Source organism: Mirounga angustirostris, unplaced genomic scaffold (assembly GCF_029215605.1).
Source record: "Mirounga angustirostris isolate CCGP_5_RB_7025 unplaced genomic scaffold, mMirAng1.0.hap1 SCAF_12, whole genome shotgun sequence".
Classification (NCBI taxonomy): Eukaryota; Metazoa; Chordata; class Mammalia; order Carnivora; family Phocidae; genus Mirounga; species Mirounga angustirostris.
The window spans coordinates 11,880,360-12,002,255 of NW_026991720.1; the positions used below are offsets into that span (position 1 = coordinate 11,880,360).

The following is a 121,896-nucleotide window of genomic DNA, read 5'->3' on the forward strand; positions in this document are numbered from 1 at the left end:
GAAATGCTAAAGTCCAAAAGTGAGCAGATCATTCCAGTTGGGGTAGGGTAACTGGCAAGAGTCCTCTGAGCAGATGACATTTGAGTAATGGGATAGATAAAGTGAGAGGTAGAAATTCAGACATCCTAGGGGGCTACTGGCCTCAGATCTATTGTTGTCAGTGCCAGGTGCCACTTTTACTCCCTCCCCACACTTTACAGGGCACGTGGAGTTTGAGAAGAATGATTCTGCCCTGGGAAATTATCTCAAGCTCCAGAGTTCTCATTTGTAGATGTAGTCCTCATCTGTACAATGGAGGTTTACAATTTGGGAAAGCAGGGATGTAGGTCTTAGACACTGTGCCGCTTTTCTCCTGCCCCAACATGGGTCTAGACAATACCAGTAAGGATGAGGCATAGGGTTCAAGATTCCATGTTTTGAACATCACTGAGAGCACCATTATGTCATCATGCTACATGTCCACAAGAAGAAGTGGACAATCCCAGGACTGGAGAGGCTGATCAACTCATATTCAAAACTGGCCAGTTTAAACAGTTTTATCCTCTGTCCCCTGCAAAAAGGCACATCCAATGGTGTAAAAAGACAGGGAAAGTTTTCTTATCCCCAATAGTGATGAAGAAGTCTTTGCCCTATCAAGACAGGTAGTCTTTTTTTTTTTTTATTGGTTCTTTTTTTTTATTCTTATGTTAATCCCCATACATTACATCATTAGTTTTAGATAAAGTGTTCCATGATTCATTGTTTGTGCATAACACCCAGTGCTCCATGCAGAATGTGCCCTCCTCAATACCCACCACCAGGCTAATCCATCCTCCCACCCCCCTCCCCTCTATAACCCTCAGTTTGTTTTTCAGAAGGACAGGTAGTCTTGAGGTAGATTGCATGTGCCCACATTCAGGTCTGGCCTTGTGCAGAGTGTGAGCAGTAGGGTCATGTTACCCGATCTTCAGGTTGGAAATAGTTTGTCAACCTAACCTGTCTTCCTTCTCTTTTGAGAGCAGGACCATGTGGATCCATGTTACCAGTCTTTGATCTCTAGGTTTTACAAGGAGCAGAAACAAGGACTAAATGATGAGCAATCTGTCTAGTGCCACTGAGTTCTTACCTTCTAGGCTTCCCTGGGTCCCAAGAACTACACCACATTCTTTTTGCTGTATTCTCTTTCTTCTACTCAGCGACATTAATGGGAAACACAGTCATCATTGTGATTGTGTGTGTTGATAAACGTCTGCACTCTCCCATGTATTTCTTCCTTGGTCACCTCTCTGCCTTGGAGATCTTCGTTACAACTATTATTGTGCCCGTGATGCTTTGGGGGTTGCTGCTCCGTGGGATGCAGACAATATCTCTGGCTGCCTGTGTCACCCAGCTCTTCCTGTACCTTGCTGTGGGAACCACAGAGTTTGCATTACTGGGAGTGATGGCTGTGGACCGTTACGTGGCTGTCTGTAACCCACTGAGGTACAACATCATTATGAACAGCCGCACCTGCATCTGGGTGGTCATTGTGTCATGGATGTTTGGCTTCCTTTCTGGAAATATGGCCTGTCTATGCCACATTTCAGTTTACCTTCTGCAAGTCAAATCTGTTAGACCATTTTTTCTGTGACCGAGGGCAACTGCTCAAATTATCTTGTGATGATACTCTTTTCACAGAGTTTGTTCTTTTCTTAATGGCTATTGTCATTATCATTGGCTCTCTGGCTCCAACAGTTGTCTCCTACACCTACATCATCTCTACCATCCTCAAGACCCCCACAGCCTCGGGCCGGAGGAAAGCCTCTCTACGTGTGCCTCTCATTTCACCTTTGTTGTGATAGGCTATGGTAGCTGCTTGTTCCTCTATGTGAAACCCAAGCAAACGCAGGCAGCAGAGTACAATAAGATAGTTTCCCTGTTGATTTCTGTGTTAACCCCTTTCCTGAACCCTTTCATCTTCACCCTCAGGAATGACAAAGTCAAAGAGGCCCTTCAGGATGGTATGAAATGCTGCAGTCAACTCCTCAAAGATTAGATCTCTCTACCTAAGTTTTAGGTGGTAATATCCTCACTATAAATTATTCAGGAACCTAGGAAACCCTAGTTCCTCTCTTACCATCATCATCTTTTCAAAGATCCATAGTGTACAATTCCCAATCAGCCCATGGAAGGAGACAAGGCAGAGAAAACTGAAATCCATTATCTGCCCACTAGAATCCCAATTCTCAGTTTCTGATGATTCCACTATTGAACTGTAGAACCATATCCTTGGGAAATGGGAGGATTAGAGAAAAGAAATAGATATATTTTTGTAGTTTTCTGTAGCTCAATTAATTTGCCTATAATCCATTGTTGAAGATGTATTTCCTAGGGGTGAAGGAAGTAGGAGGAAGGGGAGAGGATGCATCTGCCATAATCAGAGTACCAAGGGAGAGCTGCTCACTTTATTTCTTTATCAACTATCGTAGGGCTTTTCGTATTTTTTTATGCAATTTCTTGGTGATATGATGGTATGCACTTTAAATATTCTATGGTTCTCCTCTTGTGGTTTATCATGTTATCTTGGTCCCATTGCTACTGTAAAGTAGATACAATGTTATATACATTTTGCCACAGCACCAATGTAGAGTGGTGATAAGAGGATTAGAATACTTTTCTTTTAGTAAGTCTTGGTGATGTAAAGATATGAAATATTTTGGCATATATGGGGATTGAGACAAATAAGAATTAAATGACTTAAGTCTAGAGACAGCATCCTGTGTTTTATAGCTGCTTAAATCAACTATGTCTGTTGAGACTGCTCTCAGACCCAGACTTTAGTCTTCATGGTGCCTTTGGTTCTTTGTCTCCCAAATCCAAGTGTCTCAGTACCTTGCCATAGATCTTCCCTGTGGGGAGCATCAAAGGAATGAGAAGCTACCCTCCTAACTTGCAGTTCTTCAGGAATTCCAGGGCATGGCTTTTTTGGCAATGCAATTGTAGGTAGTTCATAATGTTTGAGGAAAGTGTTGATTAAATGGTAACACTTAGCACCTCTTGCCAGCCCTGAATTGGGTGGAGATACTGAGCCACCCAGCAGTGGGTGATGGTGTTCCACAGGATTGCAAAGAGTCCTATGTGAGGATGCTTTCCATTTGGTGAGGACAGGGAAGACCACCAAGTATGATCTAGTTGATTTCACTGCATACCGGTACCAGATGAGGCATTGAGAGTGGGTCCTTAATCCAGCCCATGCTCTGCTAGGCAACCAATGGGTTGTGATGGAACTGCATTGGCTGGAGAAAGGGTTGAAGACTGATACAAAGTGATCCCCCACCCCAGGCTCATTTCCTGACGTCTGCTCTCCCTAGAAAAATACCATGTTTTCTCCTTCAGTACTCCAGAGAGGATGCCTTTTCTAATCTACACAAGGCTTTGCACAGCCTATGTTGTCTCTGGGCTGGTAGAGGCAAATTAGGAGGACAGAAAAGAGCCTCCCTGTCCTCATGTATGGTTTCTTTGTTTTTTCAACCTGTCATTCCCCATGCCTCTTGCACCCTACCCTGATCACCCTTTGTTCATCTACCAACTATCTTCTTTCTTTTTCTTCTCTCCCTTTGTCCTTGAGCTCTTCTGTTCTCTCTTTCTTCTTCTTTCCCTTTCCCCTCAAATCAAGCTCTGACCACCTACTGCTAATGCATTCCTATTCTTCCCCTTCTTCTCCACCAACATTTCCATTCCTCTCCTGCGTCTCAGGAATGCAGTGTTCTAAACTGCCTCTCTAAATGGCCTTGCCTATGAAAAGAAAAGGAGAGTTTCTGGTCAAGAAACTAGTGAAGGGGCATTAATCGCCTCTTATAGCAAAGACGATGTTCTTCTGTTTGGTGTTTGATTTTGAATGAAGGAAAGTTACTATTTGTGTTAGTCTTCTTGGGTTACCACAACAAAACACTCTACATCTGGTGGTTTAAATAAGAGAAATTTGTTTAGCATAGTTCTGGAGACCGAAAAGTCCATGTTCAAAGTTCAGGCTAATTTAATTTTTGGTGACAACTCTCTGGCTTGTAGATGGTTACCTTCTGTCTATGTCCTCAGCTGGCCTTTCATTGGTGGGTATTTGGGAAAGAGAGGTAGTATGGTCTGGTGTCTTTTCGCAGAAGGACACTGTTGTTATGTGATGCGGGCCCAACTAATGACCTCATTTCAACTTAATTACTTCCCAAGAGTCTCCATCACCCAAATCATCTGCAGTGGGTTTCAGGGTTTCAACATATGGACTTTGAGGGTATACAAACCTTCAGTCCATAAAACAGTCACTGGCCTCTATCCTGCAAACCAAGCTTATTCTCAACCAGAATGCCTACTCCATGTTCACACTAGGAGATGGAAGACAGACATATCTGTCTATTGAGGCTTTAATTTCCCAAGGTGCAGTGTCTCCTACTCCAAAATGAATTGAGATGTCTCATACCATCTCCTCACTACTATATACACTACGAAATATCAATAGCTTTTGCTCTACTTATTTTTTGTCTCTACTTTTCACAACTGAGTACATAGAAAATCAACACAGATATCTAAAAATAAATACTAGTAATATTCCATTATATATATAATATGCCGTATCTTCTTTATCCCTTCATCAGTCAATGAATACTTGGGCTCTTTACATATTTTGGCTATGGTAGATAATGCTACTATAAATATCAGGGTGCATGTAGTCCTTTGGGTTAGTATTTTTGTATTCTTTGGATGCATACTTAGTAATGCAGTTGCTGGATTGTAGGGTAGTTCTATTTTTAACTTTTTATGGAAACTCCATATCGTTTTCCAGAGTACCCGCACTAGTTTGCATTCCCACCAACAGTGCAAGAACGTTCCCCTTTCTCCACATCTTTGCTAATACCTGTTTCTTGTGTTGTTGATTTTAGCCATTTTGACAGGTATGAGGTGATATCTCATTGTAGTTTTCATTTGTGTTTCTGTGATGATCAGTGATATTGAGAATTTTTCAACCATATAAAAGAATGATATCTTGCTATTTGATATGACATGGATGGAGCTAGAGAGTATTATGCTAAGCAAAATAAGTCAGTCAGAGAGATGCAAATACCATATGATTTCACTCAGATGTGGAATTTAAGAAACAAAACAAACAAGTAAAGGGGGAAAAGGAGAGAGAGAAGCAAACCAAGACACAGACTTTTAACTATAAAGAACAAATTGATGGTTACCACAGGGGAGATGGGTGGGGGGATGGGCTAAATATGTGATGGGGATTAAGGAGTGCACTAGTGATGAGCACCAGGTGTTCTATGGAAGTGTTGAATCACCATATTGTACACCTGAAACTAATATAACACTATGTTAAATATCTGGAATTTAAATAAAAACTTTAAAAAATGAATACAAAAAGAAATATAAATACTAGTTATAGACCTTTATTTGAACTCCTAATTCACATGTAATTACCATACTCAAAATAAGTCTAATGTATAATTTGAAGTATCGCAGGTATGATATGTTGCAAATTTTCACTTAATTTGAATGTTTGCCTCTTAACATATACTTTGTATTCTTAGTTATATGCTCATAGTTAAAACAAAAACAAAACTAGAGAGAATGGTACTTTTACCAGGAATGTTTGTAGTATTCTCTGTTCTGGAAATGTTTCTTGGTGAAAGTAAATGCTAATCCCATATAATATCTGTTACATATATCTGAGAAGACATTCACTTTTTCTGTTTTATTTCTTTTTTTTTATTGTTATATTAATCATCATATATTACATCATTAGTTTTTGATGTAGTGTTCCATGATTCATTGTTTGTGCATAACACCCAGTGCTCCATGCAGAACATGCCCTCTTTAATACCCATCACCAGGCTAACCCATCCTCCCACCCCCGTCCCCTCTAGAACCCTCAGTTTGTTTTTCAGAGTCCATCGTCTCTCATGGTTCATCTCCCCCTCCGATTTCCCCCCCTTCATTCTTCCCCTCCTGCTATCTTCTTCTTTTTTTTTTCTTAACATATATTGCATTATTTGTTTCAGAAGTACATATCTGACATTCAACAGTCTTGCACAATTCACAGTGCTCACCATAGCACCCTCCCCAATGTCTATTACCCAGCCACCCCATCCCTCCCACCCCCCCCACCACTCCAGCAACCCTCAGTTTGTTTCCTGAGATTAAGAAATCCTCATATCAGTGAGATCATATGATACATATCTTTCTCTGATTGACTTATTTTGCTCAGCATAACACCCTCCAGTTCCATCCATGTCATTGCGAATGGCAAGATCTCATCCCTTTTGATGGCTGCATAATATTCCATTGTATATATATACCACTTATCCTTTATCCATTCATCTGTCGATGGACATCTTGGCTCTTTCCACAGTTTGGCTATTGTGGACATTGCTGCTATAAACATCAGGGTGCAGGTGCCCCTTTGGACCGCTACATTTGTATCTTTGGGGTAAATACCCAGTAGTGCAATTGCTGGGTCATATGGTAGCTCAATTTTCAACTTTTTGAGGAAACTCCATACTGTTTTCCAGAGTGGTTGCACCAGCTTGCATTCCCACCAACAGTGTAGGAGGGTTCCCCTTTCTCTGCATCCCCGCCAACATCTGTCATTTCCTGACTTGTTAATTTTAGCCATTCTGACTGGTGTGAGGTGGTATCTCATTGAGGTTTTGATTTGGATTTCCCTGATGCGGAGCGATGTTGAGCACTTTTTGATGTGTCTGTTGGCCATTTGGATGTCTTCTTTGGAAAAACGTCTGTTCATGTCTTCTGCCCATTTCTTGATTGGATTCTTTGTTCTTTGGGTGTTGAGTTTGATAAGTTCTTTATAGATTTTGGATACTAGCCCTTTATCTGATATGTCATTTGCAAATGTCTTCTCCCATTCTATCAGTTGTCTTTTGGTTTTGTTGACTGTTTCTTTTGCTGTGCAAAAGCTTTTTATCTTGATGAGGTCCCAATAGTTCATTTTTACCCTTGCTTCCCTTGCCTTTGGTGATGTTTCTAGGAAGACGTTGCTGTGGCTGAGGTCGAAGAGGTTGCTGCCTGGGTTCTCCTTTAGGATTTGGATGGACTCCTGTCTCACATTGAGGTCTTTCAACCATTTGGAGTCTATTTTTGTGTGTGGTGTAAGGAAATGGTCCAGTTTCATTCTTCTGCATGTGGCTGTCCAATTTTCCTAACACCATTTGTTGAAGAGACTGTCTTTTTTTCCATTGGACATTCTTTCCTGCTTTGTAGAAGATGAGTTGACCATAGAGTTGAGGGTCCATTTCTGGGCTCTCTATTCTGTTGCATTGATCTATGTATCTGTTTTTGTGCAAGTACCATACTGTCTTGATGATGACAGCTTTGTAATAGAGCTGGAAGTCCGAAATTGTGATGCCGCCAGCTTTGCTTTTTTTTTCAACATTCCTCTGGCTATTCGGGGTCTTTTCTGGTTCCCTACAAATTTGAGGATTATTTGTTCCATTTCTTTGAAAAAAGTGGATGGTATTTTGATGGGGATTGCATTGAATGTGTAGATTACTCTAGGTAGCATTGACATCTTCACAATATTTGTTCTTCCAATCCATGAACATGGAATGTTTTTCCATTTCTTTGTGTCTTCCTCAATTTCTTTCATGAGTATTTTATAGTTTTCTGAGTACAGATCCTTTTTAGATTTATTCCTAGGTATCCTATGGTTTTGGGTGCAGTTGTAAATGGGATCGACTCCTTAATTTCTCTTTCTTCTGCCTTGTTGTTGGTGTATAGGAATGCCACTGATTTCTGTGCATTGATTTTATATCCTGCCACTTTACTGAATTCCTGTATGAGTTCTAGCTTCAATTTCCTTAGTGGTTATAGATCTGTTCAGGTTTTCTATTTCTTCCTGGTTCAGTTTTGGTAGTTGATACATCTCTAGGAATGCATCCATTTCTTCCAGGTTATCTAATTTGCTGGCATAGAGTTGCTCATAGTATGTTCTTATAATTGTTTGTATTTCTTTGGTGTTGGTTGTGATCTCTCCTCTTTCATTGATGCTTTTGTTGATTTGGGTCATTTCTCTTTTCTTTTTGATAAGTCTGGCCAGGGGTTTATCAATCTTGTTAATTCTTTCAAAGAACCAGCTCCTAGTTTCATTGATCTGTTCTACTGTTCTTTTGGTTTCTATTTCATTGAATAGAATGATCTTTTTTTTTTTTAAAAGATTTTATTTATTTATTTATTTGAGAGAGGGAGAGAGAGAATGAGAGAGAGAGCATGAGGGGGGGAGGGTCAGAGGGAGAAGCAGACTCCCCGCCGAGCAGGGAGCCTGATGTGGGACTCGATCCCGGGACTCCAGGATCATGACCTGAGCCGAAGGCAGTCGCTTAACCAACTGAGCCACCCAGGCACCCGAATAGAATGATCTTTATTATTTCTCTTCTCCTGCTGGGTTAAGTCTTTGCTGTTTTTTCTCTAGCTCCTTTAGGTGTAGGGTTAGGTTGTGTATTTGAGATCTTTCTTGTTTCTTGAGAAAGGCTTGTATTGCCTTATACTTTCCTCTTAGGACTGCCTTTGCTGCCTCCCAAAGATTTTGAACAGTTGTGTTTTCATTTTCATTGGTTTCCATGAATTTTTTAAATTCTTCTTTAATTTTCTGGTTGACCCATTCATTCTTTAGTAGGATGCTCTTTAGCCTCCATGTATTTGAGGTCTTTCCGACTTTCCTCTTGTGATTGAGTTCTAGTTTCAAAGCATTGTGGTCTGAAAATAGGCAGGGAATGATCCCAATCTTTTGGTACCAGTTGAGACCTGATTTGTGACCTAGGATGTGATCTATTCTGGAGAATGTTCCATGGGCACTAGAGAAGAATGTGTATTCCGTTGCTTTGGGGTGGAATGTTCTGAATATGTCTGTGAAGTCCATTTGGTCCAGTATGCCATTTAAAGTCTTTATTTCCTTGTTGATCTTTTGCTTAGACGATCTGTCCATTTCAGTGAGGGGGGTGTTAAAGTCCCCCACTATTATTGTATTGTTGTCGATGTGTTTCTTTGCTTTTGTTATTAATTGCCTTATATATTGGCTGCTCCCATGTTAGGGGCATAGATATTTACAATTGTTCAATCTTCTTGTTGGATAGACCCTTTAAGTATGATATAGTGTCCTTCCTCATCTCTTATTACAGTCTTTGGTTTAAAATCTAATTTGTCTGATATAAGGATTGCCACCCCAGCTTTCTTTTGGTGTCCATTAGCATAGTAAATGATTTTGCACCCCCTCACTTTCAATCTGGGGGTGTCTTTGGGTCTAAAATGAGTCTCTTGCAGACAGCATATCCATGGGTCTTGTTTTTTAATCCAACCTGATAGCCTGTGTCTTTTGATTGGGGCATTTAGCCTATTTACATTCAGGGTAACTATTGAAAGATATGAATTTAGTGCCATTGTATTGCCTGTAAGGTGACTGTTGCTATATATTGTTTGTGTTCCTTTCTGGGCTATGTTGCTTTTAGGCTCTCTCTTTGCTTAGAGGACCCCTTTCAAGATTTCCTGTAGGGCTGGTTTTGTGTTTGCAAATTCCTTTAGTTTTTGTTTGTCCTGGATGCTTTTTATCTCTCCTTCAATTTTCAATGACAGCCTAGCTGGATAGAGTATTCTTGGCTGCATATTTTTCTCATTTAGTGCTCTGAATATATCCTGCCAGTCCTTTCTGGCCTGCCAGGTCTCTGTGGATAGGTCTGTTGCCAATCTAATGTTTCTACCATTGTAGGTTATATATCTCTTCTCCCGAGCTGCTTTCAGGATTTTCTCTTTGTCTCTGAGACTCGTAAGTTTTACTATTAGATGTCGGGGTGTTGCCCTATTTTTATTGATTTTGAGAGGGGTTCTCTGTGCCTCCTGGATTTTGATGCCTGTTTCCTTCCCCAAATTAGGGAAGTTCTCTGCTATAATTTGCTCCAATATACCTTCTGCCCCTCTCTCTCTTTCTTCTTCTTCTGGGATCCCAATTATTCTAATGTTTTGTCTTATGGTATCGCTTATCTCTCAAATTCTGCCCTCATGATCCAGTAGTTGTTTATCTCTCTTTTTCTCAGCTTCTTTATTTTCCATTATTTGGTCTTCTATATCACTGATTCTCTCTTTTGCCTCAATTTTCCTAGCAGTTAGTGCCCCCATTTTTGACTGCACCTCATTAATAGCCTTTTTGATTTTGACTTGGTTAGATTTTAGTTCTTTTATTTCTCCAGAAAGCGTTTCTATAATAATTTCCATGCTTTTTTCAAGCCCAGTTAGTATCTTTAAAGTCATGATTCTGAACTCTAGATCTGACATCGTATTAATGTCTGTATTGAGTAGGTCTCTGGCAGTCGGTACTACCTCTTGTTCTTTTTGTTGAGGTGATTTTTTCCATCTTGTCATTTTGTCTAGAGGAGAATAGATGAATGAGAGAACAAAATGCTAATAGGGTAACAACGTCCCCAGAAAATATACTCTAAACAAATCAGAAAAGACCTGAAGCTGGGGGAAAAGAAAGGGAAAGAAAGAAAAAAGAAAAAGAATAAAAAAGAAAGAGAAAATAAAAACAGAACAAAACAAAAAAAACAGTATGATCAAATATGATCAGGCTGGTGCATAGATCCGTGCCACACACTAGATTTTGGGTGTATTTTGGTCTGTTAGAAGAAAGTGCCTCCCAAAATTTTAAAGAAAGAAAAACTTATATATGTACAAAAATGAGGGATGATATGATGAAGGGATGGAATATGACTGTAAAGATGAAAAGTATAAAAAATTTTATAAAAGGAATTGATAAGAAGTTGTTTGAAAAAAGAAAGAAGAGGATTTAAAAAAAAAAGAAAAAGGGAGAGAATGTGATCAGGCAGGAGACTAGAACAAAGCCATACACTAGAGATTTAGGGTATATTTTGATCTGTTAGGAGAAACTGTATCTCAAAATATTAAAGAGAGAACAACTTATATATATATATGCCAAAAATAAGGGTAAGTACTATGAAGGGATAGAATATGACTCTAAAAATGAAAAATAAAAATGCTTTTTAAAAAAGGGATTGATAAGCTGTTGGTTGAAAAAGGGAAAAAGAAAAATTCAAAGAAAAAAAAAGTTAAAGAAAAATTAACTTTGAAAGACTAAAGAATCATGGTAAAAAGCCATGGATTCTATGTGCGGTATTCCCCTAGTGCTGGAGTCCTGCCGTTCTCATTGATCAGTAAACTTGGTCTTGGCTGGCTGTTCTTGCTGATCTTCTGGGGGAGGGGCCTGTTGCCGTGGTTCCCAAATGTCTTTGCCGGAGATGGAATTGCCCTGCCCTTGCCGGTCAGGGCTAGGTAATCTGCTCGGGTTTGCTCTCGGGAGCTTTTGTTCCCTGCAAGCTTTCCATTTGGCTTTGTAGGACGAGAGTGAAAATGGCAGCCTCCCAATCTCCACCCTGGAGGAGCTGAGAACTCGGGGCCCCACTCCTCTGTGTGCCCCCAGAGAAAAGCAGTCAGTCACTCCCATTCTGTTTTATTTCTTACAGGTATTTCTTTATAGTCATACTAAATGTTGCATAAATATTGGTGTGTAGGATACAAATTAAAATATGAAATTTTCTAATATAAACTAATGTTTCTTATTAGAAGATAAGGAAAAAGAAAGGAGTGGTGTGTGATTAAAACCTCTATTTCTTTTGCATAGCCACCACAAATATTTATTTTCTTATTCCTAATTGAAATACCTCTTTTTTAAATTAATATTGATAATAATTTTCAAAACTGAACAGAAATACAATTTGACACAGTTCATGTGATTTCAAATTTTACACTTCTTTGTTATTTTGTTCCAAGGATATGAAGAACTTCTTTCAATCAAGATGCTAAGTATAGCTTTTATAACTTTTGATTGATTTTTATATGTTAAATATCTACTGCATAAGAAACTTTGCTGAATGTTTTGGTATCATATAGATGGAAGGAAAAAAGTATTGATTGCATACTAAGTACCTTATAATTTCTGTATATTTTTATTCAATCTTGGCAATAACTTGTGAGGTAAGTAGTATTATATTCACTTAACAGATGAGAATATAGAAGCTAAAAAAGACATTAAGCAACTTGCCCAAATTTACTCATTCATCAACCACATCACTTCCATTAGATTGGAAAAAAGTAAAACTCTAGGAATATTAAGTGTTTATGTGAATGTTGGATAATAAAAGCTTTTATTCAGTTATGATGGGAATATAAAATATTATGGTCCTAGTAACTAGTAACAAACTTAGTAAACATATGCCGTACATATATACTGTGGCCTATTCTCAGGTCTTTTGAGTCTTTCTTCATCTTGTTAAGTCTATTGATAAGTTTGTGAAAGGAATTCTTTATCTCTCATGCAATTTTTTATTAAATATGTACTTTCATTTAATTCTTTTTTACAGTTTTTATCTTTCAGCTAAAGTTTCTGTCTTATGTATAAATACTATGCACCTTTTCTACTGCATTTCACATATTATAGTTATATTACTTTTGCATTAAGTGAATATTTTCTAGTAACATAAATATTTTACTGATTATTTTTCATTTTTTGAATTATTTTTTTTAGTATATGTTCTAGGGCTTGCCACATCCAACTTAACTTGGAATTGATGTTAGATTTATATTCAGTGCAACTCTTCACTTCCTTCCTTTTGTGTTATTATTGTACATATTATATTTATATAGTTATAAACTTAAAAATACATTGTTATAATTATTAGTTTATGTATTTTTCTAAAGAACCTGGGGGAAGAAAGGAGAACAAGTATATATTCATAGCATTTATTAAATTACCCTTATTTATCTTTTCTGGTTCTCTTCATTTGTTCCTCACATTCAAATTGGCAACTGGTATCATTTCTTTTCTCCAAAACAGCTTTGCTCCTACCTATCATCTTTATGCTATCATTGACAAACATATTACATTTTTATATGTTATCCACTCAACAATATGATTATATGCTTATTGTTTTATACAGTGATTTCAAATTTAACTAATGGAAGACAGGGAAAGAATTATGCATTTATAACATCTTTTATAATTACAGAATTACTTTATTCAGTGCTGTTTCCTTGTGTGTGTGTGGATCCTAGTTATCCTGGGGTCATTTACTTTTAGTCAGAAGAAATTTCTTTGGTATTTCTTGTAAGAAGATTCTGTTAGCAACAAATTCTCTGAATTTTTCTGGGAGTTAAATGTCTTTCTTTTGCTTTCATTTTTGAAAGATAGTTTTGGTGGATATAAGATTCTTGATTGAACATATCTTTTTTTTTTTTCAGCACTTAAATATATCATCCCATTGCCTTCTTGTCTAAACTGTTTCCATGAGAAGTCACCTGTTACTCTTAATGGGGTCCCCTTGTATGTGAGAATCCATTTTTTTCTGGTTGCTTTGAAGATTTTTTCTTTGTTTCTCAGCAATTTTATTATTATGTATTTGTGTGTGGATCTCTTTGCATTTATTTTTTTATTTCAGAAAAAAATTTTAATGCTAAATTATAAATATATACAAAAGTAGACAAAATAGCACATTATCCAACTTCAACAAACTCATGGCCAATCTTGTTTCCTCTCTTCTCCCATCCACATTCCTCCTACAACTGGCTTATTTTGAAACACATCCTGGGCGTCCTCTTATTTCATCCATAAATATTTCAGTAAGAATTCATAATTATTTTACTTTGGTTGAAGCTTACTGTCTTCCTGCCTCTGATAGCTGTTTAATTAGCAAGTACATTGCTGCAAAAAAGAACATGGGGTACCACCTGGCCTATTTTAATGAAAATTCCTTAAGCGGCATATCACTTGGACCTATTTTCCCAAAGAAGAGAATAAGGCTAGGAAAGCAAGGTTCCTGGTCAAAGTTCCAACACCACCTGGCCCACCAGCACCAAAGCGGCTCTCCAGGATAGTCAAGGAGGGCCTGTGTAACCCTCGCAGAGGTCTCCCCACTGGGAGTCTATCCAAGGCCCCCTAAGCTGCACCCTGCAGCTCGACCACTACAGTGGAGGGTACCTAGGGAAGGGGACCCATCCCAGTTCTGTGAATCTGCCTGCCCAATGGGCACTCACCTCCTCCACTGCAGCCTGGCCACTGTGACACGTCTCTTTGCATTCATTTTATTTGGAGTTCATTGACTTTCTTGGATATGTAAATTAATGTTTTTCATCAAATTTGGAAAGTTTTTAACCATCATTTCTTTGACTATCTCTTACACTCCTTTGTTTCTCCTATTCTTCTGGTGTTCCCATTGCTTGTATTTAGTGCACACAATAGACACACATATTTCTCCTCTGTGGCTCTCTTCATTTTTCTTCATTCCTTTTTTTTTTTTACCTTGGATTATGGACATAAGTTTTTCTAAGGAAAACACAGATTCCACAATACTAAAAGACCTAAATTTGACTACAAAGAAGTGGAAAAACATTCCATGCTCATGGATTGGAAGAACAAATATTGTTAAAATGTCTCTGCCACCTAGAGCAATTTACACATTCAGTGCAATCCCTATCAAAATACTGTCAACTTTTTTCACAGAGCTGGAACAAATAATCCTAAAATTTGTTTGGAACCAGAAAAGACCCTGAATAGCCAAAGGAATGTTGAAAAGGAAAACCAAAGCTGGTGGCATCACAATTCCGGACTTCAATCTCTATTACAAAGCTATAATCATCAAGACAGTATGGTACTGGCACAAAAATAGACACATAGATCAATGCAACAGAATAGAGAACCCAGAAATGGACCCTCAAGTCTATGGTCAACTAATCTTTGACAAAGCAGGAAAGAATGTCCAATGGAAAAAAGACAGTCTCTTCAACAAATGGTGTTAGGAAAATTGAACAGTCACATGCAGAAGAATGAAACTGGACCATTTCCTTACACCATACACAAAAATAGACTCTAAATGGTTGAAAGACCTCAATGTGAGACAGGAATCCATCAAAATCCTAGAGGAGAACACAGGCAACAACCTCTGTGACCTCAGCTGCAGCAACTTCTTGCTAGACAAGTCTCCAAAGGCAAGGGAAACAAAGACAAAAATGAAGCATTGGGACTTCATCAAGATAAAAACTTGCACAGCAAAGGAAACTGTCAAAAAAAAAAACAAAAACAAAAGACAACTGACAGAATGGGAGAAGATATTTGCAAATGACATATAAGATAAAGGAGCTAGTATCTAAAATCTATAAAGAACTTATTAAAATCAACACCCAAAGAACAAATAATCCAGTTAAGGAATGGACAGAAGACACAAACAGACATTTCTCCAAAGAAGACATCCAAATGGCCAACAGACTCATGAAAAAATGCTCAACATCACTCAACATCAGGGAAATACAAATCAAAACCACAAACACCTTCTTCCCTATCTTGGAGGGAGAAATTGAGTCTTTCATCATTAGGTTTCATTAATGCATTCAGTTTTTGGTAGATTCTATTTATGAGTTTAAGGAAGATCCCATTTGTTCCTAGTTTGATCAGAGTTTTTAATCAGCAGATGTTGATTTTAGTCAAAAATCTTCTCTGTTCCTATTTAAGTGACCATGTGGTTTTCTCTTTAATTCTGTTCACATGATTAATTATATTAATCTCCTAATGTTAAACCAGCACTGCATGTCTGGAACAAAATCACCATTTTGTTATGGCACAGTATTCTCTTTAAATATTGCTGGATTTTATTCTCTCATTTTTTTAAAGATTTTATTTATTTATTTGACAGAGAGAGACACAGCCAGAGAGGGAACACAAGCAGGGGGAGTGGGAGAGGGAGAAGCAGGCTTCCTGTTGAGCAGGGAGCCCGAAGTGGGACTTGATCCCAGAGCCAAAGGCAGACGCTTAACGACTGAGCCACCCAGGCGCCCTATTCTCTCATTTTTAAAAAACAATTTATTCACTTATTTGAGAGAGAGGGAGAGCATGCACATGAATGGGGGGGAGGGGCAGAGGGAGAGGGTGAGAATCCTCAAGCAGACTCCAGGCTGAGCTTGGAGCCCGCCTTGGGGCTTGATTCCAAGACCCTGAGATCATGACCTGAGCCAAAACCAAGAGTTGGATGCTTAAACGATTGAGCCACCCAGGCACCCCTAATTTTTCATATTTTATCAAGGATTTTTGCTTTCATATTCACAAGGGGTATTAGTTTTTAATTTTCTTTCTTTCTTTCTTTCTTTCTTTCTTTCTTTCTTTCTTTCTTTCTTTCTTTCTTTCTTTCTTTCTTTCTTTCTTTCTGCTTTCTTTTTTTTTTTTTAGTGTCCTTGATATCAAGATTTAATTCTGACCTCAAAAATTCTGTGTAGGATTGGAAATATTTCTTTCTTGAAAATTTGATAGAATGTACCCGGAAAGCCATTTGAAGCTACAGTTTTCTGTGTGGGAGGATTTTAAATTATGAATTCAATTGTTTTCCATATTTAGGTATATTCAATTGTTTAATTTCTTTTTGAGTCAGTTTTGGTAATTTTTATCTTTTAAAACATTTTCCACTTCAACAGGTTTTCCAACTGATTTCTCTTTTAAGGTATCTTAATGTTGTTATCTTCAATGTAAAATGAATTTTGATTTTGTCGTAGGTTGGTAGTAGATCAGGAAATCAGGAGTGCTGTTATCATACAGTCTTAGTGGCAGTGTGAATCAATCCACAATTTTTGGAGTATAATTTGGTGTTAATAGAAACCAATATCTTCAATATATCTACCTTGTAACCTAGAAGTGTCAAGTCTAGGGATTTATTTCAGAAATATCAGTGTGTATGGACTTATACATTTCTAGGGATATTTATAGCATTGGTTTTCATAGTAAAGTGAAAACAACAACAAAGAGTGATCAATAGGGAGCTAGCTATAAAGAATGGGGTATCCATATCCCATAAAGAAGGGAGGATGTGTTAGCCTGGTGATGGGTATTAAAGAGGGCACGTTCTGCATGGAGCACTGGGTGTTATATGCAAACAATGAATCAGGGAACACTGCATCAAAAACTAATAATGTAATGTATGGTGATTAACATAACGTAATTTAAAAAGAAAAGTTAAAAAAAGGAGAAGGGGGCGCCTGGGTGGCTCAGTTGGTTAAGCGACTGCCTTCGGCTCAGGTCATGATCCTGGAGTCTCAGGATCGAGTCCCGCATCGGACTCCCTGCTCAGCAGGGAGTCTGCTTCTCCCTCTGATCCTCCCCCCTCTCATGCTCTCTCTCTCTGTCTCATTCTCTCTCTCAAATAAATAAATAAAATCTTAAAAAAAAAAAAAGAGAAGGGAATGCTATTCAAAAAAAAAAGAAAGAAAAGAAGTGACAGCATGTGTTGATATGGGAAACTATCTTTTATATATTGTTAAGTGAGAGAGAAAAGGTTTTAAAATAGATTTTCACAGCATTTTCTGTAAAGAATATGTAGATACATACTTATACATTTTTTCTAATATTATATGGCAATATGGTTTTGCTTGGACAATGTGAGAAATAGGAAGGAAGATTATTTCCACTTCATGCCCTTTTGCACCTATTGACATTCTCAGATTTAACAAGCATATTTCAAATGAAATCCCAAATCCAGATAAATGTTTTGTAACTGTCATTTTTTCTGTCTCACTCTAACATAAAGCAGATTTACAATTTACATTTGTCAGTTGTTCTAGGTTGTAAATATAACTGCCTACATTAGCTGTCCTTATGCTGTCCCCACTTTGAAGTGCCCAGCTGGCAATCATGGACATGCCATAGAAATAAATGGCTGGTGGAATCTTGCTAGAATGCATACAGATGTACATATGTTCAGAAGAGTGGAAACCTGAGACAATAGCAGAGAATGGGGTAGGATTTGGAAGCAGAACCTCTTCCCTTTTTATGGAGAGTACACAGGATTACGATCAGGAGCCTCTCTCTAAAATTAGCAAAGGAGGAAACAGGTTTTGTGGGGATGTCTGGTGAAGTTAAGGCTTTGGGTGAGACCAATATGCATGCTTTTTGGATATTGGTGCACATTTTAGAGGTCAATTGGGGGTTGTCCTATTGGGGGATGGGGGATGATTTTTTTCTCTGAGTAGCTAGAGTATCAGGGCAGAGTCTAGGATATAGGGTAGAGGGGGTGATCTGCTTAGTGTCTGAAATGTCTTTTCAAAACCTAGACTTGAGGCCCTTGAAAAGGCAGTCTTGTTATTGAAAGCCTCTGATTGGTGATATTTCATGTTTTCTCATTAAGCAAAAACTTTAGAAAGTTCTGACACTTAATTGGTCAAAAATGGGAATAACTTAGAAGTTTGTTCTGTTCTCCCCAGACTGATTGCTTAGGGATGCCCTGAACCTGGACTAATTAAGAAGAGGTACCTCAGTGACTAAATCCCCTTGGGAAGGAGGGTAGAGGGAGGGAAAGAGAGAGAAAGAGACTCTCAGCTCCTCACAACACTGTTATTTCTGGACTTTTTCCTAAGCTCTTCATGAGCAAGTTGTTTGGGCCCCTGTGTGTGGCTCAGCAGTAGCAAAACAACAGTTAGCCTTAGCCAAGCCCTGGAGGGCCTGAAAGTGGTGGAAAGACCCCTCCATGGAGGTGAGTGCCTTCTCAGGGTTTTCCTCTAGGAAGAAAAGAGTCAAAGAAGATCAGGGTAGGAGTTCTGGGCTTGGCTGCCTCCTACAAGGAGGCTAAGAGTCTGAAGAATGGGTGAGGCTCATCTCCAAATCCCCTGTGCACAGGTGAGAGCAGATTCTGTCCCAATAGAAGCAACAGACACTTCTCCTTGAAAACAGTCAAGATTCTTCTATATTTTGTCACCTAGTGCTCATTATGCAGACATTGTAGAAATATAGATCACTGAGCTGTCCCAACAATTCTGTCCTTGACCCGTTTTCCCATCATTAAAAGGCTCACAGAGACTTAGAAGAGGCTGTATGAGTAAGGGAAGTGAGGAAGGGAAAATGGTAACGTGAGCCATGAAGGGAAACCAAGAAGAGTAGGCTCCAGGGGGTATGGCTCAACTATTCAGGTGAGGAACAAGTACTATTTATCACACATCCATACATCCATCATGTACTAACAATTTATTATCACTACTTTGATAGCTCAACAACATTACATATATAAACATGTCCCTGCTCTCATAGAGTTTATATTCCAGTGTCACAGATGAACAACGAATAAATATAATTAAATTTCCTGTCCATCTCCCTTGCTTTATATTTACTTCAGCATGATTAATAAACTAACACCATAATTTTAGTTACTTGTCTTGTATATGGTCTAACACCCACCGTCCCCTTGACTATAAGCACCAAGGGCAGGGATTTTTGTTTGTTGTAGTCACTGTTGCATTTGCTTCATGTTACATGAAGGAATGAAGTAAGTACACATATCATATCAGGTAATAATAAGTGCTACGAAGAAATGCTAAAGTCCAAAAGTGAGCAGATCATTCCAGTTGGGGTAGGGTAACTGGCAAGAGTCCTCTGAGCAGATGACATTTGAGTAATGGGATAGATAAAGTGAGAGGTAGAAATTCAGACATCCTAGGGGGCTATTGGCCTCAGATCTATTGTTGTCAGTGCCAGGTGCCACTTTTACTCCCTCCCCACACTTTACAGGGCACGTGGAGTTTGAGAAGAATGATTCTGCCCTGGGAAATTATCTCAAGCTCCAGAGTTCTCATTTGTAGATGTAGTCCTCATCTGTACAATGGAGGCTTACAATTTGGGAAGCAGGGATGTAGGTCTTAGACACTGTGCCGCTTTTCTCCTGCCCCAACATGGGTCTAGACAATACCAGTAAGGATGAGGCATAGGGTTCAAGATTCCATGTTTTGAACATCACTGAGAGCACCATTATGTCATCATGCTACATGTCCACAGAAGAAGTGGACAATCCCAGGACTGGAGAGGCTGATCAACTCATATTCAAAACTGGCCAGTTTAAACAGTCTTATCCTCTGTCCCCTGCAAAAAGGCACATCCAATGGTGTAAAAAGACAGGGAAAGTTTTCTTATCCCCAATAGTGATGAAGAAGTCTTTGCCCTATCAAGACAGGTAGTCTTTTTTTTTTTTATTGGTTTTTTTTTTTTATTCTTATGTTAATCCCCATACATTACATCATTAGTTTTAGATGAAGTGTTCCATGATTCATTGTTTGTGCATATCACCCAGTGCTCCATGCAGAATGTGCCCTCCTCAATACCCACCACCAGGCTAACCCATCCTCCCACCCCCCTCCCCTCTAGAACCCTCAGTTTGTTTTTCAGAAGGACAGGTAGTCTTGAGGTAGATTGCATGTGCCCACATTCAGGTCTGGCCTTGTGCAGAGTGTGAGCAGTAGGGTCATGTTACCCGATCTTCAGGTTGGAAATAGTTTGTCAACCTAACCTGTCTTCCTTCTCTTTTGAGAGCAGGACCATGTGGATCCATGTTACCAGTCTTTGATCTCTAGGTTTTACAAGGAGCAGAAACAAGGACTAAATGATGAGCAATCTGTCTAGTGCCACTGAGTTCTACCTTCTAGGCTTCCCTGGGTCCCAAGAACTACACCACATTCTTTTTGCTGTATTCTCTTTCTTCTACTCAGCGACATTAATGGGAAACACAGTCATCATTGTGATTGTGTGTGTTGATAAACGTCTGCACTCTCCCATGTATTTCTTCCTTGGTCACCTCTCTGCCTTGGAGATCTTCGTTACAACTATTATTGTGCCCGTGATGCTTTGGGGGTTGCTGCTCCGTGGGATGCAGACAATATCTCTGGCTGCCTGTGTCACCCAGCTCTTCCTGTACCTTGCTGTGGGAACCACAGAGTTTGCATTACTGGGAGTGATGGCTGTGGACCGTTACGTGGCTGTCTGTAACCCACTGAGGTACAACATCATTATGAACAGCCGCACCTGCATCTGGGTGGTCATTGTGTCATGGATGTTTGGCTTCCTTTCTGGAAATATGGCCTGTCTATGCCACATTTCAGTTTACCTTCTGCAAGTCAAATCTGTTAGACCATTTTTTCTGTGACCGAGGGCAACTGCTCAAATTATCTTGTGATGATACTCTTTTCACAGAGTTTGTTCTATTCTTAATGGCTATTGTCATTATCATTGGCTCTCTGGCTCCAACAGTTGTCTCCTACACCTACATCATCTCTACCATCCTCAAGACCCCCACAGCCTCGGGCCGGAGGAAAGCCTCTCTACGTGTGCCTCTCATTTCACCTTTGTTGTGATAGGCTATGGTAGCTGCTTGTTCCTCTATGTGAAACCCAAGCAAACGCAGGCAGCAGAGTACAATAAGATAGTTTCCCTGTTGATTTCTGTGTTAACCCCTTTCCTGAACCCTTTCATCTTCACCCTCAGGAATGACAAAGTCAAAGAGGTACTTCAGGATCAAATGATTCAGTGCTGTCCACTGGTCAAGGATTAAATCTCTCTACATCAGTTTTGAGTGGAAGCATCTTTACTGGTTATGTGAACTTGGTTTCCAAACCCTAGTTCCTCTCTTATCATTACCATCTCTTCAAAATCAAATAGTATGTACAACTCCCAATCAGGCCATAGAAGAAGACAAAGCAGAGAAAACTGAAACCCATTTATCTGCCCACTAGAATCTCATTCCTCAGTTTCTGATGATTCCACTATTGAACTATGGGAGCATATCCTTGGGTTTCGCTTGGACAAAGGAAACACATATATTTTTGTAGCATCCTATAGCTCAGTTAATTTGCCTATAATCCCTTTCTGAAAATGTGTTTCCTGAGGGAGGAAGGATGTAGGAGTAAGCTATGGGTGCGGGTCTGAAATAATCAGAGTACCAAGGGAGAGATGCTCACTTTGTTTTTGTTTTTGTTTTTTCTTTCAGCTGTGTAGGGCTTTCTCTATATTTTGTGCATTTTCTCGACAAGACTGCCACATGTATTTTAAATATTCTATGTTTCTCTTTTCCTCCTGTGGATTATCATGTTATCTTGGTTCCGTTGCTACTGCAAAGTAGATACAATATTATATACATTTTGCCACAGCACCAATGTAGAGTGGTGATAAGGGGATTAGAATACTTTTCTTTTAGTAAGTCTTGGTGATGTAAAGATATGAAATATTTTGGCATATATGGGGATTGAGACAAATAAGAATTAAATGACTTAAGTCTAGAGACAGCATCCTGTGTTTTATAGCTGCTTAAATCAACTATGTCTGTTGAGACTGCTCTCAGACCCAGACTTCAGTCTTCATGGTGCCTTTGGTTCTTTGTCTCCCAAATCCAAGTGTCTCAGTACCTTGCCATAGATCTTCCCTGTGGGGAGCATCAAAGGAATGAGAAGCTACCCTCCTAACTTGCAGTTCTTCAGGAATTCCAGGGCATGGCTTTTTTGGCAATGCAATTGTAGGTAGTTCATAATGTTTGAGGAAAGTGTTGATTAAATGGTAACACTTAGCACCTCTTGCCAGCCCTGAATTGGGTGGAGATACTGAGCCACCCAGCAGTGGGTGATGGTGTTCCACAGGATTGCAAAGAGTCCTATGTGAGGATGCTTTCCATTTGGTGAGGACAGGGAAGACCACCAAGTATGATCTAGTTGATTTCACTGCATACCAGTACCAGATGAGGCATTGAGAGTGGGTCCTTAATCCAGCCCATGCTCTGCTAGGCAACCAATGGGTTGTGATGGAACTGCATTGGCTGGAGAAAGGGTTGAAGACTGATACAAAGTGATCCCCCACCCCAGGCTCATTTCCTGACGTCTGCTCTCCCTAGAAAAATACCATGTTTTCTCCTTCAGTACTCCAGAGAGGATGCCTTTTCTAATCTACACAAGGCTTTGCACAGCCTATGTTGTCTCTGGGCTGGTAGAGGCAAATTAGGAGGACAGAAAAGAGCCTCCCTGTCCTCATGTATGGTTTCTTTGTTTTTTCAACCTGTCATTCCCCATGCCTCTTGCACCCTACCCTGATCACCCTTTGTTCATCTACCAACTATCTTCTTTCTTTTTCTTCTCTCCCTTTGTCCTTGAGCTCTTCTGTTCTCTCTTTCTTCTTCTTTCCCTTTCCCTTGTTTCCCTTTCCCCTCAAATCAAGCTCTGACCACCTACTGCTAATGCATTCCTATTCTTCCCCTTCTCCTCCACCAATATTTCCATTGCTCTCCTGCATCTCAGGGATGCAGGGTTCTAAAATGCCTCTCTAAATGGCCTTGCCTATGAAAAGAAAAAGAGAGTTTCTGGTCAAGAAACTAGTGATGGGCATTAAACATCTCTTATGCCATAGGTGAGGTTCTTGTTTGGTGTTTGATTTTGAATGAAGGAATGTTACTATCTGTATTAGTCTTCTTGGGTTGCCATAATAAAACACTACATTTGGTGGTTTAAACAAGAGAAATTTAGTTCTTATAGTTCTAGAGACTCTGAAGTCCAAGATTAAGGTTCATGACAATTCAGTGTCTGTTGAGTGCTCTTTTCCTGACTTGTAGATGGCCAGCTCCTTTCTATGTCCTTAATTGGTGTTTCCTTGTGTGTTTGGGGTGAGAAAGCCAGTAAGCTCTGGTGTCTTTTCTTATAGTGAACATAATCTCATGTGATTAGGTCCCTGCCTAATGACCTCTTTTCAACTTACTTACCTCCTAAGAGTCCCCATCTCCCAATACAGCTGCAGTGGGTGCCAGGGTTTCAACATATGGATTTTGAGGGGACATAGACCTTTAGTCCATAACACTGTCACTGTGCCCCTGCCCTGCAAGCCAAGCTTATTTTCAACCTGGATGCCTACTCCATGTTCACATGGGAGGCTCTAATTTCCCAAGCTGCAAGTATCTCCTACAGAAAAATGAATTCAGATGCCTCACACCTCTCCTTCTCTGCTATGTACTCAATGAAACCTCAGTAGCCTCTTGCTCTATTTATTTTTTGTCTCTACTCACAACTGAGTATATATCTAATCAGTTCAGGTATTCAAAAAGAAATATTAATTATAGACATTTATTTGAACTTCTTATTTACATGGAGTTATCTATACTCAAAATAAGCCCTATGTATACCTTGATATATGTCAAATGCTGTGTATTGCAGTTTTATTTGATTTACACATTGGCCTCATAACATATATTTTGTGATGTTAGTTATATGTTCATAGTCAAAACTAAAACAAAGTTAGAGATGATGCTACTTTCAACTGGGAAAGGTTCTAATAGTGTCTCTTCTGGAAAAGTTCCTTGGTGACAATAAAATGCTTACCCAGTTAGTATCTATTACATATCTCCGAGAAGACATTCACCTTTTCTGTTTTATGTCATACAGGTATTTCCCTATAACCAACATTAATAATGCATAAATAATGGTGTATATTATATAAATCAAAATATGAAATTTATTTTATAATAATGTTTTTATTAGGAGATAAGGAAAAAGAAGGGAGTGGTATGTAGTTAAAACTTTTATTTCTGTTGCATAGTCACCAAAATATTTAGTTTCTTTTTTCCAAATTGAAATATCTCCAGTGTTTTATTAATATTGATAAAGAATTTTCAAAAATAAACAATGCAATTTGACACAGGTTTGTGTAATTCCAAATTTTGTTCTTAACTTCTTTGTTATTTTGTTCCATGAACATGAGGAACTTCTTTCAATAAAGACACAGAATATAACTTTTATATGATTTGATTGATTTTTCTATATTGAATATATACTATGTAAAAAACTTTGCCGAATGCTCTGGAGTAATATATATTGAAAGAATGAAGTATTGATTGCATACTAAGTACCTTGTAATTTCTGTGTATTTTTATTCAATCCTGGCAATAACCTGTGAGGTAAGTAGTATTATGTTCACTTAATAGATGAGAAAATGAAGGCCTAAGGAGGTTAAGTAACTTGCCAAAATTTGCTCAGCCATCAACCATATCACTTCCATCTGATTGGAAGAAAGAAACCTCTAGGAATACTAAGCATTGAAATGAGTGCTTGAGAATAGGAACTTTCATACATTTTTGGTGGGACTATAAAATATGTATTATTTTATTATTATTATGTAATATTATGTATTATGTAATATTATGTAATTACCCAAGTAATTAGATGGTAGCACACTTAGGAAACATATGCTATGCATATATGATATGGCCTATTCTCAAGTCTGTTGATTCTTTCTTCAGCTTTGTTGAGTTTATTGATAATCTTATGAAAGAAATTCTTTTTCCCTCTTGCAATGTTTTTTTAATCTATAATACCTTCATTTGATTCTTTCTTATAGTTTTTATTTCTCTGCTGAAATTTCTCATTTATGCATGTTGGCCACCTTTTCCATTACATTATTTCACATATTAATCATAGTTATATTATTTTTACATTAAGTGAATATTTACTAGTATAACATTTTATTTATTTATTTGGATTATAATATGCTTTATTTTTAAATTGAAGTATAATTAACATACAATGATATATTAGTTTCAGATGTACAATGTATTGATTCAACTATTCTATTCATTACTTAGTGCTCACCACAATAAGTATAGTCACCATACAACATTATTACAATATTACTGACTATTCCTTATGCTGTGCTTTTCATCTCCATGACTTATTTATTTCATAACTGAAAGTTTGTACTTTTTAATCCTGCTTATCTATTTCACCCATCCCTCCACCCACCTCTCCTTTGGCAAACATGTTTGTTCTATAGTAATGAGTTTTTTTGGTTTGATTGTTTTGTTTGTTCATTTGTTTTATTTTTTAGATTCCACATATAAGTAAAGTCATATGGTATATGTCTTTCTCTGTCTGACTTACTTCACTTAGCATATTACTCTCTAGGTCCATCAATGCTGTCTCAAATCGCAAGAGCACATTTTTTTATGACTAATATTCCATTATATCTATCTATCTATATATACACACCACACATACTATATATATATATATAGATAGATCTCACATCTTCTTTATTCACTCATTTATTGATGGACACTTGAGTTGCTTCTATATCTTGGCTATTGTAAATAATGATGCAATAAACATAAGGATGCATATATCTTTTCTAATTAGTGTTTTCATTTTCTTTTTTTAAAAAACGTTTTTTTATTTATTCAATTGAGAGAGAGAGCAAGTGAACAAGAGCATGACCATGCAAGGGGGAGTGTCAGAGGGAGAGGGAGAAGCAGACTCCCCAACGAGCAGGGTGTCTGATGGGGGACTTGATCCCAGGACCCTGAGATCATGACCTGAGCTGAAGACAGATGCTTAACCAACTGAGCCACCCAGGCACCCCAGTGTTTTCATTTTCTTTGGGTAAATACCCAGTAGTGGAATTACTGGATTATATGGTATTTCTACTTGTAATTTTTTGAGGAAACTCCATACTGTTTTTTACAGTGGTTATACTAATTTACATTCTCACCAATTGTGCACAAGCATTCCTTTTTCTTCATGTCCTTGCCAACACTAGTTATTTCTTGTATTTTTTTATTTTAGCCATCCTGACATGTGTAAGTGATATCTCATTGTGGTTTTAATTTGCATTTCCCTGATAATTAGTAATGTGGAACATTATTTCATGTGTCTGTTGACCATTGGAATGTCTTCTTTGGAAAAATGTCTGTTCAGGTTCTTTATCCATTTTTAAATTGGATTATTTGGGTCTTTTGGTGTAGAATTGTATTGTTTTTTAAATATATTTTAGATATTAGCCCCTTATCAGATACATCATTTGCAACTATCTTCTCCCATTCAGTAGGTTGCCTTTATAATTTGTTGATGGCTTTCCTCACTGTGCAAAAGCTTTTTATTTTGATATCTTTATTGATTGTTTTCTTTTTAAAGTTTAAAATTTTTTAAATTATGTTTTTTAAGGTGATGCTCTTTGGCTCACCATGTTCATCTTAACTTAGAATTTATTTTGGATTTATACTAACAATGCTAGTTAGCTAGGGAAATATTACTCCTATGTAGCTCTCTCCCCTTCCTCCTTTTCTTACTGTTATTACATGTGCCCATATAGTTGCAAACTTAGCAATACATTGTTGTAATTATTACTTTATATATTTTTATTTTTTTTAATGTTTTACTTTATATATATTTTAAAGAACCTGGGAGAAAAAAGGAGAGCTAGTATATATTTATAGCATTTGTTATATTAATCTTATTTACCTTTTCTAGTACTCTTCATTTTTTCCTCAGATTCAAGTTGCCATTTGGTGTCATTTTCTTCCTCCAAAAGAGCTCTCCCTCTACCCATCTCCTTCATGCTGTTATTGGCAAATATATTACATTTCTTTATGTTATCCACTCAATGATACAACTATGTACTTATTGTTTTATACAGTTGCTTTTTAAATCAGTTAGTAGAAGGCAGGGGAAGAAATATACACTTATACTGTCTTTTATCATTAACAGAATTACCTTTACCAGTGCTGTTTCATTGCATGTGTATGGATTCTAATTACTGCCTGAGGTCATTTGCTTTTGACTGGAAGAAGTTTCTTCAGTATTTTTTTTTTTTAAGATTTATTTATTTTAGAGAAGGTGGAGGGAAGGGCCAGAGGGAGAGGGAGAGAGAGAATCCCAAGCAGACTCCCTGCTGAGTGTGGAGCCTGAGGCAGGGTTCAATACCAGGACCCTGAGATCATGACCTGAGCCAAAATCAAGAGTCAGTCGCTCAACCGACTGAGCCACCCAGGTGCCCCTCTTCAATATTTCTTGTAAGAAGGGTTGGCTAGCCATAAATCTCTGTTTTAGTTTATCTGGCAATATCTTTCTTTTACTTTCACTGTTGAAAGATAGTTTTGTGGATATAAGATTCTTGATTGACTATGCATTTATTTGTTTGTTTATTCATTATTTAAGTATAGTTTACACACAATGTTATATTAATTTTAGGTGTACAACATAGTTATTGACCATGTTTTTTTTTTTCTTCTTTCAGCATGCATCCCATTGCCTTCTGGTCTTAAATGTTTCAATGAGAAGTCAGCAGTTAACCTTATTGGACCTCTTGTACATAAACAGTTTTTCTCTTGCTACTTCGAATTTTTTTTCTTTGTCATTTAGAAAATGTGTCATTATGTTTTAGTTTGTGGATTCCTTTGAATTTACTTTACTTGGATTTCATTGACCTTTTTGGGTGTGTATATTAATGGTATTAAAATTCAGAAAATATTTAACCATCATTTCTTTAAATATTTTTTTACTGTCCTTTTTATCTCTTCTATGCTTCTAGTGCTCTCATTATATATATGCTAGTGAACTTAACGGAGTCCCATATTTCTCTGAGGTTTTGTTCATTTTTCATCATTATTTTTTCTCTCTGTTTTTGTGTTTCATAATTCCTATTGCTCTGTCTTCAGGTTTACTAATTTATTTTTCTATCAGTTAAAAATCTACTGTTGAGCTCTTCTACTGAATTTTTAATTTCACATATACTTTTCAACTCTTGAATTTCCATTTGATTTTTTTTAAATTTTGATCTCTTTTTTGATATTCTGTATGTGGAGAAATTTTGTCAACATATCTTCCTTTACTTCTTTAAACAGTTTTTTCCTTTGGTTCCTTGAACATATATATATGGCTACTTTCATATTTATAATGGCTACTTTGAAGTCTATGACTGTTAAATGTGATAGCTGGCCCCTCTATAAGCAGCTTCTGTTGTGTGCTTTTCCTGCTGGGTATGTCATACTTTCTTGTTTCTTTGCATGTCTTGTAATTTTTCATTGAAAACTAGACATTCTAGACATTTTAGATACTATATGGTAACACTCTGGATACTGGTACCCCACCTCAGGGGCTTGTTGCTATAGTTTGCTGGTTGATTTGTTTAGTGTCCTGGCTGGACTATTTTAGTGAAGTCCGTTTCCCTGGCAATGTGTACCCTCTGGTGTCACTCCTTAAAGGCCACAGTCTTAAGCATATACCCAGTCTCCCTGATGTAACAGTGGTTTTAACAGTATACTCTTTGTCTGTCTCTTTCCCTGATCACACCCAGTCATCAGGCTCTACTGACTGCTGGCTAATTCTTCTATTGTCTTTGACAATGTCCTGGGGCATAAGTTGCTTCATAGTCTGATCCAATTAATTTAGGATTCCTTTACAGAGGTAATTTTTGAGGTCAGAGTCTGACATTTATTCTGACCCTAGGAGGGCATTTCTTAGCTGTCTCTTTCTCTGTTCCTTTATGTTAAACTAACTGCCCTATATTTTTCTTTGTATCACTTATGAAGTTACCAGACTCCTCCTTTGCTCACCACCAAAACTTTTATTATTTTTGGAAAGAACCCTTAGGCTTGAAATTGCTCACACTGTTTCAAATACCTTCAGAGCTGGCTCTCCCCCTGGGAAAAATATCTGAACCATGACTGTGTAACTGGGATTACAGACAGTGGTGCAATCCTTTCTAAGTGATACCCCTGCTTTAGTTGTAGGGTGCTGGGCAATAGCAATAGTTTTTGAACTTCCTGGCTTGCCTTTCCTGCTTTGGAAACTCTGCCCTATGAGTGAGCTTGTGGAAAGGTGATTGGGGTCCTCATATTCTCAATGTGCTGCTCCTGAGGTAGAGCCTCTGTTCTATGAATGGAAACTGAGTAAAGCAGGGAGTCCCAGACCCATTTTCTGCACTGTCCTAGAAATGAGTTGTGGGGGAGGAAGAGGCAGACCCCTGCCTCTTTTGGGAAAATGCAACATGTAGTTGTGGGGGAGGAAGAGGCAGACCCCTGCCTCTTTTGGGAAAATGCCATAGCCCTTAACTTGAAGCTGGGGGTAAGGGAGCCCACTGTTCTTGGCTGTACCTGCCTGGAGTGGAGTTTCCATCATACTGAATTGGAAAGGGGGAGGAAGGTGTTGGGTCATGGTTCAAGTGCCACAGACTCTTGCTGTTCTGGCCAGATTCTCTTGAATAAACATTTCTTCATTTAATATATGCCTTTAGTACAATTTCCAGGGACTTTAAGTGGTTTTTTAAATTATAATTCCCACAAATTATGCTTGTTTAATTAGCCAAGTTCCCCTGTTAATCACAGTTGTTTTAAGGTTTCTCATTGATAGTTCCAATACCTGGATCGATCTGCTCTGAGTTTAGTTATGTGACCTTTCCTCTTAAAAATGGGTTATTTTTCGTGTGTGTGTGTGTGTCTCATATGTTTTTAAATGAAATGCTATACACTATATGTAGAACAGTTGAGTCTGAGGTAAATAGTACTTATGCCTGGAAATAGGCAAACCTCTTCTTTGGTCCAGTTGTAAGTTTGAGGGGTTCAGTTAACATGATGAGGAAGTTGAGCTGGATTGGGGGTATTTTGTTGCCTTTAGTGAACCAGATGCTTCAAATTCCTTTAGTGGTGGGCTGCTGTGTCTTGGTCTTAGAGTATCTAGACTGGATATATACATTATTGGATTTAACAGAATACAATAATCACCTGGATACTTTATATTTGTGAAATGTTTTAAAATCTTCACAGTGCTATTGCAACTGTTTTTGACATTGTTTACCTTTCCTTTCTCTAGCCATAGATATATTTGTATGAAGGATAATCCCCTATCCCCTGGCCATTGTCCTTAGTATGCTGAGACAGTCTAGTTTTGGTGAGACATTTTTTCACTACCCTTTTCCCCAAATTTATTTTCTATTAATCTCAAGGCCACAAATATGCCTAGTTTAAAACAGGGTTTCCCACAAAATCACCCATTTATACCAATGTTCCCTTTATTTCCCTGGACTTCCAGGCATCTTCTTCCATATGCTTGTTACTAAATACCATTCTTTGAAAATTGACCAGGTTTTGAGTCTGTTTTCTCTCTTTCACCACTAACTAAAGACTTCTTTTTTCTAGAATTAAGAGAGTGGGATTAAACTTTTAAAAAAAACTTACTTTTATCTTCTATTCATTTTTAAGAATAGGATGTTAACAACTGTGCTGAAGACAACAAAAACTGTTCTAACTTTATAAAGATTAATCTGGCTCTAACCTTACACACAAGCAATTAAATAATTTATCTACAATTCCCTTGAAAATTTGCTTGTTGTTGGAATCTTCTCTCTAGTTACTGAAGACAATTCCATTTGTATATGAGATCTGTCTCTCACTAGATATAAAAAATATGTCTTCTCTTAAGTGACTTTTTGAAAGTTGTTGTGGAAATGGAAGTGTTGGCACCCCCTTCTCAGCATCTCCTCTACCAGCTCACTGAACCCGTCCCCCAGCTAGTGTGAGAGCTGGCTGCAGCCCACTGCTCCTCCTTCAGAGAATTGCCCTTGGCTGGACAGGAGCCCCCTCATGCAGGAAGTTTATAACCTCCCCTTCTCCTGAGAAAGACTGACTGACAGAGAGATACAAAAAGCCATTACATTTGTCTCAACATGAGACCAACTCTATGGAGCAATTCCTTTGTCAAAAGTCCTACGGGACCAGGCTGAACTAGCCCCCAGTTGAGACCACATCTTTAATTAGCCTTCTTTCCTTGCCCTGTTCTGTTTCCCTGCTCTTCCTTTCCGGAGCACTCGCACCATAAATCACTTACACAGGAATCCCTGTCCTAGACCATTTCTAAGGAACCCAGTCTAAAGCAGTTGGTATTGGAAGTGGTCTTGAAAGCAGACACAAATGAGGGGAGTCTGGAGATGGATCACTTGTTGGTCAGATGTCAATCACTGACAGTTTCTGTAGGCCCTAGAATGATTACAGTGATAAATTAAATGCAATTGTGAAGATTTTTCACTCTGGTAGAGTAGTGTCTGAGAGGTTTGTGGAAAATAGTAGCTGTAAGGACTATGGAATTTGGTAGATTTTGTGAAGTGCCATTGTGGAGGAGAGAAAATGGCAGGCTCAGCTCTATTTAAAGCTAAGTGTGAGACTTAGGGCCCAGGGCCCTCGTTGGCAACATTAAAGAGACATTCACTCTCCGTAGTCAGAAGACTGACAGAGTGAAGAACAGATACAGAATTTAATTATAAAAGTAATGTCATTTCAAAGAAGGCTCATTCAGCCTTGTCAACTCTACTGTTCCAAAGACAGGGCCCTGATAGGATATGAGTGGGACCCCTCAGTCTCAGTATGATGATTTTGAGGTAGATATAGTTGAGAGCTTTGAACACCCAGATTCCTCTGAACTCTCTTGATCTGCAGAAATGATGCACTCCCCTGTTGGAAGATATGCTCCCTCCCTTCCTTTAGGATTATAAGAGCTCAGATAAGGCACAGGCCTTACAAGACAATGTTATCTTCCTCAGGATCTGTATCCATCTCTTCTCCTTCCACCAGATTCATAAATTAGGTTTAATCTTCACATAAACTAGGGGAGGGCTTAAACTGCTAACAGAAGAGTGATAACACATCAAAGTTTCTGCAAGAACTGACTGACATGCACTAGCAGGCACTGGAAAAGCCTGCCCAAGAGTGAGTCTAGAGGGTGGTGGATCAAAGAGGTAATTGGAACTTAAACCTCAGTAAGAGAGAGTGTGTTGATATGGAGCCACTCACCCATCATTCAGGATTAAAACCTTCCCAAGGGTGCTGGGGAAAAGGTCTAATATATGCTATTTTCTGACTCATAGATTTTTGAAAAAAGTGACAGCCTTCATTAAATTAAGTAGAAATGCCAAAAATTGCCTTCGAAGACTCTGAAGGAAGGGATTAAAAGGCTTGGAAAAGTAGAAATGTATAATGGGGTTAATATATAAGACTGAGAAACCACCAGTTGGCCATATTGCTTGGGAGGGAGGCTTGGAGGATACTCTGCTCAGTAAGGTGATAAAACTATGGTTAGGGAGGACATCAGCTAAGGCTGTTGTTAAGAGATGCTGTTACAGAACTGGGCTTCCTAATGATAAGGGGATACATGTACCAGAGTAGGAGAGGCCACATGGCAGCACTTAACTGTCTGATGCAGAGTGCACATACTTCCTCTATTAAGCAGCAAGGTCAAAATGGCAAACAGGTGGAGTTTGAACTGCATCTTTGGATATGGCAAACAGAACACAGTGTTCATGGGGCAAAATATGTGGGCAACCAACAAGAGTACTGCTCAGTGTACATAATTGAAAGAAATCAAGAATGAAGGTAAAGGCTCAGATCAGCTACTCGAATGGAGTCATGATCCCTTCGCCCAGTCTCCAGATTTGAACCAGCTCTCAGCTCCAGTATCATATAAAATGGTGTGGATAAAAAGTGGGAAGTGCTGGAGTGTGAAGCACTAGAGGTAGGATCCTGTGATACCATAGCAGGTATATTCAGTGTGATTTTCCCCGACTTGCCCCTAAAGCCATTTAGGGTAACCATCCCTAAAGAAAGGGGAATACTCAGATAAGAGCTTTAGGATATGGTATGAATTGAAGCTTATACTCCGGGATGTAAAGCACCGTCCCTTATTAGGGAAACATGTGGGAGCCAGGTAATTAATGGAGTTTGGATCCAAATATCTCAGAGTAGTTTCACTGGATTCATCTATTTTTAACTTTTTTTCCTTCTCTGTTTTCCATTTTCCCTCTTTCTCTCTTCTCTTTTCCTTTCCTCTTCCACCCTTCCGATTTCCAAACTCTCTTCGCTCCTCCATCTCCCCCTCCTCCTTCCTCTCTCCCTCTTTCACACACACAAACTGCAAATGAACACTCATTCTTCATCAGGCCCTATGCTAGGCATTGAGAATTCAGAGATGAGGTCCAGACTCTTCCATTGAAGAGCTCACAGTGCAAGGAGGAAGGGGTTGATTCAGGGAGCAGCACATTGTGATAGGGTCCCCCACAGAGTCATGCACAGGGCAGTGTGTCAGCATAGAGGGAGAGCCTCCAACTCAGCCAGGAGCGAGTAAAATAAAGGACTGATTCTCAGAATCAATCATGTTTGATTTCATGCTTGAAAAGAAAAGTGAGCATTATCAGGCAGAAAATGGGAAATCCCTTTTGTTTTTATACTCATTTTCAACTGGACCTGACTTACTTCAAGGTTAATCTCTTGGCATGTATTCCTAGTCATGTTAAATAGACGTTTCAGAGTGGACACAGCTGGTATTCAATAACCACGAGAACATTCAGAAGGCCATCTTGTGAGTGGGCACTTCCCCCTCAGAAGTTTGGATTCTAGAAAATAACTGGCTTCTGCCAGATTACATTATTTCTCTTTCACATATGAGCTACCTTCCTAGAGCCTCCTGGAACACTCCAAGATGTGAGTAGAAAACTGCTCCAGTTAGAGAAGCTATAAATGCAGAAGAGAAGCTTTCCCAGGAGCCCTGATTCTTTTCCTGAATCCTCTCTTGCCTTTGGAAGATGGGAGAAACATGAAATTTATAATCAGACTTAGGTTCAAGTTTCTGCTCTACCATTGCTGAGTTGTGTGACCCCAGGTCAGATATCCAACCTCCCTGAATATTACAGGGTTGACCCCTGAGGAAGTTGGAGAAAATTAAAAATATGATATTTAAAGGAACAGGTCCATAAAAAATCCTCAATCAATGCCAAAGTGGAACTGATATTATCTAGGCTTTTCTTTTATATAAATCATTGTCCAAATTCACATAGTCAGTGTTCATGCCAGAAATTAAACTTGTGTCTGCCAAATTATAAGGCAGAAGGTGGACTGAGGAGCAAAAGTGCAAGGCAGAGTATATACTGAACAGGCAGGTTCATGGTAACAAACCCTGCAAATTGCTTAGGTTGCTTAGAAATCATGGAAATCAAGAAAGATCCATGGTCAAATCCTAGAAAGAATTTTCCAGGAAACAGAAGTGTAGCTAAAATATGAAAGAAAAAAACCAAACAGATGACTGTTGATAGATGAAGGGGTCTGTTGATTGATCTATAGGCAGGACTACAGACTCAAATTAGGATGAGCCCTCTCTTAGGGAGTAGGAGGCTGGGGAGACTAGGGTCCACAGTGCAGAGATAACCTCTACCTGCCAAGCCTAGTGATAGTTGTTCTGTTCTTTCTAAGTGTATGAGATCTGTTTCCTTTTAAGTGGGACACTTGAGGACCAAGCCACATTAAGAAAAAAGGGGACCACACCAAAAATGTTGCTGTGATGATTTGGGGCCTCTTAAGAGAGGAAGGTGGTGTTGATGAAGTGATGTTTCTAGAATATTGTGTGTGACGGAGGCAGCATGTAAGCTGTCTGGTAGACCTTGCTGAACTATGGGGTGCATTATCCAAATAAACGTTGAAAGAAGTCGGTGTGCACAAGTAAGGTATTAGAAGTTTAGGGAGATTGAAAAACAAAAAAAGAATTAGGAAAAGTTGCCCACATTTAGTGATATGATAAATTGGCCAATCTCTTACTTACATGGGGGTTATAATGATAATTCTTTCCCCTTGAGTTAAAATAAAAGTATAATGTGTTGGTGTAATTTCAGATAGGAAACTGGAGAGATGAAGGAGATGGAATAGATGGTGAATAGATATCAAGATAACTTAAGATCATGAAACTTGTAAAGGAAAAGAGACAGGCAGCAGGGGACTTGACTGGGTACAAAGGAAAGTACTTGATGTTCAAAAGGATGACTCCATACAGAAGCAAAGGGAAGATTCATGGAGGCAGGGCCTGGGCATGAGGAGCAGAGGCTGGGCTGGTGCAGCTGGGGAGAGTAAATGTAGGCAAAATCCTGGGACAGCTAGTTCAGCTGGCAGGCAAAAGGACAGAAAACATGGGGTCCAATAGGAAAGGATAAAGAATGTCTTTAAATATCACAGACACAGCAAAACTGTGTAAGAGTGAAATTTACTGTTTAGCAACAAATACCACCATTGCTGAGAACACACCTCCAGATCTCATGAGGACATTAGGAGAAGGAAGGGAAAAATGGGGGTGGGGGGAGGCGGAATTGGAGGGAGAGATGAGAACCATGAGAGACTATGGACTCTGAGAAACAAACAGGGTTTTAGAGGGGAAGGGGAGGGGGGATTGGTTAGCCCAGTGATGGGTATTAAGGAGGGCACGTACTGCATGGAGCACTGAGTGTTACACGAAAACAATGGATCGTGGATCACCACATCAAAAACCAATGGTGTATTGTATGGTGACTAACATAACATAATAAAATTAAAAAAAAAAAAAAAAAGAAACACAGTTTGAAGGAGACAGAAGTTGTAATTGAACTCATGTCTATTTGGTGCTTCCTTCCCAACCAGTGTTAATAGAAAGCGCTTGCAAATATGTGCGCACCAAGCATCGCCAACACACTGCATCAGTAATAGGGCCAAGTTTAAATGTATGCAGTTGCTGCTTGATAAATGAAATGCCCACCCATTGAGAAACTGCTGATTTTGCAGCTTTGTATGAATTTTCTTACTACGACTGTTAAAACAATCCATTTTATACCTTTTAGTGTCAAGTAGAGAGTTTTCATAATCTGTTACCATGTAAGAGAGTCCTGCGTGCCTCCTCTCCTGAGCAGCTCGCATCCTGCATTACATTGGCTCAGGTTGCACGTGACCCGCAGACCAAGAACACGCCCAAAGTATGCGCCCTGAAGTCCTTCACAGTGTGCAAAAAGGCACTATGTACTTTATACAGATGTGTGAATATGAGGTGCCCAGAGGAGCACGTTATGGGATGAATGAAAAGGAAAGCCAAATGCGCTGAGACTCAGATGCTTAGCTAAAATCTGAACGCCGTTGGCTAGAGACCAGAGGTGATATGAGAAGCCTTTTGTTTGAGATAGTTTCTGCTTGATTATAGGTATCTTCATTATAGTTATCTCATTTTTTCAAGTAAATTAATGTTAATAAACAACTAATGTTACCGCCCACCCTTTTCAAAACCCAGAGCCGGAACCTTCAGAGACCACAATTGCCGAGTCTCACAGGTGTGCCCCTTCTCAGAAATGTGTCTACACCTCCACCTAGTGGCGGCTCTGAATAATTCAGCGGCGATACCTGGGGGCTGTCTTGCAACAAACTGTTGTATTCCAGGGATGATGTCATAAGAAAAAGTGAGAACCAGGGCATATGCTCACTTTCCGGAGTAGGGAAGGAAGAAAGAATGAAAGTGAGAAAGAAGGGAGTGAGGGAGGAGAAATAGAAAGAAAAAAGAAAAAGAAAAGAAAAATTGGGGGACCGTTTTTGAAAACTTGAAAATAGTAGACATTTCCAAAGCACACACGATTTTCAGAAATTGAGGAAGATCCACAGAGAGACTCAGTACCTGAGAATGATAACAGAGTCTATTTCCACGAATAGGAAAACAGAATTTAACTAATCGTTAAAGCTGGATTGAACTACGGCCTGAAGAAATTAGAATAAGTGAAGGGATTCAATATTATATTGATTCCTTCCAGAAGACCTGAGGACCTGGGGACAAATACTGGGGCCATAGTTAGAACTATAAAACCCAAATTGTTATGTCTGAGAAAATCAAGTTCTCAGGTACATATTTAACTGGGTTTATTGTCTCTATGGGGATTGTGCATGGTATACATTAAACTGTTTTTATGAATATATTGAGTGCTATTAATAATGTAACCACAGTCTGTGAAGTCCACACCATGGAGCAGATCTGTCATGGGGACTTTGCTGCCTCGTCTTCACCACCACCATGTAAATGAAGTGTTCTGCCCTAGGTTAAGGCTAAGGAAAAAGGAGAGGCAGAGATGCTGAATAACTTGCGCGTGCTGTCTAAGTACCCAAAGGCCAATATGGGATTCAAATTCAGGACTATAATTCCAGATCCTGTTCTTCCTACTACATCATATTGTTTTTCTTTGAACTACATGCACTTAAAATTTAATTTTAATGTTTATTTTAAGTTGTATTTCTTTGTTGAATTATTAATAAATCCATATGGTATAAAGTTTAAAAAGTACAAAATTGTAAGAGCAAGTGCAAATCAAATGGAAACAAAAGAACAAGTGAAAAGCAGTCTCTCTCTCTCCCTCCCCAGCTATCCAGTTCCCCCTCCCTAAGGCATGCCTTTTTTGCCACCATCTTCTATATCTTTCCAGAGTATATTATCCACGTGCACGATGACCAAATGTTAACATCAATTTATTAAGCCTCCAACATTATAGAAAGTTGTATTTGTATGGCTGATGGAGAAAGCCACAAGAGGTTAATTAATTTAAACATCATAATCAATCATATTGCTTGTTCCAATAGAATTTGCAATTCAGTCAAAAGTTAAGTATAGAGGATTTTTAAAATAAAATATGTGTTAATTCACCATTCAGTCATTTGAATAGTTTTGAGTGACTACTAATGTAAGCTTTAAAATGATTGCTTAAATTTTGTCCAGGGCTTGTATGGATTTCCAAAACCCTCTTGAAAAGCTTCCAAATTATCCAGAGTCTGTTTCCCATCTCTTTCTTTTATTAAAAAATGTTGTTCTTATTCCCAGATCCTTTTCTTGGTTATTAGATCAACCCTTAGCCAATCAAGTTAATGTTATCTGGAGACACCCTCATCAAAAGAGTCTGAGCCAAAAATGCCAGTCTGGATTTTATTTCTGTATATATTATGGGCAAGCTAGCTGGTCATTTCTCCAACCAAATGCCTTAAAGTTTTGAAAATGCTCTAAAACTCTTTTCCCACATGTTGTTTTGTCAGTATGAGTCCAGTTTTCACATGCAAAGTGAATCAGATTCACCGCACTCAGTTTTACAGTACATTTTTGCAAGAGATCCCATTTTTAGCCAAGTCACAGCTGAGCTTTACTTTCAGCTAATTAGTACTTGTTCTCAAATTGGGCAGTTCTACTCCAAGCTAGGAGATGAGATGCAATTTACTTCCTCTCTACTCTCCTAAAATTAACTAAAGCTATAAAATGTGAGTGTTCCCTTGTTTCCCCCTTTGTCTGTCCCAGGTTTTTGTTCCATCATAAAGAATTCAACAGAACTCAGGATGTTTCCACAAATCTTGCTGTTCTGATTTAAACAGTAATAGAGTACTTCCTTTCAAAATCTCAGCTCTTTCTTTGGTTGCCAAGCGACCATTAATTTATTGTAACTAGCTAATATTTAAAATTATACATGATAATTAAATAGAACAGTATGCTTTTCATTTTCCTGAATATACACAGCTTTGGCCAGATGAGAATGAACATGGTTGGTTTTGCAGTATCAAAAACAAGTCACAAGGAATGCTTCTTGAGATTAAAAGAAGAGGGAATCTGCCTATTTCCCTGTCTGAGCCCCATGGTCTTAGAGATTACAGTGATCCATGAGGGTCACACGGTTAGATTGTCCACAAAATTGGAGGAAGCTCCGGTACTAGAATATCCTTGTCCCTAAAGAATGACATGACTTAGGAATAAGATATAGAGCTCCCTTAAAAGGGCCTAACTACGATTAACTTGGTTAAGGTGGTCCTTTTAATCGCTGCTTTTTTGTATAAAGACATCTCAAAGTGTATGTAGCCAACTTATTAGATGAGCTAAATTTAATGGGATAGAAATAAGAAATGGCTTTATTTTTCTTTCAACCTTTGCTTCCAACACCCTCCATGAGATCTCCCTTCCCCTCTTCTTTGTGACATTTAGGGCAGATCCTACAATTTTCCAGTCACTTTTCTTACAAAAACAGCTTCATATTGTTCATGAAGACCTATTATTAGGTGCTAAACCATGCATCCTAGTCTATATTAGAACTTCAATGTTTCATGTCATTTAAAGGTTTTCTTCTCCCCTGGTCATGTCTGACCTGAACCTCAGAGACCTGCAGGTGGAGAGCAGGACCGGTTTGCTCTCTCACTCCTCCTTGCTGGTCTACTCCAATTCTCTATCCCTGCCCTGAGTCTTCTGGTGTCAGGACAGAGAAGAGGAGGTTAGGAGAAAGGGACTGCAGTCCTTCTACTTGCCTGGAGCTGTTCATCCTTTTCTTTACCTGCTGATGCCCTTTGTGGGGCAGGGGTTCTCAATGGGTACATTTTTGGATTCTTTAGATATCCTGAAAGAACATGTGCATTTCATCGCTTAGTGACTCCCCTCTCCAATTCCTGCTCTGCTTGTTCAACTTAGAGCCTCTCAGTGCCAGGATGTCCTCATGCAAGGAGGTAGCCCTCATGCAGAAGGACACTTCAAGATGGCTCATACCTTCTGTGGTATCCACTTGCCCCCTTTGCTATATCAATGATAGGAGTGCAGGCTCGTTATCATTCTCATCATTAATGAGGATGTTATCATGCCTCATCATTGATGAGGAAAAGCTCTCTCAAAATCTGAGGATAGGTATTCATTTCTTCCTAGAATTTCGTCGCCATGCTGCTCCTCTAGTGGCACCAGGGTGGGTCTGTGGTGTTTTGCATCCAACCAAGGAGTGGGATAAGTAACACACCACTCTTGCACTTCTAATCGATATGGTGGTTTCATCTTGGAGAGTGCCTTTACCTGCCCAGGGTGTGTGGGGGTGGGGAGAGCAGGGACTACAGAACTCTACCCCTTTGAATTTCTTCCCACTAGTAACTGTTGTCTTTTGTCTTTATAGCCTGGCTTGGTGGTGAAATGAAGGTCATTCCATTTTTTAAAAAAGATTTTATTTATTTATTTATTTATTTTTGAGAGGGGGGGTTAGGAGCAGAGGGAGAGGGAGAGCGAAAGAGAGAAGCAGACTCCTCGCTGAGCAGGGAGCCCGACACAGGGCTCAATCCCACAACCCTGAGACCATGACCTTGAGACCACAACCTGAGCCAAAACCAAGAGTCAGATGCTTAACTGATTGAGCCACCCAGGTGCCCTAGAAGATCATTCCAGTTTTAGTAAGTCTTGCAGAGTTGTGTCTGATACTTCTCCTTTAGGATTTGTGGTACCTTAATACCTATTTCTGGGGCTTTGGCCTTTGAAATTCTATGACAATGAAAAGGACCCTTTCAATATGTCATATAGGCCATCAGAAAATGAGCAACATTTCCCCAATAGAAGCAAAACCATGGGAGGGTCTGATGCTGCCCACCTTGGAGTCCACCAGTTTTACTTAGACGACTTTGGTTTTCTTAGGTTGAAAGCTACGTGGACAGTTCAGAGTTGGGACAACGTCAGGGATCCCGTAGAGAGAATGAAGATATTGAGAGTAAAGTTGTGATAAGGTAGAAGGACGTGTGGCTGGCAGACAGACAAAAACTAGAAAGTCTGGAAAGGAATCTGCAGGAAAGATGATGGGGAATCAAATATTCTTCTTCCACCCCTGCTCATAACCTTCAAACCCGCTCAAGGTTATTCCACTCTGTGTTAGATTGAGTCCTCCAAGAAGTAGACACCAAGCAGAATCAGAAGTCCAAGAGATTTCTTAGGAAAAATGCCTGTGAGGAAGAAAGGGGAGTCAGGGAGAGCCATCAGATTGTCATGCAGGTATGAGCATTGTGAAGGAGAGAGGGCAGGTGAGAAGGTTGTGTGACAGAGTCTGACACTGCAGCGCAGTCCTAACGAAGTTCAACAAGGCCATTGAGTTGTTCTTGGGCCTAAGTCACCCATCTGAGCTGTCCTAAATGTTCCAGGAACAGACCTGCTTTAGTGCCCCTGCCATCCACAGTCATCAGCAGGGAGTAGCCATGAGATGCAGGGTTGCAATGCAGACAGGGAAGCATTTCAGAGCACAGTAGCTGGGGCTGCCCACCAGTTGCAATCCCCACCATTAGATACTAGAGGTGCATTTGCATGGCCACCTCACACCCTAGACAATGAACGAATGAATGAATGAATGAATGTACTTTTCTTCTTTCTTAACCATTAAGTTACCACTCAATCTTATCTTTCCTTTATCACCAAGTTTCCTGAAATAGAACTAACAACCACTGTTGTTACTTCCATACTTTCCATTCATTTCTTCACCCACAGCAAGAAGGATTCTCCTCCTCATTGCCCAGCGAAACTGCTCCAACCAAGGTGACCATGGACTTCCCAAATGCCCTATTCCAAGGATTGTGTGAATTTGGAGTTCAGAAATAGTCAGTCAGAGATAATACTTGTGGATAGAGGGATGTGGAAACAGCCAAAAATCTGAAGGAGGAAAAGGGGACTAAGGATTTGGAAGTTTTATAAAAGAGAGGGAAGAAAAGAAAGAGGCAGGAGATTAAAGAAAAGTATGAAATTTAAAAATAACTTTTGGGATATTGAAAAATCTTTTCAGACAGACAGTCCAGGAAAACCCTTAGGAAAAATAATCAAATCATCCATCTTCTGACTGATTTCGTATTAGCCAGAAGAGGTCAGCAAAGACATTAGTATCAGTCTTTGCCCTCCCTAGAGACAAGGTGGTTGGTTGGGAAGGGATTTTTGCCTATTGGCTCAGAGTTTATACAGGGCTTTCTTTGTCCAGATTTTCCTTTTGCTCAGATCCTCTTCCTAGAGTTCAGCCTTCTCTGTGGTCCTAGTGAAGGGATGGATTGCAGGTTACATGTTTCATGAAATGACAGATCTTCAATTTAAATGTATATACTTCTCTAAGTCTGAGTAAATGAATTAAAACTTCTGGCATGTTAGCCAATGCAATTAGACAAGAGAAAAAAATGCAGGTATAAAATATTAGAAAGGAGGAGAAGACAAAATTAACCTTAATTTCAAATAATTTGATTGTATATCTGGAAAACTCAAGAAAATAAAATAAAAAACAGTAAGGTAACTCAGTAATGTGGCTGGGTAATGAGACTTATACTCAGAAATCAAAATCTTCACCCATACAAAAAGATCCAATTAAAAGAAGTAATGGAGGAAAAGGACCCCATTTACAAAAGCTACAGCAAGAAATATAGCACATTACTAGGAATAAAGCTAAGAAGTTCCAGATTTACATAAAGAAAACTTCAAAATGCTCCTGAGAAACACAAAAGAAATGTGAACAAATGGAAAGGTTGCATCAATAATACAAGGATATCAATTCTCTCCTAAGTTTATCCATAAAAATTATACAATTCCAATTAAAAAATCAATCTTTTTTTTAGCTAGACTAGCTGATTAAAGTTTGTATATGGAAATTAAACTAGAAAATATAGCCAAAAACATTCTGAAGGAGAAAAGTAAGGAGGAACTAACCCTGTGAAACAGATTATATAGCTATGATTAAAACATTCAAGTATTGTCATTTGGGAAAAGTGGATTATTCAACATGTGGGGAGACAACTAGGTGACCACCTAGGGAAAAAATTAAGTTGAATCCATTGCTGTCTGTATCACACCAGGATAAATTTTAAGTGGGTCAAAGGTTTAATTGTAAAAATTAAACCATAAATTTAAATAGGAAATAAAAGAATATATATAGGTACGGATAAGACCTTTCTAATGTGACATAAACATAGAAGTCGAAATACAAAAGACTGACAAGTCTGACTTTATGAAGAACTTTTTAAAAACCAGTGTGGTTAATACCCCCCAAAACAAAGTAAATAGACAAATGACAAACTGAGAAATATATCTGGGATAAAAGATTGATTTGCCTAGTGTATACAGAGCTCCTACAAATCAATAAAGAAGAAAAGATGGGCAAAACATAAGAATATATGAGAATATCATCATCTTCACTCACAAGGAGATCAATGAGATTTAAAATGACATTAAAATACCATTCCCACTTATTAAGTTGACAAATATCAAAACATTTTATAACACACCATGGGAAAACAGTATAAAATGAAATAACCTGCATAAAGGGCAGTTTCATAATATCTATCAAAGTTACAAGTGCTTTTATACCCTTTGCTTTAGCAATTCCTCCTTTAGGAATTGTCACTCACATGTTCTGGTACAGGGATATGATGTATGTATTTGGTTATTAAAATGCATCATTGGTTGTAGAAGCAACAGATTGAAAACAACTTAAATATTGATCAGTGGGGAAACAGCAAAATAAACAATGGCACATCCATATGGTAGAATAATCTGGAGCCACTGAAAAAGGAAAAGCAAAAAGAGTGATCCCTTATGTATGGATATATAATGATGGGCAAGATAATTTGCCAGGTGTAGGACATGTGTTTAATACACTGCCATTTGTACAAAAAAGAAAAATGCGTTTACGAGAATTTACATATATATGCTTAAAATACCTCTATAAACTACACTAGAACATTGATAATATTGGTTGCCTGTTGGGGAGGGGGGAGTTCAGGTGGCTGGGGAACAGATGGGAAGAAAAATGTTTTAAAGTACTTTTAAAATTTTAAGCCATGTGAATATATTGTTTTCATGCTTTAATATTTGAGTAGGGTTTTATCTTTCTTTGATATTCTGGCACTTTAAAAAAATTCTGTGCTTAGGATACTCTATAATCCTAATTCTCTATGTGTGCCAATTAATATACACGGTAAGGTCTTGTTCATCCAAAATTCAACTAGAGAATCACTTCACCTTTCCAGAATCTGGCTAGGATCAGGCAATAGCAAAATAAGCCATCAAGCAGGCAAAATATATGTCCCAAAGTCCATGTACAGAATAAAACCTAGGCATTTTACTCCATGGAAGTCCATCAGACTTCCTTTAATCTATTTATTTATTTATTGAAGGCAATTATATTAAGTTTGATAAAGTGGTTGGGCGCCTGGGTGGCTCAGATGGTTAAATGTCTGCCTTCGGCTCAGGTCATGATCTCAGGGTCCTGGGATCGAGTCCCACATCAGGCTCCCTGCTCCTTGGGAGCCTGCTTCTCCCTCTGCCTTTCTCTCTCGCTCTGTCTCTCACGAATAAATAAATAAAATCTTTAAAAAAAAAAAAAGAAAGAAAAAGATAAAGTGGTTAACTCATAGAAAGTAGATACAGGAGGCCTACTGAAAGCACTGAGCAGTGCTAGTTCACAACTGGAGAAGCATGTTGGGGGAAAAAAGCACACGGAGACAATCCAAGGACCAAAGACAGCAAGATATGAATTCATTAGTGGGGGCACAAACCTTCTCAGAGGTTATATCCCGATGACCATGATGTCCCAACAGTGGTCTTGAGAGACCAGAATCACATTTGGGTGTGCTCATTAGGATCTGTTGAGACTGGTTTTTATCCCTAATGTTTAAATGAAATAGAAAAACTTTTGATGATAAAGAATTTAAAACTTAGGCTCCCTGGAAAATACAATGATATATTTCAGATAGGTGCTGTTTTGGAGTATATTTTTAAAAATGCTTAATTGGAGACATCGTCAAAAATGGCAGAATAATTGGTCACAGATCCTTTATCTAATGATCACAGTAAAATTCCCACACAAAGCTTCAGTGAATGAAAGCATCAATATCTAAAACTGACAATAGATATGAAAAAATGAGGCAAGAAAAATATTCTAGTATAGTAAAATAATTTCATAAGAGCCCAGAAAAAATTTCTAATTTCTCTGTAATGGAATGACTTTAAAAATCATGATCAAGGGGCGCCTGGGTGGCTCAGTCGTTAAGCGTCTGCCTTCAGCTCAGGTCATGATCCCGGGGTCCTGGGATCGAGCCCCGCATCGGGCTCCCTGCTCGGCAGGAAGCCTGCTTCTCGCTCTCCCACTCCCCCTGCTTGTGTTCCTGCTCTCGCTATCTCTCTCTCTGTCAAATAAATAAATAAAAATCTTTAAAAAAAAATCATGATCAAAATATAAAGAATGGAAAATATCTATTAGCAAAGAAATGACAGGAGTCGTAGCAGTTGTTAATCTAGGACAGGTCAGAATGAGAGAGACAGTAATTTAATGATTAACTATAATAGAGTAATTAAGAATATTGTTGGCATACTCTTTGACCCAGCTATCCATTTCTAGGAATCGTTTCTCTAGTTATACTCACACAAGGGTACAGTGATACATACACGAGAATATGCATACCCCTATGGGAAACGTACATATCCTTTGCTTTGAAAAAAAAAAAACAAAACTGGAAGGAACTTTGATGCCCACTAAAAAGGGACCAATTAAACAAATTATGTATATCCACACAATGGAATATTATGTTGCCATTAAATAGGAGGGAATGCTATATATACTGATGTATAAAATTGAGTACTTTAAGTTTAAGAAGCAAGTTGCAAAACATCATTATATATTTTGCTTAAAATAATTTATATGTGTTGGGGGGATGCATGCACTCGTGTGTGTTAGGATATGGATGGGAAAAGAGTTAGAAAGACATACACAAACTATTATATCGGTTGGCCATGGATTTGGGGGAATGGGCAAAGTCTAGAAATTCACATTTTACTTTACATTAGCTATCTTATTTCATGTTTTAAGAATTATTTTTTAATGCTTAAAAAGAAAAATATTGTTAACCCTGAAAATCCCAGTTAATGGGATAGACTATGAAATGAAACCCGATGTAGTGAAATTATAATTGGACTAAAATGAAGTAATAAAAGTGGCTGAACTTGGGGCGCCTGGGTGGCTCAGTTGGTTAAGCGACTGCCTTCGGCTCAGGTCATGATCCTGGAGTCCCGGGATCGAGTCCTGCATTGGGCTCCCTGCTCAGCGGGGAGTCTGCTTCTCCCTCTGACCCTCCCCCCTCTCATGTGCTCTCTCTCTCATTCTCTCTGTCTCAAATAAATAAATAAAATCTTAAAAAAAAAAAGTGGCTGAACTTGAGAATGGTGTATAATAACCTGGCTTGGATTTAAAGAGAATTCTTAAATAGGTGGTTTTAAATCAGCAAAAGTTATTGTAATGAATGGGGATTGTTTTGTTTGCCTAAAACTCCTCCCTCCCTTCTCTGGCACAGCACCCCCTTCTCTTGGGAAATTCTTCTTTCTCTGTTGGCTTAAAGAATATGCAATTTTCTTTTCAACTCTATGCTCCTGACCACAAATGATGGTCCTAAAGGCAAGCACCTACTCCAAACAGAGCCAACCACTTAAAGACCACCAACTCACACCAATTATAACTGATGATGTAGGTATCTCTCTTACCCTGGCAGGACCAATCACAGCCCTTTATTGGCATTTTTCACACTGGATGTGAGGAGAAAGAGAGTCATTCCTTCTTCGGTGGTGGGAATTAAGGAACATGGATCCCCGGAGCTGTCACCACCTATGTAGAGGAGGCCAGTTGGCAGCAGATCATGAAGCCAATATTAGAAAGAAGCTGTGATCAGAGATGGAGAGAAAATGATCACAGTTATACTCCTGCCCTGCTTCCTTTCTTGCAGTTACATGGAGAAACAAGTCTCCTTTTCTGACCAAGTTAGTTCAGGTTGGGTTTCTGTCCTTCACAACCAAAAATATACTGGCTAATAACAGAAAAAAGGATAGATGATTTATTTGCTTCCACCTTTCATTTCAATGGCAGTGTAATGATAATACATGAATCTAAAAAGGAACTGATAATATTCAAAAAATTACAGAGTAGGATGGCTACAACTTTTAGAACCTAAATCATAAAATCCTGCAATAGGGTAGTATTTGTAAGTTCTTAAAGAATATCTATTCCCCCAGAGACCTTTTTTTTCTTTTTTCTGGTTGAGTGATCAATCATTTGGGGAAAAAAAGTAGAATGATATTTTACAGGTTCAAAGGCCAGAGAGAGATTTTTTATTATTTTTTAAAAATTTTTTAAAGATTTTATTTTTATTTGAGACAGAGAGAGAGAGCACGCACAAGCAAAGGAAGAGGCAGGCAGAGGGAGAAGCAGGCTCCTCGCTGAGCAAGGAGCCCCATGCGGGACTCGATTCCGGGACCTGGGATCACAACCTGAGCCTAAGGCAGCCGCTTAAAAGACTGAGCCACCCAGGTGTCCCCAGAGAGAGATTTTTTGGCCACATATCTCATCTCTAAGTTAATCATTTAAGTTATTTTTAGCAGCTTACTGAATGGGAAAATCATGCTGAGAAGATTTAACTGAAAACTCTGACAGCTACGAGGTGGATGTCATGATCAATATAATGCTGGACTAAAACCATATATGAAATCAAGGAAGAGAATGAACAAGACACACATTCAGACAGGAACAATGAGTGTAAAACTTTGTGTCGGAGAAAGGAGTCCAAAGTTTCTATTTTGGATGTTTAATATTAATACAGATAAAAATGTTAGTTAACCTTGTAGAATTGAGTTAAATAAAGCTATCTAACCCATTTTAGAAAAATAGTATATGTAAATTCAGTCTATGTATAAAAAGGCATAATTGTTAAAGCAAAACAGAATAACAAGTATAGGAGGGAGAACATTCAGGAGAGTGGATTTCAGACATTCTTAATAAGATAAAATTCACCTCTCAAAAAAAAAAAAGTCTCATTCTATATTTGAAAGCAAAACCAACTTATAGTTTAAAAATAGAAGAAAAGCTAAGGTACTACTAAATTATAGGGGAAGTATAAATGATATTCAATATAATAGAAGACAATGCATAAGTTATTAATCATAATAGTCACTACATAAGATAATGAAAAGGCACAATGAAAAAGAACACTTTAACAATTTTACATTCAATCAATGTAGCACTAAAACATATTAATGAAAACTTCGTAATGAAGGAGAATGTGGCAGTCTCCAGAACTCTCCTTGCAGACCTCCCAGTACAGTGAGGAGAGCTCCAGCTGCTGGGTTGTTGGATCTATCACTGTGGGAGGCTCTGGCACCCACGGGCTGCTCCCATGGACACACCCATTTTTGGAGACAAGGGATTCCTCTGACTGAAACTCCAGCTTGGAGACTCCTCAATGATTTTCTAAGCATCCTTAGACTATGTGACAGTCTAAAATGCTTCCACCCACTTTCTCTCCCTCATTCCTCCACTCCAGGTCAGACTTGCATTGTACCTGATGACTCTCCCAGCCTTCTCTGGCTCCCTTCCCATATTCTCTCCCTAGCATTTCTTTAAGAAACCCTTGCATAGTTAATCTGGTCTTAGCATCTGCTTCTCTGATAACCTAGACCACCTGGAGAAAGTGACAAAATAATGCATTTGTGGTGAGAGCTGCACATTATCAGAATATGAGGTACCTCAGCCAATTCAGGTAGCAGGCATGCTAGGACTTCAACATTTCAGACATGGCAGAAGGAAGTCAGAATTCGACTTAACAAAATTGTGACTTCCCAAGCTGGGGAGATCCCAGGAGAAAATGTGGATTTCTTTTTGGCAGAATTCAGCACTTTGAGAAGATTCCAGATAGGGCCTCAAATAGCAGGAAGCTATTAGCCCCAGAGAGAAACCGGGGTGCATAATTGTGATTGACTCATCTTTCATCCAGTAGTGAGAGTTCTGGGAGCAGGATCAAGCTTCCCAGTCAACAGTGATGGTCAAGGTGGAGTTGAGATGCAGTACTGATGGAGATTGTGACCAGAAATGGACACAGCAGTTCTATGGCATCAGTCAATGCAGATGTCATGGTAGGAAAACAATGACCTATGAACCCCCCACTCCCTTCCAACCACCACAAATAATCATTAGGGGCAACAGCACTCATCAAAAACTCCTCATACGTATAGTACTAAGACCTTTAATGTAATTGTGCTTGGTCAGGATTACCTCAAACATAGTGGTGATTCTTAGGGGTGGGAAAGGAAGGGACTGACAACATCACCATGATAAAATGAATTAATGAAAAGAATCCAATTTTTCAGGCTATTTAAAAAATTTTAATTCCAGTATAGTTAACACAGTGTTAAATTAGTTTCAGGTGTATAATATAGTGATTCAACACTTCTATGTATTACTCATGGCTCATCAAGATAAGCATACAGTTAATCCCCTTCACCTATTTCACCCATCCCTTCTAATAACCAACAGTTGTTCTCTAGTTAAGACTCTGGTTTTTGGTTGGTCTCCTTTTTTTGGTTTGTCTCTTTTACCATATTGAGTGAAATCATATGGTATGTGTCTTTCTCTGACTGGCTTATTTTGCTTAGCATTATACTCTCTAGATCTATCCATGTTGTTGTAATAGGCAAGATTTCATTCTTTTTAATGGCTACATAATATTCCATTGGGTATATTTACCACATCTTTTTTTTTATCCAGTCATCTACTGATGGACACTTGGGCTGCTACCATAGTTTCACTATTGTAAATAATGCTGCAATTAACATAGGGATGCATATATCCTTTCGAATTAGTGTTTTCATATTCTTTGGGTAAATGCCCGGTAGTGCAATTACTTGATCATATGGTAGTTCTATTTTTAAATTTTTGAGGAATTTCCACACTATTTTCCACAGTGGCTGCACCGGTTTGCATTCCCACCAACAGTGCACTTGGGTTCCTTTTTCTTCACATTCTCACCAACACTTGTTGTTTCTTGTGTTTTTGATTATAGCCGCTATGACAGGTGTGAGATGATATCTCATTGTGGTTTTGATTTACATTTCACTGATAATGAGTGATGATGTTCATGTGTCCCTTGGCCATCTGTATGTCTTCTTGGGAGAAACATCTCTTCAGATCTTCTGCCCATTTTAATTGGATTATTTGTTTTATTGGTGTTGAGTGGTAAAAATTCCTTGTTGTAAAAATGTTGTTATGGCCCTTGTCAGAGAAATTACTGCCTGTTCTCTCTTCTAGGATTATTATGGTTTCAGATCTCACACTTAAGTATTACTCCATTTTGAGTTTATTTTTGTGGATGGTGTAAGAAAGTGGTTTAATGTCATTGTTTTACATGTAGCTGTCCAGTTTTCCAACACCTTTTGTTGAAGAGACTGTCTTTTTCCCATTGCATATTCTTGCTTCCTTTGTTAAAGATTAATTGACCATATAATCATGGGTTTATTTCTGTGCTTTCTATTATGTTCCATTGATCTATGTGTCTATTTTTGATTACTGTTTTGATTACTACAGCTTTGTAGTATAATTTGAAATCTGGAATTGTAATACCTCTAGCTTTATTTTTCTTTTTCAAGATTCCTTGGACTATTGGGGTCTTTTGTGGTTCCATACAAATTTTATAATTGTTTGATCTAGTTCTGGGAAAAATGTTGTTGGTATTTTGATAGGGATTGCATTAAATCTGTAGATTACTTTGGGTAGTATGGACATTTTAACAATATTTTTTCTCCCAATTCATGAGCATGGAATATCCCTCCATTTATTTGTGTTGTCTTCAATTTCCTTCATTAAGGTTTTATGGTTTTGAGAGTATAGGTCTTTCACCTCCTTGGTTAAGTTTATTCCCAGGTATTTTATTCTTTTGCAATTGTAAATGAGATTGTTTTCTTAATTTCTCATTCTACTGCTTCATTATTAGTGTATAGAAATGTAATGATTTTCTGTACATTGGTTTTGTATCCTGCAACCTTACTGAATTCATTTATTGGTTCTAGTAGTTTTTCACTGGAGTCTTTAGGGTTTTCTATATACATCACATTATCTGCAAATAGTGAAAGTTTTACTTCCTTTTTACCAATCTGGATGCATTTTATTCCTTTTTCTTCTCTGATTGCTGTGGATAGAACTTGCAGTTCTATGTTGAATAAAAGTGGTGAGAGGGGCATCTCTCTTGTTCCTTATCACAGGGGAAAAGCTCTTAGTTTTTTACCATTGAATGTGATGTTAGCTTTGGGTTTTCATATATGGCCATTATTATGTTGAAGTATGTTCCCTCTAAACCTACTTTGTTGAAGGTTTTTATCATGATTGGATGTTGTACTTTGTCACATGCCTTTTCTGCATGTATTGAAAGATCATATGGTTTTTATCCCTTCTCTTATTGATATATCACATTGATTGATTTGCAAATATTGAACCATTCTTGCATCCTGGAAATAAATCCCACTTGATCATGGTGAATAATTTTTTTAATGTATTGTTGGATTCAGTTTGCTAATATTTTTTTGAAGATTTTGCATCAGAGATAATTGGCCTGCACTTCTCTGTTTTTGGTAGTGTCTTTATCTGATTTTGGTATCAGGGTAATGCTGGCCTCATAGAATGAATTTGGAAGTTTTCCTTCCTCTTCTACTTTTTGGAATAGTTTGAGAAGAATAGGTGTTAACTCTTCTTTAAATGTTTGGTAGAATTCCCCTGTGAAGCCATCTGGTTCTAGACTTTGGTTTGTTGGGAGTTTTTTGATTACTTATTCAATTCCATTGCTGGTAGTTGGTCTGTTCAAATTTTCTATTTCTTCCTGTTTCAGTTTTGGGAAGTTATATGCTTCTAAGAATTCACCCATTTCTTCTAGGTTGTCCAGTTTGTTGGCATGTAATTTTTCATAATATTCTCCTACAATCCCTGTGTTGGTTGTCTTTCTCTTCTTTCATTTCTGATTTTGTTTATTTGAGTACTTTCTCTCTCTCTCTCTTTTGATGAGTTTGGCTAAAGATTTATCAATTTTCTTGATCATTTCAAAGAAACAGCTCCTGATTTCATTGATCTGTTCTGTTGGGTTATTTTTTTTTAAAGATTTTATTTATTTATTTGACAGAGAGAGACACAGTGAGAGAGGGAACACAAGCAGGGGGAGTGGGAGAGGGAGAAGCAGGCTTCCTGCATAGCAGGGAGCTCGATGCGGGGCTCGATCCAGGACCCTAGGATCATGACCTGAGCTGAAGACAGACACTTAACAACTGAGCCACCCAGGTGTCCCCTGTTGGGTTATTTTGTTTTTGTTTTTGTTTGTTTGTTTTTAGTTTCTATTTCATTTATTTCTGCTCTAATCTTTATTATTTCCTTACTTCTATTGGTTTGGGGTTTTGTTTGTTCCTACCTCCTTTAGGTGTAAGGTTAAGTTGTTTATTTGAGATTTTTCTTGTTTCTTTTTTTTTTTTTAAGATTTTATTTATTTATTTTGACAGAGAGAGAGACAGCAAGAGAGGGAACACAAGCAGGGGGAGTGGGAGAGGGAGAAGCAGGCTTCCAGATGAGCAGGGAGCCTGATGCGGGGCTCGATCCCAGGACCCCGGGATCATGACCTGAGCCGAAGGCAGATGCTCAACGACTGAGCCACCCAGGCGCCCCGAGATTTTTCTTGTTTCTTGAGGCAGGCCTATATTGTTAAAAAACTTCCCTCTTAGAACAGCTTTTGCTGCATCCCAAAGATTTGGGACTGTTATGTTTTTATTTTCATTTGTCTCCATGTATTTTTTTCTTTCCTCTTTGATTTCTTCGTTGACCCATTCATTGTTTAATAGCATGTTATTTAAACTCCATGTATTTGTGGTCTTTCCAGACTTATTTTTTTGTGGTTGATTTCTAGTTTCATAGCATTGTGGTTGGAAAAGACGCAGGGTATGACTTAGTCTTTTTAAATTTGTTGAGACTTCTTTTGTTGTCTAACATGTGATCTATTCTGGAGAATGTTCCATGTGCACTTGAACATAATATGTTCTGAAAATAGAATGTTCTGAATATATCTGTTAGCTCCATTTGGTCCAATGTGTCATTCAAAGCCACTGTTTCTGATTGGCTGATCTACCCATTGATGTAAGTGGTGTATTAAAGTCCCCTACTATTATTATATTACTATTGATTACTTTATGTTTGTTATTAATTGCTTTATGTATTTGGATGCTCCCGTGTTAGGAGCATTAATATTTACAATTGTTGTATCTTCTTGTTGGATTGTTCTATTTATGATTATATAGTGTCCTTCTTTATCTCTCTTTATAGTTTTGTTTCAAAGTCTATTTTGTCTGATAAAAGTATTGCTACCTCAGCTTTCTTTTCACTTCCATTTGCATGATAAATGTTTCTCTATTCCTTTACTTTCAATGTGCATGTGTCTTTAGGTCTGAAATGAGTCTCTTGTATGCAGCATATAGATGGGTCTTATTATATTATCCATTCTGTCACCCTATATCTTTTGATTGCAGCATATAGTCCATTTACATTCAAAGCAATTACTGATGGGTATGTACTTACTGCCATTTTGTTCCTTGTGTTTGGTGGTTTTTTGTTGTTTATCTCTGTTCTTTTCTTTCCTTGCCCTTTTCTCTCAAGATTAGTTGGCTTTCTTTCATGATATATTTGGATTCCTTTCTCTTTATTTTTTGTATTTACAGGTTTTTGATTTGTGGTTACTATTAGGTTTGTATATAACACCTTCTGCATATGACAGTCTATATTAGTTTGATGGTCACTTAAGTTTGAACCCATTCTTTACTCCTCTCCCCTCAGTGTTTTAGGTATATCATGTTATACTTTTCATCCTTTTATTTTGTGAGTCCCCTGCCTGATTTTTACAGATCTAATTATTTTTACTGCTTTTGGGCTTCCTACTTTTCTTCCTTTTACTTTTGGTCTTTCCTTTCCACTCAAGGAGTCCTCTTTAACATTTCTTGTTAAAAGACTGGTTTAGTGGTCACGAATTCCTTTAATTTTCCTTTGTCTGGGAAATTCTTTATCTCTTCTTCTATTCTGAATGACAGTCTTGCTGGATAGAGTATTCTTGGGTATAGATTTTTTTCCTTTTAGTACTTTGAATATAGCATGCCACTTTCTTTGGGCCTGCAAAGTTTCTGCTGAAAAATCAGCTGATAGACTCACGGGGTTTCCCTTGTATGTAACTGTTTTTCTTTTCTCTTGCTGCTTTAAAATCCTTTCTTTATCACTACTTTTTGCCATTTTAATTACTATGTGTCTTGGTGTGGACCTCCTTGGGTTGGTTTTGTTGGAGGCTTTCTGTGTCTCCTGGATCTGAATTTCTTGTTTCCTTCCCCAGATTTGGGAAGTTTTCAGGTATTACTTCTTCAAATAAATTTTCTGACCCCTGTTCTCTTTCTTCTCCTTCTGAGATCCCTATGATGTGAATGTTATTGTGCTTTATGGTTTTGTTGAGTTCCCTAAGTCTATTCTTATTTTGCATAATTTTTTTTCTCTCACCTGCTCAGATTGATTATTTTCCATTACCCTGTCCTCCAGGTTACTGATTCGTTCTTCTGCTTCCTATAATCTACTATTTATTCCATTTAGAGTATACTTAATTTCACTTGTTATGGTCTTCATCTCTGATTTTTTTTCTCTTTGTTGAGGGTCTCACTGATGTTTCCACTCTTTACTTGAGTCCAGTGAATATCTTTCTGATCATTACTTTAAATTCTCTATCAGGCATATTACTTATCTCCATTTCACTTAGGTCTCTTGCTGTGATTTTTTCCTGTTCTTTCATTTGGGACATAGTCTTCTGTTTCCTCATTTTTTTTTTCTAGTTCTCCATGTCTGTTCCTCTGTGTTAGGAAAATCAGTTACAATTCCTGCTTTTGAATGTAGTGGCCTTATGAAGAAGAGGTCCTGTAGTGTCCTGCAGTGCAATGTCCTCTGTTCTGTGGAACTTGGTGCTTCAGGGGTGTCTCCAGGTGTTGTATGTGCCCTGCTATTGTGGCTGAGCCACTTTTTACTTCAGTCCAGTCATCTGCAGTGGCTTTCTTTGCCTGTTGTGGATGGTGTTTGGTCCGTTTGGTGTTAGTTGGTCAGTCTGGGGCTGCCTTGGGCTTTATTCAGGCAATTTTAACAAATTGTTGGGAAATTTCATGAGAGAAATAAAAAAACATACTGTGTATAGTGGTCACCAAAAAAAACACAAATAGGCTATAAAGGTATTTTAAAAAATACCAAACACCAACCTAATAGAATTCTCCCAACACATTCTCTAATCATAACACATTTAAAGAAGAAATAATGAAAATATAATAAATTACTTAATTTCTTGGGATATTAAAAATACTTTTTTAGGGGCACCTGGGTGGCTTGGTCAATTAAGTGTCTGCCTTCAGCTCAGGTCAAGATCCCGGGCTCCTGGGATCGAGTCCTGAGTTAGGCTCCCTGCTCAGCAGGGAGTCTGCTTCTCCCCCTCCCTCTTCCTCTGCCCCTCCCCCCCCACTTGTACTCTCTCTGTCTCTCTCAAATAAATAAATAAAATCTTTTTTAAAAATACTTTTTTATAAGTAAACACTGGCTTAGGAATAAAATAAGAATGCAATAAAAATCTATTTTAAAGTAATAATAAACACAAGTCTGCATAGCAAAATGTGTTGAGATGTGGCCAAGACAGTGTTTAGAAGAAAATGTACTCATTTAAAGGTCTTTAATAAGAAGAAATAAAAAAAGAGATATTAATGAAAAAACTATTATACTGTAAAATTCTAGAACAAGACAAAGTATTAATCTAAAGCAAAATAGGAAAACAATATAAAAGAATAAATTAATAACATGGAAAATAACTGGTCTAAATCATACATAAAATTAAGAGCTGGTTATTGAAGAGAAGAAAATTGATAAACCTCTGATAAATATAATTTAATAGATGTAGAATAATTCTAGTACATAAGGAGATCTGAATGGATACCCATACATCTCCCATACATCTCTTGGATATCTGCAACATTTATCAATGAAAAAACAACAAAGTACAGACACACACACACACCTTAACATTCCCCAAATCAGTCTTTTTCCTGGCTTCTTCTCTTTCTGTCCATCAAATGTTGGAAAGGCCTATGTTCTGATCTCTTAGATTCATCCCTACATGATCTCCTCTTGTCCCTTGGCTTTAAAGATAATCTACTTAAATTCAAACGTCCAATTTGTTATGTCTATCTTTGACATTTCTGTTGATCTCTAGATGTTTATATTTAATTTCTTACTCAACACCTCTACTTCAATGTCTAAAAAGCATCCTTCAATTTAAACACCTAAAGCAGAGTTCTCTACATGTACCCACTCATCCTCACTCAATTTTCTTTCCCTTTAGGAAATGGCATCAGAATTCATAGAGCTCTACAGGTATCAAATCTAGGTTTTATGCTTGCTACGTCTCTCATCTCATCTCATCTCATCTCACATGGAATCCATCAACTGGTTCTATTGGCACTATCTTTGAATATATCTAGAATTCTACTGCTTCTTACCACCTCCATTGCTATTGCTTTAACTCATATGTTCATTTCTTGCCTGGATTTTGCAATGATTCCAATAGCCTCCTAACCAGCCTTTCTGCTTTTTTCAACACCACCTCCCCAGGTGATTGGCTAATACTTTAAAAATTGTCCAATGACTTCCCATCACACATAAAGGAAAGTTCAGTCTTACTTCACATCACTTGGCTGACTCCTTCACTCCTTTGACACAAATACCAGATCACATTATCAAAAATGGTGCTGCATTACCACTGCCCTCCATCTCTCCCCTCTCCCCCCATTTCTGCTTTATTTTTTCTCACCACCTAAAATTGCAGTATTCATTTGTATACTTGTTTAGTCTGTCTATCTCTCCTTCTGGATGCCAGAACACTTCATATACCCTGTCCTGTCCCACCTCTATTACTTTTTTCTTTTTTTAGATCTACTCAGAAACTGAAAAAATATCTAAGCAAGAAGGTGAAGTGGATGGAGGCCTGGAGAAGATGGTGCATTCTTGGAGGCTGTGGAAGCTCCCTTGTGTCATGCATGGTCAGAAGCAGGTACAATGAGCACGGTAGTTTCAACACATGCTGGGAATTAGAGTTTTCACACAAAATGGAGAAGCTATGACCTCAATAGAGAACAGCTGTACTGATTAATGCCTACTAGAAATATAGAAAAGGTTTAAGAGTACTACCTGCCATCTATAAATAGGAGAATGGGAGTTGAAGTGAGCTTCACTCAGACTATCTTTCTAATCCTGGGGTGGAGCCAGAATGGATTCTTTATTTTTCAAGTGAGTTTCAGTATATAAACAAAGCATGCTAGCTTTCATCCACCTCTCAGGGGAGAATCTTAAATTAAAGAAAGAATTAAAGAGTTATCTTATGGCTTCTCCAGGTACAGTGAGCATGGAATTCCTGCGAGAGAAGTTGGGCAGTCTCTTGACAGTCTTTGAGCCCTCAAGGGAATTTGCTGCCCCCAGGTTCATTTGGGGGAGGAACAGCACTCAGTAAGCTCAGGAGTAGTAGCCTGGACAAGGGTGCTTGTCCTGTAGTTTCAGACATTCACAATTAGTCAGCCTCCGGATCATCTCTTTTTTTGGAGAACCACAAGTGTGATTCTGATCCTTCTTAAGAGTGGTTAGGCATTCCAGGATCAAATAACCCACCAGTCTTTTAAACATAGATAGTACAAATCCAATAACATCCTTACATTTCAAACATAACATTGGCATCAAAACTCAAGCTGCTGTACTAAAATCAAGTGACATCTGCCAGTTCTATATTTATGGACCACAGATATTAGAAAATGTACAAGACAATCGGGAAAGCACTGTAAAAACAAAAATCATTTCAAAATAGGATTTCCTTGGGAAACTCCAGTCCTCAAAAGAGAATTGTCCTGGAGAGAATTGCCCTTACCAAGATAGCTACACAAGTAGATCTAGAGCAGGGATAGAGGGAAAATACACTTTTTTCTTAAATCTGGAAATCTCATCTTGTTTATGAAGAGAAAACAACTGGGGACTAGACTTCAGAGAATCTGATTTTAGGAACCAAATGATGGGATGAGGACATAGTTTCTCTCTCTCCATTGTTAACTCCATCTCCTGAATATAAGCTCTACTTCCAAACAGGCTTCCAGCAGATCTGGGGCTAAATCTTTCTCCTTTATACTAGTCAAACCTGGATTGGGGTGGGGGTGGGAGCTTCTCTTCTCCTAACACACAGGAGTCTTGGACTTTTTTAAAACCAGACCAATGTAGATCATGTGCCCACTCTTGAACCAATCACTGTGGCCAGGAGGATGCCAGGCACTGATTGATTATAACTGAGCTAATTGCATTGGTGAGGCAGGGGAGGGTGGGGGTGTGAAATGACTCTGATTGCCTTAGGTCAAATGGGGCCTGCCCCAAGTATGGTGGTGGAGTCAATCCACCTAAACCACATTTCCAATGGGGTTTGAGTGGAAATGGCTATTGGGGAGTTCATTAGAGTTATTACTCGGTCCTGGATTTCAAATGATTTTTGTTTTCTTTTTTGTGTTTTTGTTTGGTTTTTTTTGTTTTGATTTTCAAATTTGCTATAAAGGAACGTGTTTTTTATAATAAAAAAGAAAATGGAGTGCAAAATAAAATAAAACTAGAAGCAAAAAGAACATATAGCAATGGAAAAATGTTAAAACTAATTTTAAAATGTTAGGCACAGTTAATACAATAAAAAAGATAAGTGAAATTTATGACTTTTTAATAAAAATACAATATTCAACATTGGATCAAGAAATAGAAAATCACAAGAACTGAGGGGGGAAATGGGTAAGTTATCAAAGAGGCATACTTCTTTCTTCTACCTACCCTATTCATCAGAATTTTAAATGTCTCTCTTTTTTTTAAGACTTTATTTACTTTAGAGAGAGAGAGCAAGAGTGTGTGCGTGCGAGTGGGGGAAAGGGCAGAGGTATAGGGAGAGAGAGGCTCCCAAGCGGGCTTGTGCTGAGCAGGAGCCCAGGCGGGGCTCAATCTTATGACCTGAGATCATGACCACAGGGGACACCAAGAGTCAGAAGCTTAACTAACTGAACCTAGGGTGCCTGGGTGGCTCAGTCCGTTAAGCATCTGGCTCTTGGAGACGATGGACTCTGAAAAACAAACAGGGTTCTAGAGGGGAGGGGGGTGGGAGGATGGGTTAGCCTGGTGGTGGGTATTGAGGAGGGCACATTCTGCATGGAGCACTGGGTGTTATGCACAAACAATGAATCATGGAACACTTCATCTAAAACTAATGATGTAATGTATGGGGATTAACATAAGAATAAAAAAAAAAAAACATCTGGCTCTTGATTTTGACTCAGGTCATGGTCTTAGGGTCATGAGATTGAGCCCTTCCTGGTCTCTGTGCTCAGCAGGAGCCTAGCCTGCTTGGGATTCCCTCTCTCCCTCTGCTCCCCCTACCTCTAAAAAAAAAAAAAAAAAAAAAAAAGAAATGTTTCTTTAAATTTTCAAAAAGTAAATGATCTCTTGTTTGCAAAATATGACATTATACTTATGGTGGATATGTGTCATGTTCGTGGCTGACAAAGATCTTTTCAACACCTTTCTAGAGTTGGGGAGTTTCCCATTTTATAAATCCCCCTTCTCCAGGCTAGAAGCCAGGAGGTGCTCTCCCAGACTCTCCTGTAGTTAGGCACAGGCTATGATCTAGGTTTTACCAATCAGAGACACCTGCACCAGACATCACTTGCAAAATGAAAAATAGTAGAAATAGTGTGGATCAACCTGGGGCAAATGTAGTGCTGGAGCTCCTGTTGTCTGTTTGCCAGCATCGCCAATAGGACCCACAGAGTCTGCACAGCGGTGGTTGCAGGAGAGGTACGTTGGCCAGAGCATGGTGTGGTTCTGTTTTGTTTTGTTTTGTTTCTGCATTGCCTTTGATTCTGTCTCTCTGCCCATCCCATTGAAATTTGTGAAATTCCAAGTATCATTGAATAGATTTCTTACTGAGTAAATTATACGGAATAGATTCTGTTGCTTGCAATAAAGAATTAGACTAATACATTAACCAGTTCATTCTATGGGACAATTATAGAACCTATCTTGTAACTTAACAATCATTTTTAAATTATTTTTTTTATTTTGAGATACTTGAAGGTTCACAGGCAGTTGTAAGGAATAATACGAGAGACCCATGTGCCCTTTACTCAGTTTCCCCCAATGGTAACATCTTATAAAACTGTAGTACAATTTCACAACCAGGATATTTTTTTGTAATATTTATTTATTTAAGTGATCTCTACACCCAACATGGGGCTTAAACTCATGACCTCAAGATCAAGAGTGACACTCTTCCAACTGAGCCAGCCAGGTGCCCCACAACCAAGATATTGACATTAATATGACATTGATACAATTAACATCCAGAACATTTCCACCACGTGAATCCTTCATGTTTCCCTTTTATAACCATGCCAACTTCCATCCTATTTCTACCCCTGCTTATCCCCTGGCAACCACTAATTTGTTCTCCATTTCTATAATTTTGGCATGTAAACTTTGTTATATAAATGGAATCATTAAGTATGTAATCTTTTGGGATTGGCTTTTTTTCACACAGCATATGATTCATCCAGGTTGTCACATGTATTGTTACTTTGTTTCTTTTTACTGCTGAGTAATATTCCATGGTATGGGTTACCATGGTTTAACTATCCACCCACTGAAGGATATCTGAGTTGTTTCCAGTTTGTTTATTATGAGTAAAGCTGCTGCAGATATTTGTGTACGGTTTTATGTGAACATAACTCTTTATTTCTTTGGGTTACATGCTCAGGAGTACAGTTGATGGATAATACAGTAGTAGCTTATTTAGTTTTTAAGGAACTGCCAAATAGTTTTCCAGAATGGTTGTACCATTTTACATTCCCACAAACAAGGTACGAGTGATCCAGTTTCTCTGCGTACTCCCTAGCACTTGGTTGCCAATATTTATTTTACGCATTCTGATACATAGTAGTGATATCTCATTAAAGTTTTAATTTGCATTTGTTTAATGGCTAATGATGTTGAACATTTTTCAGTGTGCTTATTTGCCAGCTATATATCCATTTTAGAAATACCTCTTAACGTCTACCCCCATATTCTAATTGGATTGTTTGTCTTTTTAATATGGAGTTTTGAGAGGTTTTTAAAAATATATGTTTTAGATACTAGTCCTTTGTTGGATATATAGTTTGCAAATATATTTTTTTCCAGTGTGTAGTCTGTCTTTTCATTCTCTTAACATGGCTTGTTGCACAGTGAAAAATTTTAATTTTGATGAAATCCAATTTGTTAATTCTTTCTTTTAATGATTTTGCTTTTGGTCCAAAGTCCTGAGAACAAGGAGCACCAATGTCCAAGGGCATGAGAAGATGGATATCCCAGCTCAAGCAAAGGCAGCAAATTTGTTCTTCCCCTATCTTTTTGTTCTATTTGGGCATGTGGCAGATTGCATGATGTCCACCCATCCTTGGTAAGGGTGATCTTCCCCAGCCCTCCCCACAAGCTTCATTGAGATATAATTGACATACAACATTGTGTAAGTTTAAGGTATGTAATGTGATGATTTGCTACACATATATAAAGAAGGGAGTGGTGGCATAGAAAAATACTACAAAATAAAGGACAAATATCTTCCTTTTCAGACGCTGATGACACGTACACATTTCAAACTTCAGTCTCTGGGGCATTGCATTACCCTCAAGCTTTTGCCATGTTCAACACCAACCCAACTATTATCTTTTAAATATATATGTATATTTTATTAATCTGATAACCTAATTCAATAGGCATTATGTATTCTAGTCTTGTATCTATAAAAGAGAAAGTATATATGGAAATTAAAATATTAAAAGCAGTCCATCTAGACTTGTCACTAAAATTGTTTCAAAAACCATACATTTTTCTTTCCCAAAGGTGATCCTTAACTCTCAATATGGCTCCCTTTGAAGAAGCAATTAGAATGTCCTCAACCCTGACCCAGTGATCTGTTTCTTCCTCCTCTGGTCAGCCTGCCCAGCATTGCCTGTGACATCAAGGCTTACTCGGGTTCACTTGGATGGGATTTAGTGCTCCTTAGGAAGAACTTTCTTAGTTGTTATCACTGAAATCAAGTGATCTGAGAGGTAAATTGTCACTGATGTACATACCTGAGAGTGCTATGATATGTAGGTAAATGTCCCATCCTTAATTTTGATGCTTTTAGCACTGTCGATGAGAGCTGGTTATGGACAACAATAAAGACATGATCTTCAAAAGGCGAAATGGATGTTTGAGAGTCTGGAGAATAACAGCCCCCAAGGCAGTCATAACAAGGTCAAGCCATGAAGAATAGGTGGAAGAGTTTAGACAGAAGAAGATTCTGTTGAGGAAGAACCTTCCCAAAATAGAAACTCAATGACTGAGGGCTTCAATAGTGAAGGTTTTGCTTCAGTCCCGGCTCTGCTGATTGTTGATTTCATAACTTGGGGCAAGTGTACTGTACGTCCATGTATCCCAGTCTTCTCATCTGTAGAATGGGGAAAATAGCTCTCATCTCCCTCATAGAATTGAAGACTGAATGGAAAACATGTACGGGAGCAAAGCATTTATTGGAGTCCCTGGCACATAGGCAGTGCTCAGTAAAAAGTAGATACTATTGTTATTATTATTATTATTTGGTATTACTATGGTATCAAGCAAAAGATCCTGGAATTCGAACAGACCGCACCGAACACTGAGAGCTACCAGGAGGCGGTGTCTGCCAAGATGTGCCTGCTCCGAGAGCCTGTGGTTGCTAGCCTTGCTAGGCTCTCTGGATGCCTACAGCCAGTTGTGTGGCTGCACTGGAGGTGTGTGGGGTGCCGGGGCCTGGCGGTGGTGGTGGTGGTGATGACTCACTACACAGTAGGACGTGGGAGATAAGGGGGTTATGCTCCTGAGGCAGCTCCCAGAACAGAGGCGACTTTGCCTCCAGGAGGCAGCAGGGTGGGGAGGGGCGGGCTGGCAACCCTGTTGCCATATCTCCATGGTTGGCTCAGCTTCTCTAGGAGAGACACTAAGTCCAGGCCACAGTGGCTGTTCACAGGGCTCATGGAACACAGCACACCTGTGTCTCAACCATCTCTTATCTAATCTGATTGTCCCTACTACCATTTTCCTAGAGAAACATCAGCCCAGAGGGCTTGACTGGGTAGGAAAGGCATGGGGAGGGGAATAGGTGTGAGGGAAGCTAGAAGTTCAGGGTTGATTATCTGGGGAAGGGGAGATCAAAGAGAAGGTACAATTGATTTGCATCCAAACAGACCGAAAACCTCTAAAATCCCAAGTCATCATTTTGGTCTCAAGATGATGCCTACAGCAGCCCTTAACCACAATTCCACTTTCTACCACCAGCATCGCCACTTTCTTGGTCATCCAGAAAAAAATTATGAAGCCCATCTGTGACTGTTACACTCACTCCCTCTTCCCCGACTCCATCAGCTTCCATGACTTTATTCCCTCCCATAAAGTTTTTCTGTCTATGTATTTACATCCCCTCCACTGTCAACCTGGGCCAAGCCTTCACTTCATTATTCCTGTACCACCCAAGTACCAGTGTGTCTCTCGTCTATCAATCCAGATCCCCTGTACCACCCCAGCTTTACATGGCTACTATTTTCATCACATTAAACTCTTCCTCAGAAGACTTCAATCTCTCCTTTTGTGATGCCCAAAGCCCTGACTTTTCTTCATGACTTTCCTGATACTCTATAATATGGCCTCCATAGGCATGTTAACAAGCTTTGTTCTAGTTCACTAACCATCGACGGGGAGCCTTACCTCCATCCCAACAAATGCACCATAGCGCAGCACTGATGTGGGCAGGAAATACTGCTGAGGTACCATTAGTGCGACTATCCTGTTTTGCCTGGGATGGGAAAACAAGGGACAGAGGTGAAATGCCTTCTCTCAGAAATGTGCTCACTGCGACTGCAGGGGAGACCTCATTATGATGTGGGAAAGAGAGTTTCTGGCTTGGAATGCAATTAATTCCTACAAATCTTTATAAAGCAACTTAGGTCAATAGGAAGGAAAAAGGGACACCATCCCTGCCACTAAAGATTTGCAATCACTAGGGAGATGAAGATGCATCTGTGTGGAAGAGAACACAGAATGAAAGACCCAGTAATGCCTCATTCTTCCTAGAAGGTATGAGACCCTGTAAGGTGGGCAAGGCAAATATTAGACTCATTTTCTAGATTATAAAACTTTCTCAACTGCTTGAGAACTTAAGTGGCTTGTGTATTGTCACAGGGCTAATAATTAGCAGATCAGGGTCTCCTGACTGTGCACTGCTTTGCCTGCAAACAGTAGAGTTATGACATACCCTGAGAGCCATCAAGCATTCCCAGGAGCTGTGAGAGCTCCTGGCTAAGGTGGCATTTACCTGAGAATTGAAGGACCCGGGAGCTTTCAATCATAGGAGAAAGGAGTAGAGAAAGAATATTCCAGAAATAAAGAAACTCCTTGAGCAAAGGCACAGAGCAGGACAAGAGGAGCCCCCCCAAGAGCAAAATTGCTTGAGGAGTGAAGACTCCCTCCCTTCTCCTCCCCTGAGAAGCTGAGATAAACGAGGAGGAGAGGTCTGGGTGTCACCAGACTGATAAACAGACTCCACCCAGAGGCCAATAGCATGGGTATGGGGACAGGAGCGTCATGTGGCAGAAGTGCCCCTTCTCCAGGACAAATGAACTGGGGTTGGGGTAGGAGGGAGGCCATTTCCTGAACCCCTGTTTTCATACTCAACACCTAGGGCAGAACCAGGAAGCTTCTGGAAGCCAGGGAGGACTGACAGACGGCAAGTCCCCTGGAGAAAACTGTTCCCTTCTGGGGTTAGATGGCTAGGGTGGGGGTGGATGGCCCTGTGTGCGAGTGCTGTGCCCCCCCAGTAGAGAGGGGGGAATGTGAGGCTTGGAGAGCAGAAATGGGAAAGGAGAGGGAGGTATCCGGAGAGGGAGGAAAATAGGGGCGAATCCAGGGGAGGGGCCCGTTCTGAAGCCCGTCTGGGAACACTGCCCTGGATGATAGCGCTTGTGTGACAGGAAGCGTCAAAACGACCTGATATAACTCTTTAATGCACCCCCTTCCTGAACCAGCTTCTCTCCCCTCCCTCCTCCTCAGTTCAGGAGGGTGGAGACCAGAGTGAGGAAGAACCCGGGGCCGGGGGAATGAGCCGGGCAGGTGGAATGAGACCTCCCTGGAACCAGGAGGTAAGTGCCGTCCTTGATGCTTGTGGGGCAGATGGATGACGTCCCTTCCAGCTCTAACATCCCACAAACTCTCACCCCTCACAGCCCACTTGGTCCTTGCCCATAACAGGCGGCGTTTCTTGTTTGCACATCTCTCACGGGGCCAAATAGGGCTGGGTTTGGGGAGAATGAGGAGAACTATCTCTCTACAAAGGGGCCCTGGCACTAACTTTTTCTTTCTCTTTCCTCTCCCCTTTCTCTTCCTCACCCCTCTCTCCCCATCCCCTCCATCTTGTGGTTTTCACTTCCTGGTTCCCTGCACAGAGATCTCCAGAAGAAAGGCTGCCCACTGCCACTGAACCTGGCGGACAGTGGTCCATGGTCAGGCGGGTGCTAACGGCTGGCCTGCTTTTCAGTGTGCTCCTTGGTTTCTCTGTGCTTTTGGTCTACATCTTCCGGAGCTGTGGCCCTAGTAAGCAAGATCCTGGAATCCCCCAACCTAGTCAGCCCTTCCTCATTAGGGGCAGCATCTGCCTGCCCATCATCCTGAGGCTTTGTGCCCATGGACTTATTCACCACTCGTCCTGCCTGACCCTCACCTCCCTCCCTACTTCCCCACTTCTTTCTCCCCATCCTGCTCCTGGTCCTGTCCTTCTCACAGGGTCCCTCTCCCCTTTCTTCACCAGGCCTTCCTTTGCCTAGCCCCTTGGGGGAGCCCTGTCCCTTTCTCTCTCCCTCTCTCCCTCTCCCAGTTCTGAGCTTTTCCCCACAGGCCCCTGTAAGACTCCTGTGTGTTGGGATCTCCTGGCTCGTTACCTGGCCTCTGGAAACACCAGTGTGGCCCCCTGCACCGATTTCTTCAGTTTTGCCTGCGGACAGGCCAAAGGGACCGATTATTCTTTCCAGGCTCTTGCCGAGGAGAACAAGAGCCGACTTCGGAGAATCCTGGGTGAGGCACTCTGGGCAAGTGGGTGGCTCTGAGCCTAGAACTATCTTGCTGTCCCAAACCTGTGTGCTTGTGGGACAGCTGGTTTGCTTCTCCGTCACTGCAGCTTGCACCTCAGTACCTCCCCCCTTCTCTTCTGGTCCCTTTCGTCATCTTTCCTTTCCTGCTTGCCCAGGACTATGAGTTCTCTTCAAGCTCTCCCCTTCTTTGTTACTGCCCCTAAATGTTCTTTTTCTCTCCCGTGCCTGGGACCTTCCCCACCCATGTCCTCTCAACACCTGCTGCACATAAGCTCATGTGTCCATCACTCTCAGCCTCCAGCCCCCCACTCTGCTTGTCTTCTAGCGCCCCACCAGTGGTCAGTGTCATCCTCTCCTTCCCGGCAGTTCCCGGCCCCCTCTCACCATTATCTCCTGTTCTCCATGGAAACCTTGGACCTTGGTGTGAAAGCTCGACTGGACAAACGGGGATACTGGGGCTGGCTGGTTGGGATGATGTGGCCAGTGGGGTGAGAAGTTGGGGGGGTATCTGGCTGTGTGTCAGGGAATGGATCCAGACAGGAGCAGAGGGTGTTCTGGCAGAGGAGAAGGCCCACCTAAAGCCCCGGGGGTACAGAAGAGGCTATGCGTGGAGAAGACAAAAGAACTGACAGGAGAAGTCTGGGGGAGGAGCTGCGGCTGTCTAGGAGGTTGGAAGTGGGTCCCAGGAAGTCAGAGGATGGTGGTGAGGATGGGGGAATAAGATGGGGCCACGATAGGCATGCATTTCCAGTGTCAGGAAGTCGAGGGAGCTGAGGGAGCGTGTCGCGGTATCCGCTGGAATTTGGGACACATGAATGTATCCCTCTGCCCTCCTATGGATGGAGAAAGAATGGAGGCAGGCTTTCCCTTGGTAGTGGGGCCATGCTTCCAGTTAAGGCCCAGAGATGAAAATGTATGCTCAGGACGAATGCTGTTGCCCATGAGAGAGTGAAGGGTGTAGGGGGCTGAGGGACAGGTGGTGGGTATTACAGGGTGGCTGATTCCAGAACATTCGCCTTCAGGTTATTGCCATGTGTTTGCTTGTTTCCTGGGTTCCCGAGAGAGGGTCTGGACCCTGTTTCTTCTCCTTGCTAAGCCTTTCCGGATGAGTTTTCCTCCCTCCAATCCCTCAATGTTCTCTGGTTTCCCCAATTTTTCTAATCTCTTCACTCACCTCCTCCCTGCCTTCCCTTTGTACCCTTTCTCCTGTACCCAGAGGTGCTGCTAGGTGTTCTCGTCTCTTCCTTCTTTCCCATGTCTTTTCCTCCCTGATTCTCTTTCGTGTCCCCTTTGTTTTTCTCAGTCTTGCCCGCACTCCCTCTCCCTGCACTTGTTCTCGCATCGAGCTGATCCAGCCCTCCCATCATCCCACCTGTCTGCATCCCTGTGTTCCTCCCCTTCCTTCCATTTCCCTGGGGGGTCCTCCCTTTCTCACCCACCTTCTCTGTTCAGCTCTCTACTCCTCTAATTTTCTCATGCTTCCTCTCTAGAAGCCCCAGGTTCCTGGCACCTGGGCTCTGGGGAGGAGAAAGCCTTCCAGTTCTACAGCTCCTGCATGGACACAGATGCCATTGAGGCTGCTGGGGCTGCCCCCCTCAGACAAGTCATTGAGGAGGTGAGACCGGGGCCAGGTCTAGATACATAATGCATTTCTAGACACATTAACACGTAGGATCAATGTGTGCTCAGTGCTGCCCCCCCTTTTATTCTAGAAAGGGGGGAGGGTGTCTCTTTCCTAGGGATCTCCAAGTTCCAGGAGGGAGATGGAAATGGCAGTACCCTCTGGAAGCATGAGGACTCTGGGTGCGGTAGAGAGAGAAGGATAGAAGTGGGGCCTGGAGGGCTCCAAGCACTGAGAGTAGCCGTCAGGCAGTAGCAGCTGTCTGAGGAAGGGGGTGGGGGCAGGTCTCCCAGGCCATCCCCCTATGCTGAGCCTTGTCTCTCTGCTTCCCAGCTCGGAGGCTGGCGAATCTCCGGTAATTGGACTTCCTTAGACTTTAACCGAACTCTGAGACTTCTGATGAGTCAGTATGGTTATTTTCCATTCTTCAGAGCCTATCTGCAACCTCGTCCAACCCCTCCATACACGCCAGTCATCCAGGTGAGGGATGCACTGGCAAAAATGCAGTAAGACCTGGGCCTGCCTCGTATTCTAGCCTAGCATCTCCTATGGAAGGTTGGGGGCTGGAGAGAGAGGACAAATGTGCAATGTGGGAAATATCCCTATCTTGAGGGAAAATTATTGATGTGACAGCCAGGGACACTAGGTGAAAATTAGGGAAAGAAGCAGGAGGGCCAGTCCAGAGAAGACAGACGTAGTTTCTATCTTCCTTACTGTTTATCTGGATTATCCCTACTGCCTCTTAATTAGCCCTCTTATCTCCAGTATTGCTCTCCTCTTATCTACTCTTCATTTTTGCTAGAGGGACCTTTCTAAACCAAGAGCTAATTATGCTATTGGCTCTGTTTAAATGCCTCCAATGCCTTACCAGGTCATCACGATCTAGTTCTTAATCATTAGCAAAGCATTGCAAGTCCTTTTGTGATCTGACCCTTACACACTTCTCCAGCCTTATCTCCAGCCGCACCCCTTGTCCCCCTTAAACCTCAAGCCACGCTCCCTCATAACTTCAAGAATATTCCTCAATTCTTTGACTGTATGACTCCTTTTGCTTGCGACACTACTGCCCAACCCCCCAAACTCAGCCTGGAAAACTCTTACATATTTTTCAAATTTGGGGTTTGATATTTATCTCTTCCAGGCAGACTTCACTGACACCCTAGTTATGAGATAGGTAGACCCCTCAGTCCTCCCACTTCCCAAACTCATCATTGAACACCGTGTTAAAGACCATGAGCCCCTGAAGAATAGGACCACACCTTATTCACCTCTGTTCCTCAGGATCTAGTAGTGGGCCTGGCAGCCAGAGGCCCACAGCAGGTGTTTGCTAAACAAGTAAATAAATAAAAATGTTGAAGGTATCAGTATTGTGGTAGGCAATGGAATGCCATCTATTTAGCTCCTGCTCTCAAAAATTCCACAGAATTATATGGGGATGAATATACAAGAAAAGCTGTTGTTAATCAGTATGAGGCATTGTAGATTTCTGTTCTAAAGGGTATGTTCAGGAGTTTAACTGGTGTGGCCTTTAGGGAGTAGTTAAGATCTGAAATGGTTAAGGAATGGCTCAGAGAGGGGAGAATGTGAGCCGAGCCTTGAAACATGGTTGAATCGCATAGCTGAAGGTGAAGCTAAGGGCATGAGGAGGGCTTTGGGAAAGTCCTGAGCTAGGCGAAGAGGCTGGGATGGTGTAACTCCTCTGTGGGGTCAGTGAGAAGGCTGGTTTATGGAACAGAGGATCTGGGGGAGGGGTGAGGTGCAGTGGGAGATAGATAAGAGCAAGACTGAAGACTTGAGGTTGGGCCTGATTATTCCTGGCCTCAGAAGCCAGATGGAGGTGATCACGTCGACTTAATAGAAAAAAAAATGCTGCTGGGTCCTTTCAAATATGATGGCTGTGCATTGTACTTAAGCAGAGGCAGCAATTTTAGAGGTCAACCTGGAGATGTTGGAGTCTAGATGAGAAATTTGGAGCTTCTGAACTGAGATGATTGTGAGGAATTGAAATGGAAAGAAAAGGTCAGGCATGAAGATTTAGGTAACTTCATCCCAGTGGTGATGGTCCATGGTGCTTCGAGAGGACTTGGCGACTGACTGAATGTAAATGCAGAAAATGGAGAAATTGGAAAATGACCCCAGAGTTTTGATGTGCTGTGAGTGGGAGGAGTGTGGTTACCATCCAACTGCAGACTGGATGGACTCTGAGGAGAAAAATAGATAGACAGAATGGACTGCAGAGGGAGCACCCACATAGGGGTCTGGGGGCAGGGAGGGGGAGTCAGACCAGCGTGGCTGAGCCACAGAGGATGGGGGAGGAGCGTCTCAGGAGGGATGGATCACCATGGATTCCAGAGATTTCTGAGCTCAGAGATAAGGAATGAGAAGGCACCATTGGGAAACTTCTAGAAAAGAGTATCAAAACAGTTTTGGAAATGGACAGATTGTACAGAGTTTAAGAGGAAGGCAGGGGGTTGAAGCAGAAACATAGATGACTTTTAGTTCTTCAAAATGTGGACATAAATTGTGACAGAGGAGCCATGTGAAAGATTTTTCAAGGTGGGGGAAGTGTACAGCTCGAAGTGGGAGCGGGATATTGAAGTTGGAGGAGAAAAAGGCAAAGTGTGGGAGCAAAGATCTTCAGAACAGAATCAAGGACATGCCAGGACTAAGGTGGGGCAGATGAGGTAAGTCAGTCACTTACCTGTGCGTGAAATCAAAGAGGATACCAAAAACAGTAATCAAACTATTTTAATATTTTTTTAAAAAATCAAAGCCAATGCAAAAATCCCTTATAAACAAAATATCACATTTTTGTTCATTGTGGATTTTTTGAAGAGATTATTTCTCCCCAAAATGGACCAAAATTTTATTGCAGACTTTAAAAAAAATCTTTAATTTTTCTTCAAAATGGATAAAAAATACGCTTTGGATTTTCGGGAAAAAAATCCATGATGAAAAAAGCTTTGATATTTTAGTCAGCGTGGATTTTAGCATTGATTTTTTTTTTAAGATTTTATTTATTTATTTGACAGAGAGAGACACAGTGAGAGGGAACACAAGCAGGGAGAGTGGGAGAGGGAGAAGCAGGCCTCCCGCGGAGCGGGGAGCCCAAGGCGGGGCTCGATCCCAGAACCCCGGGACCATGACCTGAGCCGAAGGCAGACGCCCAACGACTGAGCCACCCAGGCGCCCCTAGCATTGATTTTTATTTTAAAAAATACCAATTAGGATATTTATCTTGATTACCATTTTCAGTACCTCTTAAATCTTGTACCTGAGACAGTTTCTCGCTCCCTTAACTCTAGACCTGGCCCTAGCACAGGGGATGGCTCCCTTCAGGACACGGATTAGTATGCTTCTTTCTTGATGAGCACCCCCAAACTGGTTGAAATACCCACCTTGTCTTGACATTTCCATGCCTAGACTCTTTTTCTCCATCACTCCTGGCCCCAATCCCTCCCTTTCTTTGTCCTCTCTGCTCCTTCTCTGTGTCCTGAGGCCATCTTCCATGGTACATTCCCCTTCTCCCCGCACCTGTCCTCTCCTTCCTCCATGCTCCCTACTTCTCTCCAGTATCTCTTGTGTCCAGATAGACCAGCCAGAGTTTGATGTTCCCCTCAAGCAAGAGCAGGAACAGAAGATCTATGCTCAGGTAAGATGGCTCCATGCACAAAGGTCAGGTCCTGACCTCTGATGCTCAGAGAAAGGCAGGGGCCTCTGGTGGCTGTGACTGAGGTTGCCCCTCCCCCAGATTGTGCGGGAATACGTGACTTATCTGAACCAGCTGGGAACCTTGCTGGGAGGAGAACCAAACAAGGTGCAAGAACATGCCTTCCTGTCCATCTCCATTACCTCGCAGCTGTTTCAGTTTCTGAGGCCCCTGGAGCAGCGGCGGGCACAGGGAAAGCTCTTCCAGATGGTCACTATTGACCAACTGCAGGTGCCTTGAACTGGGGACTGGAGGAGGATGGGCATGAGGGTTTTCCTCCTAAACTTTCTTATTCTCCTGATCTCCTTTCTCCTCATTCCCTAATTCCTTCCCATCCCTAACTTTCCTGGTTCCATCCCTTCCCCCCAAAGCCCCCCTCCCCACTCCCTGTCAAACCCTGAGGGAAGGGAAACCTCCTCTCCTCAATCCCATCCCCCTCAGCCTTTGTGTCCCTCCTCTAAGGAAATGGCCCCTGCCATCGACTGGTTGTCCTGCTTGCAAGCGACATTCACGCCAATGCCCTTGAGCCCCTCCCAGCTCCTCTTGGTCCATGATCTGGAATATTTGAAAAACATGTCTCAACTGGTGGAAGAGCAGCTGTCGAAACACAGGTTTGCCTCAGGTGGGATCGGGGAAGTATAAGGGCAATGGAAAAGGTCTGAGGACCCAGAGGCCTCAGGGACAAAGAAGATTATGGAAAATGCATGCTGATAAGGTCCTCCCAGGAAGATGGTAAGGGATCCTTGGACACAAAAGGTTAGAGAAGGGTTGGGGTGGATGGCCCAAGAGGGAATGGAGGGAACAGGAAATATGAGATGTTTGGGGGGCACAGGAAAGGGAAAACACACATGAAATGAGGAATACAAGTGCCCAGAAAGATACAGGGTTTGCTGGGAGTAGAACCCAGCCTGTGAAGAGCCTCTAAGCTATAGGAGATGCTAGATGGCCAATCACTAGGGACAGGGAAGGCATTTGTGTCTTGTCAGCAGCTGGGAGGTGTGGGCAGGAGGTGGAGGCACATGAGGCCAGTGGATGGATGAGGTGAAGGCTGGGGGTTCTCTGGGGGGAAAGCTGGAGGAGAGGCCATTTCTCAGCTGTGAGAGGATTCTGAGTTCCTTGTGGGTAAGGGTCTGTGTTGGGCTGCCATCCCCAGTGCCTGGGTGGCCACTACTTGAAGACAGCAACTTCCTTCCAGGGGCTCGGGCTCAAGGCCCTTCTTCATAGTAACTCAGTGGCAGCAAATTCTAGAAATTCTTTGTGAAGGAAGCTAAGGGCCATTCTTGTGGGTGTGAGCAAGTTTATGTAAGGTTACAAATCAGATGTAAAGTGAACTGAGATTTCTTGGTTGTGGAAGTAGATGAATCTGTTGGTTAAATTCTTTAAGTCCAGTGTTCCTCTAGCTCAGACCCTTCACTCCCTGCGACTTGAGAAGTCACCTCTGCATCTAGTTCCTTCTACTACTGTTCTCCAAGTCACACCAAGAAAAGCTCTTCTTAACTTATTCCAAGGTCAAGCCCTTATTTTCTATAGATACAGAAGAGAAGGGCCTTCCCCCGGGGGGTATCACAGTGACGACACAAGGGGAGGCTGTTCTCGAGGCACCCCCAGAGCCCTGGGTGTATGTGTCCATCTCTTTTCCCTCCGCAGAGACTTTCTGCAGAGCCACATGATCTTGGGGCTGGTGAGGACCCTTTCTCCAGCCCTGGACAGTAAATTCCAGGAGGCACGCAGATCGTTGATCCAGAAACTGGGGGAGCTGACCGAAAGACCACCCATGGTGAGGAGAGGAGGGGATGAATTTTCCCAGAATGGGGGCTAAAGGAGCATTTGACATTTTGAGGGATAAATGTTGGCATATGTCTCCCAGGGAAAGGGTATGAGGGCAGTGCCCTTCAATGTCTGGTATTTCTATAGAAGCAGACAGGTTGGGCATATGGTACTTATATTGAGGACTGAGATGCCAGGTACCAGACATTTACACACATCTGGCTACTTTTATGGCCTTTGGCTGAGTATTAAGGTATAAATATAAGACTCTACAATGATCAACAATTGCTTTTCCTTTGTCATGACCTTTAAACTATTTACCTAGTTATCCAGAGCTCCGTGATTTAAGGACGTGGACCTAAAGCTTAGGATTCACTGGGATGTAAGACATGAGTAGCAGGCAGTGGCCTTTCCTCTATCTACGTGATTCCAGTGTTTGATGTTCAAATGCACTTCACAAAGAGTTCATCTCTGACATCTAGTGGGATCTGTTGGGCCACAACATGGGCTTTGTGGTCCAGATCCCAATATATCTGAGGTGGTGGCTGTGTAGCAAACACACTAACCCGGGTCTCCTATGTCACATAAAATGTGGAGACACTCCTTTACCAAGAACTTTGAAACCCTAGGTCAGACACGTCCAAATGCAAGCAAAGGTATCTAGAACATTAGATATGCTCCAACCTCAGTCAAGGCCTCAGTGTAGTCTTGAAAATCACTGTGGTTTCTTTTTCTTAGTCATTTGTGGATCCTTTCTGTGGCTTGGAGAAACTCACTGCTTTGGCGACCCGAAGCATCTGTGGAATTCAGAGAGGGAAAATGTGTGCATAGGGACTGCGATGTCGTTATTGAGTATTGGGAGTGAGATATTTTTCTAAACCCTTTAGATATGTATGAACTGGTTTAATCCCCTGAAGAATTTCATGAGGTAGGCATATCATTTATGCCTGTTTTATGAGGGGGAAATTAAGCTACAAAAGCTAAGTAACTTGCTCAAGGTATTATAGCTAGGAAGTTGGTAGAGCTAGGATTTGAACTCTGGTAGTCTGGCTTGAGGGTCTGTGCTTGATCGCTGTGGTAAGAATGAAACAAAACAAAACAAAACACTCCTTTTTAGGACTTTCACTCAGGTGGGCAAGTCCCCAAGAAGCTTCTACCCAGCCTTTCTCTTGACACGATGAAGCAGACAGAGCTCCAGCTCCTCTTAGTTGGCATTGCTACAAAATCCCTGGCAACAAACAGCTTCCTGTCAATCCCAGAACCATGGTCTGATGGCACTTCTTGAAGGATGTAAGTGTGCCGATATTGAAATCACACTGGAAGAACTTAGAAGACTTACAAATTGCTAAAGTTGCCATCCTTTATATACTTATATACCTCCTTTATATCCAATTTGTCCATCCTCTTATACCCATTGGATTATAGCTGTCCTTGGGCTTAAAAGCTGAGTCAAGTTCTACCAACAAATAGAATAATAGCTAATGAACAGTGAATGTTACTGTATGTCAGGCACTGCTTGGAACTCTTAGCGTGGGTGCTTTTATTTAACCCTCCAGAAACACTCCGAGGTCCTCAGAAAGGGCAAGTAACTTTCCCCAGACCACACAGCTCATTTAGTGAAGAAACAGACCCCAAAACAGACCTGCCCACCTCAGGAGGCCATGTTTTTAATTACATAATATGCAGGATTGAGAAATAAGTGAGTAGGAAAACAGAAAATGGGTTGGAAAATTCTTTCTACAAAGGTCAAGATAGTAAATACTTTTGGTTTTGTGGCCCATATGGTCTGTGTTGCAACCACCCAGCTTTGTCCTTGTAGCACAAAAGCAGCTACATGCGGAGTAAATGAATGGGTGTAGCTGCGTTCCAGAAAGACTCTGGCTCACACAACAAACACTGAGAGTTCCCAAGAGGGAGACCTGAGGGAGGGTTTGAATGGCAGTGGGATCTCTGTGCTGGAGGTAGGACAGAGGCAGTTATCTAGAGAGTTGAAAGGGTTTTCTGGCAAAGAAAGGGACATCATTTCTTTGGGACAAGGCATGGAGCAGGCTGGCTAAATTTTGGGGCCACATGGGGGATACCCCTGTAGCTCTGGCTGAGAAGAGATGACAAGGCATGCGTGGAAGGTTCTGCCTGCCTCTGCTGGCACAGAGAGCCAAAGGGAGGAAATCAGAGAGGGATGGAGGGGGCCCTCTGGGGCCCAGTAGGCCACTGGCAGGCCTTGGCTTTTCTCGGCATGAAATGGAGGCCTACAGAAAGACTGATCTGTTTTATGTTTCAAAAGAACATATTTTGAAGGTAAGCAACAGGCTCTCTGATGGATGTGTGCCATGAGGAGAGGAGAGTTGGACATGTCCAAGGCGCCGGCCTTGATGTGACCAAAATTCATGGTCCTACCCAATGGTTATTAATTGCAGATTTCTATCCATATTCTTTGGAATGAATTCTAATTTATAGCATCCTAATTCAGAAATACTATATTTCATTATCTGGCAATATTTTGTTGAATAATTTTGAACACATAGTCAATGAAATGGCCGTTAAGCCAGGTCTTTCTCTTATTAAACTTGAGAAGCTGAATTTGGGGAAGTAAAAGCAGAAAGTCACATTTGTACCTGTGGAGTGAACTCTTTATATTCATCCCAACATCCTGACTTGTTCAGGTGATTTTAGCCTTTGTTCCAGTCCTCTGTTGTATTACCTTTCCCTTCCTACTGTTGGTCATTTGCAGTTTTGTTTAGTGTATCTTCATCTGGACTATGATTAAAATCCCGAAGAAGGAAGAACAGCATGTCAGGTCATTGAAGACCTAGCATTAAATTCATGAGTTCATTTATGCAACAAAAATGTTTACTGAGCACCTACTATGTGCCAGACACTTCTCTCTGCACTTGGGATGCCACATGAACAAAAGACAAAAGCTTCTGCCCTCAGACACTGATATTCTGATGAAGGAAGAAAGACAATAAACTAAGTAAATAAAATATGTTCAGTGGCAATTACTGTTATGGAGAAAGAAACCAGGAAAGGGCGAGATGGCGTGCTAGGTGGGGAGCGTGTTGCAGTTTTTGGTAGGATGGTCAGGGAAGCTCATGCGGACTTGGAGTCATTAGTCACTGAGGTTTCATTATGGTTCAGCCAGCTAAAAAGTCACACAAATTACACTACCTTCCAACACAGATTTCTGCATCTCATTCGCAAGGACTTAGTTTATGGCTTTACCAAATGCCTCCATGAAACCAATGGCAACACAGTGAGGGAGTACATTAAGGTTTACAAAGTGCTTTCAATGTAGTGTTTCACCTGGTCTCCCAAGCAATGCAGTGGGGGAGGCAGGACAAGTTTTACCCTCCCGTGGACAGCTCCTGTAACCAAAGGGCAGGGGTTAATAATCCACATTTAGTAAATGTTGAATTCTCTGTTCAGGGATAGTATCATGGTGGTTCCTTGAGGATGAATCTGGCCAATTGACATGTTTTCTTGGCCCTAAAGCTTTTGACAAACTTTTAGCTAATCACCAACAGTTAAAAATTAGGAGATCGCACGCCAACAGTCACATCTCCAGCATTTTTGTGTGCGTCTGTGGTAAACGTAAAGCGTAGACAGCAATGGGCTAGCATTCTTCAGGGGTCACAAATGAGCGGGTGCTGAGTGAGGCAGCTCTATTCAGCCTGGGTGTGTTCTGCCCATTGACCCTTGTCCCTCTGTGCCCCGTGGGTCTGACGCTGCTTCTCAGTTACGGCACCACGTGGCCCGTATCCGAGTCTGTGACTCCTGGTCTCTGGGTTATCCAAGTTTGGTGAAGATTTTAACCAGAAAAATTGTTCCTATTTTGGCATCATTTGTCCTCGGTGATCCTCAGCGGATCCCTTAGTAGTTATATGCTGTTTCTCAAGTGTTCAGAAATGATCGGTTTAATGACACATTCTAGAATTTGGTGTTGAAATTAACATTAAGGATTCCTGGCTGACCTGTAATCTCTAAAATTTACTTTCCCTCTATGGCAAGTTAAGAAAATTTGTGCTTCCCTCCAGAGTCCTAGAATTTTTTTCTGATTTCTATTATTTCTTAAATATTATTTGTGGTTCTAAGGTTATATCTGCAACTTGTCTTCTGTTCCCTAAAATTAATCTACTGGGCTTCATTATCTTGACTTTGAAGTATTTCTTTCATCTTTTATATTTTGGCAATGATTTTTTCCCCCTATATTCCTTTCTTTCTCTCTTTCTCTTTTAGAGAGAGGGAGCGCACACGAGAGAGAGTTAGGGGGAGGGGCAGAGGGATAGGAAGAGAGAGAATCTTAAGCAGGCTCCATGCCCAGGGCAGAACCCTATCTCATGAACCTGAGCTGAAATCAAGAATCAGACATAACTGACTGAGCCACCCAGGTGCCCCTCTTTTTCTCTATTTTTAATATATATGATATGCTCTATCATTCCATGTCTTGAAAGACAGCACAGATGCTCAGAACCCCCAGTAGAGGAATATATAACCTGTCAACTTTCACCCCAAGACCTACATTTATTTTATTTTTATTTTTATTTTTTTTAAGATTTTTTTTATTTATTTATCTGACAGATAGAGAGACAGCAAGAGAGGAAACACAAGCAGGAGTGGGAGAGGGAGAAGCAGGCTTCCCGCCAAGCAGGGAGCCCAATGCAGGGCTCGATCCCAGGACCCTGGGATCATGACCTGAGCCGAAGGCAGACGCTTAACGACTGAGCCACCCAGGCGCCCCAAGACCTACATTTAGTTATAGATTCTGGAAGTTATTTTCCTGCTCATTGGAGATGTGACCCAGCACAACTGTGACCAAAAGAATCCCAGAGTTTCACAGGGGTTAGCAATGGGTAGTTTGAGGTGGCATCTATGCTCTCCAGTAACCAGCTCAGAGCCTGCTGGGGCCCAGGCTATGGGGACAGGCACAGAGGAGGCAAAAGCTGTTGGAAAAATGGGCAAGCATCAGCAAAAGGGATCAGAAAACAACTTAAGAACCAGGAGTTATAGAAAGGGCAGGCAGATCACACTACCAAACTCAAGGCTGATGTGTTTGTTGTTCCCCCGGGGGTGGCCCCTACCTCCCCCTGAACCCACCGCCAACAGCCTGATGAAAGTCAGTCTCAGATCCAGGCCTGTGATCAGGAGGACTGTGGGGGACGGACAGACACTGAAGGTGGCCAGCAGAGCCTGCCCTTGACCCAGTCATGGCTCTCAGATCCAGGTTCTCTTTCAATTCATCTTTGCTGTGCACGTTTGTGTTTTAGAGCTGCAACCAAGACACTATAGAAAGTGGCTGAGTCCTTATCCTCACAAGAGGGGACAAGAATAAACAAATGTGGGTCGCCAGGTCTGGGGCAACCTTCAAAATTATGAACGTCAGAACAGGCAGACCCAGAAGTGTCTTCTTCAATGACAACAATACTGGCCTTCGCTTTTTGTTTCCTCTCTTGTGAGAAGCCTCTTAAACTCTCTCTCCAATCTTGGCACCAGAAAGCATAGTGGCAACCTAACTACCTTCCCTGCGAGGAGATCTGTGAGGAGTAAATAAGTTACAGGAATGAAGTCTCGTGACTTCATCCCACTTACCCCAAATTAGCATATTAGCTATTTTTCCAGAGTCCCAGATCAACCTTCCCCTAGGCCAGCTCTCTCACCCTCGGCCCCATCAGCATGTTTCTCAGTCGGCCTTGTGTCATCTCTGGGCCCACTTCATGGTCAGCTCCTCAAAGCCATCCACACCCACCAGAAACACCTCCCCAGCATCTCCCTTGTGTTGCTCATTTTTTCTGTTCCCATACTAAGAACACCCCAGTTGCCAAGCCCCTACTGAGTTTTTGTCTAACCATCTGTCTGCCTTTGAAGTTGACAATATGTCCTTCATCTCATCCTCTTTTCCCTGATTTGGCCAAAAGTTTCTTAGCTCTCTGAATTCACGTTTAGTCTTCTTTTTTCCCCTTCTCTTGCCAAACAATATGGCGTCTAAAATCCATTTTCACTCTGATCATTTTCTTCTTTGTAAGACAAAGTCCTACCAGATGATCCATGATAACCATTTGGAGAGTGGGGGAGGGTGGCAGAAAGGAGAGAGGAATTACCTTCTCCAATTTCCATTTTAATATGGGAGGTTGGCAGCCTTTAGTGGGCTACCAGTGTGGTGCATGTGGTGGGTGGGGACTGGGTGGCCAACAGACTTGCTGAGGTGAGAGGTTTGGTATGTACTCCTCTCCTAACCAGGAGCCTTTCTGTCCTCCAGAAGGGTACCTCTGAGAGGACTTGCTTTCAGATTCAGTAGTCAATAAATAAGGATGATCTGCCCAATCCAGGCTCACGAGACTAATCCTGGAGGACATAGCCCTTTTTATTACCAAGTGGTAATAGCCCTATGTGTATCACCAAAAAGGATGATAGAGCAAAGTGAGACAAACCCAGAAAGACGGAGAAGAGAGCCTCCTCTGGGGGTAAAGGTCTAGACAAGATAGGCCTGGGGAGATGGATGAGGAAGAATGCTTGATGGGAGCCATTCATTCCAGCTTTGTCTCCGTAGCCTTCCCGCCCTCGATGGATGAAGTGTGTGGAGGAGACAGGAACCTTCTTCGAGCCTACCCTGGCAGCCTTGTTTGTCCGTGAGGCCTTCAGCCCGAGCACCCAAAGTGCTGTATGTGAGGGCTCTTCCCCAGCCCATGTCCCTCCACCCCTTCCCACCCAATCATTCTCTCTTAATTCTATTGACTGTGTCCTATTCAATGGTCTGAATGGTCGGGGAGTTAGGCAGTCACAGAGAGAGAGAGAGCATTATGAGAGAGAAGTCAAAGGTGGCCAGGCTGCATCCCTAGGGTTTGCATAGTTTTGCTATGGGACACAAGTGTGCACAACATGCACGGAATTTGGACAAGTTACCTAACTTTGCTGCTCTTGTGTTTCTTCAACCATAAAATGAGAAAATTGAACTCCATGGCCTTTAAGTCTACTCCCTGTTTATCTATGATTTTTTAACAACACAGGAAACGGCAGGAGAATGGAATGATATAATCTTAAAAAGTGCAAGTAAATGAATACTGAGTAGTCTTTGAGTGCCTACCATGTGGCTGATACTCTTGTAAGCACTTTGCATGAACTACTTTAATGACTAGTATCATCCTAATTTTAGAGAAGAGAGAACTGAAGCACACAGAGTTTAAGTAACTTGCCCAAGATCGGCTGCCAAATAGTAGAGTCAGGATTTGAGCTCAGACTTCTGATATCGTCATCCATTTACCTCTATCAAGAAAGGATACAAACAAGATGGTAGATGGCTGGGAAAGTAGTAACCACACAGTCAGTTGTGAAGCTGGGAAGATTTTAGCTTGTTGGAAAGCTGAAATGCCCAGGAAGATGGAGAGAGGAAATGCAGGCCTTAATAAAGAGAGTGTGAGGACAAGGGCCCTCAAGAGCAGAGAAGGGAATGATGGTCCTCTTCCTCCCTCTGCTTTCTGAGTGAATTGCCTGGCCAAGGGTAAGGCCAATGGTGTCTCCTTCCCCTGGCAGGCTGAGATCTCTCCATGGAAAGGAACTGTCTCCCCTGTTGACCTCAGGAATGACCAGCTCCCATCCTCCCTTTCTGTGCATGGCACCTCCGTTCTGTCCCCACAGATCTCTGTGCTCTGGGTTTCTAGTCACCTAGTAAATATTCCTACTTTCTCTCTCAGAGATCTTTCCCCTATTCTGGTAGCTCCTTGGGGCCAAGGCCCTTCCTAGAGGCCCAGTGGGCAGGACCCCAGACCGAGGCCAACCCTGATCCTGTTTCTCTATCCCGGCCCCTTCACAGGCCATGGAACTATTCACTGCGATCAAGAATGCCCTCATCAGCCGCCTCAGAAGGATTCCCTGGATGGATGAGAAGACCCGGAAAGAGGCCCAGAACAGGGTAAGCTCAGTAGTGAAAGACAGGAGTCAGGAGTCAGAAGGGGTGGAATTGAGTATTGGATCCAGAGATCACACTGGTGGGAGGAGAGTGCAAAGGCACAAGGACACATGGCAAGTGTAAACACCAATATGCTGCACACACACACACCCTGGTGACAATATAAAAGGTGGGACCAGGGCAGTGAGCATGAGAAATTCCCTCTGATAGACTTGGAGTAGGTAGGTTTCTTCTACATTTTGTGTCTCTCCCCAGGTCACCCAACTGCAGGTGAAGATGGGGGCCCCAGAATGGGCCCTGGAGCCATCACTGGCCAGACAGGAATACAACGATGTGGGTCCCTGCCCTTGCCAGCTCCTCATTAGTCCTCAGCCCCCTGACCCGCCTGAGTGGCAGACAATCTGTTTACCCGGGGCAATCCCAACCAACCCCTTCCTTGCCCTGGTGTTGGCTGGGTTTTACGGGTGAAAACCCACACTGTGGGTCTTGCCAGCAGAAGAACAGAACCTTTTCAGGTCACGCTGAGCGTGTGTGCACGCATGTACACATGCATTCTTGTGACTTGCCTGAGCGTGTTTCTCTGTGCACTGATTCATGTGAAGCCTGTCTGCCCTGACATGTGGTGGTGTCGTTGTGCTGCTGTCCACTGTAGTATGGATGTCTGTGTGTTGGGGCTTATCTGTCCATGTTCAGATGTACCCATCAGGGTGTGTCAGTGGGTATCTGTATTTGTCTCTGTGTATCTGAGTCACCTCCTGCTTCCCCCCAGATACGGCTTGGACCCAGCTACCTGCAGTCCTTCCTGAGCTGTGTCCGATCCCTCCAAGCTAGAATTGTCCAGAGCTTCTTGCAGCCTTTCCCCTACCACAGGTATAAGAGCAAGGGGACACAGACCCTGCATCTCAGAGATACCCATTCAAGATTAGCAGCAAAGATGAGGGCTTGGGGGAACAGGAACAGCAACAGAAGTTGAGCGGGACTTCATGTCTGGCGGGCGGGACCAGGAATGATGCAGCTGGTGTTCATGTGTGCTCTTCCCATAGGTGGCAGGTGTCCCCCTGGGGGGTCAATGCTTATTATTCGATACCTGACCATGTGGTGGTCTTCCCAGCTGGACTCCTCCAACCACCATTCTTCCACCCTGGCTACCCCAGGTAGGGGCTGTTCCCTGAGGGTGGGCAGGGGATTGCCCAAGCGTGATGGACAGGTGTTACAATGGATGGGACTTGTGGTCGGAGAACTGGGCTCAAAAACTTGGAAGGACTCTGGGAGTAAGACAACCCTCTGTCTCCCCAGAGCCGTGAACTTTGGCGCTGCTGGCAGCATTATGGCCCATGAGCTGCTGCACATCTTCTACCAGCTCTGTGGGTAACAGTGGACCATTGGGAGGTGGGGCCATTGGGAACCCAGGTGAAGGCCCCAAAAGAGGCCAAGAGGAGGAGAAAGGGAGGGCTTCGGGCGGGACAGTTCTGACTCCTTTGCAATGCTTCTGGGGGCCAGCCCAGTCTGTGGTAGCCAGTTGTCCTCATCCTTACATGGCGCCTCACTATTTCTTTACCTGGCCCCATTTTCAACAGTACTCCCTGGGGGCTGCCCAGCCTGTGACACCCGTGCCCTACAGGGGGCGCTGCTGTGCCTGACACACCACTACGAGACCATTCCGTTACCCAGTGGAACCTCCTTCAATGGCTCCCGGACATTCCTGGAGAATGCTGCAGACATTGGGGGGCTGGCCATTGCACTACAGGTAACTCCCATCCCAGGAGCCAGGATCTGTTAATAGCCCTCTACCATCCCTCATGCAAATATAGCTGTAAAGCCTTCTGCCCTTCATTTTCCCACGGAACAGATGGGGATCCCCCTCCTACCCCACAGATCCCTCTTTTCTGGGATATCCATATATCTCTCACAAGTATGTGAGATCTATAGATTTTTTTTTTTCTCCCCTGGCTTAGACCAGTGTGTCTGTGCAAAACTTGGGCAAAAGGGCCACAAACTGGTTTTGGGTGTTGGGTGTAGGGCATCAGACTTGCAAATGGCCATGGGTCTGGAGTCTCAGGGCTACTCGCCATCCCACCCCCATATCCAGGCATACAGCAAGAGGCTGTTATGGAACCATGGGGAGACCATCCTGCCGAATCTGGGCCTCAGTCCTCAGCAACTCTTCTTCCGAAGCTATGCCCAGGTAGACTGCTGCCACCTCCCTCCACGGCTCTCTCCATGTCAGAGAAGTATCCTACTGCTAACGCTTAAAGAACGGCTCCTCCCTGAAATGCCTTCTCCCAAACAGCCCCAACTCTCTGCCACAGAAGTCCCCACTATCATCCTTTCATACCTACCACCTGGGACCATCTTTTCATATTACTATAAATTCTTCTACCAAATTCGGCACCCCCTTCAAATAAAGAAAAACAAACTCTACTGCCAAATCCCTCTCTGAGATGAGCCCAGCTTTTTCTTCTCTCATTTCTTCTCAAAACCGAGCCTCCAACAGACTGTCTCTAGACCACATTCCTTCTCGGAGACCTCAGCCCCAGGTGTGGTCCCCACCTGACAGCACCCCCTAAGTACCATGTGCTCCCCCACCAAGACACTGCTCCCAATTCCTCAATACACTGAAAGACCCCCTCACAGAGTTTTTCCAATAAACCCCACCTCTCAGTCACTGACAAATGGTCTGAGTGCACAGCCCAGGCCTTCCCTCACACGCCTCCTACCAGATTAAGTGACGGACAGATGTGTGGCCTGATCCCTGCTCTCATCTCTGTCTGCTGTCTTTAGTCACCACCCTGGCATTGTTCAGCCTCGTCCTACTGACCCTGACCTTCCCTACGATTCTGCCTTTCTCCTTACCCTGGGCTCACCTCTCTTTCTCCACAGGTGATGTGTAGGGAGCCTGGCACCCAGGAGCCCCAGGATCCTCACAGCCCACCCACCCTTCGAGTCCACGGGCCCCTCAGCAACACCCCAGCCTTTGCCAGACATTTCCACTGTCCACAGGGTGCCCTCATGAATCCCTCCAGCCACTGCCAACTCTGGTAACCTGGCTACCACAGAGACTTCAATTCAGATGTCACAACATCTCCCTGCTCCAACCATGGGATCAGGCAGTAATCTCCTTTCTCCTTCCCTTCCAAAAATAAAAGCTGGCACTTGGCATCTGCCTGTCCCTTAGTGACTCTTTCTTGATATGTTCTATGCCTAGAAGTCAGAAAAGATAAGAGGAGAAAAGGCCGAGAGAGTTCCAGAGACACAAGAAGAGGAGAGAACCGATGATTGGTGAACTAGTGGGTCTAAAGGTCAGTGGGCTACAGGTCCAGCAGTCAAACGGACCAGTCTGAGACAAAAGGGCTTCAGTTAAATTTCAGAAAGCTGCCCCCAAGTGTTTTCAGGATTTTTTTGTTATTACTTTTATTGTTGCTGCCCCCTTGCCCTAATGTGCTCTCCCGAGCAGAGCCAAGAGAGGTGTGGGAGAGAGAAGTGCAAGGGTCTGGTGTCTCAGGACCTGGGAGATGGAGCTCAGAGGGTGGGGAGGCAGTGAGGCTGTGGCAACGGGTGGCTGGAAGGCTAGTGCCAGGATCTCTCGGATGTTGCATCCTGAGGTGAAGAGCCACTGGCCAGAGGCAGGAAGCCATGCATATGCCTCCCATGGGAGCAGTGACCTGGAGCCCGGTGAGGAGAGAGGATCAGTAAGCTATCATGAAGCGGAGGTAGATATCCAGGTCCTCATCCAGAAACCAGGCCACCACCTCAGCCTCCATGTCCCTCATAAAAAAACCAGGATGCTGGCCAGATTGAAGCAGAAGGCTAGGTCCAATAGGTGGTCACGAAGAGCTGCAGTGTTTGAAGTCTTGTCATCTTCCTGCTGGGCCATGTCCACAATCTGCCACATCTCACCCACTGAGGAGGCCACAAAGTGCTCTTCAAAGTGCTCTTGATCCTGGTCTGGAACAAGGGAGAGGGGAAGGCACTGAGGGGGCTGATCCTAACCTGCCCCTACCCCAACCCCAACCTGTGCCAGAAATGGGACAATGTTGGAGAATCTGGGAAGAAGTTAGGGCCTGGGGCTTTTAGCCCAGTTGTGCAGACCCTGTCCTTGACCAAGGGGGCAATGCTCCATCTAGAGGTCTCTTCCCATCTGTGTTCAACCACAGCACACACACCCCATTTCCACTTCAAACTGTCTCCTCCAAAGCACAGTGCACCATTCAGAGATGGAGGGACCACCTTAGAGAAGGACGGAAACCAGAGACCCTTCCCAGACAAATGCACCCATGCCTCTACACACACAAGACGCTGCACTTTCGGCTAGCCTGTGGTGTGCCCCTGAATATGGCCCTGGCCAAGAACCCTGCTCTAAACCCTTTCCCTGACCCTTTCACACTACAATAATAGGGGGCTGGGCTTGTCTCCCACAACCCAAACCTATCTCAGGTTTCACTCCAGCCTGATAAGTAGTGGGGGACTGACTCCAAAGAGACCTGATCCTTAGCTCCAGACAGCATCCTCTCTTCTCTACCTACCTGTAGAGGGTATCTTCTCGTTCTGACTCCTCTTGTTGGGGTCCAGGCTGCCTTTCTGAGGCTTCACTCCCTTGACCCACAGCAGCAGCAAGATGGTGGCCAGGAATGCTGCCCTGCAGAGCTGGGAGCCCAGGGAAGTCATGGGCCTGCCCATCTGCTGCCTTTGGCCTTCCCTACTCCCCAGTGCCCAGCTGGCTCCCCCGCCTCCCTCCCCTGCCCCTGTTCCAGCCCTTACCGCTTCCCAGCACCGTTTTCTTCCCTTCCCTTCCATAGGACCTCTGACTTCATGAGCTTTGTGACATCACAACCATGGGACTGCCCCTCATTCAGGTCATTAGAGAGTTCCATTGTCAGGCAAGAAAGTGGTGAGTAGCCAGCAGCAGATGGCAGAGGCTTCTAGGATGATCGTAGTGGGTCATCCTGTGGAGAGCAAACAAATGACTGAAGAGTTTGCCAAGTACTTTCACATCCATTTTGTCATGAGATCCACATAGCAACCGGGACTCAAAGTCATAGGATCATCATACCCATTATACAGATGAGGAAACTGAGCTTCCCAAAAGACATGACTCTTGCCCTTAGCATCACCCAGACAATAGGGGTAAAGCAGGACCCTTGACCACCTCTTTTCATTCTAGACATCACCTCTTCCTCTCTTCCATGTGGCCTCTCTCCAAGGAAAGTGGCTTGTAGAGGCTGAGGCCCACAGCAGATGTGAAAATATCCGATCCTCAAGCCCTGGGCTGTACATGAAACTCAGGCCCATCAAAAATGAGGGAGGTGGAGAGGCACAGGTGGAGAGGCACAGGTGGAGAGGGAGGAAAGTGTACATGGTGTGTGTATGTGTGTGTGTGTGCGCGCGTGTGTGAGTATGCACATGCGTGCGTGTATGAGAGACAGAACAGGGTCCCCTCCACCCAAGCAGAAACCATTCCCTCATTCCTCACCCTCCCCTAGACTTTCCTCTCCCTGAGCCTTTGCCCTCTTGTACTGGTAGACTGAAACCCCGCTTCTCTAGTTTTATAGCCTCTTATTATTCTCAGATACAAAGAAAAACTTGTTAGATGCTCATTCTCTAAACTCCTTGCTCGATGGAAGTAGAGTCCTTAGAGAAGAACCAGTGTGGCAGAGAGGTGAGGATCCAAACAACAGATCTCAAGAAACCTGCCTCAGTGCCCCAGGCCCGCCATGCCCATGAACCTGGTGAGCACAGATGTGTTGGCAGTAATGGGCTGTGGCTAATTACCTCCTGGAGCAGAGATGGTTTGGGATGGAGTGGGGAGGGGTGGGGTGAGCTTGGGAGTTAGGAGGAAGATCGGCCTGGACAACCAGAAACCAGTGCAGGCCATGAGCTACAGGAAGGGTGCTGGGGCAGGTGGGAGAAGACTGCAGGCACACCTGGGCTATCACAACCAGCTCACACCACTCCTGGAGCCCATGCATCCCACACCTGAGTGAACCACCAAATGCAGGGGCTGGGCCATGCACAGAAATGTATACCCTTTCTGGAAAGAGAATTATAGACACGGGAGTGCAAGTGGAGACTCCTTCCCACAGATGGACCCCTGCTAGCAGATGAGCTCACCTGGAGGCTCTCAATGCCTCTTGTTTTCTTCCTGCTGATCCAGCCCAGGTGACGAGGTGACTGGGTAGTGGTACAGGAGGTCACTTGATGGTGGGAGAAGAAAGATTCAAGGAAGCAAGTGACCCTGCTCACCCCACCTTGCACTCATTGACCTTCAGGTCCAGGAAACAATGCTTGGGTGGAAAAAAAAATCACTAATCTGGTTACTTTGGGGGAGGAGCGTCTTGGTTCCCGGCAAAAAGAGAAGCCCTCTCATGCTCTGTGCATATCGATAGGGAGGGCTGCTGGGGGTGGGGCACGCTGGTGTGGAAAGAACTGGGTTGTACTGACCACCATTCCTCATATTTCCTCACTACCCACCTGCCCCATTCCCTGCGCTGGAAGAGATAAATCCTGCAGGAATGTAATTGTTTTTATTATAAAAGTATTTGAAAGTAGGAAAAGCAAAAAGGGCTAGTAATTCCACCATTCAGTGAAAATCACTATTAATGTTTTATTTTTTTAAATTTTATTTATTTATTTTTTTTTAAAATATTTTATTTATTTATTTAACAGAGAGAGAGATAGAGAGAGCAGGAACACAAGCAGAGGAGTGGGAGAGGGAGAAGCAGGCTTCCCGCAGAGCAGGGAGCCCGATGCGGGGCTCGATCCCAGGACCCTGGGATCATGACCTGAGCCGAAGGCAGATGCTTAACAACTGAGTCACCCAGGCACCCCAATCACTATTAATGTTTTAAAGGGTAGTATTTAAAACCTTTCCCTACATGGTTGTGGGTAACATGGAGTGGGAGAGTATTTCCTAGAAAATAAAACCCAGGTATGATTCATTTTCTTTCTCCTCATCACATCAGAACATGAGGTCTGACTGGTTTGGCGCCAAGGGGCTCTGGGACCTGACAGTGTAATGAGGGGCTCTTTGGCCATCATTGAGTCTCCCAAGACTGCAGGGAAGCTGCTACCTGAGGGAGAGGGGTCGTAGGTGTTTGTGTCCACAGAAGGCTGAGGGAGCATGAGAAGGAAGGAGGGAGAAATAGGGTTGTGGTGGGGGATATGACAAGGGTGGAGGAGTGAGGGGAAGAAGCCAGAGGAGAGCAAGGAACTCCTTAAAGATGAGGCGGTAGAGTTGACCCCCCACGCAGTCAAAAATCCCAGTGTAACTTTGGACTCCCCCAAACATAACTACTCATAGCCTACTGTTGACTGCAAGCCTTACCAAAAACATAAACTGTCAACTAACACATATTTTGTATGCTGTATGTATTAGATATTATATTTTTGTAGTAAAGTACACTAGAGAAAATTGTTAAGAAAATCGTATGGAAGAGAAAATATGTTTACAGTACTGTACTGTCTTTATCAAAAACTATCCACATAGAAGTGGCCCCGTGCAGTGGGCCTGGGCAAGTGAGAGGGTGGAAACCCAGAGGTGGGAGCCCGTTCCTGGGCCCCCCTCTCTCCCCCACCCAAGACCCAAGGACAGAGCCCTTGGTAGCGAGCCCCCCTGCACCTGCTCTGTGCGGCTCTGACCGGGCCAGCCCCTCCCCGCCCCCACCGCCTCCAGGATTAGCTTTATGGTTTGAGTGTTGCCTCGGCAGGCAGGTGCTCCTTTCTCTGCCAGCCCCCTGCTTATCAGTGCATCTACAACCCCCACCTCAACCTTATCGCTCCGTCCATCTCCTTAGACTGGAAGTCCCAAGGCTTCAGAGGCCATTACCATCCCACACCGCCCCAGTCCCCAGCAAAGCAGAAAACTGCCCTACAAGGTGACCGCCTCCCCCTTCCCGGCTGGCACCTCCCCACTCCCTGGGTGAGAGCATGCTTCCTCCTGTCTCTGGCATCTCTTCCTTTCCTTATTTGTCTCCTTTCAATTCTCCTCTAAAGGTCGTTTTGTCCATCCTTCAATCTTACACTAAAAGAAGGGGGGGTCCCCTGCTCTTGAAGACCCCCAAGGGGAAGGGTCCCAGCCCATGTCCCCCCAAGTCTCTTACATCTGTGCAGGCAGAAGGTTCTCAAGAAACAACAGGTTGTGGTAGATGATTTGGAGCTAAATTTCCAACTTTAATGCCAGTTCTAGTTTTGCTACTAGCCACGGGCCATCACCCTCCCCCTCTGTGCTCTGTCTCCTCATTAGAATATAAAGAGAGCCCCCAACCTATTCCCATGTACCTCCCTGGCCTCCTGAATGACTCCAATTCAATAAATGCATTTACAATCCGAAGAGAAATGGAACCCATCCTATCAGAAAACAACACGAGGTCTTCTGTCCTCAATCTTCCCGCCTACTCATTCCTGGAGAAAGTCCCAAGATTTCTCCATCCACCACCTTGGCTCAGCTCCTATGGTTCCACCTCTGGGGTCTCCCCTGACCGGGGATCCACGAAGCTGGGAAGGAAGACAGAGGAGGGCGGCCCGGAAGCCTCCAGGAGGCTGGCTGTAGGGTTGAGGACAGAGACAACCACAACACGGAGAAGCAGCCCCTTGGGGCTTGGAGCCTATCTGTGGAAGGAGAACCAACAGTCCCTGAGCTCTTATGATTATGCTTTAAGGGACACTTCCATGAGACAGTACAATTATTGGCCTGATTCTACAGATTGGAAGACTGAGGTGCAGAAAGCTCACCTAACTGATCTGTAAGGGCCAAGAGCCAGAATTCAAACCAGGACCTGCCTGATTGCTGAGCTGGAGGGCTTCACTTTCTTACTGTCCTGTATCCCAGTAAGTGCTCACCTTGCTTGTGGGGCCCACCTTCTGGGCTCCATCCTTGCTTCCCCTCTATTTTCCACGGTCTCACCCTCCCTCACCTTCCCCTGTCTCACTTGGGGCCCCAGCCCCCTGCCAGGAACGAAGATCCCTCCCCTCTCCCCTCCCAGCTCTAGGGCAGGTTCTGTGCCCCAGGGGCTCTCTAGAAAGAGCTCCGCCTCCTCCAGGTAAAGCTGCTTTCTCTTGGCAGGGCCCCCAGTCCCCTCAGTGCACGCAGGCATGCACGCGCGTGCGCGAGCGCACAGACACTCACACACACTCCACCCACAAACCGCACGCTGCATACACAAGTCACACAGGAGATAGACTCTCAGTCCCAACCCCAAACAGACTCCGCCTCCTCCTCAGTTGAGGAGTCCCAGACTGGCTCCTTTTACCACATTCCCTAACCTGCCAGTGCCTGAAAGGAGAAGATATGGGGGCTCCTCCACCTAAGGCAGAGGGACCCTGGGTCCAACTCCAGAAACTGCTGGCCTCCTGGCTGGTCAGAGAGCAGGACTGGGATCAGCACGTGGACGAGGCCCACATGCTGCAACAGAAGAGGTAGGCGCCCCAAGTCCTGCTGCATCCCACCCCTCACTGACCTCCGAGCCCTCCGATCCGTGCGGGTGTATCTCCCCCTTGGAGCAACCTGCCATTCAGTGCCAGGCACCGGGCTGTACCCAGCCCACTCGTTACAAACCCCAGCTGCCTCTTCTCATGGGCAGGGCAGGAGGAGACTCAATGCAGATTCAAAGCCAGGGACAAAATCACACCACAGCTCTAACCTGCCCGCCTGGTGGCGGAGGGGTGCGGGGGACAGAAAGGGACCAGACTGAGGAAGCCTGACCGCGGAGAGAGGCACGTGCAGGCTGAGGGGGAACAAGTTACTGGGGGAAGGCATGAGATCCTGCAGGGTTTTGAAGACTTGTTGCCTTGAGAAAGAGTGAGGAATTCCCACGAGTATGAATGAAAGTTGACTGTGTGCAAAAGGGGAGGAGAGTTCTGCTTTGTATTACATCTGGAGCTGACCAGCTGATAAGGGAAACTCAGCTTATCTACCTTTTATTGAGAGTCTACTGTATCCAGTCCTTATCCTGAGGACACGGAGATTGAATGAGGCCTGTGCCTGCCCCTGGGACGCCTTCAGGTCAGGTGGGGCTGGTACACCTGGGGACAGATCATTTTATGGAGAAGTGGCCAGGGCAGGGACCCATCCTGCAGGTGGGCCTCTGCCTCCGAGCATTTGGGGAACTGGTCGCCCATCAGAGAGCTGCCTAGGGATTGGGTGAGCAGACATTAACAATCTGGGGGCCAGCCAGGGCTGGCTTCATGCGCGGCTGGCCTCTACGGTGGCACAAGATCCCTTGGTTTAATGAGCTGCTGTTGTCGACTTGAAATGCTTCATTTTTGAACAAGGAGTCCTGCATTTTCATTTTGCACTGGGCCTCACAAATTGTGCAGCTGGCCCTGGGTACACTCTAAGCCCTCATTTGGGAAAGGCTCCCTGCTTGCTCACCAACCCCCACCCCAGGCCCTGTGAGGGAACTTTTGGCCTCCCTACCTCCCTCCAAACTTCTGGGTGAGAGTAGGGCCGTCTTAGAGAAAGAGCTGGGTTCTGGACCTCCCCTCTGCAGACAGCGGTGGGCTAGAGGCCTGGCTGCTAGGGCTGTGTGCAGTACCCTTGGAAGAGGAGGAAACTCTGGAACCCTAGCCCTGGTTGCCCTGAGCTGGGCGGACCCCCACTAGGTGAGATGGGGAGGGGGCTGGCCCTTACTCTGCTGGTCCCTCCTGAGAGTACTTTTCTAACTGACAGACTTGAGCTCCACCTTTAAGATAAAAAGCTTCTTTAAATAAAAAAGTTCTTCCCCCTGGCTCACAGGACAATGGGAAGAGAGGATCTGGGGCCTTGTGGACATCATGGGAAGCACTGGTCAGTCTGTTTGTCTGCCTTTCATCTCTCCCTCATGACCCTCACCTGCCCTGTGTTCACCTTGGGAGCCCCCACGTGCTTGCCCAGCAGGATGGGCTTCAGCTTTATCTCTTGTTTGGTTCAGCGAGGAGGGGAGAAACAAAGATTAATTGACAAGAGGTGCCTCAGGTTGGATGTCTCCACAGGGTTTCTCCCACTCCCAGTTGCAGAGAAGCCCGAGGCTATGCTCCTCCTCAGGCAGGAACAAGGTAAAACACAGAAGGACTAGATCATCTGTACCCCACGCCAGAACTCCCCCCCCCCCCCACAACAGGGGTATGTACCTAAACAGCCCGGAGGGTATCTGGAATTTTGGCAGCTTGTAAATCTCCCAAGTCCCAACAACTGGCCCATTTTTGCCTCTCTGCCCCTCTGGTGTCTCAAAGTTCCCCTTGCCCAAGGAGAGCTGGTTCAGCAGGCCTGGGAGCAGGGGTGAAAACACTTACTCAGCTAAGATGGATTCAGCCAGGCCAGGCCTGATGGCCTCCTGTCAGGGTCACCAGGGCCACTGGCTCAGCAGCTCAGGCCTTCTGCCCCCCACGAGTCTCCCACCCACCTGAGCCTTCAGCACCCTCCGCCTCCCCCGCCCCCAACTGGGAAGACCTGGTGATGATGCAGCCACAGCGGGAGCCCTGAGCCCGGCTCTCATCCCAGTCTGACCCTCAGCTAGATTCCAACAAACAACTCTTTCCAGCGTGTCACTGTGCACCTTGTGTGACTCGTGTCTGTTCCACGTAGAGAACGTCTCCGATCCTCTCTCTGCCGTTGGCCTCTGTGATTCTGCCTCCACCCGACTCATGTTCGTCTTCTCCCAGGATCCAAGAGTCTCCGCTGCTCCAAGCAGCCAAGGAAAATGACCTGTGTGTCCTGAAGAAGCTTCTGCTGGACCGAAACTGTGACTTCCGGCAGAGAGGTGGGACGCAGCTGGAGTGTGACGGGAGGGGGGCCGGAGGGGCCTGCGCGCCGAGGAGTTCCGCAGGGCTGGTGGACAGTCCCTGCAGCTGGAGCCCCTTCCCCGAGGGGCTCCGGGAAGTGCTTGACACCCCTGTCTTACCCCGCCCCAGGAGCCTTGGGGGAGACGGCGCTGCATATCGCAGCGCTCTACGACAGCCTTGAAGCGGCCCTGGTGCTGCTGGAGGCGGCCCCGGAGCTGGTCAAGGAGCCTGCCCTGTGTGAGCCGTTTGTAGGTGAGGAGTCTGCGCAGTAATGCGGAGACAGGTATGGGAGGGGCTGATGTCACTCTTAACCTGGGCCTCTGAAGGGGGTGCTGGGAAGGGGTGACTGAAGGTTCAGGAAGGTTGCCCTTGAGTTGGAAGGAATGTAGAGGTCCTGGTCTTGGCCTTTAGCATCCAGGACTTTCTCTACCCTTCCTTATTACCTTTCAACTCCTCTCATGTTCCCTGAAGGACAGAACTCTGTTTCTCTCACAGCAACATTAGAATGATCACATATACCCCTTACCACAATAGTCAAGAGTTGGGGGCAGTGAGGTGGACAGCCTATGGGACTAATCGCCCTCAGTCCCAGGCCACCATGGTGGGCCGAGGGCAGAAATCTATGCCAGGACCTGTCAGGGACCTCCTGTCTGCCAGTGGGATGCTGTGTCCCTGGGAGAACTGGGGCCACACCCCGTGACTGAGAGCTGTCTCTGGGCCAGGTCAGACTGCACTGCACATAGCCATCGTGAACCAGAACGTGAACTTGGTGCGAGCCCTGCTTGCCCACGGCGCCAGCGTCTCTGCAAGAGCTACAGGCACAGCTTTCCGCCGCAGCCCCCGCAACCTCATCTACTTCGGTGGGAGCAGGGCCAGGGCTGGGAGGAGGGGGGCGCGGGGAGGCGGGCAAGAGCAAAGGCAGGGGGGCTGAGGCGGGCTCTGGCCCTGGGAAAGCTGCAAGGGGCCAGGCCTTACAGGGCTTAAGGCCAGAGCCGGTTCTCCCCACGGCGCTTGCTCCATCCCTGCCTCCGGTTCTGCCGACAAGTGTCACCAAGCCCAGAGCTGAGACGTGGGGGGCAAGGAGGCGGTCGCTCAGGGACACTGCCCGTCCGATCGGGCACTCACGCCACGGCGCCCTCTGTGTCCACAGGGGAGCACCCTTTGTCTTTTGCTGCCTGCGTGGGCAGTGAGGAGATCGTGAGGCTGCTCATTGAGCACGGAGCTGACATCCGGGCCCAGGACGCCCTGGGTAAGAGCTGGGGTCGGCAGGGGACCCGGGATGCCGGGGGCCGCGAGGGCAGGGCCCCGGGCGGGCAGGGCAGCGGCGGGGCCTTGGGTGCAATGGCCACGCGACACCGCGTCCCGCCCGCAGGAAACACCGTGCTGCACATCCTCATCCTCCAGCCCAACAAGACCTTTGCCTGCCAGATGTACAACCTGCTGCTCTCCTACGACGGGCGCGGGGACCACCTGCAGGCCCTGGACCTCGTGCCCAATCACCAGGGTCTCACCCCCTTCAAGCTGGCCGGAGTGGAGGGCAACACTGTGGTGAGGGCCGCTGCCCTGGCCCCACGGCGTCCTCCTAAAGACCCTTCTTCCCGAGCGCCCCACAGGGCGGCGTCCCTTACCGCGCACTCCACCGCTAACCGGCAGCCTCCCTGCCCGGGGGCTTGGAGAACGGCGCTCCTGGAGCTCTGCTCTGGTGCCCCGCAGTGCTGTTCCCTGGGCCTGTCCTCTTCTCTCCGATCTTTAGAGGGTCTGTGGGAAAGAAGGAGAAGCAGAGACAGAAGGAGGTTCACGCACCCGAGGCGTGGGGATCGCTGGCTGCCCGTTGGTGCCGAGGAGCGGGCAGCGGCCCTCTTGGGGGGCGTGGTTCCCGCGGCCGCTTCTCCCCCTGACCCTCCGGCTCCCCGCTGTGTCCTCGCAGATGTTCCAGCACCTGATGCAGAAGCGGAAGCACATCCAGTGGACGTACGGACCGCTGACGTCCACTCTCTACGACCTCACGGAGATCGACTCCTGGGGGGAGGATGTGTCCTTTCTTGAGCTCGTGGTTTCCTCCAAGAAGCGAGAGGTACAGATGCTACAGCGGACCAGGGGCTGTCAAGTAGCTGAGCAAAGCCTGTCCGTTTCCTTAGATCCTGGGTCCAGACACTTCCCTGCCTTTTAATAGTTGGGGATGCGAACAGAACCCTTGGGAGAAAAGTCCAGTCTGACTGCATTTTCCCTCTGCCCATCTACAGCCCCTCTGCTTACCTTTGTCATACTAATGTTTTAGCTGAAGACCTCTCCAAATGGAAGTCGCTTCCTATCATTCATTCATTCACTCCACACTGAGCACCTTTTGAGTCCCATCTGCTGTATGAGACTACAGAAATAAATCACAGTTCCTCTCAGTCTGCTTCCTCAAATTCTGGTCACTGTCCTTAGTAATTGCAATGGGTACAACATATGCCATCAGAGAGGTCTGGATTATGCACAGTGGCAGCAAAATGGAGGTCAAGCAACTTGTACTGTATGGGCCAGAGAAGATGTCACAGAGGAAGGGCTTGAGCTGAGTCTTCAAGGGGGAGTTTGAAATCACCAGAAAGGAGAAGAAAAAGAGAGCTTTCCAGAGTGGGGGGAACAACTGACACCATTCAAATAGTACTGAACTGAGTTACAGGCAGGAAAGGGAAATTTGTTGAAGACTCTAGTAGAGAGGAGATAATGCTTCGAGCCCTCAGGAACCTCCAAAATAGTGACAAGATATAATTTCCATTGTTTATCTGAGACACGGCAATCCTAGGAACACTTCTAGGACTGTAAAGCTCAGACAATTGTTAGTAGTGACAGACAGAAGAAAACTTGAAAGGTCAGTTTGTATGATTTTGCTCAGAGAATATTCCTGGAAACAAATAAACTTCAAGCAGGATTTCTTAGAAATTAGAACCCCTTAGATTCTAAGGGGTTCTGGGTGTCTCAGTCGTTAAGCATCTGCCTTCGGCTCAGGTCATGATCCCAGGGTCCTGGGATCGAGCCCCGCTCCGGGCTCCCTGCTCAGCAAGGAGTCTGTTTCTACCTCTCCCTCGGCCTGCCACTCCCCCTACTTATGCTCTCTCTCTCTCTCTCACTCTGTCAAATCAATCAATCAATCAATCTAAAAAAAAGAACCTCAATCCCTCTGCATGAATTGTGCCAGCACAAATCCTGGGTCCCCAGTTTCAGTGAGCTCTCAGTGTTCTCCAACAGGTTTTATTCTTGCCTTGATCAACTACTTTTCCCTTCCCTCAAAATTTCGAGCCCCGCTTACATCCCTCCCAGCTCTCCCCCTTAGCTCCATCAGAAGTCCAGACTCCCACATTACGGCAAAAACAGAGGCTCTCTGGATGGAGCTGCTTCCACTTCCTGCCCTGACCTGCCAAACATCTTAGAAACTGCCCACTGCCTCTCCTTCCCTCTGGGTTCATTGGAAAAGATATTCTTTTTGCTAATGGTTAATTCCTGCAGCTATGCTTTGAATTCGACTTTTCTTACTTTCTCAGGTGCCTCATCCCCTCCATCCCCCTCTCTTGTTTGTGCTTAACCCCTCACCATGTACTTACATCAGAGCCCCAGCCCACCCTGGGGGCTTAGGTTATGGCCACATCCAACCCTCTGTGCCTGTATTGCTCCTCTCCCGTCCACGACACTTGCAGAGCAAATGTGACTGCTTCCTTGCTTGACCCCCCAATGCTCCCCACTGCATTCGGAAAGATCATTCAAACTCCTGACTGTGGCATTCAGAATGTGCCCTGGTCTGCCTCTCATCTATATTACCCCCTTATAACTCCTGCCTGCCACTCCCCACAGGTCCTCTCATGTCCCCAGACACACCTAGCTTGCATTTGCAGATGACCTCTCCCACCTCCCTGCCTTGGCAACTGCCACTACTTCATGGGAAGATCTTCTCTAGCTCCTTCTCTTCACTCTACTAACTACCGCTCATCCCTCAAAACTTCACTGGTGCTCGACTGCCTTGTTTTACTTCTGTGACAGTTCCCCTGCAGCACTCACACGAGGCTCAGCGTAGAGTGGAAATTTACTAGTTGTCTGAAAATGAAATGGCTAGCTAACCAAATGAAAGACGATGGCGCTGTTAGTGCCCTGCCTTCTGGGACCGGTGGGAAATCCTGCACGCCTCACAACACTGGTCACCCCCATCTATGCTCTCCTTCCATGCCAGGCTCGCCAGATCCTGGAGCAGACCCCAGTGAAGCAGCTGGTGAGCTTCAAGTGGAAGAAATACGGGCAGCGGTACTTCTACATTCTGGGCGCCTTGTACACGCTCTATATGATCTGCTTCACCACCTGCTGCATCTACCGCCCCCTCAAGTTCCGCATGGGCAACCGCACAGACCCCCGGGATAACACCGTCCTCCAACAGAAATTACTGCAGGTGACGCTTCTTGGAAGGGGATGGAAGGGAGTGGTAGCAGGGGGAGTGGATGCTTGGAGAGCAGAGGGGGAAGTCGGGAAAGGCACTCTGCACTGAGCTCCAGCAGCTGCAGGCTCCTGATCACCCAGACACAAATCAGGCATGAGATAGGAGACCAAAAAAGGCGACCTAATGAGCAAAAGTGCACTTGTCCAAGGAGCTGCTGTGGTTTTTCTTACTAACCCTGAAAGAACACTTGGTATTATGAACACCATACATTTGTCAACTTCCTTGTAATTTGCAAAGCCTATTGTTCTAAAGGGAGGAAAATTGTGCTCCAGGTCCATTTCTGAGTCCATTTCTGGTCTGTGAGGGCAACACAGACATCCCTCCTGGCCTGTATTCTCCTCTGTCAATATGAGGGCGTTGGCAATAATGTGTCTGCTGTCTGACCACCTGTCGGATCTGCTGAAGAAGGATGCCTGGATTAAGTAGCTGGTGGAAGTAAATAGTTTTTGAGGTTCCTTTGACGCCTGTGGGCTTGCCATTCTGTATGTCCTTCAGAGACCCAGGGTGGTGAGGATGGCTCAGTAGAGGTGTAGAGGAGCTCTGAGAGTCTGCTGTTGAAGGGAGCAAACTCTCCTTTGTGGGTGACAAATGAGTAGACTCTAGTGAGTGCTCCCAAACGTATGTGGTCAAGTATGGCTGCATTGGGTTGGTTTACCGTTCATGGGTAACCAAATTTGTTGTCCCAGTGACCTGAGATCGCCAAAATTGAGTGCATGTACATGGGCAGACAGCAAAAGACAGAGGAAGAAGAATTTTTCCAAGCAAGTAAGAGCTAGGTGACTGGAGATTTATGTTCCACCCAGGCTGGGCCAGCCACAGGTATGATGGAGCCTAGGCTAAGAAGAGGGATCGTTTGGGTCAGAAAGAGGACATAAGCCGCTGGCCCAGTCAAGGAGCAAAAACCCTGAGTCAAGTTAGTGGAAGGCACAGAGAAGCAACAGAGTAGAGCCTCACTGTACCCCAGAGTAGGTCAAGACACTCCATCTCTCTTGCTTCTGTAACTGCCTCTCAGTATATATAGTGTGCTCATGGATCCAGAGCCAGTCTCTGACTGAGTCGGATTTGCTGTCTGGGGAGGATGATCCTGAGTGTGGTGGGGCTGCCTTGGGTGGGCACCAGTGTGCTGGGGGGAGGTTGTGTCCCATGCGTCTCAAACTGGGCATGAAGGTTGGCCCCAGTATGGAACCCACAGAGGGGGAAGTAAGGACATTAAGGAGATGGCCCAGTGGGGTGGGCGAGGGACTAGAAATGGGGAAAACTCATACACATGAATGAGTTGAGGGCAGCTGGGCTTTTCCAACCTTCCAGGCCCTATTTCTCAGATGTGTTGTTTTCCCAGTCCTCCTTTGTCTTAAGCTTACCTGGGATTTTCTGGATTTAGAATGTAGATAGCATTCTGGCCTAAGAGTTGGGTGATGCTGAACAATTGATTACTCGGAGTCTCTTCTCTATGTGCCCCCTTTCTCTTTGGCACAGGACTAACCTGTTCCTTTGATCCAGATAGTCTCTGTTTAGAAGATCCCCTCCCCCTTGCTGCAGGACTAGGTGGAGCATAATTATAGCTGGGAGCACCTCCCCTTCCTTCTTTTTTTTTTTCCTCTTCTTTCCTCCCCAACCCTTACCATCTTTACCCTTTTGTCTTCCACCTAGATAATAGATACTTTAGGCCAAATAGGAGACTCTTAACTTTCAAATGTTCTTTTCCTGGTGGGAGGGAGGGGCTCAGAGATTAAGAATGCTTTTGGAAGGGGTTCAGGTAGCGAGGACTACCAGTGGAAGCTCCCTACTGTTTGGCGTTCCTCCTTGAGCCTTGTCCTGAGTTTCTGGAATATCTATGTCCTCTTACTCAATAGTAAGCCCATCTGGATAATATCAGGGGCTCCTGAACTTATCACCATGATCTGAAAGATCCTGCTTTCACAATGTACCAGGCTTGTTAAATAATAGGAAATTCTCCCTTTTTTCCCCCTACTTTTTATTACTTGAGAGTCTTAGAAAAATGAAAATGCACCAGTAGTGTCTTGACTTGATTAATATAATTGTTGACATGTTGGTTAGCCCATGGAGCTTTATCTTAGACAAATGAGTGCTTTACTATCCAATTATACTAATAAATCTGGATGCACAGGGCTCTCAGTCACTGAAGGACTTCCTCTGTGGATCTCATGGGATCCAGAGAAGTTACCAGGTTCCATGAGAGCAGCCCAGCATCACCTTCTCAGGACAGTTGAAACGAGAGGAAAAGCTCATCTGTTCATTGCAGCGGCGCAAACGACAGAAATGCAGACAGAAATGAGGATGGAGTGAGTGTGTCTGTCCAGTTTTAGAGATATCTTAGGGGGTTACTGCACTCTAAGGTGCCTCATTGTTCAGCCATAAAAGTTGTGCTTTTCCAGAGTTTCCTAAGAACTCTATTAATTGAGTTGATTTCCTACCTCCATTCAATGTCTACTTGGTTTAGGCAGAACGATATGCACTGTAACGCTAGTTCTCTTGGGTTTCCAGGTGAGCGGAAAGCGCCAAGTGTAGGGGTCGGGTGGCTTGGGTTTTAGTCCTAACTCTGAAACCAAACAGTTGTTTGACCTTGCACAGATCCTACCTCTTACTAGATTGGTGGCTTTTAACCAAGATGGGAAACTGGTAACCATACTAGTTTCTAATAAATCAGAATGTCTGAGGCTGAGGCCCCCTGTCAAGGGTCTTTTTAAGAACTCTTTGAGTGATCCTAATATTCAGCCAGGGCTGAGAACTACTGGCTTTTGTTTCTGATACCTATTCATCTACAACTTCCCAGTCTTAAGTCAATCCCTCTGATCCTTTAGATTCCTGATGTGCTGTTCAGCAAGAGGGCAATGCTCTCTCGTTGAAATTCCTCTTTGTCTCCTGAAGATTTCCTCGATCTCTCTCCTGCCCTTTTCCCAAAAACATTTCACTAATTTGTTCATTAAGCAAATAATCATAGAGAGCCTATAGAGCCTGGACATTGTTGTAGGCATTAGGAATTCAACACGGTCTGAGCAAAACACACATGATCTCTGCCCTTTTGGAGTCTACAGACTGGTTTACCTTAGGTAAATGAATAGATATTTCATCACAACCTGTGATCGTTACAAATCACATTATGGTTTCATATGACAAGAAAAAGGACAGGATGCTACAAGAGCTTGTAATAGGGGCCTAGGCATGCTGAAAAGCCAGAGGCGGCTTCCCCGAGGAATATACCAGCTAAAGGTGGGGAGTTAGTCCTAGGCAGTAAGCATGCACCCAAAAAAACCCTGCCGCAGGAAGAACTTGGCCAACATCTGAGAACCGAAAGAAGAGCTAGAGCACAGGAGCTGGGCTGGGCGGGAGCTGCCAGATGAGGTTGTCTAGGCAGACCCTGCTCAAATCCTGAAGGGCCTTGCAGGCCATCTTGAAGATTTTACTTTCTGTGCCAAAGGTAATGCGAAGCTCAGAAGGATTTTAAATAGGGGAGGGACTTAACAAGACATTTGATTTAGAAAAAAAAATTTATAAGCTGGAGAACAGATTTGAGGACACCAGAGTGGATGTGGGGAGACCAGTTAAGAGGCTGTTATGGTTCAGCAGCAAGAAATAACGGTGGGTTGGCCTAGAGATGGGCTGGGGGTCGGGGGTTTGGCATCACTACAGCACAATGGATTAGATGCAGGGGGGCAGGGAGCAGACTGTAGCATGAATGACTCATAGATTTCCATTCATTTAAAAGAATGAAATTCTGCCATTTGCAAGGACATGGACGGAGCTAGAGAGTATAATGCTAAGTGAAAGAAGTCAGTCAGAGAAAGACAAATACCATAGGACTTCACTCACATGTGGAATTTAAGAAACAAAACAAACAAAGGAAAGAAAAGAGACAAACAAAAAAACCCCCACTGTTAACGATGGAAAACAAACAGATAGTTATCGGAGGGGGTGGGTAAAATAGGTGAAAGGGATAAAGAGTACACTTACTTATCTCGATGAGCACCAGGTGATGTATGGGATTTTTGAATCACTATATTGTACTCCTGAAACTAACTTAACACTCGATTTTAACTATAGTGGAATTAAAATTTTAAAAAGGAATAGAAAGAACACTGTCCTAAGAATAACTAAGAAAGCAGAAAACAAATTGAATAATTCAGGAATCATTTATTAAATATTTGCTTTGTGCAAAAAAAAAAAAAAATTGTCTTCCACCTGTCGTGGTCAGTGGGATTGATTTGTCTACACGTCATTATTCCTCACAAGCTGTGAATGACCCAAAGCACCGCAGCTATTTGAAAACCCAATTGACATCCAGCTCTACACAATGCTGTTCAGGGATCCTAAGCACTTTATTGTGGGATAAGCATAGCAAATTAAAGAGGAAAAGAGATGAACAGAAGAAGGGAGGCTGGTAGGTAAAAATAACACGTGCTGAGTGCTTGCTTTTTGTACTTTACAGGCATTTATCAGTGCTTGGGGGAGCTGGTTCAAATGCAGATTCTGACAATAAAGTTCCAGTGCGACCGGAGATTTCTAACTAGCTGCGGGGGGGGATGCTGATGTTGTGATTCTGTGGACCACTTTTTGGATGACAAAGCCTTACAGCATTTAATCCACATAGATACCCTAATTATTAAGGAAAAAATATCACCATTTTAAAGACGATCAATCTGAGGCCAGGAGGGGTTAAGTACTTTGGCAAAGACACTCAGCTGGAAAGGGCAGCCCTGGGATCAGGGATTTGGTCTGCTTCACTTCCAAACTTCGCCTTTCCCTACCAGGCTAGGTCATTTCTTTCTCCAGAGTGATGTGCTGGATCCCAGTCATCTTTCTTAGTGGCCCAATTGCCTGAGAAACTCATGTCTCTGGACTTTGAGGGCCCCTCAGGGCCTGCCACAAGCTCAACTTTGTCCAGCTATACCTCATCTCTCGCTGTCAGGACAAGGGACGCCGAGTGTGAGGGGCAGCCCTGGTTAGGAACCCCTGCACACTCTGGAGGATCAGAGTAACCCCTCATTATGAGCCAACAGGACTCTTTCTGAGAACTTCATTCCTTTGCCAGCTGGGGTCTTGGGGAGGAAAAGAAGGTCTAGGACTGAAATTTGAGCACTGTTTCTGCTGTCTTCCCACTTCCTCTGGGTTGCCCACACTCCCTGCCCGTCTCTGCAGTGGTGCAGGTGACTCTGACCCTGCTATGCCCACCCCTTCTGGGCATTTTCTCCAAGGCTATGAGCTCAGCCAGCTGGTAAATGAGAGCAAGGTCATTAGGCTCACCTCCATGAAGTATGAATGATCAGCCTCCTCAGGGGATTTGGCTGTTGACAACTCCTGAAATTCCAAGGCTTATGATGATGTAAAGAATTCCAGTCATTAATGAAAGACATTTATTTTTAGAGGAGCCGGGTAGAGGATTTTCTCAGTGCATTAATAATGCCAGGCCCTCTTAGGTGACCTTGAGCTACAAATCTCAAAATCCTGGAGAAGCCCAGTTCTTTGTGACCTTTTCCCCATTCGCCTCCAGATGGGCTTCCCCAGTCCCGCTTCCCGATTCCCTCTTTATCTCCCTTCTGCAACTCTCAGATCATGTTCAGCTTGCCCCTGCCTGCTTACCCCCTCCTTTCCCTCCTTCCTTCTTTCAAACCAATGGAGCCTCCGCTACACTGTGCACTGTGCATTGTGGATAAAAAGGGGTGAGATGCCCCTGCTCTCAGGGAGCTCTGAGATTACGGGCGAGGCACGGAGTACCCCGACAATCACAGTGTGCTGGCTGAGGTCCGTAAGCAGAGTGGTGCCAGGTGCCTATGGGAGAACCCCTGAGCTGGGGTGGAGGGGCAGGAGAGGAGCCCCAGGAGGAATGCCATTACCTGACTCTTAAGCCTTAAGGTGAGCCAGGAACTATGATGGAGGAGGGCATTTTAAGAAAAGGGCACAGTCCACGCAAAGGCCTGGCTTAACACCCAAGGACCCGAAAGGTCCAATGTGGCTGGAGCCTCACACAGAACATGGGGACATGGAGGAGGAGCCAGGCCAGCAAGTGTTCTGTACATCACGTGTGGTAGTCCAGGTCTTATCTTTTTTAATCCTCATCTCCCGGTGGCCCTTCTAATTAAAAGAATACAGGCATGTGATTTAAAAAATCAGAGGGCAGGTATAATGAAGAGCAGCAGTGTAGGGGCCGGCCCCTCCTGACACACGTCTTATTCCATGGAGGCACCAGTTTTACCTCTTTCAGCTTCTCATTCCTGTTGTTATCTCCACACTGCTGAATAATATGCTTCCATCTTTATTCATTGATTAAATTTAGACATTATCGGTGGACTTTCTGCTATGATAAAGACCTAGAGAGCACCCCCATTCCCATCTTCCCTTAATTTCCTTTTTTTAAAGATTTTATTTATTTAGTTATTTAGTTATTTATTTGAGAGAGAGAGAGAGCATGCAAGTGAGGGGAGGGGCAGAGTGAGAGAGAAAATCTCCAGAAGACTCCCTACTGAGCACAGAGCCCCACATAGGGCTTGAGTTCACGGCCCTGAGATCATGACCTGAGCTGAAACCAAGAATCGATGCTTAACTGACTGGCACCCCCCTCCCTTTCACTTCTATTCTGAAGACTTCAGGGAACCAGAAATGGTAGTGAGCAGAGAAGCCATGTGATGACATTTGCATTTTAGAAAGACCAGTCTAGAAGCATGGTGGGGAGTGGGGCAAATGAGGGAAATGGCTTCATGGTAAACCGGATGACAGATGCCATGGGTTTGCATTAAGGGAGTAGTGCTGTGAATTGAGGGAAAGGGTAGCATTTGAGAGAGAACTGGGAGACTGAATGAACAGGACCTCGAGAATGAGTGTCTTCTACTTTACTTTGCCAAACACAACCTTGATCCCAAAGCCCTTTCATAAAGACCACAAATCCCAAAACCTGTGGTTCAGCCTCTCCATACAGAAAATCTTGAATACAATCTCCAGAGAATAAAGTTCTCAAAAATTCAAAGGAAACTCATTCCCAGCTTGAGTTTAGGGTTTAATTCACAGAGGTGGTTAATGAAGGGGGAATTCTTGTTATCAGTTCAATAGACATTTGATAAACCATTCATCAAAATTCAATGCTCCTGTCCATTTTTAAAACGCGAAAATCTCAACTTTGAAAAGAGTTATCCCAAAATGAGAGCCAACCTTATATACATCGGTGTGAAACATTAGAATTCCCCTTAAAAACGAAAGAAAAACAAAGTGTTTTAAAAGCCCAATAGTTCCATTACTTTTTCATTTTATTGAGGTATAATTGACAAAGAAAATTGCAAGATACTTAGGGTGTACATTGCAGTGATTTGGAGTATGTATACAGTGTGAAAGGGTTCCTACTGTTTAGTTCATTAACACACTCATCACCTCACATATTTATCTTCTTTGTTAGTTTTTGGTGAGAGCAATTAAATTCTACTCTCTTAGCAAATTTCTTTTTTTTTTTTTTTTTAAGATTTATTTATTTATTTTAGAGAGAGATGGAGAGCACAAGCAGGAGGGGCAGAGGGAGAGAGAGAATCTCACACAGACTCCCCGGTAAAGGCAGAGCCCCATGCGGGGTTTGATCTCATGACCTTGAGGTCATGACCTGAGCCAAAACCAAAAGTCGGACACTTAACTGAGCCATCCAGGCACCCCTCTCTTAGCAAATTTCAGTTATATAATACAGTGTAATAACCAACTATAGTCATGTTGTACGTTAGGTTCTTAGGTCTTATTCATCTTATAGCTTTAAAAGTTTATACCTTTTTACCAACTTCCCCCTATTTCGTCCACTCCACAATCCCTGGCGACCACTTTTCTATTCTCTGTTTCTAGGATTTTGACTTTTTTTTTTTTTTTTTAGATTTGACATATAAGTGACACCGTGTGCAGTATTTTTCTTTCTCTGTTGGGCTTATTTTACTTAACATAATGCCCTTAAGGTCCATCCATGTTGTCCCAAATGGCAGCATTTCCTTCTTTTCTGTGGCTGAATAATATTTTATTGTGTGTGTATATATATATGTGTGTGTGTGTGTATGTGTGTATATATATATATATACCATATTTTCTTTATCCACTCATCCAATGATGGACACTTAGGTTGTTTCCATATCTTGGCTATTATGAATAGTGCTACAATGAATATGGGAGTGCAGATATCTCTTCAACATCCTGTTTTTATTTCTTCTGGGTATATGCTCAGAAGTAGGATTGCTGGATCATATGGCGGTTGTATTTTTAATTTTGTGAGGAACCTCCATACTGTTTTCCATAGTGGCTGCACCAGTTTGCATTCCTACAGTACATAAGAGTTCGCTTTCTCCACATTGTCACCAATATTGTTATCCCCTGTTTTTTTGATGATATTCATTCTGTCAGGTGTGAGGTGATATATCATTTTCATTTAGCATTTCCCTGGTGATTGGTGATGTCATGCTCCATTATAGGTCTTCTTTGGAAAAATATTTATTCAGTTCCTCCGACCAGTTTTTAATTAGATTGTTTGTTATTTTTTGCTATTGAGTTGTATGAGTTGCCATTATTTTTATTGCAACTTTCACACATATATATTATCTTTTACTTTCTAGAGAGAGCAATTAAAGACAAATAAAACCCCTTACATGAGGGTCTTGTGTGGTGATCTTGGACAGCAGTGAGGAAGAGAGCCCTCAGGAGACTGCGGCACTGTGCGGCCTGGTTTAGGGGAGAGGACTTTTGGGGACAGAGTTGTGGAGGCAGCTACTTTAGGACAGTCAGATCCCAGGTGGAGCTGTGACAAAGCTTGGGACACCTGTTACTCACTGGGGAACTTGTGCAGAACTCCTACTTGGTTTGTTTTTGTTTTTGTTTTATTTGAGGGAAAGAAAGAGAACTCAGGGTTGGGGTGGGGGACAGAGGGAGAGGGAAAGAGAATCTCAAGCAGACTCCCCGCTGAGCACAGAACCCCCGTAACGGGGCTTGATCTCCCCACCCTCAGATCATGACCTGAGCTGAAACCAAGAGTCCGTCTCTTAACCATCTGAGCCACTCAGGCACCCCAGAACTCCTACTTGTAAAGGAATCTGTTAAACAAGCAGAGGGGTGGTGGTGAGGGGAAGCCCCAGAAGAAGATTGTGGTGAAAACTGTCCCCAACCTTCTCCATCAGTTGGGGTTTCACCTTTTCATCTCCTGAGGGAATAGCCGATGCCACTCTCCCACCGTCCTCTAGGGGCGCTGTGATCCCCCACAATGCTCAAGGCCAACTTGTTCGGTTCCTTCACTTAGTTGAGTCAAGAAAGAAAGGTTGGTGGCAGTTTTCCAGACATAATTTAACCAAGATACAAACTTGTAAAAAAGAATTCAGAATTTTTGTACAGACACATATTTGGCACAGATGCAGTTATTTTATTTCTATATTTAATGTTATTTTGTTTCTATAGTTAATGTACTTATTATTTATCCTACTGCTCACTACCTGATTCTCAAAAGGAGTTGGAATGTTTTACAAATAAAGAGAGATGCTATCAGAACATTAAAATAAAGAAAAAGAACAAGGTCCATGAATTGAATTTCAGGACCAAGGTGGGGGGATTCAGTTAGAGAACAAAAACAAAAACAAAAACAAAAACAAAACAAAACATACAAACAGCCTCTGAGCCTCCTTGGAAACAAGGCAAAAGGGAAATTGTCCATTAGATGATAAAATAAAATTGACCAGTTTGTCAAGAGAATATCAATTCTTTAAACAACAAACAACAACAACAAAGTCACTGAAGTCTAGCCACAGGTTGTTAGATCACATTGTTTACCAGGAACATAGACACCAGCTCTTTTTCTGATCTCTCCTGGTCCCATAGGATTTCCCTGAAACATTTCCACCCTCTGTTGGTAAGTCTGGTCCTACTCTTCCGTAAAGGCTATATCTTTGGCTTCTTCTGAGCTGTCACTTTCTGAGCAACCATGGGGCTCCTTGTGGGTACCTTCTTTATATCATTGATCACCTCCTACCACATAGCATCTCTTCCTACTTCAAAGCTATGCCTCTCACTGGACCAGTGAGTACATTCTGAAAGTACCCTGCTGAGGGATGCTTAGAGGTTCCAGTTTATCAGCAGAGCAGAGATGATTAGCATTCCTTATGCCTAATGAGGGATCACATCCTTCCTAGCTTAGATCATCAACTTTCCCAATGGTGCCAGGGGCTCTCAACTCCTTCTTGGGTGTACCACTCAGAGAGGTGACCTTAGATTAGAGAGTTCCTCAAAGTCTAAAGTGTACTTGAATGTGTTGAAATTATTTGTACAACTTCATGTGGGGATTACATATATATGAACACAGTTCTCTGGTAAGAGGGTCCACAGTCTTAATGATACTCTCCAATGGACTCATAACCCCAAAGAAGTTAAGGATCATTATTGTAGAATTCTATCACTACATATGTGTAATGTATAAGACTTTCACTGTGAAATCACGTGCACATAAGGAGGATGGTCTTCTTTTATCTTGACCTTAGGGCTGTATCTTCTATAACCACTGCTCAGGATAAGGCAGGGATCTTCCTTAACTAAAGTTAAGTTTTGGGCCCTACCAAAACTAAAATCAATTCAGTGTCTCTAACCCTTTTTTCTGAACTTTTCTATGTTGCCAAATCATAATAAAACTATAATGAATATATCTATAGTGCTTTCTGGTTTCTAAACTATATCCAGATACATCATCTAATATGATCTCCACAATAACACTGAAAGGTAAAGCATTATAGTCTCCATTTTACAGATGAGAAACCTCAGACGCAGAGAGATTTAGTGGCTTATTGAAGGTGTTGCTAAAACTAGTTGGCTCTGGGTCCGTTCTGGAATCGAATTCTGTGATGTGTTTATAGTCTAGTCTATCTTCCAAGGACCACAATGAAATTGGAAAAACTGGACTTTCAGCATAGTTGATACCATCCCAAACCACTAATACCTCTTCCTGTTGGTTTAGCCTTTTTAACTCGATGCTCTGAAATGTGATCTCAGCCCCTTGGTACACACATCATAAATTACTGCTCACCATATATATTATAGTGATCCACTGGGGGTGGCTCACATTATTAGCATGTACAATGTATATTAAGCCTTGGATACATAGACTAATGCCCTGATCACAGAGTTAGCCACAATAACAAATACAATGGTGGGGGGTGGGAGGTCTGATGGTGGTAATGGGAGCTTTTCTTTATCTGAGATGGACTTCACTTGCTTTAGACCACTTGCCCGAAAATGATTTGACTCTTAATCCATCAAAAAGTACTTACCCTGAACTTACCCCCACAGGAGGCCTACGTGACTCAGCAGGACAAAATCCGTCTGGTGGGGGAGTTGGTGACCGTCACAGGGGCTGTGATTATCCTGCTCCTAGAGGTGAGGTACCATCAGGGTCCAAGCCAAGGCCATCCACCTGGGGTCCCAGACTGAACTGCAGTCTACATTGTCTTTTTGTTTTACTGGCCTCTTCCTAGATCCCAGACATCCTTAGGGTTGGTGCTTCTCGATATTTTGGACAGACTATCCTCGGGGGACCATTCCATGTCATCATGTGAGTGTCCCTTCCTTTCAGTCTTTGCCAGAATTGTTCTAGGTCTCCCATTTACTCTCTGGGACCTAGACCTCAGTTGACTCTCAACTCCAGGGATTTCTCTCCAGTGGGCTCATATGTGTGTTTTGGGTGTAAGGACTAAGCCTGAGGGGGTACTACCCAAGTTTTCACCATGCTAGAGGGGACCAAGAGTATTTCCTCTCTCACTCCTTGTTCTCTGCACCTCCCCCCCCCCCCCCCCCCCGCAAGCATCATCTATGCCTGCATGGTGCTGGTGACCATGGTGATGCGGCTCTCCAACATGAACGGGGAGATGGTGCCCATGTCCATTGCCCTGGTGCTGGGCTGGTGCAGTGTTATGTACTTCGCTCGAGGATTCCAGATGCTTGGTCCCTTCAGCATCATGATCCAGAAGGTCAGTGCTTTCCCCAAAGCTTCCTCTGGCTTCAGCCATAGCACCTTTCCAGACAGAGTGAGGAAGTCAGAGCACACAGGAAAACACTGCTCTGAGTGAATCTAGTGGAGCTAGGGGGCCTCCAATCTAGCAGGATGGCTGTAGAGAGGCAGGTGGAGAAGGGTCACTCCACCCTCCTTCCCCTTCCCTTTCCTGTAGATGATTTTTGGAGACCTCATGCGTTTCTGCTGGCTAATGGCTGTGGTTATTCTGGGATTTGCCTCAGGTAAGAGCACTATCCCCTCTTCTACTAGGTCATAGGGTCCAGTTCTTCAGAAAGTTGGCTCGCTCTTGCTCAGTTCTCATTTGTACTCTGTTTGGCTCCACACCCCAGTAGAAACTGAAGCTCCACACCCCAGTAGAAAAAGCACACTCATATCCATAGGATCAGAGTCACTCAGGTTGGCTTAGAAGGGAGACCATGTGCTCTGAATTTATGGGCCAATAATATTCATGTTGACTAACCGCTCTGCAAGATCTTTAAAGAAGAGATAGAAGAAAGGCTTTGGAGAGAGAGGGCCATGAAATACGAAAGACTGGCCAGTTGCGGATCTCAGAAAACTATGTGGGCAAACAGAGACAGTGCAATATTTAACTCTTCCATGTCTACACTTCAGAAGAAGAAACTGAGAGAATTCAATAACACAGAAACATACTTTTTTTTTTTCCTATGTGTGATCGCAGTTGGGAGAAAAAGAAAGAATTCAAAGAGGAGGTATCAAAAAAGATTTTAGAGAGTTTGAAAATGAGAGGAAAACAGAGAGGAAAACAGAAGAAAAAGAGCTGTAAAGAGAGATTGAGGAAAGAGGGAGCAGGGACTCAGTCTCAGCCCAAGCCGTTGGTGGGGGAAGAGGGGGAGCATCAGGGTAGAGAGAGGAGCATAGTCAGAAAATAACAGCCAGAGCCAGAGGGAGGGTGAGGGCAGTGAACGAGTAGGAGGAAGTTCTTAGGGAAAGGTGCTAAGAGGATGGCAGAGTAGTAAGATTGGCAACTCAAATCCAGTCTTTAATGTCTGCAACTAAATATCCATAAGACAAGGGGATGTCCTAGGCAGTATTTGAAGTCCTCCCCCACCAACTCTAAAAGACCATGGCTTTTAGTACAAAGGACACTATTCTTGTCCTACGAATTCCCATTTAACAGGGATTCCCACCACACTAGACTAAAAAAATGCCACAAGATCTGAGCTATGAATGGGTAAAACTGTGGTAGTCTGACTATTTGGAGTATTCCTTATATTTTCTTTCTCTGCACTCTACCCCATCTGCACACATCATAAATTACTGCTCACAACATGTGTGTATAGTTATATAGTATGCATATGTTGCAGATAGTATACGTATATCATGACTTGCCAATTACAAAATGAGGTCATGATGACAGAGGAGCTTTCTGTAGATGTCCTATACCCAGAATCTCTGAAACCATCTCTTCTTGGTTGTTGTACTTGCTTTTTGATGCTTTGTCATAGACCCTGTTTCCATTCTTGAGATCACTTTGTTTATATTTCAGTTCCCCATACGGACAGGAGTCTTTTAAAGGTTCTAATGCTGTACCAAAGTTCCAGGATGCGTAGTATTATCCAGCAGGCTACACACTGAACAGGGAAACTTTCTCCATGAGGGTCCAAGCTCACCCAGGGAATCTCAGAGTGATGGATGGTTAGCTAGAGGTCACTGAGATTTTTTTTTTTTAAAGGTGCCTTTCTTTTAGTCATTTCATATGTTAGTTCTTTGAAATTGTTGGAGATTCCATGCATTCTTGTAACAAGTTATCTTTTAAATATTCTATTTTCTAAGATGTGAAAAGCAGTTAGGTGACTTATTTTGTGTGTGTGTGTAATGAGTCACCTAACTGCTTTTCACATCTTATATGTGTGTGTGTATATATATATATACACACAAATATATATATATTTATAATACACACACATAATTTATATATACATTTTGCTAAATGGCTACATATTACCACTGTCCAGAGTGATGAACTTGGTCATTTGACATCTCAGGGTTAGCCAGGTCCACATGTAGAATATGACTTACATGCATACAGTCACATATTTACATTTATGGGCATATCTGTGTGTCTGCAAATGTGTAAGTATGTGGAGATATGACTAGGCCCATACTTATTGTGATAACTCCCTGTTTCCCCATCTCCATGCCCACTTCCTGGGCGGAGCAGCGTTCTATGTCATTTTCCAGACAGAGGACCCAGCCAATCTGGGGCAATTCTATGACTATCCCATGGCACTGTTCAGCACCTTTGAGCTTTTCCTCACCGTCATTGATGGGCCTGCCAACTACGAAGTGAACTTGCCCTTCATGTTTGGCATTGTCTACTTTGCCTTCACCATCATCGCCACACTGCTCATGCTCAACCTATTCATCGCCATGATGGGTGACACACACTGGCGGGTGGCCCATGAGCGGGACGAGCTCTGGAGGGCCCAGGTGAGTTTATTAGTGGTAGTCTTACTAAGGGGAAGAGTATGGAGAGAAAAATCAAAGCAGAATATGTTATGGACTCTCTTAGGAGAATCACAGAATAATCCAGTGGGGTTGTCACCTCAACAAAGGTATATATTTGGATAGAGGAGGAGACAAAGGAGGGTAAAATGGTATGATAGGGGTAGGTTCAATACCCAAGAGCTGACATATTGATCACAGGGGAAAAGTAGATCTAATAGTCAACCTTGGGTCCAGTGAGAACTAGAAACTGTCTTATTCTTATATATTCTAGTTTTTATTTTTTTAATTTAATTATCTTTTAAAGATTTTTTTATTTTTAAGTAATCTCTACCACCCAACATGGGGCTTGAACTCACAACCCTGAGATTAAGAGTTGTGTCTCATGCTTTACTGACTGAGCCAGCCAGGTGTCCCTATATATTCTAGTTTTTAATTTGGACATTATCTTCTATTTGCTTCTCTCTGATTTTTTTCTTTATATAATTGAGGATAATACAGTTTTAGAGTTGGAATGACCTTTAGTGGTCCTCTAGTTGAGCTCCTACCCAGAGATTAATTATTCATTGGTCAAAGGGTAATTTAATATCTTCTTTAATGCTGATTAGGGCCTTATTATCATATGGATTCTGATAGTGATTAGGAGGAGGAGAGCTTTGTCTTATTTCAAAAGTTTTTGTAACTAGACATGTCCGTGTTGCATTCAGCTGAAACCTATCTTTCTACAGTTCCATTCTGTGGCCCCAGCCTTTTCTTCTCATATAACACAGGACACACCCTTCTGTATGAACACCATTCAGACATTTGAATACAGCCATCATTTATCCCCTGAGACTTTCCATTCACTTAATAATAATTACTTAGAGCCTGTGATGTGTTGGGAAACGTCTAGGAGATGGGGACACCAGCATGAACACCACAGTTGCCATCTGTGTCTTCATGGAGCCTACAGTCTGGTTGGGAAGACCGCCGTTAAACAATGGACTCCCCAGAAGCCCGTACAATTACAGTAGTAAAAGTGTCACAGAGAAGTAGAGGATGCTAAGAACAGGATGCAACAGAGCAGTCTGATGGGAAAGTAAGGAAATGCTTTCCTGATGGAGTAGCATTTAAGATGAGCCCCTAAACTTGGGTAAGAATTAGTCAGTTAAGAAGAATGAGAGAAAGGGATGAAGGTTAGGGGTTATATCAGTCAGGACTCTTGGCTACAGGGACAGAAAACCAAACTCAAATAGACTTAAATAAAAAAGGCATTGGGAGGAGGATGTGTCGGTCCTCATAACCGGGAAGTTTAAAGAACTAAACTAGCTCTAGGCATATCTGGCCAGAGCCTGTATCTCCATTTCCCACATGACATTAGTTTCTCTTTTCTGCTCTCCTATCCAGACTCTCCTAAGTCAGTCTCTCCCATCATGTTGGTGAGATGTCTTCTAGAAGCTCCATATTCTCAAAGGAATGAGCAGATGTACTGCATTGCACAATTCCAGTGGCCCCTTTCCTGTTGTATTCTGTGTGCTTCCTGATGCTGTGCAACATGTAGCCCCTCAAAGAGCATCTTTCCCCTGAGAACCCAGTCTAAGTTCCATCTCACTGCAACAGGTTTGAGCCATAAGTGCATCCCTGAATTTGAGGTTAAGGCCAAGGACTGGAGAGTGGTGATGGTGGTGATGGAGTTTAAGGAAGACTGGACTAATTAGCCAGGCCCGAGTGCAGTCCAGTCTACTCTAACTGATGGACAGAGTGATGAAGGGGCAATGCTCTAAGAGAAAGGGGTTCTGTTAACAGAACAAGGTGGGAGGGCTCACTTATGGCACAATAGGACACATAAATGTCATTTTCAAGATAAAGAAGGAGAAGAGCTGTATAGGAAAAGGGAACAAATGATTGAAAGTCCTGAGGTTGGAGGGAACTTGGTGCAAGTAAGAAATCGAGTGGAAGAACATGACATGGGGAATTGGGCTACTTTAAGGATTGCTAGTGCCTTCAACTAACCAAGATCATGGTCCTTTCAAAACTAGAGTGGTCCTAATAGGATTGGAGGAATGCAGTATAAAGAGGGTCATATCTTTCCTTGCTTGGGACACTTTAGTATAAGTGGCACCTGAAATTGAGCCAGGTCTTTTAGCACATATACAATTTGCCCTTATCAAGGTCATGATCAACTAGAACCCCTGCATCTTTATTATGCAACTTAATTAGTGAAGCTCCTTGGCCATTCTCCCGTACTTACACAGATACTTTGGTCTTAAACATAAATGTGTAGGACCTTACATTTGGTTCTCTTAAATTTCACATTATTGGTTTTTGACCAGCATTCCAGTCTGGTGAAATCATTTTTATATTGCTTCTTCACCTCACATATTACATATCCCTCCCAGTTTTGTGTCACAGGCATATTTGATAAGCTTGTCTTCTATGTTTCATCTAAGTAATTAATGAGGGCTGGTCAAAGGACAGAAAATGTGATGTGCCACTAGAATTTTCCCTGCCAAGTTTACAGTCATTAACCCACTCTTTTCCTTTGTAGGATATGGGTATTTAATTTGCTGCAAATTCCCTAAACACCAGCGGCATCATTTCACCTCCACCATCATAGAAATTCTATTTAATCATTTCATTTAAATCAAGATAGCTAGTCTATGGCTTTCCTATGAAAAGGCAAATGAAATTAGTTTGGAGTGACTCATTTTCTATGAATGTGAATAGTAATGTAGGGGTCACGGTTTTATTGAAAACACTCATAAAATATTCTCTCTCTCCTGGTTACGATGAATGATGAGTAAAGCAGATAGCATGATGCCTGGCACTGGCTAGGGCATGGCTAAAAGACTGTCATCTTCCCCAATCCCTGGTATCCCCATCTGACAGGTACTTCTTGGTCCCTATGTCGGTGGCCTCCAGTGTCCCCTGAAACCTCATGACTCTTGCTGAGTTTCCTCTACCTTTCACTCCTCCCAGGTGGTGGCTACCACGGTGATGTTAGAGAGGAAGCTGCCTCGCTTCCTGTGGCCTCGCTCTGGGATCTGCGGGTACCAGTATGGGCTGGGGGACCGCTGGTTCCTGCGGTGAGTGACAGTGTATATGGGTAAACTGCCAACAAGTGTGAGGCCATGGGAGTGGGATGACCAGTTCCACATTTATCACACATCTTTTCATTCCTGAGATCCCCAATTGGATCCAAAGGAGACATCATCACTCTATAAAGTGAGACTGCATTAGCCTGTTTAAGGGAGGTGGGTGGAGCTGATGAGGAGGGTGACAAGACCACTAATAGCTGATGCCAGGCTGCGAGTACATCAGGGCAATAATGTGTGTGAGGCTATGTATGTGTCCATGCTCAGATGTGGGCATGGGCTACCCAACTTTTTCTAGTCTTGTTCCTACCTGACCCCCATTTCTAGTATATTCTTGCCTTGAAGCTAACCTTCTCCATACTCTACCTTCAGCTCCTGACCATGGTCTTCCCTCTCTCTCCATTTTCTCTTTCATGTTCACTATTACACACACACACACAAACACACACACACACACACGCAGGCCCCACTACTCTCCAAATCCTGACTGCTTACCTTTTTGGTCTCTATCCCACTTTACCCTCCATTCTACTGCACTTCCCTTCATTTGATCCTGGGACTCTGGTCCCTTCCTTCCCCTGTCCTCTCCTTTTCTCTTCACCTCAACTGAGTCCATTCCTCTTTGCCCTCCTCAGAGTCGAGAACCACCATGATCAAAATCCTTTGCGAGTGCTTCGCTACGTGGAAGCTTTCAAGGGCTCAGACAAGGAGGATGGACAAGAGCAGCTTTCTGAGAAACAGCCCTCTGTTTCTGCGACTGAAAGTGGGACCCTAGCCAGAGCCTCTCTGTCCCCCCTGACCCCCTCCCTGTCCCGGACCACATCTCACAGCAGTAGTCACCGGGGCTGGGAGATCCTTCGTCGTAACACCCTGGGACATGGAAATCTTGGGCTGGACCTTGGCGAGGGGGATGGAGAGGACAATATCTATCATTTATGATGAGGACCCTTGTTACCGTTGGCCTGACAAACAGGTGGGCCTAGATGGGGAACGGTATCTAATTTTCATGCCTGTTAACTGTGGGGAGGGGGTCAACAGAATAATTCTTAAAGGTCATGTCTCATCTTCACATCAGCATTTCTGGAGATGGGCAATGGGCATCTGTTGCCCCACATAGCTCCTGGGCTCCTGGAAGTCCCACATCTTGAGAAAAGAAGGTATCTCTTCAAGGAAAGTTGGACTTGGCCATCAAAGACAAGAGATAGGGATGCTAGACCAACATGTGGATCATCTTTCTTTCTGCCTCATGCCAGCCCTAGACCGTAGTAAGCTGTGAAGCCTGCCTGGTTCCACAAGGCTTACCGTGGGAAGAGCCAGGTGTGGCACTGAAGTGGCCCCTCCCTTTTTCTTATACCCCTGTAGGACTCTCCTTTCCTGGCAACCAAATCCCAACTAGAAAACTGCAAGAAGAAATGTCCTTTATTCTTGCCTGATTTTTAAATAATTTGATTGTGGGAAGATACACATAACATAAAATTTACTATTTTAACCACTTTCAGGGATACAGTTCAGTGGCATTAAGTCCACTTACATTGTTGCATCACCATCACTGCTCTTCATCATAGGACAATTTCATCACCCCAAACTGGAATTCCTGTACTCCTTAAACACGAAGTCCCCACCATACCTCCGCACAGCCCCTGATAACCAATATTCTACTTCGTGTCTATGAATTTGCCTACTCTAGATACCTCATGGAAGTGGAATCATGGTTTATTTCACTTAGCATAATATTTTCAAGATTCATCCATGTTGTGGCAGGCATCAGAATTTTATTCCTTTTAAAGGCCAAATAATATTTCATTATATGGATAGACCACATTTTGTTTATTCATTCATCCATTGGTGGACATTCAGGTTGTTTCCACCTTCTGGCTATTGTAAGTAACACTGCTATGAACATTGGTATATAGTTCTCTTCGAGTCCTTGCTTGCAATTCCTTTGGGTATATTGCTTGATGTGGAATTGCTGGATCTTATAGCAATTATTGTTTAATTTTTTGAGAAATTGCCACACTGTTCGTTGTTTTTCTTTTTTCTTCTCTCCCTCCCCCTCCTCCTCCTTTTCCTTCTCCTCCTCCTCCTTCTTCTTCTTCTTCTTTTTCTTCTTCTGATAATAACCATCCTAATGTGTATGAAGTGGTGTCTCATTGTGGTTACGATTTGTATTTCCCCAATGACTAATGACAATGAACATCTTTTCATATGCTTATTGGCCCTTTCTATATTTATTTTTGGAGAAATATCTATTCAAGTCCTTCATCTCTGTTTAAATTGTGTTGGTTTTTTTGTTGTTTTTTAGTTGTCTTATCCTTGCTTTTTGAGGCTCACAGCCTAACGTGTTTGTATCTTATTTGTGTCCAGGTGTATGTTTAAATAAGTGTGGTAAATTATGCCTTTCTGTGCTTGAACAGCTCAATCATTTCTTTTATGGGACTGTCCCTGGTCTGTCCCTCAGGTGGCTCATTAGCAGCTAATCATCCTTGTGCATGGAGGTAGCAGGCTCCTGGCTACGTCTCCTCCAGCAGCCATCCTCCACCCCCACCTCCCTCTGCCCCTGTGCTGAGTTGTGGGGTGGCAACAACAACGCAGGATGGGCCATCCCTATCTAGGGAGGAAACTGGGAGATAGTGTCCAGGGCACCCAGTACTGGGCTCATGACAGTCTCCCTCTTGTCTCCAGTCCGTTGCACCTCACCCTAGCCCTATCATCACCTTCACCCGAAAGCCATAATATCTTTTAAGAGGACTGTGGTCTGGAATAGCAAAAAGGTACATGGGATTTATGAAACCACTGGTAGATTCTTGTAGATACTCATACAAAGCACAGATGAGTGTGGAACAGTGAGGGATCACATGAATGTACAGGCACAGGGTCCTACACACTCGGCCACAGGTTGCAGGGTTTCTAAAAGTGCTCAGTCATCGTGATTCCTCTTATTTTCCTTACAATGGAAGCACTTCCTCTCTTGTGTAAAGCTAAACTCCCATCTGAGTTCCAGACTCAGTTTTCTTTCTGTCTCTTCAGATAGCCGTGTCCATCACTGTCCCCTTTTGTGTATCTTCTCATTTGTGTATCTCACCCCCTCCCTCTCCACTAGCTCTGGGGGTTAGCAAATAACCATGCTCTATCCTTTCCCATATTCAAAGAAATGGCAAATACCCTCCCTCAACCCTTCTCCCTCCTTCCAGCAACTGCCCTCTTTTCTATTCCCTATTCAGGGCCAAACTTCTTAGACACGACTCCATTGTCTACGGACCTCACACTGAGTCCTCAACCATTGTGATTTGACCTTGCGTCTCCATGCTACTGACATCTCTCATGTTATCTACCTCTGGCTAAGCTCACTGAAGTCTCAATCTTGCTTGAACTCTCGGTAGCCTTCAGACTACGGTCGACCACTCACCACCTCTCAGCACATTAGGGCCACACGCTCCTACCATGCTGGCTGCTGCATTTCTACAAAAATCCCATAAATATTTTTGGTCCACAAGGCTCTCTGTTTTTCTCACCACCTGGGCAGTCTCACCTGCTTCTGCAGATTGTATTAACATGCACATGTTCATGACTCCCACTCCCTATCTTTGGTTCAGATCTGTCTCTTAAGCTCCAGGCATGAACAGCTTGGATGCCTATCTATTAGACAGCTGAGCCTGGATATTTTACAAACACCTCAAACTCAACATGTCCCAAATGGAACAGCTTTTTTTTCCTCACCAAACCTGCTCCTCCACCAGAGTTCCCTACCAAATAATAGGCAACGTTGCCTACGCCAGAACTTGGGCGCCATCTTAAACACATTTCTGTCAATTCTCAAGTCCTGTAAATCTCAAATCTTGTGGATTCTGTTCCCTAAAGCATCTGCTTTGAAAAGAATTAATTTTGGTTAGATCATACATGACATAGCACAGAATTCAACAAGCACACAAGATATACAGGGGGAAAAACTTTCCTACCTCTGTCCTAGCCCCTCTGGTGTTCTCTCCAGGGACATTCATTAATAAAAGTTTAACAATCCTTCCAAAAATACTCTGTATATATCCAAGCATATGTATGTATATATTCCCCTTAAAAAAGCATGTAATTGTACAGCTTGTTAGAAACAGTTTTTGCTTTTTTCACTTAATACATTTTGAAGACTGTTCCATACCAATATAAAATCTTCCATTTGTCTCTGCCTCTCTGAACCCTACTGAGTTCCAGGAGTAGTTTCTTAACTGCTTTCTTTGCCTGCAGTCTTGGTCTTCAATCCATCATCCACACTATGGCCAGAAGGGTCTTTGTAAGACACAAGTCCTGCCCCCAAGTGTGGTCTTCTGGAAGCCCTCCCTAAGCTGACCCCAGGCAACCCTCCAGCCTCCTCTTCTCTCAGGCTCTATTTCACCAAGCTGGATTTCTCTTAGTTCCTGGATAGTGCTGGGTTCTTCTTCTTCTTGGCCTCACAATTTCTGGACCTTTCTACCTCCCTGTGCCCATTCTCCCTTCCATCTTTCTGACTTCTAGTCATCTTGTTGGTCTCAGCCTCATGATTGTACATTGGTTGTGTGTGCATGTGCGGGGGTGCTGACCAGTAGGCTAGGTTTGAGTCCACCTGCTCTATGTTTCCAGGCTACCTACATTTTCTTTTTTATCACACATCCTGCACCTTGTCAAACTTATTTGTTTCAATGTCTGTCGTCTTTAGTAGACTGTAAGCTCCACAAAGACAGAGATGGTGCTTACTTATTCATCACTGTGTTCCCAGTGTCTGGCATAATTCCTGGTTCAATGTAGTGTGCAATAAATATTCATTAACTAGATCTATGAATGATTGACTGGTTTTTATTCTAAGCTCTCTCACTGGCCATACTTGAGTTTTTTTCCACCTGTCAAAGGTGGTAAAAAAAAAAAAAATCTGCCTTTGAGTTCGGTTGTAATAATCAAAGATAATCACATAATATGGGTAGAAACACTTTGGAAAGGATAAAAACCAATGCAAATGTGATTATTGGGCATTTTTTTTTTAGGTTAAAGATGCTTCTGTGTGTGTGTGTGAGAGAGAGAGAGAAGAGCGAGGGGAGGAGGAGGAGGCTGAGGAAGAGGAGGAGATGTGGAATATCATAAGGAAGAGGGAAAGGAGGGAAGAACCCCAACAGCAAAGCTCTGGGACAGATCTTACTGAACCTCTGATATGTGGGTCCCTCTGAAAGAAGCATTCGAGGCAGTATACCAGATTCTGCCCCTGCCCTCTGGAGCCCAGGTGAGCAAGAAGCAGCCTGCACGGACATCGGTATCGTGCACAGCAGATGCAGCTAGTGAACCGTGTGCTGAAGGGTTAAAATAGCTGGCAGATGTTTTGTGCTGCCAGGCAGATGCCAGGTTTATTCACGGGGCTCCAGAGACAGGGGCGGAGAATGGGGCAAAAGAAATGCCGATGTTCCTGCCTCAGGAATTCTTTGGGTACCCCAAACGGTTACCATTCTCCCTTCCTGTCTCCTCCCTCCCTGGTTACTTCAAAATACAGAATGCAGGAAATCCTTGCTCCTGGGCGCCTCACAGACCAGTGGCAGGAAGGCACAGGAGGTTTTGCTCCCACAGGCATCACTGGACTTGAAAAATACGTCCTCTCCTAGCTGTTGACGAAGGGTTTTATTGGCACGCTGCTGGGTTCTGGTGAGAATGGTTGGGTAGCCCTGGGGGGATGGCCTGCCTGCGGCCTTGGGAAGCAAGCGCAGAGGTCAGGGTCCCTCCCTGGTGCTGCTGTGCTGGAGAAGTGCGAGGTAAGGCGGGGGGCACTGAGACTGACCAAGCGGGGAGAGCAGAAGGGAGAGATGAGGGAAGTAAGGGCTGGCTCTGGAGGCCCCTGGGGCCGATGCACAAGGCAGAGACAGGCAGAGAACTGGAGCTGGAGGAAGGGCAAACGGTGGTACCCATTAGGCCCCTGCACACCCGAGATCACTCAGTGGACAGCTGAGAAAATGCTTGACGGGTGTCAGTAATCCTTGACTTCTCCTGGCCAAGCCCATTCTTAAAGGCTAATGAAGGAAAAATGAGAAATGTGCAAGGAAAGAAATACTTTGACCGGTGTCACACCAACAGGAGAGGCCGGGTAACGTGGCCCCCTGTCTCTGCCAGGGAAGAGGGGGGCAGCCAGGCAGGAGCCACCCGGGGCAGGACTGGACACACCTGCCTTTGTTTGTGCCACTTCTTTGTTAACCCTGGCGCTGAGGAGGCAGCAGTTACGGCCACGTAACGAGGGAGCAAGGCTTGTGCAAGCCAGGCTGCAGCTGGAGGGACCGAGCGTGGGTCCCCACTCGCCCGCGCAGTGCTCGGCTCCGGTCACGGGAGACCTGCGCATGCGCGCGTGCCTGGCGATGGTTCTCAAAGGGCCGATCTCCCTCCGGCCGTGCTTCCTTCTCCTTCCCTTCCCGCTGCTGGACGGGCTTCCCTAACTGACCAGGCTGTGGAGCCCTTTAGGGACGACAGGTGCAGGTAAAACCCAGTTGCAGCTCCCCGACTCTGCCGTAGTATTAGCTGATCGCCTGTCCTGCCACGGTCGTGGTAATAGCCGCACGCACGTGGAAGCACGTGGGTCACTGAGACTGTCCGGAGGTTACCAGTTGTCATGGCAGTATCTCTGCCTTCCCCTAGTTCACTTCTCTGATGCTCTCACTCCCTCTGCTGTTCCTTAACCCTAATGGAGCACCTCCTTCTGATTCAGGAACAAGAAGGTAAGGGAGAGAGAGGGAAATCGGTGACTGTGGATCCACTAGGTGACCCCTGTCCGAGTCCTTAAAGACTGCCTCCACCCTGGGTCAGAGAACATCACTCCCAGACTCCGACACCTGCTCACCTGCTCACCTGCTCACATAAACCAGGTCCAGAGA

At 43.2% G+C, this 121,896-nt stretch overlaps 3 protein-coding genes and 2 pseudogenes across 5 annotated transcripts; 4 read left to right on the forward strand and 1 right to left on the reverse strand.

The window, feature by feature from the left end:
- The first annotated feature begins 1,068 nt into the window (after positions 1-1,068).
- Positions 1,069-2,707, forward strand: LOC135362177 (olfactory receptor 9A4-like; annotated as a pseudogene).
- A 17,504-nt stretch (positions 2,708-20,211) lies between these two features.
- LOC123842432 (olfactory receptor 9A4-like) lies at positions 20,212-24,348 on the forward strand (annotated as a pseudogene).
- Positions 24,349-62,743: 38,395 nt separating this feature from the next.
- KEL (Kell metallo-endopeptidase (Kell blood group)) lies at positions 62,744-84,411 on the forward strand. Of its 3 annotated transcripts, none has more exons than XM_064575837.1 (21): positions 62,744-62,916; positions 64,183-64,255; positions 64,860-64,904; positions 65,228-65,316; positions 65,620-65,767; positions 66,068-66,244; positions 67,752-67,876; positions 68,216-68,362; positions 71,472-71,534; positions 71,634-71,822; positions 72,054-72,202; positions 73,239-73,368; positions 79,903-80,013; positions 81,163-81,261; positions 81,514-81,591; positions 82,028-82,128; positions 82,302-82,412; positions 82,555-82,622; positions 82,836-83,005; positions 83,348-83,443; positions 84,139-84,411. In XM_064575837.1, exons 1-21 carry the CDS (start codon positions 62,884-62,886, stop codon positions 84,298-84,300), a joined length of 2,364 nt encoding a protein of 787 aa, XP_064431907.1. In that variant the 5' UTR covers positions 62,744-62,883; the 3' UTR covers positions 84,301-84,411. The 3 variants fall into 3 exon arrangements, with proteins under 3 accessions (XP_064431907.1, XP_064431908.1, XP_064431909.1); XM_064575839.1 differs by having other exon boundaries at positions 62,788-62,916; positions 64,118-64,255; XM_064575838.1 differs by lacking the exon at positions 64,860-64,904.
- A 613-nt stretch (positions 84,412-85,024) lies between these two features.
- Positions 85,025-85,923, reverse strand: LLCFC1 (LLLL and CFNLAS motif containing 1). The gene is made up of 2 exons (XM_045865184.2): positions 85,782-85,923; positions 85,025-85,203 (listed from the first exon to the last, which is right to left on the reverse strand). Exons 1-2 carry the CDS (start codon positions 85,921-85,923, stop codon positions 85,025-85,027), a joined length of 321 nt encoding a protein of 106 aa, XP_045721140.2.
- A 3,949-nt stretch (positions 85,924-89,872) lies between these two features.
- On the forward strand, positions 89,873-119,885 carry TRPV5 (transient receptor potential cation channel subfamily V member 5). Its single transcript, XM_064575842.1, has 15 exons — positions 89,873-90,669; positions 92,893-92,990; positions 93,142-93,264; positions 93,735-93,872; positions 94,163-94,261; positions 94,385-94,560; positions 94,940-95,086; positions 97,217-97,429; positions 108,770-108,856; positions 108,955-109,031; positions 109,281-109,446; positions 109,645-109,711; positions 111,673-111,941; positions 114,915-115,021; positions 115,666-119,885. Exons 1-15 carry the CDS (start codon positions 90,542-90,544, stop codon positions 115,967-115,969), a joined length of 2,199 nt encoding a protein of 732 aa, XP_064431912.1. The 5' UTR covers positions 89,873-90,541; the 3' UTR covers positions 115,970-119,885.
- Positions 119,886-121,896: the final 2,011 nt, after the last annotated feature.

What these genes read in the sequence shown, in the direction of transcription:
- KEL (XM_064575837.1), top strand. Translation starts at nt 62,884, where the DNA reads ATGCCTACAGCCAGTTGTGTGGCTGCACTGGAG. An exon ending in TCAGACAAGTCATTGAGGAG is followed by an intron (nt 67,877 to 68,215) that starts GTGAGACCGGGG and finishes TCTGCTTCCCAG; the next exon opens with CTCGGAGGCTGGCGAATCTC. An exon ending in CCAGACAGGAATACAACGAT is followed by an intron (nt 81,592 to 82,027) that starts GTGGGTCCCTGC and finishes GCTTCCCCCCAG; the next exon opens with ATACGGCTTGGACCCAGCTA.
- LLCFC1 (XM_045865184.2), bottom strand. Translation starts at nt 85,923, where the DNA reads ATGACTTCCCTGGGCTCCCAGCTCTGCAGGGCAGCATTCCTGGCCACC. An exon ending in CGAGAAGATACCCTCTACAG is followed by an intron (nt 85,204 to 85,781) that starts GTAGGTAGAGAA and finishes CCCTTGTTCCAG; the next exon opens with ACCAGGATCAAGAGCACTTT.
- TRPV5 (XM_064575842.1), top strand. Translation starts at nt 90,542, where the DNA reads ATGGGGGCTCCTCCACCTAAGGCAGAGGGACCCTGGGTCCAACTCCAG. An exon ending in CCGCAACCTCATCTACTTCG is followed by an intron (nt 93,873 to 94,162) that starts GTGGGAGCAGGG and finishes CTGTGTCCACAG; the next exon opens with GGGAGCACCCTTTGTCTTTT. An exon ending in TGATTATCCTGCTCCTAGAG is followed by an intron (nt 108,857 to 108,954) that starts GTGAGGTACCAT and finishes GCCTCTTCCTAG; the next exon opens with ATCCCAGACATCCTTAGGGT.